General features: G+C 50.4%; 1 protein-coding gene across 1 annotated transcript; it reads right to left on the reverse strand.

Annotated features, from left to right (window-relative positions):
* Positions 1-10,431: 10,431 nt before the first annotated feature.
* Positions 10,432-101,403, reverse strand: UNC5D (unc-5 netrin receptor D; the record flags this gene model as incomplete). The annotated part of the gene is made up of 16 exons (XM_039564149.1): positions 10,432-16,641; positions 18,265-18,443; positions 20,038-20,202; positions 22,736-22,885; positions 24,945-25,172; positions 26,191-26,359; positions 28,000-28,084; positions 29,894-30,271; positions 31,828-32,013; positions 41,010-41,174; positions 41,650-41,817; positions 42,022-42,202; positions 56,197-56,300; positions 58,913-59,056; positions 63,707-63,925; positions 101,040-101,403. Coding segments are annotated over 16 exons (3,087 nt in total), but the record flags the coding sequence as incomplete, so codon positions are not given.
* Between the last annotated feature and the right edge of the window lie 41,936 nt (positions 101,404-143,339).

The following is a 143,339-nucleotide window of genomic DNA, read 5'->3' on the forward strand; positions in this document are numbered from 1 at the left end:
ACAGACACGTGAGCTGGACTGGCAGGGCGCCTTTTGTCACACGAGTCCTGGAAGAGGTGCCAGAGGAACGAAGATAAGAGCAGAGCAGGTGTGGGGAGAATGGAGCCCGTTCACGTGGCAGGTGACTTTTCATGATGGATGGAAAGGTTATCATCGCACAGATTGCAGGCGATAACGCTGAGGAAATGTCATTTCTCCGTTTTCTTTTTCCTGCCTTTGTTTTCCTGTTGATCGTTCGGATCTGTGGCACACAGAGGGGTCATTGCCTCTGCTTTGGAACTGTCTGGAGGCAAACGCTGATTGTGATGCAGATGGTTTGTCTGATGTGGTGCAGGGAAGAAATTCGGTCTTTGTGAGGCTCGGAGTGAATAGTAACTCCTGTGGTATTGATCATTAATCTGATAGGAACCTTCAAACAGACCTTGCCCGTTCGGAGCTGATGATAATTTTTGTCTCGGAGTTGTTCAGGAACCAGGAGGTGCTGCCCTGATCTTACAGGTGGGGGCTGAGGCACAAACAAGAGGCTGAATTCGGCAGTGCCAGAGGGAGGATCTGCGCAGAGCAGACCTTTAGGGCCGGGCAGTTGAGCTGTACCTGCTGAGGTCCCGCTGTGGGAGCTGTGTCCCCCTCACCCGGGGCCCTGGGGCTCCCGCAGCCTGTCAGGAGCTGCAGTTCTCTCCCCAAAATCTCCTCTCCACCTGTCACGCTGCTGCTCTGCCCAGCCCGGGCTGGAGCCAGGGAAATCAGCTGTGTTTAGTCAGACACTTGGGCACCAATCTGTTGATGGTGCTCCCGTGTTGTGTCATCCCTCAGAGGGCTGCGGAGTGGGTGGAACCGGGATAATTGGAGTTGTTGGGACGCTGGGGGTCAGGTCCGCAGCAGCCCTTGCCCCTCCTGCCAGAGACCCCACCGTGCTCCCATTTCCGTGGGAGCTGCTCCCCACCGCAGCCCCAGCACGAGGTACCTGCTCTGGCACAAGCACACTCACCTCTGCAGAGCTATAATTGAGTTAGGGAGGTTGCCATGGCAACCCCTGCAATTAATTAAAGTGCTTGGGCACGGTAAGTTTATAGATGCAGAAAACATTTTCATACATAAATAGTGCAATCTGTTTGTGCTCCGAGGATTTGCCCCTTCCCTATTTCTCTCTAATCTCAGCTGAGAAATTGGGCTTTTTTTTTTTCCCCCGTTTTTTTTTTTTCCCTCTGGGGATTGATAAATCTTTGTGTTATTGCCCATAAAGTGGTAAATAAAGTCTCTGCAGTTCGTGTCCACCTGCTGAATGCTGAGCGAGCAGGGCAGCCCAGGCCACTGTCCCCACACGTCTCCTGTCCCTCTGGGGTGGGTGGCTCGGGCACCGCGTGTCCTCCTGTCTGCTCAGCTCCGGGGCTCTGCTCTAACAGGACAAGGCACTCCCGTGGCTCCTGTGAGCCCAGCCCAGCTGTGCCACAGGCCAAATGTGTGACCTTGGGCACGCAGCGGTGCCCATGCTGCAGCCCTGTCTCTGTCCTGCCTTAGTGTTTGTTGGGGGGTGTTTTACAGAGGAAAATCACAGCAGCACCCAGCCCAGTGCCCCCAGCCAGCCCAGTGCCCCGCACCCTGCACTTGGAGCTGGGAATGGAACAGGGAGGCCTCAGCAGTTTCCCTTTCCAAGCACTGAACTCAGGTTTGGTTCTTTCCCTTTCAATGCCAGTTTTTCTCCTCTTGATCCCGCGCAGGGCTGGGGAGAAGGTTCCCTGTGCTGTCTGGAGTCTGTGTGGGGATCTGCGGCAGCGGCTGAGATGATTTGAGAGCTTGCTCCTGCCTCCTCCAGGGCAGATGGTGACCCAGATCCAGTAGGAATTGGATGTGTTCTGTCACCAGATGGATCTGCAGCACCTCACACCCTCCAAGGGGAGGACAGAGAGCCCCAGAGAACATTTCCATGCAGGGCTTTAATCGATCCTGCCTGGTCAATAGAACTGTGCCTTTGTCACCTGTGTGCAAATCAAAGGCACCGACTCAGGATTGCTGCTGCAAGGCTGAGCTTTGAGCACTGAGCTGATCTTCAAACACCACCAGCTCCCATCTCCTCTCCCTGCTCTCAGGTTTGGTCATCAGGGTTGTTATCAAAGCACTGAGCACAAACAGGCTCCTAGCCAGGGCTTTCAGAGCCTGCTGGGAAAAATTGCTCAGGATCACATCCACACATGGTCCCGGGCAGCCCCAAAGCTCCCAGGGAGGGTGCAAGGGGCTGCAGGAGTTGGGGGAAGGGGTTGGGAGTGTCCCTGGACACCTGAACACTCCAAGCAGCAGTTTTCTGAAGGCTCTTCTGCTCAGGGATGCGTTTTTGGGTTGCAGGAACTCTGTGCAGAACCTCAGGGATGGAACAACAGATCCCTCCTAAATACGGGGGCATTAGTGGGGTTGTGGTGCAGTTGATGCTTTGTTATATCTACCTAGCACGAGGGAGCAGAAATTAACAGGCTACAAGAAACTTCAGAGTTACACACCAGGCAGTACAGGATTTGAAAAATATAAAAGTTAAACCCGAAGGCATCACAGTGAAACCCCCAGGCAGGACAGGCAGAGCTGAGGAGGGATGGTTCCATCTGGACCTCATTAAGGGGTCAGTGCCAGGTGGGACGGGCAGAAAAGAGGCAAAGATAATCTCCAAGAGGACAAAAGCTCCAGAAGCAAAAGGAGAAAAAAAAATAAATGGTCGTTCATGGCAGAGGAATGGATTGAGGCTGGCAAATTCCTGCTGGGGGTGAGTTCTGACCATGTTTTGTTCCTTCAAACTCTTTGCCACTTGTTCTTTATGCTGCACCTTTAGGAATGATTGGATGAAGGTGTTGGGGACAGTCCCAGCAGTGTCCGGAGAGAAGTCCCCGAGTTAGAGCTGCTGCCATAAAAAGGGGACACATTCTCAGTGTGATCTCCTGCCCTTCCCTGCATTTCCACCTCCTGGGAAGGTGCACATTTCACTCCCCAGCACTGTTCCCTCTCTTCCCATTATTCCATCGTTTTATCCTCATGTACTCCAATGCACTGGGGATTTCTAAATGGTGTGTAAAATGAACATCTGCCATTGGCAGGGTTGGCACATCTGGATCCATTAATTTTTCATTATTTCCCCGTGTTGGAGGTCAGATGTTCACGATGTGGTAACGGAAGAGATTCCACTGGTGGGTTTAATGTCTCTGAAGCAGATAATTCTATTTACAGAAGTGTTTTAAACCCCCAGACTGTGAGAGCTAACTGCTAGAAAGGTTTCATTTTCTAATTATTTTTTTTTTTTTGGATCAAGAATCCTGCAGAACTTACCCAAACACAGACCCATTTATGCCTTATAAAAGTTTGGAAAGTGGATTATTTTTCTCTCTGTTGTTTCATGGATGGCTCTGCTGGGGTTTGCTCTACCACTCGTGTGCTTTTTACCTCTTTCCTTTTCTAAGCAGGAGGAATCAACTGTTGGCATGAAGAGTTTGGAAGCAGAATAAAAAGAGGTCAAATGTATTAAACATACAAAGCTGATAGGCTGTAAGGTGACTCTGTTTTGGCACCTGGGCTAAACCGTTGTCACTTTTACTTGGTGCCACCAGGGAGGTGCCCTGATCCCAGAATCCAGGGACTCTGGAGCTGTCCCAGGTGGAATTGTGCTGGTGTGGTGACAAGCGATCGGCAGACCTGGCAGTCAGAGCTTTGTCCTTGTGTCCAGGGCTGTGATTCCAGGATCCTCCCCGCACCCCCAGAGCCAGCTCACCCCAGTCCTTCCCTCCCTGCCCGGGGCTGGGCTGGTCCCTCCTGGCGCTCCCAGCAAAGCAAATGTCACACAAAGGTCACCCAGCAGCAGAGAGCTTCGCTGGAGTGGATGTTGAATTTCAATGGGAGGAAAAAAAAATTAAGGAAGAAAGGAAGAAAGTTTTAATTTTCTTGGCATTTGCTGCGTGCGGAGCAGCATCGCCTTAGGCCGGGCTCGGTGCTGCGCTGGGAACAGCAACAGCTCAGCTTCTCCGGGCTCTTCACTTCCACCTGGAAGGAGAAATTCAAGGACAGGGAAGGGACAAGGATAGAAGGGACCCCGCTGAACCTCTGCAGGGCAACATTTTTACCTGAATTTCGGGGCAGGGGAGACGATGAAATCCTTTCTCTATTCACTCCCAGGTGTCACCTCCTTCAGCCTTTTAGTTGGCCCAATCGACTTTGATTTCAGAGGCTGAAACAGAGATTTGTTCCCCCCCAGCTGCTAATCCAGCACTTGACATTTAACGCCAAGCTTGGTCCTGTGTTGGAGAAATGAATTTATTACGTCTCCTTGGCAGCTTCTCCCCCGTCTCCTCTGCATTCCCCCTGTGCCTCCCCCTCTGCCAGATGCCAGCCTGGAGCAGCAGTGAGAGCCCCTCCGGGGACACTGGCAGTGATGAATGCTTCCAGGAGCAGAAATGGTGTTTTTCTGCGCCTGGGTTACAGCAGGAGCACCGTGCCTTGTTCTGGGTCCGGGGATTTTCTGTGTTCCCGGCATTTGGGATGTTACAGAAGCCGCTCTCCCTCCCCAGCCCCGCTCCTGTGGCCAGTCCAGCCCTGCGCGTTCTCGGGGTATTTCTGAGCGGCTGTCGGGGCAGAATTTGGGCAGTGAGGGAGCACAGGTGCTGCCAGGCAGGTTTCGGTCCCTGCAGAGGGGTGGGAGCTGCAGCCACTCGGAAAATCGAGGAGCTCAGGTCTCAGCTCCTGAGCAGCAGGAGGAGGTTTGCTTATCGCAAATGTTCAGCTCACACCAGGCTTGTGTAATTTCTGCTGGGAAATCTGAGGGGTGAACGCAGCCCGTGTTTCCACGGCGTGATGAGACTAAACAGCAGAACGCTCGCCCTGCTGAATATTTAAATGGGTGTCAATGGCGTGGTGCTTGGGAGAGGGAAAAAACCCAACAAACCTGTTTTGTGTTGCTTTTCCTTGTGGCTGTAACGGGCTCAGCAGCGGGCACTGTGCAGCAACCAGAGCAATGAATTGTCTTTTCTTTATCCCAGCCCGAGTCCATCTCCCCCCGGAGCAGAGTTCAGCTTGTGCCCCTTCAGAGAGTCCAGATTTCCCTGCCATTCCTGGTCCTTTGCTGTCCTTTGGGGTTCTCCCACATGGAACCCTCTCCATGACAGGTTAAAAGTGTCACAGTGCTCATTCTCTGCCACTCGAGCTGCAGCCCCTGGACTCGAGCTGAACTCTTGTCTGTGAGTGAAGCCACTCTTCTGTCTGGCGGGAGGGGCAGTGATTTTAATAACTCCTGAATGGATTCATTAAAATCAAACGCTGGAATGAGCGCTGCACGTCGGGAGTCACAGAGGATAACGGCAGGCGGTGACGCTGGGGAGCTGTGGCATCTGCTCAGCGTTTCCTGGTTGTCTTCAGAGCCGTTGCAGGGAAACCTGTTGGATTTCTCATGGCATCCAGGACCGGCTTTACAACACCAGAGGTCTGGCAAATTCTGACTCTGGGTGTACCTGGATGTGCTCAGGGGTCCAGGTTTGGACAATCCTGTGCGGCCACCGTGCAGCCACCAGCCGGGATCAGCAGCTGGGGTTTGTTCTGCGGGCAGGGACAGAGCCCTTCCCTCTGCCATTAAGGGTCCCAGTTTGGCTCTGAGTGTGAGAATTAACATGTTTAGGTTCTGCTGATTGCCTTTAATTCCTGCCGTGCTGTCTCACTCTGCCAGCCCTGGGTCTCTGCTCCTGGAGGACTCCATGTTTCAGGAGCCTGGAATAATAACAATTAATGCTCGGGTTTCTAGGATGGGTTTACTCTAATTTGAATAAAAGGCCTCGGAGGAAGGGTCAATGCACAGTGAGGAATCAATCTGTCATAAGCAGCCTTTGGTTGTGGTTGCTGTGTTTATGAGCAATGAAGCTGTCCGGACAAGGCAGAGTTCAGCGCTGGGGCCGCTTGTGACAGCACGACGAGGTTTGCTGACACACAGGGTGGGTGATTGGAGGCACAGTGGGAGCAGAAGGAGCTGTGTCTGTCTCATTCCCGAGTTCTCCTGGAGCCCTGATCTGATGTGACTGTGCCTGGCACCAGCCTCTCCCTGCGTCCAGCCCAATGAAAGCTTCCCACGAACACAACTGTTGGGGAGGGAGTAAAAACCATTAATTTAAACTTTTCTCTGGTGTTTCTCAGCCTGGTGGATTTGGCTTGATTTTTAAACTGCTCAGTGAAACACCTCAGAACGTTCCCGGTGCTGTTAGGAATAATAATGGAGATAATGGGGTGATTTCCCTGGTTAGTGATAAAAAAAATTCCTGAAAGTGCTGGGAAGGATGGAGGGAGTTGTAAAATTCCTTGTGCAGAGTATCCAGAGGCAGCCGGAGCATCCCCTTGGCCTGTCAGGAACCCAAGGAAGGTTCTTATTCCAGGTGTTTCCTGCTCTGCCCAGGTACCACCCCCTCCCCTTTCTGTATTAGTGTCAGAAGATGTTTCCAGCCCTGCAGGGCACAGGCAGCATTTCCCATCTGGGCTCAGGTCCAGTTGTTAATTTACCCCCAAAATTCCAATTCCAGCTAGCCCAAGGCGAGGCTCCTGCCCTGGCAGCCCCTCATCCCTCCAGCAGGGTCCCCAATAACAGCCTCTGCTGCCTCATTACCCTTCTGCATCTCTAATAGCACCAGCTACTGGGGACTGAAATAAGCACAGAAAGAAATGGGCCCTGCTTGTCTGGGATATTTCCTAAGGGACTCGTCAGCTGTTTAGGAAAATGAGCCAGGATGGAACTCATTCTTCAAGGAGAACTGGGGGGGAATGCACTTTTTAAAGAGCAGCATCCATTTTTTGGTGCACATCTGTAATCTCCGTGAACTCGGGAGCAAGGCTTTAATGAGCCTCCTGTTTGCAGAGAGCTCTGAGTGCGTTCCCTGGCAGCGAGAATTAAACAGAGAAATAATTAGTGAAGGACAGGATGCACGTAAGGAAATCACAGCACCTTCCCAAAGTCAAAATTTAATTGACTTTCTGTGAAGCAAAACTGTGAAGTTCTTTCCCCGTCAATGTTAAATGCAGAGGGTTCAGCACTGCCACAGCCCCTTAAATTGGTCTGATGGTAACAAATCCTTTCAGGAATGGTTGTCACTCCTCGGGAAGTTTGTAAATCGCGTAGGAGCTTAAGGTACTTCTTCTTCCCTTGCATTTTAATGTTGTTGGTGTTTCCATAAGCCCGGGATTTCTGTTCCTTGTTTCCTGCTCAGTCTCAGCTCCCTGAATCTGACAGGAGACCGTGATAATGAGCAGTAAATAATTGCTAGCCGTGGGCAAGTGTCTGAGCAGGAAACCGGAACGATTCCAGGTAATGAGGGGGAAAATTTATCTGTACATCCATGAAATGGGGATGAGGGAATCGAGGGTCCTGCTCTCAGAGGTGTTTGTCGCCCACAAACGGGGTGACATTTCTCAGAAGAGCTCAGCTGCTAATTAGCACCTTTAAAAATCAGATTTTTTAGCCCAAGACGTCCCAGTCCTCACAGGAGTGACAGCAGTGGTTCTGGTATTTCTCAGTGCCGAGGCTCGTGGGGAAGCCTTGGACCTGTGCTTTGGGAAGGGCTGGGACCTCGTGGGGTGTGGGGGAAGCTGCTGCTTCCCAGGGAAGGGACGGGGGTTAAGGACAGTTTGTGTCCCAGGCGTGGCTTCAGAAGCTGCCCCGAGGGACACGATGGCACCAAAGAAAGGGGGGCTGTGACTGCTCTGAGGGGAAGATGTTTGAGTGGGGAAGGCAGAACCTCTATTTTTCTTTTTATAACTTTCTAAAATTTCACTTTACTGGTGTTGGTTTGGGGCTCTGCATTGGGAACTCGCTGTAACCCGGCAGTCAGCACTGAGCTCTTTGCCACCAGCGTGCACCAGCTGTGATGGGAATATTTGCTTTCACTCCACTCAAAGCTAAATCAGCTGCGAAGCCACTCTTCTCCCCCCTCCCGAGCGTGGTTCTGTGGCTGAACTCAGTTCGGTGCCCGGGGAACAGAGCTTTGAGGGCACAGAGGAATTTCTTTGCTGTGGGAATGGCAGAGGTGCTCCCGGCCCTGCTGCTTCCCCCGCGCTCCTGGAAAGTCTTGAATAATCAAATGGGTCATTTCTGCTCAGCTGCTGTTAATTTATTGTCCCACCGAACCCAGATTTTCTGAATGTTAATGAAAAAAATACCGTTCAGCCCGGCTCCTGCCATTCTGCTTTATGACCTTATTAAATCTTACACTTTCTTATCATGTGCTGACAATTACTGGAGGACAGGCCGGGGCTCCTGCCACCAACACTCAGCGCTGTCAGCGCCACGGGCCGCGTGATTTACACCCCATGAACAGTCCTGAGAGACATTTTCACACTCCTGACAGGATTATATAACACGAGAAAAGGCCATTAACAAATACAAAGGAATAAGCAGCAGGGAGAGGGAAGGTGAAGAATGGGGCAGTAAATCTCTGGGCCTGGCAGCTGATAATAAAATCACCTTGCCGGGAAGATTTAATGAGCTGCTCACCCCACTGAGAGGGGAGGAAATGCTGGCATCCCGCAGGTCCCGGGGGTTTGGGACCCGTCCGAGCTGAGGGTGGGCTGTGGGCACAGCCTGGCCCTGGGGTGGGGATGTTTGTGCCCCTGGAATGTCCCTGGGAAGTCCTGGAATGCCCCCGAGTGCAGGCACAGCCAGCGCTGCCCTCCCTGCAGGGCACGGGGGCTGCCCTAAATGCCAATATTTGATTGTTTCACACTCCCAAAAAGCCGGGGGTATTTTTTTCCCTCTCTCTCTGATTTCAGTGACTGCTCTTCAGCGCCCTTCCCACTAATTCTGGTGGAGCAGGTGATGGAGAGCTCCGAGCCCTCCTGCGCAGCCCAGTCTGTCTCACCCCGAGATCCCAGACAAAATTCGGGATTTTGGAACCCAGCTCTTTGAAGGACCTGCTTTAAAGCTCGTTTTGAACTCTGAATGGATTTTTAAGAGCCTGTGATTTATTTGAGTGTTTTTCTAACAAAGCTTTCCGTAGGACTTTGGGCACTGACCATGAGTTAGGGTTTGAATCTGCGAGTGGCTGTTGGTGAACTAAGGGGAAAAAAGAAGAAAAAAAAAAAAAACCAAAAACAAAATAAGGGAAAACAGTCTGCAGGTAAGTATTGGAATAAAATAAATAAAATCCAACTGATATCTCAGAAGAGGAAAAAAAAAAAAGTAAAAAAGCGCAAAGCTCCTTAGCAGAGCCCAGATTGGGATTTATTCAGTTTGGTTTAAATTAGTCCCTGGTGTTTGTAACCAGGAGTTTTCTCTGCAGTGTTGCCTCCTGTCACAACAGAAGGGTTACAGGATTTGAGTCAGCAACCAAATGGCCTCAAAGCACAGCAAGAAATAAACACAGGCAGGGAGAGAAGCTTTTCCTCTCCTTCTCTTTTCCCTGTCCCCACAGGAACGGGCTGTGCCAGAGCCTCCTGCTCTGGGGACATTTGGTGGCACTAAACGAGTCTGGGACGTCTTCAAGGTCCTGCTTGGCTGGCGAGGGGCTCAGTGCCCCTTTATTCCTGGCAGGTTCTGGAATTACTCCTTTTGCAATTACATTAAGGTTCACAGTGCTTCATTAATCCATCTGCAGGTGAGTTTTGGGGACTTTCTAGTTTGATGCCCAAGGTCTCATTTAAGAGGTGTCAGTTCAATTTTTCTTGGTAGGTTCAGGCTTGAATTAGACAAATTTTAATTGACAGTTCGTTAAATGCAATCTTTCAGAGCTGTTTGCAAATTGAGTCCTTTTAAAATAATAATTTCTGAGATGCTTAAGAATAAATAGGTGGGGTTTGGTGTTGGAAATGTCACCTTGGGGTTGTGTTTTCAGAATGGCTGAAATGGCCCAAACCAGGACCTTCCCCCACAGCAGCCTCTTCTTGCAGCAGCATTTTTAAGTGGCTGTTCCTTAAATCCCAGTGCATGAACTCCTTACGATAGCAGCCACCATTTCCCTGCAAACACAATGAATCCCGGCTGGTTTTACAGGGCCTGTCGGGGCCGTTCATGCCGGTGCTGTTGGTTCTAAAGGGGGGCGTGACAGGAGATGGCGTTGGGTGTCTCTGCTGATAACAACTTCAGAGCAGGCAGTAAAATCTTGGCAGGAGATCCCGATTTATGGCACTTGTCCTGCGCCTCTGCTTTGCGTGCATTAACAACTCATTTTATTACAGCCCACTTAGGGTGAGGGCTGTGCCCAGGCTCCCTCACCCACGGAGGGTTGATGGTGTGACAGTGCTGGGGGTGCCCCAGAGCTTTGTCCCACCTTCAGTCTCTGGGATGGCCTGGGAAGGGTTTTGGGGGCTGTTCTGAAAGGGAAATAAACTGAATTATTTAAACAAAAAAAACACCCCACCCCCAAACCTCCATGGAATCCAACGTTGCCAGTGCCGTGCCTTGTTTGATCCCAGCAGTGAAGGGACAGCAGGGTCAGATGTCAGTAAAAGACTCTTTATTCATAAATAGCCGATATCCATTATTCCCATCTGTACATTTCTCTCCAAAGGCCGGGGCCGTACAGGTCTGAAACTCTACAGAAACACCCAAACTGTCCAGTTTGACTTCTCCAGGACAATATAACACAGCTGGTTGGCATTACCAAATATATATATGTATATATATTTATATATGTACATGTGCTGAAAAAAGAAGCCAGTGCAGCCTTTTCCAAGGAGTCTTTCCCAAGTATCTCTACTGTACAACATTCAGAATTTACATTGATAGAACAAGGCACAGAAAGTGTGGTATGAAGCCAAGGCCATGCTTTTGATCCCGTGTTCTGTCTCCCTTCCCCACTCCTTCAGCTTCATCCTAAAGAAAGCATCCAAAGCTCTGCCCCCCTTCACCCTGAACACACCGAGCCTGGGGCATGGAGGGAGGCTCAGGCAGAGCAGCCAAGAACCAACCTTTTCACAACCTATTTGTTGCAAAAATAAAGGAGCAGAAGAGAAAAGAGGTCTCTCTAGAGGAATACTTGTGGGGGGTTTTTTGCTTTTTAGAAGTTATAGTTTGTGTTGGGTTAGGTTGAAGTTCCTCCTCCCGTTTTCACCTAAGAGCTGGTCCAAAGTTTTGGAAGTTGAAAATGCAATGGGAATTTTGTTATCTCTTGTCTGACACTGCTCAGAGTCTCACCAGGCTGACCAGCATCACACTTTACCACAGCCAGATCAACAGAAGGTGCACATTTAACGTTTTTGTACCCATTTATCAGCCGGGATCGGAGTCACAGTGGGAGGAATTTGACTGAGAGGTGGGAGGAGGCAGCTCTGCTCGCTCCCAAATCCCAGATTAGGTGATGTCAGTTTGCTGTTCCCAGATCTGTACCAGGAATCTGGATTTGTGAGCCCAGGGTTCGTGTGTGCCCCGTCCAGCTCGGTGAGGCACTGAGGGAGCCCTGAGGCTCAGCAGTGAGGGCTGGGGTTTGAAAGGGGAAAGGATGCAAAAAACTACAGCTTCACCTAAAAATATTCCTTCCCCAGTGCCCAAATGGGGAAACCTGAAGGGATTGCTTGAGGAGACATCCCAGCCATAGGTCAACATTCCCAATCCCAGTGTGGGGAACGGCAGGTGCTGGGTGTTTCACACTGCCAGACCCAAGTGTCGTCAGTCCTGGCAGGGTTTGGGAGGAACCATCCCTGTTCCTGGGTCAGATCTGTGTCCTCCCCTCCCGCCGTGCCAAGCTCGGTGCAGGACACCCTGAACTTCATGAAGTGCTACACATTTCCTGGGGCTGGACAGTGAGGCCTACGTACAGTGACGGGTGACACGGGTGACACGGGCTCCGCTCTGCACCGAGGGCTCGCGAGGCACACGGAGGGAGCAGCTGTGGGCAGAGCCATGGCCCTGTGGGCACAACCACGGCTCTGCTGGCACAACCATGGCTCTGCTGGCACAACCCCAGCCCTGTGGGTACCACCATGGCTCTGTGGGTACAACCACGGCCCTGTGGGTACAACCACGGCCCTGTGGGCAGAACCGTGGCTCTGCTGGCACAACCGTGGCTCTGCCGGCACAACCACGGCCCTGTGGGTACCACCACAGCCCTGTGGGCACAACCACAGCTCTGCAGGTACAACCACAGCTCTGCGGGTACAACCACGGCACTGCAGGCACAGCCATGGCTCTGCTGGCACAGCCATGGCCCTGTGGGCACACACCAGCCCAGGGACAGCTCAGCCCTGGCTGCAGGGCACAGTGGCTCCTGCTCTGGGCACCCTGTGGCATGAGGAGGGCACGCTGCCCACGAGTCCTGGCCCTCCCTTGTAAAGCACAAACCAAGACAACTCCACAGCTCAGTTAAAGCAGCTTTTGCAACAGATTGAGAACTACAGCCCCCCCAACCCCCCCAGCCCCAGACAAGAAACACCAGTAGAATCTGCACTATTCACCTCTAATACAAAAAATATAGTGGCAAATTCCTAGACATTTATTGGATTTTTGGACAGAACAGTGAACACGGATACGGACAGGTTCTCCTTCACTCGTGGCAGGAGCAGAGCAGCGGCTCTGCCTCCTGCCCTGCGGACACTGTCACCATCCATCGATGCTCCGAGTGAGTCCTTAATCCTAGAGTGATTTATTTCTTTCTGTCTGTGTTGGAAACGAGGTTTTTGCTACCATTGCTGCTGGTATTGGCAATGAGGAAAGGCAAGACTGCGTTCCAGTTTAAAATGTAACCATTAGTCTGGAATGACTCACGGCACAGAAATACCTGGGAATGGGTCATGATCACCAGCACCTGCAGTGGCAGTGGGGGCTGCAGGAACCGTGTGGGTTAATTACTGGATTTGCTCAGGAATCCTTTTGGTAATTTTAACCAGACCATCATGAATGTCCAAGGAAGGACAGATCTGTGTTCCATGTGCTGTCACAGAAACCCCCCAGAGTCCAGGGAGGAGTTTCACCAAAGCTCATCCCAGCAATGAACAAGCCCTGGGAAACGCTCCACAGCAGGGGTAGCGTGGAACAGGCTCTGGGTGAGGGATGCTCACCTGCTCCTGCTGTGCCACAGGTGAGAGCTCCTTGGGGGAATCAGTCAAGGAGAGGCCAGAGAGGCAACCCTGGAGCTCATCCATGGCTGCCAAGGGCTTAAAATCTCATTTCCTGTTTTCCACTCCATTAATTACCAGCCAAGAACTAACGCAGCTCTTCACTGCAATCTGTGTTTGACAGGCAGAAACAGCCTGGAGAAAGAAGATTCTGATGGTGACCAGGAGCCCAGCCCAGTCCCTCCCTTGTTTCACTCACCAGGGACCTGAGCTGCTCTGGAATTGATCAGTTATTGAATGTGATAAAACTCATACAGCACTGCCTTGCAAGTGGGGAAGAAGAATGGACTTGCAGTGTGGTGTGAATACGCTGGACCCTGCAAGATCCCTTTTTGGTGATTTATACTGAGTAAGTGTCTCTGAAAACCAGCAGTGCCCAGGCCCAGCTGCAGCCAGAGATAAAACCAATGACAAAAGCAGTTCTCTGGATTTTGAGAGAATTCTGTTGGTATCTTTTCAGCTATGGCAATAATCCCAATAAAATTTCCGTGGGAGTGCAGGGCGGTATGAAATGGAAATGAGCTTTATGGTGCTGGCGGAGCTGGAAGTCATTTTTAAAATGTAACCATTAGTCTGGAATGACTCACGGCACAGAAATACCTGGGCAAAGTGCTCAGGAAGATGAAAATCTATTAAAGCAGATTCTTTGGTGATGTGAAATCAAAATGGCTCTTTCCTCTGAGCAGAGCCAGGGCAGCCACGTGGAATCTACAGGGGGTAAAATCACATTTCTCTTTCTTTTACTTCCTAGTTCGGGAAAATTGTTTTTTAAATATCGTAATTTATACAACAGAAGAAAGGAATGAATTTTTAATTTCTTGCCTCTAATCCTTTTCCTTTTGTAGAGGTGCTCCTCTACATCTGTGTTTTGGGTCAAATCATGTAAATATGTGCACAGGTTTCCAAAAGGTCTTTTTAAGAGAAAGGGAGAAAGGAAATAAATATTTGGGGCATTTCTGGTCCATTCAAAGATATAAGAGCATCAAAACAGTCAGGAGTAGGACGGAAAACTCGAGAGCTGTTGATATTCAGGTTCTCAAAGAGTGAGATCAGCAACAGAGAACTGCTTTGGCCAAAGGGAAGGAAAACCAGGGAGCAAAACCTAAAGGGCAAAATCCAAGCGAGCCCTGCCCCAGGCCACAAGGAAACAGTTTCCTTCTGGCATGGTCCAGTTTGGACATTTATTCCCTTTCAGGACATGAACTCCATGGGATTGTGGGTGGAACTGGGATTCCAGTGCAGGGCTGGGGTCCCTCCGAGCTGAGCTTTGGGGGACCAGCCCAGGCTGGGCTCTGCTCCCACCAGAGCTGGGTGTCCTGCACTGGGAGGGTCTCCAGAGCTCCCAAGGCTTGACAGAACCCCTGGGTGTTCCCTGGGGAGAAGATGGGAGGGCTGAGCTCACAGGAGCTCCTTGGGGCCCGGGATGTCAGGGGAGCTCCCAGGGGTTTGGAAAACAGAGCAGGAGGATGCAGCTCTCGGGAATGGCCCTGCAGCACCTGCAGGCCTGGCTGGGGCTCTGCTGGGGGACCCAGCCCCAGCCTGCTCAAGAACCAGAGCTGATCTGAGGCGCTGAGAACAAATTCCCTGCTGGAGACAGTCTGGGGCCGGTTTCCCCGACAACGGCAGCTCACAGACACTGCCGCTTTTCCCTGGATGCCATTCCTTATTTTGTTTTTTCTAATGCCTGACATTTTGTCCAACGAAGAACAGGTTTCTGAGGAGGAGGACTGGCAGTCACTGGAAATATAATTCCAGCCCAGCGAGGAGCATGTGCTGCTAAAAGCAGTGACAGCTTGCTGCCGGCTCTGCCGGTATTTCTGTCTGCCCCTCAATCTGCTGGCAGCCGCCGCGCTGCCCCTGCACGCAGGAGCTCCTGCCAGGCTGCGGGAGACGCTGAGCTGCAGGAAATGTTTGCACAGGTCTCAGGATTCCCAAGTCTCAGGATTCCCAAGTCTCAGGGTATTTCTGAGCTGGGAGAGCAGCGACATTTGCAAGTTCAGAGCAGCAGGAGCCAGGAGAGAGTTGTGGTGGTTGTTGTTGTTGTTGTTGAGGTTTTCACACTGCAATCCCGGGTGAAGGAATAGTTCCAGACTGGACCTGCCCTGTTGTGCTGCTCTCTCACAAGGCTAAAAAAGCCCCCAAATCCTTGTTTTCAGTTTCCTGCATTTCCACAAAGCTCCCAAAGCCTCATTTCTGTTCCTGCTTTCTCCTGGCTGTGCCCCTGGCAGCCACACGAACTGGTGAAGGATGTGGGTGAAAAGAATGGTCAAAATAATGGTGAGATTTGGCTCAGTACCAGCTCCACCAGGCCCTCGCTCACAGTGACAAGCTCTTTTTGGTTTGGGTGAAGTCAGAAATCATATTTGTATGGAACGGATAAAAACGAGGCGAATTCTCTGGTTAGGCTCTGATTTTGGTGGTGAATTTGTAACTAAACCAAGTGTAACACAGCCAGCTCTGGATCCTGTGAAATTCCCGAAATGTGCAACAGAATCAAGGCCAGTGTTGGCAGTGCCGTGTGGGGTTTGTGGTTTCAGTCTGAAACCAAACCAAAACGAAGCTGTGCTGATTGCCTTCACCTTTCCTTAGCTCAGCCCCAGAGCATGAAGTAATAAAAATAAATGTCTCAACTCGCTAAAACAGGGCTGGAAATTTCCCGTGTGTTATTTGGTTATTTAAATCCACCCCCAAAGACAGTTTTTGACTAAGAAAGTTTGCAGACGTAGAAAATTAGAAAATTCCTCTTGCGTGTGCACACCCCCCAGTCTCAGGGAGAAGGGGTTCGTTCTGTCATTTTGGTAACAGGGCAGGCAGCAAAGCTCTGCAGCAAACATACATTCATTAAGGGACTAAATTTTTCAAAGAAATTATTTGGAATACACATGATATGAGATAATTATGAGATCTTCTAATTCCTCAAACATCTGAACAGGATAAGGCCAAATTTTCAGTTTTCCTGTAGCAGACATAAAGTGACAATGTGATGGGATTTTAAACCACTCTCGAAGTGAGAAACCTTTTAACCGGGGTTAACCTCCAGTGGCTCTAAATATCCAACATCATTTGTTGATTTTCACTAGGCATTACATTGACATGACTGGTTCCTAAATACACGATAACATTTACCTCTTATGGCTCTGTGTCCCTCTCCTTCCTGCCCCGGGGCTGGCAGAAGTGCAGCTTTGTTCGGGACACCAAAAGACGGATTTTAAGTGGAGGAGGACAGGGAGAATCTCATTTTCCTGATCACCAGAGGATTTTTAGCAGGGCTGCTTCTGCTCCTCCCACTGCCACTGCTGTGTGGGGTGAGTCCATCCCCACGGGGCACAAACCCTCCTGTCCCCTGCCCCAGTGTCAGAGCCGGGCTGGCCGCGCGTCCTGGGGGTACAGAGGGACTAAAGCCCGTTCCTGCTGGAGGGGAACTCGGGCTCCTCGAGCTCGGGCTCTGCCACGTCTGAGACTTTGGAGTGTGTCCTTCCTATCTCCTCCAGGGCGCAGGCCAGCGAGTCCAGGTCCCCGTCGTGCTGGTGCCGCGCCTCCCACAGGTCCAGGATGACAGCGGAGGGGCTGCTCTGGGTGGCAAAGAACGAGAGATTCCTGCAGGGAAGGAGGGAAAAAGCATGAGGAGCAGCCCGGGCTGCAGCTGCACCCTGTGCCCACACTGGGAAAATAAAAATCCTCCAGCAGAGCTGGGGGGATGAGCTGAGGAGCCCCCCAGTGTGGTGGTTCCTCACATGGCACCTGCCCAGCCCAGCACAAGGACAGTGACCACAAGCCCAGGGTGGTTCCTCACGTGGCACCTGCCCAGCCCAGCACAAGGACAGTGACCACGAGCCCGGGGTGGTTCCTCACGTGGCACCTGCCCAGCCCAGCACAAGGACAGTGACCACGAGCCCGGGGTGGCTCCTCACGTGGCACCTGCCCGGCCCAGCACAAGGACAGTGACCACGAGCCCAGGGTGGTGCCTCAGGTGGCACCTGCCCAGCCCAGCACAAGGACAGTGACCACGAGCCCGGGGTGGTTCCTCACGTGGCACCTGCCCGGCCCAGCACAAGGACAGTGACCACGAGCCCAGGGTGGTTCCTCACGTGGCACCTGCCCGGCCCAGCACAAGGACAGTGACCACGAGCCCAGGGTGGTGCCTCAGGTGGCACCTGCCCAGCCCAGCACAAGGACAGTGACCACGAGCCCAGGGTGGTTCCTCACGTGGCACCTGCCCGGCCCAGCACAAGGACAGTGACCACGAGCCCAGGGTGGTGCCTCAGGTGGCACCTGCCCAGCCCAGCACAAGGACAGTGAGCCCGGGGTGTCTCAGGCCCAGCAGTGCTGCCCTCGGGATGGGCAAACAAATCTGCTTCTGGGAAGCATCTCTGGGAAATGCAGCAGGGATTGGACAGGGAGAGGGATTCTGTAACAGCAGTTGATGCCTGTGGTCATGCAAAGACACACCACCTTTCATCTGGGATTTTCTGTTTTGTTAATGAGCAATTTTCAGGACCCTGCAGGGGTGATTTGCACAGAATTCAGTAAAACAAAAATGTTTATCCAAAACTGTTTTTCCTTTGGCTCAGATGTGGTTTATTGAGGTTCCCATGCAAAGCAAGAAACCAATGGAAAGTTACTTTGCTTGATTTAAGTATTCCTCTGCTCCCCTGGGAACACATTCATCGAGTTTGTGACAATCAGAAAATATTTTGTGAGGGAGCTGCCTCCACCGATTTAATTTAGCCAAGCGGAAAAAGCAAAGTAAGAAGTAAATTGGTTTTTACAGCATCTTTCAGTTTTAATAATCATAATATTATTACTCCTAACAGTAGAGCATGACTCTCTCTTTCAAAAATGTCTTTCCCTTAAAAAAGAAAAAATCTGCAGGATTCATTTTGGAATAGGAAATGCACCCATGAAAGCCAAGGGGATTTGTCTGGGGGAACGTGCAGCCTCCTAAGTGCTTTGAACACCTGTTTCCATGATGGACAAAATCCTTCTGCAGCCTTGGACTCCTGAGGGTGGACAGAAAAATGCCCAGCCCAGGACGAGGAGCTGACAGCTCCCAGCAGCTGCTCACGAAGGAAATGAGGAGTGACCCCCACTCAGCCCTGAGAGCCCTTAATTCCCCACCCACACCCCTGGCACCAGCGAACAAACAAACACACCACCCCCTGCACAGTGACTAATTCCCACTTCAGGTGCAAAGTCCCGCTGCCAGGGCCCTGCCATCACCTGTTGATGCTGTTTTTCTGGGCCAGCATCTGCCAGTCCTTTCCCTTGGCGCTGGGGGCGTCGAAGGTGGCGCAGATCCGCTGCCGGATCGAGTGCGGGATCTTGAAGGCCTTGGGGCCCAGCTGGGCGGGGAAGTTGCTGTCCTCGTGTGCAAAGAAGGTGATGTTCTCCCTCTCAGTCTGCAGGGAACAGGAAAGCAAAGCAGGTAAAGGAAGAATCAAACCTGGGCCTCAGATTCCTCCTGTGGCTTGAATTGATACCAGAAAATGACAGAGCTAAGAGGTGCTCTTGTGATTTGGGAGAACATCACAAGGACTTCTGCATAAAAACCTTTAAAAGTGTTATTTTCCTTCTATGAGTTTTCTCTTTTGGTTATCTTTGTGTTGCAGAGCAGTGCTGGGTTTCTAAATCTTCAAGTGCTTAAGCCTGAAACATGGACACACAAATTTGTTTCTTTGTTTGTTTGGGTTTTTATAAACACCTGAATTCCGTAAGCACCTCAGCTCTCCCACCCTCCCTGAAATCCAGGTCCTTTGTAGATCTTTTCCACCAGTCTTGCATAACACGAGTCAAATTTCAGTGCATTACTCATCCGAGAGTGACACAGCATCAATATTAACCCACAGTGATGGCGCAGCCTCTTCATCCAACATTTCTGACACATCCCCAGGGCCAGCCAGGCCCAGCAATGGTGCTGCAGCTCCACCCCGGGCTCTGGCTGCTCCTGTTCCATATTCAGAGCGGGAGATGCTCCTGCCCTGCACGTTTGAGATAAGCACAGCGACCCGGGCGCTCCGGGCATTGTCACGCAAGGAGCAGCTCCGGGGGGGAGGTGTCACTTATAGATTTATTTTAGCAGTCAAATTATCCTCCCTCTTCAATCACTGCTGGAGATAGGCATGAGAAAAGCTTCCACACCAGCAAATCTGTTTGAAGGCAGAGCTGGAACATGCTCTGGGGACTTGTGTACAGACAGGGCCCTTAAAAACACAGCAGAGAGGGGAAACATGGCAGCAGCAGCAGCAGCACGGGCTGGAGATACAGAGAGAGCGGCAGAGGGGTTTTATGAAATGACAAAAAAGGAGTGGAAAAACACTCGGCCAGTTCTGAGGAGTTTTTATACAGGATTATGTCTGTGCTGCTCTTGCCCAGCTGCTGCACTCCCTGCACGGAGCATTTCTGGGTGCAGAGGTATTAATCTGGATTAATCAACAAAGATACTCAATAATCTAAAAAAAAATGAAGCTGCTGAAGTTCTTGTTGCTGTGGGACGGACCAGCAGCTTGCTCAGCTGTGGGTTTGATCTCTTTTAGCTGTGAGCAGGGCCCAGGCCCCATGAGACACGGTTTGTACCCAGCCCTCAGTGCTCTGCAAGAGCTTCTTGCTAGAAAACTGCAACCACCAACCCAAACAATAAATTATTAAATGATTGATAAATTATCATTAGTGCTGTAAAGTCTCTGTGCCTTGATTTCTGCTGGAAATGGGATCTGCAAGGCTTTAAAGACTGGTTACAGCTTTGAGCAAAAACTACACAGGGAAGGGACAAAAATGGGGATGGAACCAGGGCCCAGGGAGGCTGTGGCCCATCCCTGGAAGGGTCCAAGGGGCTTGGAGCAACCTGGGATGGAGGAAGGTGGCCCTGCCCATGGTAGGGGTGGGACTGGATGTGCTTTAAGGTCCTTCCACCCTAGCCCAGCCCAGCCCAGCCCATTCCAGGATTCTGTTCTGTGACCCTCTCACCCTACAAAACAGGGGGTGCCGGAGCTTTACCTCGAGGACGGAGGTCTGGATGTGCAGCAGCTGCTCGTGGCCCTGCAGCTGCCGGACGCACACCTTGCAGCACAGCTGGGTGGTGGCGGGGCTGAAGCGCTCCAGGGAGAAGGCGCCGAGCAGGGGCCGGGGGCTGCCGCGCCACACGCGGGAGAACGGCACCTCCTGGGGAACGGGCACAGCGTCAGGGCCGGGGGACGCGAGGGGAAAACACCCACCCACATCCTGCCCTGCTGGGGCGAGCTCAGGAACGTCCTCTCCAGCTCCGAGCAGCACAAAGCCAGTACGTGACAATTCCATTCATAAACACCAAGATTTTGCAGTGACCGGGAGCTCAGGGTTCATCCAGGGGAACAAGTGATGGGAAACTCTCAAAAAAGATGCTTAAAAACTCTTAAAAAGGAAGGGTTTCACTTCCTCCCCCTTGCCAGGATCAGGAGTCCTCTCTGTGTCTCCTTGGAATCACCCTGTACACAGAATCCAAGGAAAGGAACTTCCCACCAAGAGCTGCCCTGGCCCTGCCACCCTCCCCTTCTCCCCACAGCTCCCTGCCTGTGCCCAGCCCCAGGCTGGATCCCGAGCTGGGAACAGCAGTAGTAGCGAGATACTCACAGCATTAAAGGAAACATTAGAAAAATGTTAGAAGTGGAGCAACTGTAATTAGATTTTTTTCAGGGTAATCATCTCTGCTTTCACTCTGAGTAGAAGAATCACTCAGCTGAAAGGAGTTGTGTGAAACAATACAGAGCAGCCACGTGTGGTGCAACAATGAGTGGTTGGAGTATTCCAGAAACGCTCCCAGCTCCATCCTGCCTTTATAATGAAGCTCCTTGCAGACAGAGGGGCCGTAAATCATCTCATGGCCCCAGGCAGAGCTGGATGCTCCAGGAGACGCGGGATGGGAGGCAAACAGCTGCTCTGAGCGCCCAGAGGTGCCTGCCCAGCTCTGTGCCATGCCCATCCCTGCCTCTGCTGCTGCACCACCCACAGCTTCTGAGGGATCCCCGGTGGGAAGGGAGCCAAGCTCTGGGCAGCTGCTCCTGCCAGGCCAGGACAAACACAGGCTCTGAGCGGAGTCTGGAGGAATCCTGGTGCCACCTGCCACCAGCTGCCTTCCAGCCAGCTCCTCCGCGTGATTTATTCATCTGCTCCGGCCTTCGAGCAGCATCGCTGCTTGTCTGAGACATCATTTCCATAAATCTTCCCTCCCCACACTGCCCGTGGCGGTTTTGTTGGTGGACCAGAGACATTCCTGGAACAGGCTGTGTTCAGTTGTTCCTGCCAGGCAGCACAAGCAGCTGCTCTCACAGGGTGGGACGTAGGAGAGGAACCCAGGGAACACTGGAAGAAACTCCACGTGCAAAAATAGATTCTTTTCTCTATAAAGAGGCTGGAAGCAAACCAGAGCTGTCACCAGACTTTTCGCTGCGAGGGAAGCACAGAGCCAGGGGAGGTTCTGCAGCTCCTCTCAGGAACAATGATTGTGTTTCTGAGCTGCCCAAGCCATCCCAATTACGCTCGGTTATAAAATGTAAATATTCCTTTGGGTCGGGGCAGCCCCGGGTCAGCCCATTCTGGCAGCAGAGGTTTTGCACAGGCTTTTTTCCAGCCCTGAGTCCCTGCTCTGATCAGGCTCTAAATGGCACTTGGAGGTTGAATTCCAGACATTTATTCTTCATGTTTGGACAAGGGATTAAGAGACAATAAATTAATCAAAGTATGGAGCTCCATAATCTGCTGGGAGCAGAACTGAATTTGTTGCATTAGGAGGAAACTCCTCTGATTTGATTTATTTTGGGGCACACACTGGCAGGTCCTTGCTGTAGAACTGGGGCATCCTAATCCTGCTCAGTTTGGCTTTTAAAATACAGGTAAGAGAGGAGAACAAACGGAACACTCAAAAGCTCTTCTCCCTAAGAAGCTGAAAAGGATTTCTTTCTTCATTTCTGAAGTTGTAGCCCAAATTCTCCCCACGTTGTTAACAAGGAGAGGCTTCCTCTGGCTGTGGGTCTGTGTTTGTAACTTTCAGAGCCCACTGCCCTCATGTTTTGGAGAACATGGCAACACATTTAAAACAGGGTTTTTGCCAAAATCCTGGAGGATGGATAATTGTCTCCCTGCCTCTGGGAGAAGGGAGATTGTGCATTTTAATTGAGTGCTGTATGTTAAAACCAGCCCACTCCATGTGCCAGCACATTCCTTAGGATTTCCAGTCACCAAAATCCTTGGAAATTCTTCTTTTGTTTTGATTTTTTCCTTTCTGGTTTTCAACAGCCTCTTTAATTAACGGAGAAGAGAAAAAACCAATTTGCTGCTCTTCAGTTCTAATTCGTGGTCTCTGCATGCTGTGATTTGAACTCGTGGTTACATTTAAATGTCATTTTTAGCCATATTTCCATAGTTATGTCAAAACTGGAATGACAGATATTAGAAACATCTTGAGGAGTGGTTAAGTTTGAACAGGAATATTTGCCTTCTGTTGGAGGCAACAGAAATGAGGGAAAGCACAAGCATTTCTGTAAAATGACAAATTTACAGCGTTCTGTTATAAACGAAATCTGTGTTTGTCAAAATCAAGAGGCAACATGTTTTTGTTAAATGCTCGGGAGATTTAAAGCCGTTTAAATAAAAGGAACCTCGGTCTCCTTTGGGTTCTGCCCACCCCAGTGCAGAGGGAAGCAGGTGAAATGCCAGGTACCTGACAAGCCGTGAAGGGTTTGATCCTCCACAGGAAGGGAGGGACGTCCAGCACTGAGATCTGGAGGCTGCAGGTGTTGCCTTTAAAATGCAAAAGTTTGGGCTCCTCCAGCAATTGCCCTCCTTGGAGTCTTTCATCTGAAACCACTTCCTGCAAGGGAGGAGGAGGAGAGAATGTTTTCAGTATAGGAACAAACCCCAAATCTATTAAAAATCCCTCTCTGTGGAGGTTCCTGGTTCCCCCCAGTGCTGGATGCAGCAGAGGAGTTTCTCTCGTGGGCAGCTGATGGGGTTGATCTTTGTATTTCCTAAAAGGCTGGGTTTGGGTCTGGGCACTGCCAGCCCCATTTCTGGACAGATAATGGTGGTTGGGACACTGAATTTTTGGCTGTCTCCCCACTCCAACACCCCCAGTGCAGCCCAGCACAGCTGGACCCAAAGCAGCTTTGCTGAGAAACTTCTCTCAAGGCTTTACAGAGCCCTCGAACACTTCAGGTGAAATCGTTCAGTTCCATTTCCCGTCTCTGGGGCACTTTCAGAATCTCTGGACAAGACCCTGAGCAGTCTGAAGGGCAGACTCTGGGCAGGGCTGTGCACTACAGCCCTCCAGAGCTCTGTTCCAAGCGACATTTTTATGTAATTCTGTGAATTTAAAACGTAATGGCAGAAAAAAAATCACCCCTGCCTGTACTTAAGCAATGTTTGTTCCTGTGCTGTTGCAGTAAAAACACCAGTGAGGAAGGAGAGGTTGCAGAAGTCTTTAAAAATCAGCAGGCAAGCAGCCCTTCCAAACTACCTCTCTTAATCCACACAAATTATATAAAATCGGTGTCCATCTGAGGGGTTTAGTGCTTGTCAGGACCAGAGTCATCGTTAGAGGAGCTCCTGGAATCGTTGTGACCTTCTGGAAATTCAGTGCTCGAGCTCTCTGAAACTGCACTAATGGATTTCTATTAGAAACCAGTTTTCACAGGCATTTGGTCTGGTTTAACTCCTGGCAGTTGGGTTCATATGAAGGAAGGAACTGGGAGACTTCAGGTTTTGGTTTCCAGCCACAAAGGGAGCAGATTATTTCTTAACTATTCTCAGAATTCCTGGAGCATGCTGGATGTTTTTGAATGCTCTGGAAGTGCTGCTCTGCCTTCAGCGACACTCGTGGGCTGGGGCTCCTCCCACAGCAGCAGCATTTGGGCAAAGGCAAAACACAAAGGACTTGGGTCTCCCAAGTTTTCAGAGCCAGGAGTTTCCCAGCACACCCAGGACTTCATAAAGGGCCACGTCAGCTGCTGAAGAAGCAAGGAGAGTTTTCACACAGGGAAAAAGTGAAAAATAATGACTTTTGTCTCTTTATATAAACTTGCACTGTGCAGGATTAACTGTCAAACACAACTTGGCAACCCCAACTCCGATATTTTATCCAAAAAACTCTGTGTTCTTCATGTTCCCCACTAATATTGACTTGCTTTTGAGGGCTGTACCATTCCATGAATGCAGAGTTGTCTCAGTATCTACAAACACCCCGCTCTCGCTCCTGGGAACGCAGAGAACTGGTAATTATTCTTCTGATCATTTCCTCCAGACTCATCAGGAAGACACCGGTACCCACTAATTGTCTAAGTGTTATAAAGAGGATAATTACAAAGCCATTGTGAGCCTCTAACAATCCTTTTGGTGCCTTGGCTTTTATTAGAAGCACAGAGGCAGCAGCGTGTGCTTCAGTCAGAGTTGTGTTTCCACTCCTGTGCGACGGGAAGAGGAAGGTAAAATTCATCTCCCAACAGTTTGCATTTCAGTTCCCCAAAGAAAAGCATTTTGTTAAAGCTTCTGAGTTTACCAAAAGCCAGCGAATGTCATTATTTTGTCCTGGAACATGGCGCAGGAAAATCATTTCAGTTGCCACGTGGGGATTGGTTTGGTTTTTTTTCTTACAGGAAATGCAGGGTAATTCAATTTTTGTAAATCAGGGCTGGGTGAGTTTGGGCAGCTGAGAAGATGGCAAAAAATGACAAAAGAGTTCGGCTACCCTAAAGCTCTCCATGTAAATCCAGAACTGCAGGAAAATTAAGGGAATTATTCTAATGGTGCAGCAGTGGCTTAAAAAATGCAATATTCTCATTGGGTTAAGTTTGGGGCTGCCCAGGGAGTAAAAGGATGTCAGCATTTTATGGAAAAAGAAACAAAGCCCAGAGGAGCAAAGTGAAGCCATTTACCTGGAACGCACAAGGGGTGTTATCCATACAATAAACCCTCAGATTGTAATCCAGAGAATTGCAAGACAGGCAGCCAAAAACGGCGACTTTCAGCTGTCGAACGGCGCAGTCAGAGATGGGTTCCCCAATTAGGGCATAAGTTCCAAAGCTGTTTAAGAGAATGTGACAGGCATAAGGATCCAACAGGCAGTAGCAAGAAGTAGTTTCCTCTTCCACAGACATCACTTCCTGCAAAATGAAATTCAGGTTTAAAAAGAATAAAGCGAAGTCGAATCAATAGGCCTCGACAATAGGAGTCATGGCTTTAGTTCTTTATTTATATTCAACTGGAATGCAGAGTGTTGCTGAGAGCCAGGCTGCACTTGGGGAAAGGGAGAAGGGGGACTGCTTCCCTGGGTGAATATTCCCAATTTAGCCCTGAGTCAGCAGGAGGATTTATGGCCATGCCCTGTGCAGAGCTCGGTGTGTACTACGATAACAATGATGATGCGTAAGCAATTCTAGCGGCTTTTTTCAAGTGCTCTTGACTTCCTGGCTAATTTTTTCCCCCAATCCCAAGTTAAAAAATTACCTAGAAGGTTCAAGTCAATAAGCAAACCTTGAACAACAGCTGGGGTTTGACTTCCTTCCAGAACTCCCATTACAGCCATGTTTACCTCCAGCAAAAACTCCCTCTGCTCTGCCTTTGCTGCTCAGTCCTGCCCTGCAGCCCCGCCAGGAGGAGCTGCACCCTGTGACCCTGTGTCCCTGTGTCCTTCTGTCTCTGTGGCTCTGTGTCCTTCTGTCTCTGTGACTCTGTGTCCTTCTGTCCCCGCGTCCTTGTGTCCCTGTGTCCCTCTGTCCCTGTGTCCCTCTGTTCCTGTGTCTCACTCCTCAGTGATTCCAGGCTGCTTGTGGCCAGCCCTGCTGGAGCTGCCCAAGGGCTGAGTAAATCTGAGTTAGGAACCCTGGCCTGGCCTGGGGATGGTTTAAAGCAGAGCAAAATCCAGGTCGGGGTTCAGAGAGGGAAAGGACAGGCTGCAGTTATGGGATCCAGGGATGGGGTTTGTAGCCATAAAGTTTTGCACACCTTGGCAAAACAGCCGAAAACAATTCTGCTGCTTCTTCACAAAGTGCAAAATCTTGGTTTTGTTGCTGTAATTGTTTCTCTCAGCTGTCTCTCTGTGCCTATCCCTGACAGAATGTCTGACCTGCGCCTGCACCAAGGGTTAATTCCACTTCCATCATGGGCACAGGCTGAGCTTACCTCCCACTTCCCCTGCTGAGTCCTCCTTTTGAGGTGGATGTTCCAGTGCTGGGGGTCGGCGTGGGCGCAGTGCGGGATGGTCAGCGCGAAGGGAGTGCTCACGCTCAGCTCGGGGGGCCCGCAGCTCACCTCGGGCCCCAGCAGCACCTCGGGGCCCTCCGGCTCAAGGCTTGGGGCAGCAAAGACAAGAGCGGCTGTCAGGAGTGAGAATTCACTGACATTCTGCTACAGAGTAAGATAAGCTCATTTCTGCTCCTTTCACGTGGAAGCAGCAGCTGCAGATGAAACAAACCCATTAGACCCATCTAACTCCAATCAGTGGCCGGTCAGTTTAGGGTTCTGGTATTTAAAATACATTTCAATTTGTTTAACCCAAATCCAGCACTGAAACTGCTCTGTGCCAGCCAGCCCCGCTTCGAGCACCAGCTGGTCCCGTCCCTGCCGTGCTCTGCCTTCAAACGCTGCCATCAACAATATTTTCACAGGAGCGAAGATAAAACAAATTATGGTTTAAAAAACACAGGCTCATAAATTTTTCCAGATTGTGTGTGATCTCCCTGCTTTGAAAACCCATTTATATTCTGCAGGAGGAGCGAGCCCAGTGACTTACACAGGCTCAGGGACAGGGCTCTGCTTGGATTTAGGACTGGGCAAAGTGGAACCATGTCTGTGGCACCAGGACAGGCAGGGGAGACCCCACCAGCACAGCTGAGCTCCAGGGATTCACCTGGGCTGAATGAACGGCTGCTGCATCCTCTGCCTGCTGACTGAAATGTCGGAGAAGAATCTGCTTTTCTTCCCTCCCACTCAAATTTAACCCAGCCCCGCATCCACGTGTTTTCTGCATCTCTTGGAATAAACACCTGGGCAGGAGCAGTGCCAGAGCAGAGGAGACTCACTTGGACACTGAGCCAGCAATGAAGTCTCTTGCCCTGTGGGTTTTGGTGCTGTTTGGTTGTATTTTAATTCACTGGGGTTGTGTGATCCCCATTATCAGCTTCTAAATGACTGGGCATGCAGCTCCCTCCTCAGATTACAGCAAATGGTGTTTCCAAGATAAAAAATGAGAGGAAGAACCTCAAACCAAGATAAAAATTAGGGAAAGGACCTCAACCAAGACAAAAGTAAGAAGATACAATAATAAAACCAGGATATAGAAAGGGGAAAAGCCCAAGCTCACTTGGGTACCCCATTCCAGTGCCCCTGGTGACACCCTGACGTGCAGCCCTGGGCTCAAATCCCTCAGGTTCCAAATCCAAGCTGGCTCTGCACAGCTCTGCCATCTCCCAGCTCGGTGGGGCTGTAGCTGTGGGTGCTCAGAAAATGCACTTTGAAAACACCATCCCTGCTGGAAAGGCTGGAATATTCCAGGCCCTCCCTGCAGTCTGTGTACCAGTGTTGCTGAGAGGGAGACTGCAGGGGAGGAAGAAAAGCCACAACAGGGTAACAAAAAGGCCAATTTCTTGTTTTCTTTTTTCAAGTGCCACAACAATAAATTCTGCCGAAGCCTCGGTGCTTCCAAGTGTCCAAAAATATCAAAGCACCCCCAGAGCCTGAGCTGCAGCTGCTGAGTTCCCCCTGAGCAGGGAGAGGAGAAGGGAGCAGCAGGCCCACGATCTCCTTTGGCAGCATGTCCAAGGTTTCCATGGATTTCACGGGAGCATCGCTCCAAGGCCACTTTTGTGTCCCTCACAGGGTCACAGCAGGGTGGGCACAGCAGCAATGGGGACGAGGAGCGACTCCTGCACGTTCCACATGCAGTGAAGGCAGCAGATCCATGATCCTGGGTCTGTGTTTGTGTGCTCTCACCTGGACTCCTTCTGCGTGATGGCCAGGTAGATCTCCCAGGAACTCTCCTCAGGAATAGCTCCGTGTGGGATCAACAGACTGACCCCTGCAAAAGAACAAGGGCAGGACTGACCCTTGGGAAGGGCAGGGATGTTAGGGACAGGGAACACACACCCCAGGGACCAGCCCTAAGGGAATGTTCCTCTGAATTCCTGCTTGGAATGGCAACGTCACCAGATGAAAGGAAAAGAAATGATTAAAGGAAATAAAGCTGTTACTTTTCCATTAAAGGAAAAGACATCTAATTTCCCAAAAAGCCTCTTGAAAGCTCTTTCCCCCTTTCCTTTTTGAAATCAAACCTGATCATTGTGGGGTCCCGGGGAATCTCGTCATGGAGAGAGCCCCTGCCCCAGCCTGAGCCTGCAGGGCGATCACCCCTTTGTTCCTACACATCCCAGCCCCTGGATCCAAGTGACCCCATTCTCCTTTTACACCACCAGAGGGGATCAGAAGTTAACAAGGGAGTTTTCCACTGGGTACCACTGGAATTAAACTGCTTTATATCTCCCTCTCAGGAGAGGAGGGATGTGTTTGACTGCATCTGTCACACACTGCAGAGCCTCGGAGAGGCACTGACTTGATCACACTGGAATTTACAACTGCTTAGCAAAGCTGATCTTACATAAAGGCAGCAGAATTACATAAATTGCAAGTGGACCAAATACATATTTTAATAATCTAATTGATGGGACTATCATTACATAAAGTAGCTAAATATACAGTATGAGGGAATTCTTAATTCATGCCTTCACTCAGTGCCTCTGCAATGTTCCTTCCTCAACACAAATCCAGTCTGTGGAGAAATGCAAACATTCCACGTGTTGTGCATGACAGTGCAGCCCTGGACTGTCGCTGTTATCAATCCTCTCTAAACACAAACCACGTTTTTTATGGTAACCTTTAACGCACCCGTTTTATGGGACATGAAGGATAAAGCTCTAAATCATCCAGTTCAACCAGAGAGCAGCAGATAATCCCAGAGCCACTGGTCAAACGAAAACAAAGCTGAATTTAAAGTGAATAAATGTCACTGCAGTTTGAAGGATGATAACCCTTAGCTGGCAATGGGGTATCTGGCTTTTTGTGCTGCCTTTTGGAGAGAGAAGATGCCCAAGGTAAGGATTGTGGCTCAGGGTGAAGCAAACACAGCCCTGTGGTACAACTGCAGGGCTGGGACCCTGACAGCCTTTGCTGGCTCTGAGCTGCTGTTCAGCTCATTTCACAAACAATTCTGAAGTCTCAAAGACGTCCCACAAAGCCCTGAAGTCACGGAACTCCTGACACAAAGCAAAGGGAACATCCCAGCCAGCACCCAGCCCGGGACGGGGCTGACTCGGAAGGGCCCCGCTGTGGGAATTGTGCACCTTTTGCTCCAAGAAAGCGGAAACAGACAGGCAGGAAGGGGCAGGACCCTGGTGGGCAGTGGGGCTGTCCCCAGGCCTGGCTGTCCCTCTGCCCCCCAGGCAGGGCTGTGGGGCCCGGTGCTGCTGCTGGAACGTGAGCCCCTTACATAAGATCCAGAATCGACCCCTTCCCGGGGAGCCTTTCCTTTGGAGCAGGATCCAAGCAAGCCACAGCTTTGATTAATGTGACTTTCATGCTGAACACATCAAGAGAGGCAGTAATTTAGAACAGTTCAAACAGGCATAATGCCTCCTCACTCCTCAGCCCAGGCTTCCCTCTGATCACTTGTGTCCTGTGTGGGCAACGTGCCCTACTTCCCAAAATTTGCATTAACGGGGCCCCTACTTCTCCTTTCCTGGCATTTTTTTTTAGATTTCGTTATAAAACGCGGCATCAGGCAGCCTAATCTAAAATTCTTTTATGTGCTTTTAATGAGAAAGGATCCACCCACCTGTGTTTGGAACCACCAAACGGCCCCCCAGGTGCCCGAACAGGGCCGTGGTCCTCAGCTCGCTGCTGGTGGAGATGGAGGCCAGGTTCTGGATGTACATGGCCTTGTTCCTGGCCTGGATTGTCCCGAAGGCCCTGTGGTTCCCGTGGGGGAAGGTCCCGGGGTGGGCCTTGCCCTGGTACTCAGCTCTCTCGGTGACACCCAGGGACACCATGAAGGAGCTCTGCACCTTGACCTTGATGTCTGCCAGGGGGTTGAACAGCGACGACTCCGTCATCAGCTCCTTGTCCAGGGGGTCCTGCAGGCAGATGGGGCCGCTGTAGGTCCTGCTGACCGTCAGGTCGGGCTGCAGGGACGAGTTCAGGAGCAGGGAGTTACCTGTGGGCACAGGAGCAGGGGGGTGTCACGGAGGGAGGGGACACCTGAGGGATCCCTTCCCGAGCCCTCCCCGTTCCCGCTGGGACTCGCTCTGCCCTCCTCGAGCTCTCAGAGCTCAGAATCACACCAGGCCACGTGAGAGAACAGAGGAACTGATGCAAAGATCCGACACACTTCATGCTTCCCACACCTGAGGCAGCTCCAAGGAATCCAAGGAGGAGCCTCCTTTTGTTTTGGATTCAAGTTTGTGAGTTTGCCCTTTTTTCCCTCTTGTTGTTTTCTTTCCTTACATTAAACCCCACTGAGTGACAACATCTTCCCGCAGACCTTTTACACAAACCCACAACGTCATGCCTGAGGGAAACTGGGCTGAAAGGGAAGTGGGACAAGAGTAATACAGGGAAAGACACCACAGTTATTCATTTAGAGGCATTTTACCTCAAAAAACACTCTGAAAAATGAGAAGGAGTGGCTGGATTTAGGGCCTGAACCCTTGAGCTGTTTGGTTTTGTGGTGGGATCTTTTACTTTGGTTGTTTAGTTTTTTTAGTTGGGTATTTTCAGAGCATCCAGAACGAAAGGTTTTAAGCATTAAGGCAAGCAAACAATTCCCCAGACTCAAAACAAGATTCAAACTGAACCACAAAGGAAAATGTTCCTATCTGAGGCAGTCATTGAGATTTACACAGCCCTAATTAAAGGTTTGGATTTAGAAATGGATGAATGAACCTCCTTCAAACGTCCTTGTCTGCCAAGCCCTTTTCCCAATTTCTTGCAAGTCATGCTTGGTGAGGAACGTCTCCAGGAAATAAAGAAACTGTAAAAACAACACCACAAAACCCCCCCAAACAAACTCTGCAACATATTTCCCTTTTCTGAAGAGAGAACAGAGACATGGGGACACTTTCACACCCCGCCCACACTCCCACCCACCCACAATCAGGCAGGTCTGAGGTAGAATGGCAGCACAGCATCAGAGAAACATTCTGCTTTCATCCCCATTTCTCTCCCTCCCCACCTTCCTGCTCAAAGGAAACAACGTTCCTGAAAACCCGAGCAGTGATTTTAGTAAATGTTTTGTCCGTATTTTATGGCACTGGTGGGGTTTTTTCTAGAGTTTTAGGGGTCTTTTTTAACAAAACCAGTTTTACACACATTTATTCCCCACAGACTGTGGTGTCTGTGTGTTACAGCAGGTCACAAACCACTTCCAGCTGGGGGTCTCAGAGTATCAGTAAAAGAATAATCCCTTTTCTTGGAGTGAGGGCAAGGTCTGAACTGAGAACAGGAGGGAAGTACAGCTGTGCTGCCTGGGCTTGCTCTGGTTTGGTTCTTTGCTTTAGTTTGAGCTTTCCCTAAGTCAGTGCAGAAGGTGGGGACAGCATTTCTAAAGCATCTGGAGTGTGGCCAAGAAGGATTCTGTGTCTGTGGGACACCCCAGAGCCAGTTCCAGGGTCCCTGGCCCTGCCCTGGCTGCCCCAAACCGCCCTCCCCAAATCCAGGCGTGCCTGAGCAGTGGGAGCTCTGCAGAGAAGAGAAGGAAATTGCCGCACTAACCTTGTCTGACTGTTTTAAAATTAAAAGTCTGGAAGCCTCCCGTGAGTGCAGAGGAATCAATGACATCCACGCCGTACTCACTCTGACTGCGCCGGTACAGGGTCACCCCCAGCGCCAGCACGGCCACCGCCAGCACCGCCGCCGCCAGCCCCGAGTACAGCGCGATGTCCCCGCCGCGCTCCACATCTGCGGGGACAAGAACAGCGCTCAGAGCGGCCGGGGACACGGGGGGACACGGGGGACACGGGGGACACGGGGGGACATGGGGGGACACGGGACACGGGGGACATGCGGGACACGGGGGGACACAGGGGACACGGGGGGACACAGGACACGGGGGGACACGGGGGTCACGGGGGACACGGGGGGACACGGGGGACACGGGGGACACGGGGGGACACAGGGCAAGTGGAGACACCGACGTGGAGCTGGGCAGGAGCACAGGCAGCGCTGGAAAACAAGGGCTGAGAGGGTGAGCGGAATTCCCGATGGATCACCACAAACTGGAGAGCCTGATCTGGGTCAGGGATGGATCCCTGCATCCTGCAGAGCCTGCTCTGGGTCAGGGATGGATCCCTGCATCCTGCAGAGCCTGCTCTGGGTCAGGGTGGCACCGTGGTCCACCCAGGTTTCAGATGGGCAGGTTGGACTGGAAAGGCAGCAGAGCTCTCCCCTCTCGGAGCACGAGCTGTGCCATTGCCTCCCGTTCCCGTTCCAGCCCCACGGCAGCGTTAACCTGGGTGGGACTGCAGCCAGGAAGGGCTGCTTGAGGCACCAGCAGGAGTTTTCAGCAATTGCTGCTTTCCAGGCATGTGGAAGCTTTAGGCTGGAATTCTGGAGCTGATCCAGGAGGTCATGAATCCTGAGAAGCAGCCTGGGACAACAGCAGCGCTCCATCCCCCCCAGCCATGAACTCACAAGCAAGCTTTCTACAACTTCCAACTCTTCCAGCAGAGAAAAGGAATTCACTGCTGTGACAGAATGGATCCAAATGAAGCCTGCAATATGCCATAATTGAAATATCCAGCCCTGCTATCCTCGATCTGCTGGGATTTGGGAAAATTAAATCATGAAATTAAATCACTTGGGAGGTCCCCTTAGGGGGTCCTTGGGTGGCTCCCTGAATTCCAAGCTCCAGGGTGGGGGGAGGGAGCCCAGAGCCCACCCTGGGCATGGTCTGGGTCCTGCTGGGGGCTTCTCCTGGCATGGCAGAGCCCCAGGAACAGAACCTGGATTTACTCATGGCCAACAAGAGCAATGAAACATCACTGGGAAATGCAGAGTGCTCAGTGTCACTGAACGAACTGCACTGCACAGAAATAGGGTGGAAAGTTAAAATCAGCATTTAATAAATAGCCAATTACGGAAATTACTTAATTACTGTTTGGGAGGAGGCTTCTGTTGTGCTTTTCTGCTGCAAGTCAGATAATTTCATTTTAGCTGAGTTTTGAAAACGAACATGAAAGTTCAGACTGTTGAGATGAAAGGAAGGAGCACCTCCGGGCAGCATTTCCTTGGCTCAACACTTCCGGATGAAAAAAGTGTCTGAAAAGTGCCAGCAGCCCCAGCTGGACGTCCTGGGAAGGGGCTGGGCACCCACAGCTCCCTCCCAGCAGGGAAACGCCCCAGGAATGGCAGCACCAGGACCCCCAGTCCCTAAACCCTGCTCCAGGTGCTGGGAACGATGCTGGGACTCCAATCAAAAGTAAAATCAAATGTTTGGTTCAAACATCCTTAACAGAAAACATCCCTCCCATCCCCGCTCTCCAACTGGTCCCAGTCAACCCCAACCACAAGATTCCAGCATCCCACTCAACCCGAAATAAATGTTTTGGTATCAGTTTTACCAGAACCACTATTTAGCCACAAAAATACCCCTGCAAAATTTCTGCTGTATTTTCAAATAATCTCCAAATGGAAAATGGTTCTGCTTTTCACACATTCACAACTTGCTGGGAAAGAAAAAAGAAAAATCACAAAGTTTGCATGGAAATATCAGCTTTGAGGAGGAATCCACCTTCTGTGGCAGGTCACGGCAGGAAAACCTCACTGAACAAACTCAAGAAGTTACAAAATTCAACTTCTTAGAACAATTCCACTGCCACACGGTTCTACCAAATCAATCACTACAGAGAAGCATTTTTTTCCCTGAAGCATTTTTTCCTCACTTTTTCCATTAGATCTCCCCTTGAAAAATGCTGGGAAGAGAATTTTGAGCGTTTTAGGCTCAGTTAGGGACTGCAGAGAGGTAAGATATCAGCTGACAATGTAACAATGGGGGAGGCCAGATGGAAAAAGCAAATGCAAACCCCCAGGGGCACAAAGGCAAACTGGAAATGGCTCAGATCAGACCAAGACAACACAAATCCCGATCCAAAGCCCCACTCCCACAGCTCTGTTTCCTTCCCCAGTACCAGGTGCAGAAAGCAAAGTACAGATAATAATTACATTTCTATTCCTTCCCATTTCCTATTCCCAAGCTGCTTTGATGTTACAGGGAATTAATTACGAAACGCTATTGTTGACTTAATTTCTGTGGGTAATGAGAGCAATGAATGAGGCAGGAGAAGGGAGGTGATGGATCTCCAGAAACCCAGGAACAATTGGGGTCTTTCCCAGGGAGCCATCGAGAGCTCGTGGTTACTGCACCACAAAGCATCTTTAACTGTTCCCTTTGCATCATTACTTTAAAAAAGGAAAGTGCAGAAAATCTGAAATTACCTCTTCTGCCTTGCTGGGATGAGGAATTACTGAGTCAGAAAGGTGCAGAAATATCCTGGCAGGAGAAGTTCCAGCCCCCAGGACAGCAATGGGGGGAGAATCTCAGAATCTCCTGCCCTCCAGAGCAGAGCATGAGCCACTCCTCAGGTGCTCACTGTGAGCAACTGCAATTTCTGACTCTAAATCTCCTCAAGTGCTTCAGCCTCTCTCTCCTTTTCCATCGATTCCCACGCCAGGCAATTCCAGTTTCCCACTTTTAAACCATTGTACGTGGGTTAAAGATGAGAGGGAGAGCATAGAATCCAAAAAAAATGGGAACAGTTTGACTCAAGCAAAATCTTTCTGAGGAGAAGAATTTTCTTTTCATTGAGAACTTTAACTGGACACTGGTCTATAAATTTTATGATTAAAACCTCTCACAGGAATTCTTCCTGAGGTTCCTTCCCTGTAATAAAATGGTCGCTGCTCTGTTCTGTGGAGTCACCCAGGTGATCCCATAACTGCCCCACTGCCAGGAAAAGCCACCACAAACCCCAAGGGACCACAGAGTTCAGAGGCAAAGGATCCTTTCCAGGATTTAGTGGATTCTTAAACAGCTTTATGCTAAAAGGGGCAAACCCAGAGTGACTCAGTATTCCCTGAATTACTCCCATGGAACACAACTCCATGAGAAAGGAGCCTTTCTTCTTGATTTAGGATTTTGGTCTTTCTTTAGAAACAATCCCTGTTTTTTTTAAAGTAATTTTCATCTCTTCACCTTCTAATCTTTTCTTTTGGAGAATTCCTTCCATGGGAGATTAGAAATTAAGGGAAGGAGGAAAGCGTGGGAAATCTGGGGGAGCACGGTGAGGTTCTGCTTTTATTTTTTTCCCAGAAGGGAACAAAGTGGAAACCAACCAAACAAACTAGAGAAGCAAACATTTATAGTCAACCAATTATTCCTTAATGAGCTGCATCCTCCCAGCCCAGGGGCGGGAGGGACCCTGGCAGGCACCGCGAGTTTTATCCCTTCCTGCTCCAGGATCCATGTTTGTGGTAATTGCAGCCCATTTTTCACTCCACCTCCTGACACTGTTACACAACATTTATTGAAAGCACATTTGATGGTAATGAAGTTTCTATTAACTATGATTAAGTTTCATAAAGCACCTGAAGATAATTTAAGATGTGCAGGAGCAGAAAATGAAACATTTGGTTTAGTACATTAGGAGACGTAATTGATTAAATTATCTCATTTACAAGGAGTGCTTTGCAGGGGCTGTGCAGGGCACACAGCAGGGACAGGAGATCCTGGGATCCTTGGCAGGAGATCCCGGAGGTTCTTCCGCTCCCCTTCCCGAGCTCCCCATCACTCCCACAGCCCAAAGCCCTTTTCCTCACTCTTGGAGCACGAGGATCAAAAGTCAGGGACTCGGGTAAGAGATCATTCAGTGGAGCAGGTTGTCCCTCAATGATCTTCATAATTGGCTTTGATTTTGCATTGCTGATGAGTCAGGAAGTCCTGGAGCAGTTCCGGCTCCGAGAGCAGCAGCGAGCTGCACGCTGTGTCCCTGCCCCGGGCTGGAACCCAGCCCCTTCCATCTCCAGGCCTGTCACAGCCCAAATCAATCCCACTGCAGCTCCTTTTTGGGTCAATCAGAAAATCAAGCCATTTGACTGAGATTCTCTCCATTTTCTCTACGAAATGGAGCTGCACAGACGAACAAATGGAACTCACTGCCTGCGCCCAGCCTGGCACAGAGCAGCCATGGGGGGGAGTTCTCAGGGCGTGACTCTGGGGACACCCAGGCAAGCCCAAAGCAGAAATGCTCAAGGCAACCTCAGCACCTTTTGCAGCTCCCTAACTTTGATTTTGGGTACCCTGAGAAACACTAAGAACCAGGAATGTGAAATCACAGAATCACCAAGGGTGGAGAAGCCCTTGGAGATCACCAGCAGCACCACCGTGGTCAGCACCAACCACGGCCCCGGGTGCCACCTCCAGGGCAGAGCACTCCACCCCCTCCCTGGGCAGCCCCTGCCAATGCTTTACAGCCCTTTCCATGGGGAAATTCCTCCTGATGTCCGACCTGGCCCTCCCCTGGCACAGCTCGAGGCTGTTCCCTCTCGTCCTGTCCCTTGTGCCCCTGGTGCCACTCCCCTGTCAGGGCTCTGGGCAGAGCTGCAGGTGCAGGACAGCAGCCCCAAGGCAGTGCAGAGATGATCCCCAGGCACAGGGAAAGGCACAGAATCGCCCTCCAGGTGAAGCAGGAAGCCTGGAGGGAGCTGAGCAAGGTCAGAGCCAGCAGCGGAACCAGATCTGCACCAAGGACCCCAAACTCTTGCATTAATTCCTGTTTTTCCAATTCCAAGTGCTCCAGAGATCGATGCCAAGCCTGGAGCCAGGGCTCCCTGTCAGACACAAACCGCTGAGGATAAGCACTCCCCTGGCTCACCCTGAAGCTGGGAGCACAGAGCTGCTCCCAAGATGCTCTCAGCAGATGCTAAAGCCTCTCATAAACCCTTGGCTCCTACTTAGCTCCTAAACAAATAACCCAAATGGCAGAGAAGATGAGGAAAATCATATTTACAAGAGAAAAAAAACAACTTACTTTGGGATTTTATTTCATGAAGAGATTTTTTATCTGAGAGAGAGAGCGAGAGGGAGAGAGGGAGAAAGTTGCACTTAATAAATTTACATGGAGCATATCTATTTCCTATATTGCTTCTGTCTCACTCTATAAATGAAACATTTTCTCCTCATTTGCTGACAATATGAATATTTTATGTTGTCCATATTTTTCTCTTCATCTTCTTTTTTTTTTCCCCCCCCCCCCTAAATCCCTTTCAGGATGTTCCTTCACAGCAATTTCTCACTTGGTTAGTTCAGGTTATTTGTTGGCTCTATTGGATGTTGTTGTTTATTTACACCTCAGCAAGAAGGAAGTTCAATACTTTGCAGTGGATCATTGGCAAAGAGAGCCAGGTCAGAATTAATGATCCCTTTGTGTGTTTGATGTATGGAAAGGCTGGTGATGGGCACCTAAATTAGTTATAAAATATAAAAACGCCCAGTTTATTCACGTTTTTGTACCTAAACACCCCAATAATGGCACCTCTCCGTGTGCTTATGAACACACACATCCATGTGCCCCCAAGAGATGCAAATAGGGGATAAAAGGGGTTTTCTGAGGACTGACCTCTCAAAAATGAGCCTTCTCTGCCTCCCTCATACCAAGCATCTGAGTCACCATTTATAACCTAAAACCTGCCGAAGTAATCCCAAAAATGGGAGACTCAGGTGGATTATGAGGCTCCTTCTCTTGTTTCCAATGTTTGTGAGGATGCTCAGTTTAGAAACACTTAGCCCAGGAGATCGTTGGATTTTGGCTTTGCCACAAACCTGGTGGGATGGGATTTTTTCCCTGCCCAAGGCTGGTTTTGGTTTCACAGGAAACTGAGGCACAAAAACACCCAGTGAGGAGAGTCAGACCGGAGTCTGCAGGGGAGCAAACCCTTCCCTGCTGCTGGCACGGGGCTGTCTGCAGCAAACTGCAAAGGGAAAAGCATTTCCCAAGAACTGGGAGATTCCTGGACCCAGGAACCTCCTGGCAGCAGCACCAGGGCTGCCAGGAAACTGGAAAATGAAATGATTTGTGATTGTTTGGGGTGCATTAGTGAAAATGTGTTTGCAGTTCAGTTCTTGTGGCCCTGCTTGTTTGTTTTGGTGTTAGGCACTGGGAGAAGAAATCAATAGGTTTTGAAGTCAGGAAAAATAACTTTAAAGCAAACAGATAAAAGTAAAACAAAAAGCTCTCAAAAAAAAACCCTCTCTCTTTTATTAAGCTAAGAGAAAGCTTTCACCTCTGCAAGAGAGGGAGAAATCCACCCTGGCAAAGCATCCAACTGGGAATACTGGGAAGGAATCAACACTGAGAGAACAAACAGGGCAGAAATCAGTGAGGTCCTGGGTCTGTCTGGGCTCAGAGTGACCTTTGCATCCCAGGGAGTCAATCTGGCAGCCCTGGAAACCTTTCATCTCTACCAAGCCCCACAGAAATCTTCCTCCTGCATCGAAGTTTGGGTCTGCACAACTGTTACGAGTTCCAGAAGAAATTCCCTGGAGGAAAAGCTCTTCCAGTTGCTCCTCAGGAAGGACAGGACCATGGGGATCCACCCAGGGAATCCAAGGCCAAAGGGAGCACGGGGATGTTCCCGTGTGCTGTCTTTGGGTTATTCCCAAACTCTCCTGTCAGGGACCGAATAAAGAACCTCAGAGTTGATCCATTTTATCCCCATTTCATTCAGTGCCTCCAGATCTGAACGCTCATCCCAAGGATCAGCATTTTCCCAGCCAGATCCAGGCTGGTTCTTCCCTGGTGTCCTCCGTTCTCACCCTCCCTTTCAGCTCAGTCCTTATTTGTTAACCAAAGGAATGTTTCTATTTTTGCCTCACAGAAGGAGCAAAGTTAACCAGTTGTGCCTGATAAAAAACCTCCCAGAGATTGCTTTGCTGTGGCTCAGGGCTGCATTTCCTCCACAACTCCCCATGGGATGAGAAGCGGAGAAGGAAAGGCACATACTGGAAGATGAACAGGGGAGAAGAGATTTTTAAAAAATAGGGTAATTGCATCAATTGCTGTTAGCTGAGAAAGCAACTCCAGCCCTAAAAACACTGTGGCACAAGGACACCGGGACAGCTCCAGCCATAAAGGAGAGATAGGATCACACTCAGAGATGGAAGGAGCAGGAGACACGGAACACTCCAGTCCAGCTGAACCCACACGGAAATGCAGCTCTTGGAGCAGAGGCTGGGGCTGCTGGACGGGCTTGGAGCCACCTGGGACAGGGGAAGGTGTCCCTGCCCATGGCAGGGGTGGCACTGGATGGGCTTTAAGGTCCCTTCCCACCCAAACCACTCCAGCATTCTGCGACTCCAGGACCTCCCCAGCCCAGGAAAAGGAGGGAATGAGTTTGTTTGAACCCCAAAGGCCTCAGAGGGCAGAGCTGCCCCAGCTCCCTCAGTGCCAGAGGTTCCCTGGCACAACCCTGGCTCTGTCCCTGCGCCGCAGGGCATGGGCGAGGTGTGGCAGTGACCCACAGGCTGCCACAGGACCCCACAGGGGAAAGGAGGGAATTTGGGGCAGGATAGGAACATTTCCCACCTGCAGTGTGGCTGTTCCTGAAGGCCACCTTGAACTGACCCTGGGGACACCACAGACAGGGCCCAGGGGATGGCAGGGCCCCTCTGTGCAGCCTCAGCTGCAGCTCCTCACACCCCTTCCCACTCGTCCTCCTGCCAGCCCCCATGGATATGCTGATGGACACTGGGATGGATTTGGGATTGATCCAGCCAAAGGCAGGGACGGGCATTTGTCAATGGATAGGGAGGAGAAAACCCCAGGAAACATCCTGGGATCACCACGCCAGTCCCCGAGAGCTGAATGAACGCCCTGCTCCCAAATCCTCTCTGCTTGTTCTTTCTTAAAACAGCGGGAAGGAAAAAAATCTGCATTTCATTTCTGCCCTTTAAAACACCAGAGCCTGTCTGCCTGATGCCTCGGAGCTGTTCTGCAACCCTGGGAATTTAAGTACTGGGATACACAGCCAGAGTGCTGAGTGCTCCCTCCCACCAAACCCCAGCAAAATCTGATTGAAGGTCTCAGCTGAGGTGTCTCTGAAGCCTGAATAAATACACAGGATGCTCTCTGCCACTGGGAAAGTGTTAAAATCTCAGGGCAAAAAAAGAGAATTCATTTTGTTTAGACAAGAAAAGGCAATGCAGAACCACAGAAACAAGGACAGAGGAATAGTTAAACACGACATTAAAAACCCAGACATATCCTTGTTTACATCTCTCAGCCCTGGCACTCCTGATGGCTCCCAGGGCTGCTGTTCCACCTGACAAGGCGACAGCCCCTCCACAGGGACAGGAGCGGGCTCAGGGCAGGGATAAACTCACAAATTCCTCCCGTGAGTGGCGCCTGCGCAGCTGCAGGGCTGCTCTGCCCGGCTCCCTGAGCTGTGGACAGCAGCAGCTTCCCAGTGCCAGATGCTTCCCAGACATTGATGAAGTGCAAAGCCTTTCCCAGGGAGCTGCAGATTTGCCTGGGTTTAACTCCTGTTAAAGGCAGCAAAAGGAGCAAACTCTGACCTTGACCGGCTCCTGCACCCGGAGCTCTCGTGGGGGGGCTTTGCCTACTTGCTTGCAAGGAAAGGCAGAGGCTGAGGAGCACATTTGGTGGTGGAGGTCAGAGTTACACCCTGCAAACCCCCTGGATTTGGGTTTTTAGGATCATTCACAGGCAAGGAACGCGCGACACAAATCCAGCGACCCGGAAAATTTCAAACCACACACGGAAAACTGCCTCCCTTTTCACGGAAACAGTTCGGACACGAGAGTCCCACCCACACAGGTTCCCTGGACTCCAGCCCACCTTTCAGGCCAGTCCTAAAACCCCTCCCCAGCCCAGCCAGCTCACCTTGGATGCACAGCCCCTCGGTGCAGTTCTCCGACTCCTGGCTCAGGCCCTCGCAGTGCTTGCCCCCGTTCCTGGGGGCTGGCGCGGCGCATTCCCGCACCCTCAGGTGCTCACACTCGGGGCTGCACACCGACCACTCGCTCCACACCTCCCAGCTCCCGTCCACTGCGTGGGCAGGGGGAAAACCAGTCAGCACTGCTGGGGAGGTCCTGCAGCAACGCTTGTTTCATCTCTCTCCCCCATAACTCCATGTTTAATATATTTCAGAGCGAACTTTTGCAAGATAAATAATGCTTTTAATGAAGTTCTCCGCTCACGTTTCTGTGTTTCTCTTTCTGGCGTTATCAACATCAGCTCCCCTCTCTAAACTAACCTCAGACCCCCACCCAGGTCCCTGATCTCTCCCCCTGAGCCAGGGGCTGTTCTGGCAGTGTTTCGATGGTGCCAGGGTTAAGTCCCAGCCCTGACACACGTGGCAAGCTCAGGCCAGAGGTGCCTGGCACTGCACTCACACCCATGCCAGGCTCGGCCTAAACACGGCTGCATTTCCCATTCCCTTCTCAACTCCCTGCCCGCTGCTTCCCACCGAAAGCTCTCTGTAAACGTGGTCCCCAAAGCCCTCCCTCCCCTGGGGACTCACCGGGGCAGAGGGAGGTGCAGGTGATTTTCTGCACGGACATGCCCTCGCAGAAGGCTCCCCCGTTGAGGGGCGCGGGGTTGGTGCAGGTGCGCGAGCGTTTCTGCCAGCCCCGGCCGCAGCGCGCGTTGCAGCTGGACCACTCCGTCCATGAGGACCAGCCCCCGTTCACTGCAAAACACCAACAGCTGTGGGGCTGTGGGGCTGTGCCAGAGCCCTCAGCACCGAACCCGGATCCATCCCAGCGGGAAGGGCTTGGCTGTGTGACCCTGCGTGTGCCACATTCCAATCAGTGCAGCAATTGCAGCACAAATCAAAGCAGGGCAGCAAGACCAGCACAGCCACCTCTGCCCCCCCCAGCCCCTCCTCACTGACCGTAGACCACCACAGTGGCTGACAGGCTCCTCCTCTTGGCCACGATGTTGGCAGCCATGCAGGTGTAGTTGCCCGAGTCGGACAGGCGCGCCTGGCGGATGATGAGGTTGTGGTCGGCCCTGGTGTCGATGTTCTCGTCCAGGTTGGAATCGATGGGCTCCTCGTTCTTCAGCCACTCCACCTGGCAGGGGAGGAGCACAGGAAAATGTGGAGGAGGCCAAAGGCACCTCATGACCTCATTAATTGGGTGGGGAAATGACTCCTTTGACTGGTAACCTAGAAAAGCTGATTTTTCCTCAGCTGAGAGAGAGTAAGAAATATTTTTACATATTGCTCCTGCTGCACCATGCACTGTATGTTCAAACACTTGGACAACTACCAGTTCTATAAAACAGGTAATAAGTATTATTAATTCCACTTTTTTGTGGAATATACAAAATTGATACCAAAAAAGATACAAAATTGCCTGACATGGCACACAGAGGAAGAGCCAAGTCATCATCACAGATTCCCAGCTGACACAAACACCCTGAGAACAGAGGCCATTAGTGTTTGCTGCCATGCTCCATAAACCCCCTGAAATGCTGTGTACGATGCGTTCCAATCCATCTTCTCCAGTTCACCACCGCACGTCTCTGAGCACACCCAGGAATCACCCGCAAGGCACCTCTCTGCTCGAAACATTAACAGAAAATAGTCAAGGCATGGCAAGCTGCTGCTACAGCAGTGCAAAATTAAAAATAGAAATAAAATCAACGGATTCTATTAAAAGACCAAAGAATGGGGGTTATTTAACAGCTCTTCTAGACCTGCAGGAGCTCTGGCTGTGCCCTGCAGTCAAACTCCCTTCTCCACTCCGTTCAGATGAATAACCTTGTTTAGCAACTTGTGGAAGGACTTGGAACTTTGTGGTAATGAGCTTATGGCTGTGGTAGCTGCAGGCATTCATTAGCACTCAGCTCTGCGCAGATGGGCTGCAATTTGTACATTTTCCAGTTCCTAAACAAATCTGCAAATGCTGACCATCAAAGCCAATTACATTTGGTGCCAGACAGCAGATTCCCCTCCACAGCAGCACTCACGGCTTTGCTGGGACGGATCCAGCCCTGCACGTCCTGGCCAAGGGCTGGAAACTCACTGGGAAAAGGCTCCAGGTCTGGGGCACCTCATCCTATGGAATTAGATCATGATTTGACTCATCTGTGCAAAGAGGAGTTACCTGAGTGCGAGGTACAACACCACATGTTTCACACTGAAAATGGGGAAAAGATTTTAGCTCTGTGATCCCTTTGCCATCTCTCTGTCCTCCTGTACCCAACCCTCCCTCCCAGCCAGGGGACTCTTCCCCTGTGCCTGCAGGAGCCTGGGCACAGCTCGGGAGCAGGGACCAAGCAGCCGCGCTAAATCCAGCCATGCCAAACCTTTTCCTGGACAATATCCCTTGGAGTGTGTTCCAGCCAAGCCTAACCCTTCCCTGAGCAGCATCCCTTGGAGTGTGTTCCCTTTTCCTGTGGTCTAAGACACAGCACAACCAACTAATCCATTCACTGCTCAGTTCCCCTTCTGCAGTTAACCTTAATGCTAATTATCCGAGGGGGTTTCAGCAAAGAAATTAGGAATTCAATTTAAATTATGGAGCAGCCGCATGGGCATAAATCAAGTGACAGGAGTTCGATGGTGAATCCACTTTATGTGCAGTGAAATGGGCAGAGAAATGACAAACACAGCCAGCGTTCCCAGAGTTCATTACTTCACAAGTGTGTTTATAAATTCTGACTCTCCTCGGGTCGGGGGATTTTTGGGGTGGTGAGAGAGGTTCAAGGTCCCCATTCCTGTCACCCTCACCCTTGGGGCTGCTCCAGGAGGGAGCACACACTGATGTGTGCTTGCTGAGTCTGGAATGTGGGGTTTGGTGAAGAGAAAACATTAAAACATTTACTTTAAAGCAGAGCATTTAAAAGAATGATGATCCCAGCGAAGGGAGAACATTAAACAGACGGAACATAAACACCAAAGTGTTGGGACGTGAGATCAAACCCTGATTTGCCAGGGAGGATGGCACTGCCAGTGCTCCCCTCATTCCAGCCCCCCTCCCCTGAAGAAAACCAGGTTTATCCAAAGCCATGCCCTGCTCTGCCTCATCAGATGGAGGCTTTCAAAGATGGGGAACCAAGGGATGGATTTATGGAATAAAAACACATTTAAAGGAGTCATGATGACAGAAGATGTTTGTCACTGGCAGGGATGTAACCTTTGGGAAACTTCAGCCCCCGCACAAACACACACAAAGCAACCAGGGAAAATGAAGGCAGCAAAGAAGCTACAAGGTCTCTGGACTGGAATGAGCCGTGGGGTCTGGACTGCAGTGTCTGAAGGGCAAACTCAAAACTCCTCAGTGTTTCACTTCCCTCACTGTGTCAGCAGTGCAGGTCACACAGTTGCCTGGAACAGAATTAAATCCTTTTCCTTTTAAGAATCAGTCTGATGATCTTGAACCAGACTTTAAACCTGCTATAAAATGCTGTAGATTTATAGAAAAATATCTGGTTTTTCCCGCTGAAATTCAATCTGCTCAGAATTAACCCCTCTTCCCTCAGTTTCCAAGGAGGGCTGATCACATCAGGATCTGCGGCTCCGGGGGCAGGCAGGGATTAACTCGGCCCCTCCGTGCTGGGCGGCAGCAGCACAATTAGCATCATCATAAATTCCTTCCAGTTACAAAAAGCAATTATCACAGACCAGCTTAGGGCATTATCAGAGTAAAATCAGCTCAACACCCTACAGCCTGGGCAGATTATGGAGTCAGAGAACTCTTCTCCGTTAAAAACAAAGCTTATCCCAACTCATCCACTAAGAGTCCTTCACCAGTTACTCTGATGGACATTCAAACATCCCAAGACCTGGGACTGAATTTTTGGCTTTTTTAGTGATCTTGTTTGACATTACAACCAGATTTAGTACCCAAGGCAGCTCCCAGCCCCTGTGGGCACAGTGATAATTCGGGAGGCCAGCAGACAAAGGGCCTCCTGTCCCTGCTTTTGGATTATCCTCTGCTGCCCTTCAACCACCGCGTGTGCCTTTCCCAGTGGTCACTCCCAGACACAGCCACATCTCAGATAACGCTCACAGGGCCAGCTCCTCCTCAGGGGACAATCAATGGCCTCCTGATGCGAGATAAATGCTCCAGAGATGGGGCAGGTGGCTCATGGAAGGATTCTTGTAGCACAGCCCATGGCGATGTTTTTCTCTCAGAGCAGCAAAAACCTCCTTGCCTTCCTCTAACATGGAACTCCCGCTCCTAAAAATTCAAGCTGGAGGAATCTTCCACAATGTCCCAGCTGGAATGAGGGTGGGGATGGGCAGGGCAGGTGCCCCATTCCAGGGACACGCTGAGGGGACAGAGCCTTGGTCACACTTTTATCTCCCTTCCTACCCTGAGCCTCAAGCCAAGAGGGGAAGCCTCCATCGGCACAAATCTCTGTGGGGGTTTCACACAAACCCAAGGGCAGTGTGCTGGCTGCTCCCTGCCTTTATTATCGTTATTTTATCAACACCATCACAAGCCACTAATGCTGCTCCGGGAGCCCCTCACAACACCCGGAGCAGGTCAGCTGTACCTACCTGCTGCATTTTTTAAAATTAATCCATGGAGGGAACTCTGTTCCCGAATCATTTAATCACAGCACTGTCACACCGGATGGGTAAGCATATTTTTCCTTCATTAGATTGAATATATAATCTCATTACAGGAATCTGACATGCTGAGTAACCCATAAACCAGCCTGGGTCACGCTGGGGGAGCTCGGAGGAGTCTGCTCTGAGGGGATGTGCTTGGTGGTGGCCAGAGGGATCAGCTGAGACCTCCAGTGCTGCTCATGCCCATTTTCTGGGCTGTTATTTCCTTTGCAGGGCAGGCAGGGAGGATTTGCTGCACAAACCTCCATCATCAAGGGGAGAAATCCTCACTTGTGGCCACCAAGGGCCACAGCTCCTCCTCTGAGCTCCGCCCAGCTTGCTTGGAAATCCCAACCAAACATTCACACTGATGGAAGATCCAGAGGAGAGAACACAGGCCAGCATGGGAGGGGGTGAGTCAAAATGCAATTAAAATAAGATTTGGAATCAGCATAAAGGGAGAGGTGACAGCCTGGACGTGTGCATCAATTTATAGTGGTAGAGGTGGGCAAGGAGCTGACTCAGCCAGGCTATTTTGGATCACTGGGATAAAGAGCCACTGCTAAAAATGCCACTGCTAATGGTACCTTGTCTGCTTGGTAAAAACATCATCAGATCCCAAGTAAGTTTATCTTTATTCCTATTTTTGGAGGAATAAATTCTACCATTAACTGGGGCACTGTTTTTAATCTCCATGCACAAATGCTGAACGAACCAGCATTAATAACCCCAAAGGTCATTAGCGGGGCTGGGGTGGGAGTTTCCCAGTGGGACAGAGCACACACATGGCCTGACTTCAATGCTTTTATGGTGAGCAGAAATAAACGACCAAACCCTTGTCCCTGCAAAGCTCAGCAGTGCAGGTGAGCAGCTGAGCCTCAACTTTTGTTTTGTTAAGTAACTCCACATTGAAGGATACAGCGAAATCCATGGATCTCATCCTAAACTGTGCCATGCTCACTGTGATCTCAGCTCTGTGAGTCGGGGGGTGGGTGAGAAACAGCCCCAGGCTGAGGGATGGAGCTCCTGGAGCCCCATCAGTGAGGTTTTACTTGTTCTCAGTGCACAGACGTTTGGACAGTAATTCAAGTGCTGCTGACACTGGAAAACCCTTTTCAGATAAGGCCATTGGTGATGACGTTTGCAGGGCTTTGCTAAGGTGGTGTCCCAATAGGCAGGATCACATTTATGTAGGAAATGTTTGGAGATAAGGAAATTGTCACAGGAAGCTCTCAGTAATTGAAGCCAAATCCTTCCAAGGCTGTAATTTCACTGTTCTCACGAGTTCTGGGGATCATTAATACCTGATGATGTTGCTTTTTGTTAGCAGCCTTCAGATGTGATCAATTCAAGAATGTAACTGTGAGGTCTTACAGGAGTCACAGAATGGCCTGGGTTGGGAGGGCCCTGGAAGATCACTGAACACCCTTTAGATTCATTACAGAATCATCTCTTCGTACACGCTGGAGTCTTTCAACCCAAACTCTACAGAAATACAGTTGTTAGTTAACAAATGTGTGACATTTGTGTGTCACTGAATGCTAAATGCAACAGGCACCAGACTCGCAACTTCCCGCTCTCTCTTTTAATGCTGTTTACAAGTAGAAAAGGTGTTGACCTCTGTCCCCAGAGGCAGAACATTCCCCAAACCATGAAAGCACATCTCAGTGCCACAGCACTGCTGAGTGCAGAGCCACCGGTGGGGCCTCCAGCTTGTTCAGTCCCCACCTCCATCGCTGTGAACTTCCCAAATCCCCGCAGGACTCGCTCACACAATCATCCCCATGGTTATAAACACAGTGATAAAGTCTCATAACTTATCCTTTCATGTTCAAGCATTCAAAATTAAAAACATTTCTGAAAACAGGGCCAGAGAAACCAGACACCACTGCAAAGCAGCACATCAAACCCAGAGAAGCCCCAGAGCACATGTCTGTATAAAAAGGAATTATCTATTCAGGGGAACTACAAAGTTATCTCCCTTCTTTTTTCTTTTCACTTTAGCAATCTAATTCAGAAGCGCTTTGCTCCAGCATTTCTATTTCATGACCTCGCTACCTCCTGGCTGTATTGATTTATTCACAATGAGCCAAATCTCAGAAGGAAAACAAACATTTTTCTGCTGGAAGAAAACCCTGTCCACAGCTCCTCTGCCCACCTGAAAGGCAGCACAGCCCCTCATCGTGGAGACAACATCCAAGGGCTGTGTCCACGAAAGGGGATGTGTGCAGGGACTGAAGTGCTTCCAAATGCTGCAAAATGGACAAAATCAGCAGGAGAGGCACCTGGAGATGCTGCTGAGGGGATGGGAGCAGGGCTGGAAGTGCCACTGATTCGGGTGATTGGTGCAGGGACAGAGGGGACAAATGGAGTGAGAGATTTCACACGTTCAGCCAGGGCAGTGGCAGGACAGGGAAGAGCCCAGAGTGTCCAGCAGGGTGTTGGGGTGGCAGTGGAGCAATCCCAGAGATGGGAGGGAAGGGCTGGAGCAGCTCCAGGCTGAAGCAGCAGCTCTGCCCTCAACCCCGGGGAGTCCTGACCACTCCTGAGCTCAAACCACCCCAAATTCCCCTGCTTCCAGGATAAATCACAGAACAGGATTACTGGGAGCAGCAGGTGAGGAAGAGCAAGGCGTGGCTGAAGATGTAACAGCACATTAAATAAATGGAATTTGGTCTGGTTCTGTGCTGTCCACAACAAACAGCTCAAACAGAACAGCTTTAATGGAGCCCAGGTTTTATAGGATAAAGAGGCTGATGTGTCATTAGACAAAATAAAATCAGTCCAGAGCAGCATGTCCTGTATGAGCCATGACAGTTCTCAATCTTTGCTGGATGGGAAACTATAAAAATTATGAATTTGTTCTTAAAAGCAGCTAAAAATCTCAATGTAAATAGCAGATCAATCACAAATGAGATATTGCACATAACCAGGCAGGGTCCTGAGAGTGAAATATCTCCAGTGAGAAATGAAACACATTCATTGTACTTGTAACTAATATCCCTTAAAAGTAAAGCAAATATTGCTATTGCAGAGCCAGGATCCATAAGCACCTGTATAAATGCAGGCTGTTTGCACTGAGCAATCCCACTCTGCTCCCTGTAACTGCACCAGGATTCATGGCAGGCTGTAACTCTCAGCCTGCTTTGGTGGTGTTTTACGACAGCCCCATTATCCTGCCACGTCCCGTTTTAGTGAGCGCGTGCCAGCCCCATAAATACACAAACCTATGTAAAACAGGCTCTCGCTGCTTTTGGAATCCTTGCAGCTTTTGAATTTTATGTGGGTTTTGCGTTTTGTTGATGTGCTAGCGGTGGAATGTGTGCTGCCCAGAAGAGAAATGATTTTACATTTCCATTAAAAGCCCCTGCGGTAAATAAACCCTTGGAACTCAGGCAGAGATTCCTGGGAACATCTACAGCACTCCATTAAAATGTCAAAATCTGTGTTAAACATTTGAAAAAGCAGCACTGGATGCAGCACATTTAAATCTTAAATATATGCATATATTATGTGATAAAGATATTTTAGAGTATTCCACAAACCTCTGCAGAGCACTCAACAGTAATAGTTCAGTAACAGTAAACTATCAGTAATCGTTTAGCACAACAGCTGCCCTTTTATGACAAAAGAAACCCAATCCCAAAACAAAAAACAAGCGAACAAAAAGAGCCCAAGACTCCTGAGAACTGCATCACAAGCAGAGCAGACAGGAGGAGCAGGGAGAGCTGCGAGTGCCTGCTGATGCTCAAACACCCGATTCGGTCTGAGTGTTTATTCCTAAGAAAGCGATCTGGGGTGAATTTTAAGGCTCAGGTTTGCACCTCGTGCCTCACAATGGGCTTGGCTGCTGCTCCCCCTCTCCACCCCAGCACTTCCCGGTGGGAATTGCCTCCCCCAGCTCCTCCCTGCAGGTCTCAAGCCCCTCAGCATCGCTCAGGAGAAGATAAGCAGAGTCCAGCAAGTGAAAGGTTGGCCTTGGGTTCATTTGTGTGAAAGCCTGAGGTTTATAAACATTTATCTCTAGTATCAGAGCTTATGTGGCACTTTAATACCAAGGCAGTGATGTTTCTAAGGGACAGGACAGAGCAGTGGTGACAGAATTTATGACCCCTCGGGGCAGCTCTGGCCCCATTTCGAAGCACTCCCAGTCTCACACCTGCAGATTTAAGATGTCCCATTTCCACATCAAACCCAGGCCTCTCAGAGTGACACAAACGACTCCTGGAGCTTCGCTCCAGTGCAGGAAATGGCAGCTCCCTGTCCAATGGAGGAAACATTTAAAAACCCGATTTTCAAGCCCACTGAATGAAACAGGAACAAGCCCTGACAGCTGAGAAATCCAAAGCCCATCTGTCACTGACGGAGGAGGCAGCAGTGACACTCCCCCAGCAGCCCACGACACCTGGCTGAAGGATTACCAGCTACTAAAGCACTTTTATTTTTTGCTCCTGTACCAAAAAGAATTAATATTTTACACTCTGAGGCACTAATAAGGCCGAACACACAGCCCAGAGATTATCCCAAACTTCATTAAATGGGTGTTGACCAAGGATTTTCCAGGTTACAGCTCAGCCCTGCTCTGACAACAGCCCAGGGGCTGGGAGAAGCAGGCAGTGGGAAGGAATTAGCAGCGAGGAGGGTGGAATTTATTGTGTTTGCTGACTGCTGCAGGACTTGTCACCCTGAGTCCTCCTGAGCTGGTCAGAGCTGCACAGGGTGACAGAACGGAGCGTTCCCCTTCCTCACTCCAAGGGAAACGCTCGTGTCACCGACTCCAGCTCAGTTCTGAGTCCTCACAGCTCAGAGAGAGGAAAACCCCCTTGGCAGAGCACAGGGGGGCACTGGGGGGTGAGTGGGGTGAGCAGACAGCATTTTGGATGTGAAATCCCTCCAAAGCTGCTTTGGCCAGTCGGGAATGAGCAGCTCTGCACCACGCAATGGCAGGGCTGGGACACAGAACATCACAGACAGCGGGGATTTCTCAGGGGTGAGGGCTTTGTACCCATTTAGGAACACACAGCCTCATTCTCCGCTGCACTTGGGGGATGGATTTAAAGCTGAGAGCTCTGAGAAGCATCTGGGTGACCTCACACGGCTGTCTCAGGAGTGGGAACTCCTGCAAGGGTCTCTGTGACCCTGCAAGTGAAGGGTTACAGGACTTCAACATAAACGTGGGAGCATCCCAAACTCTTCTACGTGGCATCAGTGCCAAACACCACTCGAGTCTTTTTTTTCGTCTTCTCCCCCACCCCAAAAACTGAGGAGTTTCAAGAAACTGAAGATAGCACAGACTGGAGAAAACTTATTTAAGGGAAGACAAAAAGGTCAGCTAAGAAGATAAGGAAAGAATGCGTCATGAAATTCACTTGAGGAGAGAAAGAAAGAGAAGGAACAAAAGCTCTTTTCTATATTCACTGTACAGAATGGAGCAGTGCCTATGAACAGACCAGAAGTCCATGAACAGGAAGCAAACCCAACCCGTGCCACTTGCTGGGTGACCCATGGCCTGAGGTTCTGACTGCAGGCGTCCCTGCTTGCCTGACCCCAGGCAGGGCTGCACAATTGCCCCTTGATAAACCTGATCAGGACCGGGATGAGTGAAGAGGAGACCGTGGGGAGCAAACAGGGAGAGCTCTGAGCTCTGCTGGGACTCCCCACACGTCCCCTCTGCTCTGAATGGGCTCATTTGCCCCAGTTTCCCTCTCACATCTTCCAGGCTGAACTGAGCCATTTATCAGCCACACTCAGGGTCCAGGAGCTGAACACAGGGGGCACTTTATGCCAGGCTAGAGGTTAAGGACATGCCCTAAAAGTCATCTGAAAGCAGTGTGAGGCTCCTTGGAGCTGAGGAGCTGCTGAGGGAATGACACAGAGTAATAACCCAGCCGCCATAAACAACTGTGAACCACAGAACACAGCAAACACCAAAAAAACAGCACAGCCCAAGGGTGAGAAACATTTCACCTCAGTAACTCGACGCTCTTTTCATGCACCTGTTTAGGCTGAGTGGAGGTTTCTCCCTGGTACCAGAGTGATGTGGAAGGGCAGGCACTAAGGGAGAGCTGCTGCAGGGGGTGCCCCTGGAGGAAATGCCCCGTGTGTGGTGCCCCTGGCACACACAGGGCTTTAGAAATGTCCTTCTGACAGAGAAGGCTCTCTTCCCTTCCCAGATTCCTTCCCAAAGCACCGGCTGTGCACAGAGAGCAAGGTCGGCCTGGAGAGAGACCCTCACCTGCCAGGCCGAACTGTGGCTCTGGCAAAAGCAACATTGCAATCCACATTTCTGAGGAACTTCCCTCCCTCCCCCCTCATTTTCAGCAAGGACAAAATCAGAAGCATTTCCTCTGAGCCCTGTGGTGTGAAACAACCCCAGGGATGCACTCGGGCTCAGGGGTCCGAGGCCAGGTCCCTGCCTGGATCCCTGAGGGTCCCCCCTGTCCCTCAAGAGCCCACCCTGAGCCAAAGGACACAATTCCTGCCCACAATTAATAAATATCTCCCTGGGGAGGGGCTGCTGAGGGACTGGAACCAGGCCTGACTCCTCCCCAGGCCAGCTCCACATCAATAGTGAAAGGAATGGCTCCCGTCCCACCGAGCCCCTGCCAGCAGAGACTCTGCAAGAGTTGAATCAACATTTGCCACAGCAGGGGATTTTCAGCTGCTCTATTTAAATGCTGCATTTTCTTTTTCATTTCGATGCTTAACTCATAAAAACTGAATTTATTTGGGTTGGGTGCTGATGCCTGCAAGCACAGCTGCTCACCAGCTCTCTCTGCTTGCTATGTAAATGCATGAGAAGAGGATTTAAAAGCCTTTTCCAGCCTGCCCAGCACCAGGATTTGGGTTTTCTTCCTCTCTTATTGCTGTGGTGATGCAGCCAGGGTGCCCCAAACCCCCACACCCTCCCAAAGCAGAGGTGTGCAGAGTGGTCTTGTGTTCCCTGCTTTGCAGAGGAGAACTCTGGAGATGGGAAACTGCTCCCAAAGAGTGCAGGGGCAGAAATAAATCCAGGGTGGGCTGTAGGGGCAGAAATAAATCCAGGGTGGGCTGCAGAGAGGCTGAAGGCAGCTGAGCTGGACCTGCCCAGGACAAGCAGCAGCTTCAGGAGCAGAGCCAGGTGCTCCAGGATGTGAACCTGGGAAGGAGGTGCCTGTCCCTGGATTCAGAATGGTTTCAGCATTCCCTAAGGTTATCCAGACTATCTGAAAGGGTAAAACATGAGGGAAGACCTCGGTTAACTCGGTTCTCTCCACTGCTGCTGCCACAGGAGGATTTGTTGTTCCCAAACCCAGGCACATCCACAGAGTTCCAGCACAAGAGGGGGACTTCGGGAGTGCAATCAAATTCTTGGAAAGGGGCTGCAGGCCCAGGGAGCTGCTCCTTGGTCAGCCTTTGCCTCCAGGCGTGGCCAGCAGGAGCAGCTGGAATGTGCTGCTGAGGGAGCCAGGGCACAGCAGCCTCACCCAGAGCTTGCCCAGCCCGGTCTGGGGCTCCTGAGGCAGCCCTGGAAGAGCTGAGTTGGAATTTTGCTGTTCCCTATTTGTAATCCCTGGATTTTGCTCTCACTGATGTGTTACTCAGCTTAAAGACCATTTACCAAACAGAACTGTGTGAGCAGAGCAGCCCCAGAGTCACACGAGCTGCCATTGCTGGGAAATTCATTCCCACAAGCTGAGTTTTAAGCCATATTCACTTCAGACACGCTCAAACTGTGGATCCAGCCCTTTAATCCTTCTCCTAACTGATTTTCCACTTGTTGTGTGCAGAAACGAACACGTATAAAAGCAAACTTAATCTGGGTGTTCCCACTGCTGCTGGAAGCCTCTCTCCTTCCGAACAGATGGCAGGAACAGACACTGCTCCCAACAAAATTCATTTACAGGAATTCTCCCTAAAGACCCTCTGCTTTGGATCCCTGTGTGATCCATCCCTGCTGTCCCACCCCACCACCAAAAAACTGAAGAATGGGATTAGGACAGAGGGGCACCACTGGCCTGTGCAACCCCGATGATGCCGCTCAGGTAAATTCCCTTTCCTGCACACAGGCACAGGGAGGGGTGGGCCCCAGGGCACACCACGGCATCAGCACCCCTGGGAGAGGATCAAGTATTTCCTAACCAGCACCAGGAGCTGCTGGGAGCCACTCACTCAGTTCTGGCCAAGGAAACATCAGCACCAGGTGAGAGGATCTGAGCAGTGACCAGAAACGTGGAGAGGAACAGTGGAAATGAAAGGTTCTCCCTCCTGGGGAGGTAATTCCAAGGTAATTCCAAGGAAACTGTGCCAGCCATCACTAGAAAATATCCCTGCCTTCCACACCTTCAGGGCTGATGACAGGAATTTTCACATCAAGCTGTGGGACAGGTTAAGAGCATTTATTTTAACACTTCTGGCCTTAGGTTTAGGAGAGTTTCAGCACCTCCAGGGTCCAGAAAGAACAGTTCCAGGGAAGAAGATTTCTATCCCTGATCATGGGGCTGGTTCCCATAACTAACTGGGAACTGAGGTTTCACTCCAGGTGTGAAGAGTTTGAACTGCAGGGGCTGCTCAGAGCCCTTCCCAGCCACTGCCAGGAATGCGTTTGTGAGGGGTGGTGGCCAGCACAGGGAATGTGTTTGGATTTTGGGAAAACAGCGTTCCTGAAGCTCTGCACTCGGAATAACCAAACTAACAATGCTCCAGACGTTCTGCACTCGGAATAACCAACTCTCCCCAAGGGAGAGGCTCTGGCTCAGAGCAGGGAAGGGGCTGGAGCCTCCTCCCCCCCTTGTTTGCAGTTCTCTTTGGGCTGAACAAACACCGACAATGCCCCAATCAGCACCCACTCTGCATCTCAACACTACGAGCTCCTTTGTCCGGAGTCATTTCCAGCCTTATGTTTCCATCCAGGGCTGCATCCAAACTCGAATGAAATAAATTCTTGGATCAGAACCACGGATTCGCTGCCAGCGCTGGGGTTTGTAACCCTCAGCACTGCTCAGCACCCACAGAACAATCCCTGAGGGAGCCTTTGAGGCTCAGTTATTCCTCAGCCATGAGTTAAACAGGGCAGGCTGTCCTTAAACTTAGAAATAAGGCTGAGTTTATCCCCCCAGCCCAGAGCCATGGTTTAACTGGTTTAACCCACCTTCTAAAGACTCACTCACTTGATGAGCCCAGAATTAGCTTGAGCCTTTATGGGACGTTTTATTGGCCAAAGCAAACCTGACCTGGTGAGATTTACCAGCTTTATTAGCAGCAATAACAATTGTACCGTCAACAGCAGTAAATCAGGGTTTGTTGGGAACTCCTCCATGTTAATCTGGAGCAAGCAATTAAAATGTCAGGTTTTCATTGGACATGATTCCTACCTTCCATGGAAGACAGACTCCCTGTTTAACTGGGGAATGTAAAGCTGCCAGCTCAAAGAATTCTAAAATCCTCAGTAAAACTCAAACGGACCAAGGCTGTTTTGGGAGCCACACCTTTGGGGGTTTGTTTTGTCTACAAAACAGATCCATTTTCCAGAGCGCACATTCAGCAATTCTGGCAATTCTCTGTAATGAAACATCCATTTTTCTGGTAACGAGTGAAAATGCCACGGAGCCGAGGAGAAGGTCGGAGCAGAAATTGGACTGACAGAGTAATGCACACCAGAAACCTGGATACCAATCCAGCCATCACTGAGCCCATTTCTGCCTCATTTTCCTCTCCTTTAGCACTTCTGCCTCCCTGATGGTGTCTCTGCATTTCTCCTCTTTATTTCCAGGGACAGCTGCTCCAGACCCTTCTCATTAACTAAAAGCACACATTTCTCCGGAGTAAATTTTCCTTTCTTCCTCCCATTCTTACCAACCCCAGCCACACTGGGGATAAGTGGCAGAAACAACCCCTGAGTGATCCCTGCTCTCACTCCCCTGAAGGTGCTGGGGAGAACTGCAGGGTGCAATCAGAAATGCAACATTTCCCTGGGTTTTTTACAGCCCCTGCAGCAGATTTTTAAACACGACCGACTTCAAACCTCTCCCTCCAGGAGCAGCCTGGTTATTGCCGTTTTAAGGCATCCCCGTTGTTTTCCTGTTAAGATCCAGCTCTCATCACAAAAAGCCTGTTTAAAGCTAAGCCAAACCCCACCAAACTATTACTTGCAGCAGATTTTCTCTCCCCAGCAACCATTTATTGTAATATTTTTAGGTTTGCCTTTTTCTCTGTCTTGTTTTTCGAGGAGAAAAGTAATTCCTGGGAAATTAAGCAACAATCTGCTTTTGGTTTGGAAGAACAGGACTTGAAAACCATCTGAAAACCAGGATTTCTCAGCAAACAGTCCAGAATTTGGATAAAAAGCCATGCTTTTGAAAACTTAGCAAATCCAAAAAAGACACTTGAGGCGTTCTGGGGGAGAAGAGCACTGGGACCAACACCTCCAGCACCCCACGGGAGCTGAGCCCTTTGCTTCCCCCATCCTTCCCCCATCCCAAAGCTTTTTCCTGTGCCCCCTGTCCCCATCCCAAACCTCACCTCGGCTGCGGGGACACCCTCAGGGGGCCGGCAGTGCAGGACAATCATCCCCTCGATGGGAACCTCCTTGCCCTGAGGGTCTTGCTCGAAGTTCTTCCGTAGATCTGCAGGGTTGGACGCAAGAATTCATCACAATTGGCATTCCTGCCCCAAAGCTCCGTGGGGGCTGCAGGCTGAGCCACCCTCCTGGATCCCTGGATCCCATCATCTCCAGCTGCATTCCCATTTCTCTGCTCTCCAAACCCATCTGTGTTGGACACAAGCAGTGCCAGAATCCCCAGCCCAGGTTCCAGCCGTGCATCCCATCCCAAAACAGGAGAGCTCAACGCAGGAACCACGTGGAATCCCGAGGGTGACTGACTCCAGGCCTGGCCTGCTCAGAGCAGTGCCGGATAACTCTGATCTGTTCACATCTCACCCCGAAAGCTGCAGGGAGAGGGGGGAAGGGGCTGGGAGCAATTCACAGAATCACAGAATGAACTAGGTTGGAAAAGACCTTTGAGATCATCAGGTCCAACCTGTGACCTTAGTTCCACGCTGGGGACAAATTGCTCCACTCCAGACACCGCTGCCCAGGTGATAACTGAGGTTAAGAAATGTCTCAGAGCTGCTGCAGCACCTCTGGGTGTCTGGGCAGACCAGAACAGACATGGAGAGAGCTGGATCCAGCTGGGATCACTGGATCCCAGACACGCCCAGGAATCTGTGGAGTCTCCTTGCTGTGGAAGCAAAGCAAAGCCTCGGGAACGTGCCTTGCTGCTCGAGGTGTTCCATTAGGAACTCCCATCGCCTCCCCACTGTCTCAGGCTCCACAGTGGGGATTTACTGACTCAACTCCCTGCCTTGCTCACACCTGATGAAACAGAGCCTGGCACTGCAGCGCCTCCCCAGCGCTCCCAGATATTTTACAGAACGCCTGAGGACTTATCTGAGCCAGCTGCTCGCTGCACAAAGATGCTCTCAGTGCCTGCACTCTCCTCTCCATGACTCTTTGTTAATGTCGATTTTCCCCCCCCAGATAACCAATATCTTTTCCAGCGCTCTCTTTAAAAAGGCATTCATTAACAGCCGGGCTGCGCTTGTGCCTACAAATGCCTTTATTAGGATGAAAAACAGAGCAGGATCCGTTTGCTCTGCCTTCCCCACTATCACAGAGAAATACTCACCTGCTTCTTTGGAGAAATATAAAGTGCTGCAATGCTGTGGACTCGATTCACAATTCAGAAACTTGGGGATTTAAGTGCAAAATAAAAAAAAAAAGGATGAAGTAAAGTCGCCAGTTCCTCAGTGCACAGGGGCGCTGTGAGGACGTTCTGGCTTCTGCCACAGACTGGACCTGCAGGGTCTCATCCCTGATCGTCCTCAGGGTCTTCCCCAAGCCATAAATCCGTGCCCCAGGATGTTCCCTCTGCAGCTCCTGCTGTGCCTGAGGAGCCCCTTCACCTCTGCCCCCAGAATTGCTGCTTTTCCCATCAAAACACTCGGCTTTGAGCAGGAACAGCACAGGAGCGGGCAGAGAGGAGCTCAGCTCCCACACAAAGCCTCCAGGCACCCTCAGAACACTCCAGGCTGAGCTGAAGAGCCTCTTCAGAGCAGTGTGGGGTTAATGGGGTCTCTGGGGCACTGGGAAGAAGAACTGGTCCCACAGTGAGGGGTTTAAAAGCCCCAGCACATGGCTCCTCCTGCACCTGCTGAGCTTGGCTCAAATTGCCATTTTGTGGGACTGGGAAATCACAGTGCAGAGAAAAGTCAATAAAAATTCAATTCAGATAAAGGTCCTTTCAGCTCGGCAGTGCAGGGGAATTATTAGCTCAGTGTTATGACAGTTAATGCAGTGAAATAAAAAATTGAATTTACACGTATTTAGACATTCAGACTGAATCAGCCAACAAAAAAAATCCGCCATTAATGAAATGAAGGTTTCCTTACACCGTCCTTTTACTTCTGACAAATGTTTGTTTTATCCCGTTAATGTTTATCCTGTTAGAAGACACCATTTTATATTGTCAAGAAGTGCTGGAACACTCCCTGGAAAGTCTCCCTTCAGGGCTTCTCCTGTGCTCCAGCCCTCCTCTCCCAGGGAACATTTCTCCCAGGTCCTTGCAGGCTTCCCAGGACTGCAAAGGGGAGACCTGAGCTGGGGGTTAACAGGAAAGGGCTCACCACAGACTGGGGGAAGCAATCCCTGAATTCCCTGCTGGTGTCAGGCTCTGGTTCTGTCAGGAGAACACCCCAGGTCTGATTCCAAGAACGGCCTGAGGTTTGGACGGTGACAGCTGTGTTTGGGGTTGTGTCTCTGCTGTCCCTCTGGGGGCATTTGGTGCATTTCCCCCTTTTGCAGCTCCCAGCAGGGTCTGTGGGTGCTGAGTGACGATGCCACAGCACATCAAGGATGTCACAAGTGGAAGATCATCCCCCATCCCTAAATGTCTCCATGGACAGCAGCTCCATCATTTGTTCTCGCCAACACCAGCTCAGTGCCCTGCAGGAATGCCAGGGTTCCCGTGGCAGCCTCGGCTCTCTTTGGGATGGCTTTGTCCCAAGAAAGGAGGGATATTTTTTCCTCTGCTGACACCTGTGGCTTCCTGGGATGTTCCTGCAGCATCCCGTGGGGAGGGTTTGTACAGACAGAGGTGCCTGACCACCTCCATGGATATTTAACCCCAAACCCAGCCTTCCCACCCCTTAACCCCCCAGAAAAGCGGGATTTACTCACAAGCGATGCGCACGGACGCCTTCCTGCTCTTGGAGGTGCCCAGGTGGCTCCAGGCCACACACTGGCACCAGTAATCCTCCGGGCCATGGAAATCCTCCACCTGCTGCCTCGTCACGTTGATGGAAACCTCCCGGACCTTCAGCCCTGAGCGGGGAGAGGCAGAGCATCAGCAGGGACAGGCACGGGGGTGAGGCCGAGGGGACCCAAACCTGTCCTTTTAATCAACAAAACAAGGTTTTCCGTCAGGGCAAAGCTGTAATTACTCGCACAATAACGAATTGCCACTAATTAAACTCTGTAAGATGAGCAGGTCATAATGCACTGAGTCCCACGAGTGACGCTGGGGTCTTTGCAACACTCAACACCTCCCTCAGAATCCCCATCTCCGGTGCCTCCTTCACCCAGGATGTTTGTCTGGAATTCAATCATACACAATAAAAATGTCTTTCAGTCTGACATCTCCGTGCCCTTGAAAACCTCCCTTGAGCACCGTGGCCCTTCAGAGCAGGAGCATTTCCCTCAGACAGAGCCTGAAGGTAAATTGCAGACCTCCAGAAGCCTCACACGCCTTTGGTGTTGCACCCCTGGGATATTCCCCAGACCTGCAGCCACCTCGGCATGACAGCCTTGGGAGAGGAAATCCAATCCAAACCCGGGTTCAGAGGCACTGGGAACCATTTGAGAGAGTCAGGAAAACGTTAAATGAAAATAGAAAACAATCCCTCCTTGTTCTTCCTCCTCTCTCCTCCGGTGCAGTCCCCAGACAGTTATTTCCCCTCCACTGGAAATGGAGGCAAACCCAATCTCACCGTATTTCATGCCTGTGGAGTTTATAAAGCAGCAAGAATTCTAAACCTGAACTCCATAAAAATTGGCTTCCACTTAATCTCAGGCATCATTAACAGCTGGGCATCCGCTCCTCAAAGGACTGGGAAGTCAATGTGCTCCTCTGGCAAGAGCGGGGACGGGGTTCACTGGGGATGCTCCAGAAGAGGGGAAGCTCAGACAAGCTTTAAATTCTATAAAAAATACAGAATATTTGATACTTTTCCAGCAACAGGCAAAGGGGATTTTTACTCCTTTTCATTAAGCCTGGCTTACAATGAAACCCAAAGACAGGGACAGACCCTTGACAGCTCCCCAAGTTGTCTCAAGAATCCCTTCAGCCCCTCAAATACTTATTCCCCCTGCAACAAACAAACACAGTTTACCTGGCTGCTTTTATTTACATTTTGTTTTCCCCGTGTTGGTGCTGTTTTCAACAAAGCTGTTTACAAAGCCTCCCTTTATTTTCTGACACGGTGACAACAAACCCTGAGGAACAAAGGCTCTGCCAGAGACCCTGCCAGGAAAATGCACCCCCTCAACAAAACCATCCCAGCTCTGCCAGCCATAAATCCTTGGATTCTGGCACAAAAATGTTTTGCTGAGAGATCCATTCAGGTTTAAGGTAAGAGAAGCTCCAGTGAGTTCCCTCAGAGAGGATCTGGGTGCTGCTGACAGAGCAGGGCTGCCCTGGCTGAGGGTTTGGGATCCCACCAGCCATTCCCACCTCCAAGGAGCAGCTTCCCCAGGGGAAAACCCTCCCTGGATTAGCCCGAGCTGTGCTGACCCCACTCACACCCAGGTCCTGCTCCCTCTGCTCCTGAGCTGCTCTGAGGATTTTGGGAAGCAGCAAAGAGAAGCAGAGGTGTGGGAGCTCCCCCAGCACAGCCCCTGCTCACAACAACAGGATTCTGACACCAAGCAAAAAATCATCACTTGATGATGAATTTTGGAGAAGCTGAAGCCATTTCTTGGCTCCTGGGTGCTGCAAATTTCTGAGCAGGCGTCAGTGAATTCAGGCATTTACAGCTCCAGATTTATTAAGGCGGAATATTCTCCAGCCTGGCTCTTCCTTTCATTGACACGGTGTTTAATTAATCTATAAATCAGCCTGTATTTAATGTGGCAAACAAAGAGCACACGGTTTGGGGAAGCTGGCAGTTCAGCGTTTTGAGAACGGGCCAGGTAGGAATTCAGATCCTCTTAAAGGCCTCCCAATTTACCCATAGACAAAATAAATGCATCCAAAACTGCAGAATCTCAGAATTGCTGGGGTTGGACGGGACCTCTGGAGAACCTGGGGTGTTTGGGGGAAGTAATGCTTTGTTTATGGAGAAAGTGCATCTATTTTCATTTGTTTTAGGAACAACGACAGAAAGCAAACCTATTGGGAGGAGAGGAATATTCTTCATTTATCACCCCTGTATTTCACCAGCAAACACATCCACCTCCCCTCTGCACCTCGAGAAACGCCAGGAAAATCGTTCATGGGGAGTCACAACGGGTGAAAAATCCGTGCAAATAAAACCAGGCACCTCATAAACAACAGCAACATTTTACCTGCGACTCCAATAACTCTAATAAGCACTGCGAGCCCAACCCTTTAAATTATTGTGCAAATTAGAACCATCATCTTTTGTTTTACAGTAGAGCCGTGCAGAATATCAAGTGCTGGCTGTGGCACTGATATGCTAATGGGCTCTGCTGGATGCTCGAGCTGCACACAGACCGACGATGGCAGCAGATGAATAATTGCTCTCCGTGTACTAAACATAACAGAACTGCAGAGAACTTCAGCATTTGTCAGCTTTATTTGTTTAAATGAGAAAAACACTGACAGCAGTTATTGCTGTAATCCTTCCAGTTATCAGACAAGGAAACTCTGCGAGCCTCTGCTGAAACCCCGACCTGAAATACCTGTGCAGGTTCTGGAGTGCCCAGGGCAGTGTGCAGGAAATGCAGCCGAGGGGATTCACCAGCCCCTCACTATCACACTTCCATCACAGCAGGGTCCACGAGCTCGGCTCTCCCTTGATGAGAACAAAGTCCCTGCTCTGCCACGTTTGGGAATAAACAGGAAAAGCAGAGGCAGGGCAGCAAAACCACCACAGGGACACTTCAGGCAAAGCCTTCCAGACGTTCCCAGACAGCAGCAGTGTCCTACAAAACCCTCCCTCTCCTGCTGCTGCTCCACGGGCTCACAGACACTCCTGGGCTACTCTGAGGTTTTTATTCCCCTGCCATAAAACCAAAATTATGAAAAATGGGGCTCAGTGCTCATCAGGGTGACAGGGCACACCCTGCCTTGGGACACCCCCGAGTGGCACTGCAGCCCCTCTGCCAGGAACCCACACAGGTGCTCAGACACATTCCCTTCATCCAGCACCAAATCTGCTCCGGTCTGGGGTTCTGGTTGCTATTTTTCACCACTTCCTCACATCCTCTTGGAATTTTGATCCCACACAAGCACTGGAAGGATGGAGAGGCACAGAGCCCTTCAGTGCAGTGAGGCCCTGGAACCCCCCCTTTAACTAAAAGCCCAATTTTTGGCACAAATCCCGGTGCAGTTGTTCCCAGCTGGAGCCCCCAGGGCAGCGGGACCCGCGCTGTGCTTGGGGACAGACTCGGTTGTGCCCCAGACTGGATTCCAGAAATGAGGGCATTGCACATTAATGCCAAAAACCCCAACAAGCTGCTGCTCACTGAAGGCTGAGGAGTTCCAAACTAATTCCTGGCTGTGGGTATGGATCATGGTGAGAGAATTCCCTTCAGTGCTGCCTCTCCCTGCATTTTTGTGCCCATTCTGAGGCCCACTCTGGCACTTTGGGAACACCTGGACCCTGCCCTGCCTGCACCACGCTGGTTTTTGGGGTCCTGACCTTTGGGGCACCTCCACCCCTGGGCTAATAAACCCGACCCTGCAGCATTTGTGTGGCCAGGGGACGTGTCCCTGCCCGTGGCAAGGGCTGGAACTGGGTGGATTTTAAGGTTTCTCCTAACCCGAACCATTCCGTGATCCCAACCCTGTTCCTCTGAGTCTCAAACCTCAACCTTAAGCTCCTGTTACCAATCTTGGTTTATTCTGTTATTAACCCAAAGCTTAGAAAACATAATTGCAGCACTCACAGAGAGATTTTCTGTAACCATATGGAAGGAAAGCTTTTAGGGATGACATTTCTCCCATATTGATTCAGCAGGGCCTTTAGAAGTAAAGGTTATGCCTATTAAATTATTTCTGAAAAGGTAACTGTAAAAAATTAAAATTCATTCAGATTAGCATTTATAAAAAAAACCCCTCTAATACGAAATTTCTTCAGAATGTGTCACTTCAAAAGAATGCCAAGCACTACTTTAGGAGGTGCAACTTCTTTTTAAATGGCATTTTTGCCTCTAAAAAAGGGATTTCTTGTGTTGCTGGAGAAGGTGTTGTACACACAGAGCTCCTGCCAAGGCTGGGGGTTGCCTAGCAATGCTGGGATTGGAGAGGGGAGAAAAGCAATAACACCCAGCATTGTGGAGCACAGCATTAAATTGGTGTGCAATACTTATCAGGATGCTGCTAAATGACAAAAGATACAGGCACTGCTTGCAGCTGATCACATCTGACCACTCCCAAATCTCTCCCTTCTCATTTTCTTCTCTTCCACACGCGCTGGACACGGTGGATCTCTCCTGGTTGGGTTATTCTCACCCCAGTTCCTGCCCTGGCTGGGGGCAACTCCGGGGCTCAACCCAGCAGGAATCCCATAAGAACTGGAGTTTCCCTATTTCCAGCTCCTGCTGCAAATTGAAACAGAGGAACCCCAGGTCCCTGCAGAGCTCCCTGGCGTGGTCAGGGTTAGAGTCAGGGTCAGGATTAGGGTCAGGGTTAGGGTCAGGGTTAGGGTTAGGGTCAGGGTCAGGATTAGGGTCAGGGTTAGGGTTAGGGTCAGGGTTAGGGATCTATCCCAGACATGGCTCCTGGCTCACCTGTGGCCTCGTCCAGGCTCTCGTGGGACACGTGCTCGTTCTGGTGCACCCACTCCCCGTTGCACTTGAAGAAGATCTGCATGGCGGGCACGGCCCTGCAGCGCAGCACGATGGGGTTGCTCTTGATGATGTAGGAATCGTCCGGCTCCTCCAGGAAATGGGGCAGAGTCCCCGGGGCGGAGGGGATGGACTCGGGCAGGGACTCACTGTTCTCATTTCCTGAAAGGCATCGACAGGAAAATTCACATTTTTCGTGGTTTTTTCCACCGTCTCGTTTTGTTGCTGGAGTGAAAAATCCACTTTGGGTCTTATTTAAGATCGGTTTTACCCCGGGAGCACCTGCAGAGCTCAGCGGCTGCCAGGCTGGGCTTTGCAAGGACACACACACAGAGGAAAGAAATCAAATAACTGAAGTGTAAGGACTGTCAAACACAAAACAGCATCAATACCATCCCAAAACTGCCCCACAGGTGGGGAACTGAGGGTTCAGAAGCTGCAGAATGTGAACGTAGAAGTTTTCACCACTTCTACACATCCTCTCAGAATTCTGATCCTCAGCTGCCATCAGGGGCCAAGGGCATTCCTCCAGCAGGGGATGAGCCTGGGTGCCTCAGTTCCTGAACTCCAGAGGCTCTGGAAGAGAGGCTCTGCCTTTCTAACAACTCCCATCCAGTCAAATCCTCGTTGCTCCTGTCAAACCTGGGAAATTCCCATTGATCTCCAGCAATGCTGGAATTTATTTCAGTACTCTGTCGGTTTTTGGCGAAAATTCAGAGGAAAGCAACAAATCTAAGTGGGAAGGGGATTGATTTCTGAAGGAAGATCAGAGAGCACTGAGCACACCCAGTCTGGATAACAGAGGAGACGTGTGAGGATGAAGGGAGCCCGGGATCAGAGAGGAAGTAGCTGAGGGCACGAGAGATCTGACTGAACCCAAAGCAATGAAATTAAGGCAGATGAGAGGGAAGTTGTGGTGCTGTGAAGGAAAACTGAACCCTTCCCGTGTCTGGGAGATGACAGAATGATGAGAACGTTGTTTTATTTCTGTTAAATCCAGGTAGCTGTCCCTCAGCACGGAGCTCTGTGTGTGCAAACACTCCCCGAGCTGTGCTGGGAAATCACAGCCACCTTCAAACGAGTTCCGTGCTTTAAACCCCTTCTCGGGGTGCTTTATAAAATATTATCAGAACTTTCAGCGCTCTACTCCTGAACGCTGACGCCCATTTCCATCCCGTCAATCTCCAGTAACGCTGTGTCCCTGCAGGCTTTATTAAATCCCAGCTTTACGGGAAATAACAAAAAACGTCACGATGAGATTTCAGAGGGGCTTGGGAAATCCCAGGCTCCCGTCAAGGCTCCACAAGGCAGCAGCACCCCCTGTGCGCAGGGAGAGCAGCAGCTGAGCCCACAAGGATCACCCAGCTGGAGAACTTCCCCTGACCCTGTGCCATTCCATTGAATTTGCTATTTAGGGCAAGGCACGGAGGAGGAAATCCCAGCCCCACTGAAATCCAGGGTGAATTTTTCCCAGCAGGTCTTGTCTGGATTATGTGGTCTGGCTTTTTGTGGGGTGTCAGGGAGCTTTTGGGGCTGGGAATGGCTCCCTCCCAAGGAAATCCTTTCACATGACCAGGTAAATCCAGGAGCATCTTCATCGTTTTCCTTTGAAAATCCAGCCAGCCAAGGCCCCAGCACACACAGGCAGGAATGGCTTCCCGTCCCCAGCAGCCTCAGCCAGGCATTGCTTTCTGTGGGACGTTCATGCTCCAGGTGGAATCAGCACAACATTCCCAAATAAATAACATTTTACCCATTTACCTGCAGGAGCTGCTGAGCAGAGCAAAGCCTCTCCCAAAGTGCCCTTAATACTCAGAATTTTACCTTAATGCCTCTCCCTCTGTGATCACCTTTGCTGTGCCCTCACTCGAATTCAAATTCCCCTGGAAGCTGCTGGAACTTTCCCAGGGGCTGACTGCAAATCCCCGAGGTTTTCCTTGTCAGGTTTTGGGATTCAGGCCCTTCGGAGCTACACAAAAAAAGCTGTTTTGTAGCAGCAGCAAATGACAGAGGAGCAAAGCCTGACACACAATTCTTGTGCTTTTCATTCCTGGAAAATTACCTTTCAGGAAGGGTTTTGTGTTTTATGCTCTGCACACGAGGCCAAAAGGGACTTTAAATCTTTTTATGACAATAATAGAAATGAGAAAGAAAGGAGGGGGAAAAAAAAAGTCAGGAACAAACATTAAATTCTTCTCTGGAATAAACACACTGCTGTTGTCAGAGCATATTAGGAAATGTGGACAGCAACAGACAGGGATGAGTCAATATTTCAAAACTGATTAGGGTAATTTAGATGTTAAAATGAGATGTTTAAACCAATGAAAAACTATGAGTTCTGAACTTTTTTTTTCAAATTATGAATTATTTAAAGTCGGCAGCATTATCTTTCTATATTAAAAAACCCCCAAAAGTTAGAAGTGCCCCAAACAAGCCACGTAAATAATGATAAATGCAAACAAATCCGACAATAAATTGTGCAAGGACTTTTCCCAGGTTTCTAAACACAACCCGTTTTACACTTTGGTGGTACCAGAAAAACAGAGCTCTGAAAGTCCCAGACGGGGCTGACTTCCTCCCTCTCTGACCCTGCAGCCCCGGGAGCAGAGGGAGCTGCTTTCCCTCTCTGCCTGGGGGTTTGGGTTTTTCCTGATTTCTCTGACTGCCCTGAAGCGATTCCTCCATTCAGGGGCCATTCCCACATAAAACTGATCCCAGTTCCCTCCAACCTCCTTGTCCTGCTCAGGAATTCCTCCCCCTTGGCCTCCTCTTCCCAAGCCCCCTGAATTTACAAATCCTGGCAGCAGCACTGGGTTATTTCCTGCTGGTTTGGATGTTTTCTGCCCCCAATCCAGAAGGAAAAAGTCTTTTCCCAGCTGAACATCCCAACCCCTCCTTGGGACAGGCCCATTCAGGAGCAGAAACACAACTGGAGTGGCCAATATTCCAAATATTCACATTCCTCCCCTTCCATGTATCCAACACCTCTGATTCCTGCTGGACTTGAACCCCCTGGGGCCAGGATTTCCTCCAGCACCAAATAAAGTCAAGTGCCTTTCCCTCGTGTGCTCAGCTTGCCAGGGAAGTCAGGGGATGGAAAAATAAAAAGCCTGTTCCAGAATAGAGAATTTCCTCCTGCCTGGAACAGTTTCCATGATGAAATTTGAGTCATTATTCAGTCAGAGAAGCAACTCGGTGAGATTTGCCTACATTTGCTTAATCAGATGACCCCGGCCCCCACGCAAAGTGCGTTTTTTGGAAGTCGCTCAGAAATTGATGGAAATGGCAGATTTTGTTGCCCACGTGGAATCCTTTAAAGCCTTTGTTGTTTCCCCTGGCTCAGGGATTTGCTGGCGCCCCAGGACAGGGTATTTAGCAAGGACTGAGCACAGGAGAGCCACAGGAGAGACTGGGAGACACAGAACCAAATCCTGAGGAGCCCCACTCCACCGGGACCTCCCAAGCTCATCCCATTCCACCCCTGCCACGGGCAGGGAATCTTCCACCACACCAGCTTGCTCATCTCCATTTATTCCTAGTTCTTTAATGCTTTTAGCAGGATTCTTGATTTTTTTTCCTGGCTGCTGTACAGCAAAAAGCCAGATTTGGTTTCATTAATGAACTTTAAATGCCTTTGCCCAATAATACAGTGGATTTTTTTACTGCATAGTGACATTTTCCCTACAAGGAACACCCCTCAATATATCAGTGAATCCTTCAATAAATCAGTGAACTCTCAGTAAGTCAGTGAACCCTCAATAAATCAATGAACCCCATAATAAATCAATAAACCCTCAATATATCAGTGAACCCTCAATAAACCAATGAACTCCTCAATAAACCAATGAGGCCCTCAATTAATCAAAAAGCCCTCAATTAATCAATGAACTATCAACAACCAATGAACCCCTCAATGAATCAGTGAACCCTCAATAAACCAATGAACACCTCAATTAATCAATAAACCCTCAATAACTTAATGAACCCTCAATTAATCAATAAACCCTCAATAAATTAATGAACCCTCAATTAATCAATGAACCCTCAATAAACCAACGAACCCTCAGTAAATCGGTGAACCCTCAATAAACCAATGAACATTCAATAAACCCATGAACCCCGTAAGAAATCAATGAACCCTCAGTAAATCAATGAACTCCCAATAAACCCAGCACGTCCATGGAGCCCTGGTGGGGAGCCAGGGATTCTGTAAAACCCCAGCACCCAGCCCAGCTCATTCCTGTGCTTCCGTCAGTCTCTTCCCAGTTCCCAGCCCACGCTGGGACTCACAAGTGCTGCAGCTCCACCTCGGCAATCCAGCCCGATATCTGCATTAACTTCTCCAGACCCTCCCACTTCCCATGGATATAAAGTATAAACTTCCAGCGGCTCTGCCATAATCCTTCCCATCAAATATTTGGGCGACAGGTGGAAAATTGTTCTGCCAGCTGAGGAAGACAAAATCCATCCCTCCCAGCAATTTTTCGCAATGGAAACTCCAAAAAATGAATGTGCAATAAGTTGTGGAAATAAATCTGGGATATCATCAGGCGCAAGCAGCGTGCTGGGAATCTTCAGGCGCAAACGAACCCCGCTTATCTGGGCGTTAAAAATCTCATTTCTCCTGCCGAGTGCACAGGGTGAGACACCCACTGGGGCTGCCACTCGAGACCTCCACCTCTGCACCTGGGCTCCTCCAGCTGGGACCATGGATTGAGCACACCTGGGAACATTCCCTCCATTCCCTGTGGCTCAAGAGCCAGCCTGGAAGTGACTGTGGGGAAGGGAAGGGGACAAACACTGCCTGGAATCAGGGCTGGGGCTGTCTGAGAGGGACAGACGAGCTGGGAGCAGCCCCTGCCACAGCCTGGACTCTCCTCTGTCCCTGGAAGGGAAGCCAAGGCTTGGCCAGCTCCTCCTCTCCGCACCAGGAGCACACCCAGGGTCCCTCATGGAGCAGAAAAGCTCTGTCCCCCCAGGACTCCCATTTCTGGCACTTTTTTCCCCCACAGCCCCTTTTCGCCGCAGCTTCTCACCACCAGCAGCACCAACGTTGTCACCCAAATCGCTCCTCACACAGAGCCCGCCTGAGAGTGGCACCAACAGAGGCCCCGGGTGTCACTGGAACGGGGCTGTGGCTGCTCTGGCACACACAGAACTGCTCCTCTGGAAAGGCTTTTCTGCCCCTGAGTGAGGCCATTTTCCCAGTCCTCCCTTCTCCTTCTTTCCAGTCTCCTCTCCCAAAGCTCCCAAGTCCTTGCTCAATCCCTGTGCCCCTGGCAGAGGCACCACTCACTCACACCTTTATTCCTGTAAAATAGAGGGAAGTTTAAATTATCCCACCTTTACCCACAAATTCCAGCCTTCGTTCTCCTCTGACTCTGCCAGAATTACTCTGGAGCTCCATGCAGGGCTGCACTTCCAGTCCCATGGAATTCATTAAAGGAATTTCCACCAACCACCCCGTCCCAGGCTGCAGCAGGGGAGGGCATTTATTTTCCCCAGCGAGGATTAATTTGTTGATAAAACATTCCTGGCCCTTCCTGTGCCACAGAGATGAATGTGCATCCCACTGTAATCCCTTCTGGATCCTAAATTTATTTATATCTGAGCTATACATATTTATAAAAATGATATATTGCATTTATTAAATATTAAGGGGGTTACGAACTTGAAGAATCTTTTACCCGTTCATACATTTATTTAACAATCTAGATTTTTTTTTCTTTGAGCAGCATGCAAGCAATATAAATCTTTAAAAGGAAAAGGATTCTCCAGCATCCCAAACAGATGGATCTGTAACTAAAAATCCCCCAGCACGGCGTGTGTGAGGAGTCTCAAACTTCTCCCGAGCACAGTGACCTTGCTGAGCATCAAACTCCACCATCAGCCCCTGCCAGGAGGGAATTACAGCCTGGAAAACGGGGACTGGGGGGCTGGAATCGCCACTTTCCGATTGCACCAGGACAATTCCCAGCACAAAAGGAACTTCCCCTCCCACAGATCCCTGTTTTTAGCCAGAGCCGGTTCCACACACGGGGAATGGGAAATGAGCCGTGAATCACTGCCCTCCTGGGATTATTTTAGATTTATGTATAAAGGTACCAAGGAAATGAGAGCCAGGGGCTGTCCTGGATGGATCAGGGGCTGTGATCGCTGCCAGGGGAGATCCAGAAGCAGGAACAGAGGCAAGAGGAGGCTCCATCCCTCAGGGACCACCCAGCAGCTCCAGCACAGCCCCACAGTGTCCAAAGTGACACCAGTGACGTCCCTGCCCTGCCCCTTCTCCTGGGGACACTGCTCTGCCGCTCAATGAATGACCCAACAATTCCTCCCCAGGAGCCCTGAATGGAGCATTTCTGTCCAGAACTATCAAAAATCCCATTTATTGCCCAGCAGAGTGCCTGCAGAGCACAGAGTTCACCCCGAGCGTCCTCCCAGGCTGAAATCAAACCACAGCCCCCTGCCCAGCGCGGACAACCGCAGCTTCCAGGAGAAATGGAGGAACGAGGGAAGGAGGGGACTCCCCAGATTAACTCCTCTCCTACTAAAAATGTCATGTTTCACCTGCTCATGTGGATTCCTGCCTTGCTCCCAGAGCTGTGTCTCTGATGAGACGTGGGTTCAGTTAACCTTAATTACTGAGACAACGATATGGAAATGCTCATTTGGAAAAAAAAACCCACAACAGGAGCTCAGAGAGAAACTCAGCTTCATTTCATGCAGGCTGAGTGAGAAACCAAGCTCCAGAAACGGGGCCTTTATTCCAATGCTGAGAGCTTGAGACCACGACGATAGTAAATGATGAAATTACAATTTAGGGACACTCAGTGGCCGAGTAAGACATCACAGTGCAATTCTCAACAACTGAGCCTTAAATCCCTGATGAGCTCATTAAAACTGGACTGAGGAGTGCTGCAGCTCTTTCTGCTCCTTCAGGTAACTCCGACTTGCTGAGAAAATTGGGACCATTAAGTATTAATAGACGTAATTCCAACATACAGTGCCCAATTCAAATATGAGTTTAGAGGTGAAGAATACCAGATTCCCCAAATTCCTGTAATATCACGTACTAGCTGTTTTTTCAGGCATTTCCAGTCCTTGCTGCACTTTGCACAAATTAAATTTAATGATGGATCTTCATATTCTGTAATTTTATTTCATTGTGATTGGGGAAACAAACTTTATCTGCAGTTAAACAACGCAGTTTGGGATGTAAAATTTTATAATGTTTTTTCTTACAAAACCAATTTGGGATTTCTGTCCAGCTTTTGAAGTACCCAGTGTCCCTTACTACAGGAAAGATCCAATTAATTGTTCTCTACACATGCAGAGAGGGTGAGCTCCAGATTTTTAGATCTCTCTGTAAACTCCATCAGAGCAACAAGTGGCACTTAAGGAATATTTTGACATCGTGACTGCAGCAGCTGAACACGGCAAAACAAGGAGGGGGAGCTGTGCTCTGGGCACTGGAGCGGTTTTGGGTTCCACACGCAGGGACCAGCCTGCTCTGGCTGCTCATTTTGTGCTTTTTCAGGGTATTCAGCTGCAAATAGCTCCCAAAACATGGCCTCCATGCAGTTAAAATTAACCAGTGAAGCATCCCGGCACTGTAATATTGGTCCAGACCTGTGAGGCATTTGGATTTGTTTCTGTTACTGGAGCTCCCAGCAGCTGTTTTCTGCACTAGGACATGATCAGACTTCTGTGGTGTTAATTGTTTGGATAAGGGAATATTTTGCAATTCTTCTTTCACTCTTCCCTTTCCAATCAAGTAACTTTGGATAAAGCAACGAAAGCAAAGATGTCCCACATGAAACGGGACAGCAAAGCCAAGCCAAGCCGACCCCACCATCCCCAAGAGCTGCCCCTGGTTTGGAAGGGAGAGAAAACCTCGCTGCCTGCTCCCGATCTCCCTGGGACACCCTCACAGTCAGGGCTTCCTCCCACGGGCCTTTCCTGGAACTTTTCCCCCTTTTTTCCTGGCTGAAGCCAGCCCAGAGGGTGCTGAGCCCCTCCAGACCCTGCCGGGGTGAGCAGGACAGACCCGCCTGGGACGTGCCCAGCTGAGGGCTGGGGCAGCATCCCCCAACCCCAATCCCATTTCTGTGAGGGGTCTGCCCAGAACCATCCCCCAGGCAGTTGTTTACCCGTCTCTTAACTCATTCCCCGTTATCCCCCCCGCTCCATTTCCCTCCCAGTGAATCAGAGCCCGGGGTGGTGACACTCCCCTGACTCTGCTGTCACCACCTCACCTCCCTTCCCTGTCACTTCTGCTGCTGTCCCGATCGGGAGCTTCAGCTGCCTGTTTACTCAGCCCCCCGTGGGGGAAGGAACAAAAGAATCCCCGAAAAAACAAAGGGAAAGAGAAAAACAGCCCCAAAAAAGCCCCCATTTGGAAATGCTCTCCCGCAGGAACCTCCCACACCGAACGCCCCTACAGCTGACAGTTTTGTGCAGCACAAAGATTAATAATTTTCAAAACCTGACATTTTCCATCTGAATCACAAGCTACTTTGTGAGAAATCTTTTCCATATCCTGCTCCATGCTGCTTCTCACGGAGAAGGGCATTTTAGGCTGGGGCTGCTTTTGTCATGTTAAAGACCCGGCAGATTTACAGCTGCTGGCTCTGCAGAGGAACTCGTGCTGCAAACACGCACGGGGGGATCTGGATTCCAAAGGATCCTCGTTTCCCAGCCGCATTCCCTGCACTGAGATCCCCACGCTGCCACATGCACACCTTGGAGAACCCAAACTCACCCACCCTTCCCCTCCCTCCCCTCAAACCAAAGCCCTCCCCAGTGTCCCAGCTGCCTCTTCCATGAATTTCCCCATTTTCAGCCTGGTTTCGAGCAATTTTACTCAATATTGCAGTTTCTGATCTTTTGCAGAATCTCTACAAGGCTTCTATGACAAATGTTTTTACAAATGTTACGAAATTCTATGGAATTTTCCAGATCTCCACAAAGGGGCCTGCAGGTGTCACCAGCTCCAGGATCTCCAGCATTTACTGATGGGAAAAATTCGTGCCTGTGGGGTCAGGGAACACCGGCCCCCTTTGCTTCAGCATTTCAGGAAGGGCCAGCCCAGCACCCTGAGAACACCTCGTTCATCCCCTAAGACTGGAAGAAACTTTGAGGGCGAGATTTTGGGTTGATTTCTAAAGGAATATTTTCACTTTTCCTTTTTTCTGGACTCCACAAAATCAGAATCTCCCCAGCTCCTGCTCAGTTAACAACCCCTATTTCTTTTCTGCGTGGGAAAGGGAACACCACGACCCAAACAGCTTTTCCAGCAGATAAAAGGCTCTGGGGAAGGAAGGGCAGTGATTTTCCTCAGGTCTTGGTCAGGACTGAACTCCTGGCAGAGAACAAAGCCGCCCCTTCAGATTCCAATTCACACTTCAATTTTCCTGAACCACACTCCTTGTAATACAAGGCATTACATCCTCCATAACTTATCCTCAAATTGCTGGTAATTTTTATGTTGAACAAGCACCCATTTGCAGGCGTTTTCGTGCCATTAGGAGCGGGAATATTCCAATTTGGAAGTGGAGGCTGCTGGCTGGTGAAGCAGCGTCGCTCCCTGTAATGCAACCCACAGGCTGAACCCAGAATGGCTCAGAAATATGAAATACAGACCTTGGGACTGAATGCTGTGGATTTTTATAACACCCAGAGCTGGAAACCTGATGAAAATCTGGGGTTTTTTTGTCCCTAACAGGGCAAGGGAAGAGGGTGAGCGGCCACCTCTGCGCTCTCACAACTCACCAGCCACTCTCAGAACAAAAAGCAGCAATAACATCCCACAACGCTCCCATTCCTTTTCCCCCAGCATGTCAAAAACTATGGAGTATGACATTACAATCCATCTCCTTCAAGCTCCCCGAACATGATGTTTAAGTGGTGTTCCTCAGTGGTGGGAGACGGGGGGCTTTACTGGGTGTAATAAATGTCATCCCTCAGTGACGGGTGAGGGACCAACTCCTCCGGGAGCTGCTCCCGCTGCAGCTCAGCCCAGCTGGGTCAACAGCCAGAGCAGGCTGTTGATCCAGCAATCTGCCCCTGATTCCATCATTCCCCACGTGAAGCAGCAGCACACGTTCACACCCTGCTGCATTCCCACCAATCCCTGTTTTCCCCGATGCTCTCCCACCCTCAGGGCAGGTGAGGCTGGCTCAGCTCCTCCAGCCCCATCCAAACCCTGTCTGGAACCTTCCCTTTCCTGGTGCTGTGTGAGCAGCTAAAAATAACCCCCAGCCGGTGACAGCGAGGCAGCACCGAGGCTCCGATTCAGCTGCGAGCAGCTCTCAGACTGTTTTTAAAAAGTCAATGAGATTGGAGCACATGCTTGACTCGCAGCTTGTGCCGAGCTCCTCTGCCAAGCCTGGCGAATCTGTGGATTGCACTCCGGGAGTGCCGGGGGTGTCTGAGCCCCCCAAATGCAGACACCCCGACAGAATATTTAACTCTTCAACGGGATTTGGTTCAGACACGCGAGGGAGAGCTGGAGTCCATCTCACATTCCCTGTGCCTCTCCCTTGGGATCAGCAGCACGGGGAGCTGCTCTGATGGAACGGGCTCCCTGCAACGCGTCCGTGCTGGAAAACTTCAAATTCCTGCTGCTTCCCAGCTGGATCCCACTGATCAGCATCGCAGGGAACAGAGCGAGACACAACAACGCACAGACAACGCAATCCCCGCTACACGCACACAAACACCTCCAACAAAGGGTGGCAAATGTTTTCTAGGACTGGAAGCCCTCAGCACTTTGTCACTCCTGGCAGCAGCTCTGCCAGAGCAACACACGCTCCCGCGGTTCATGTTGGGAGCCGAGAACAGAGAGGAACGACACTGGTGACAATCTCGTTATTAATAATGTACAAAGCCCTCTCTCATCAGCTCAGATGGCCTGTCAGAGACAAAGGCATCCCCGGGCTTTGTTTGGAGGCAGAACAAAGTGTCGAGGGTTTCATCTCGCTTCTGAACGCCAACTGATCCTAAAGAGCCTTGGGAACATCGCTGGGGCCGTGCCTTTGACAGGGACAGGCTGCTGAGCAGGGATCCTCCCCACAGACACTCCCGGAACACTGAGAACTCAGCCCAGCCCATCCCAACGAGCTGCTCCCATCCAGCCCTCATTCACCCCATCCCAGACCTGCCCCAGGACGGAAACCTGCTCCCCTCCACCTCCAGCTGTTCCTCTGAGCAAATTCCAGCATTGGGAGGGAAGGAGAAGCACCTCTGGGATGTGCCAGCCCCCCTGAGACCCTGCAGAACCCCTCAGGTGCAGCAAACAGCCCCAGCCGGGCTCTGCCCCTGCCAGCTGCACCCTCTGCTCATCTGTTACGGGAACAGCTCTGGGAAGAGCAGGGAATTATTCAAGAGCCCTGCTCCAGTGCCCTGTGAACAATATCCTTTTCATATCTGCAGGATGATAAAATCACTTGTTACTTCACTGCTGCTTGAGTCATCCTCTCGCAGCATTATTAACCCCTGCTCACAGCCTGCTCGGGGACTCAGAGCCCTTTTGTTCCAAGACTTGAAGATTTATTTGTCAAGTCTGACAGCTCTGATCTCGTCTTGCAGGGAACAGCAGTGCCTGAACAGGAATTTATGAAATCATGAGCTGCAGGAAATAGCCAAAATCACGGCAAGGGTTGATGTTGGAAACGAGGAGGAGATAAACAACAGAGAGATAAAAATCTGCATTTCCATAAAAAAAGACTCACTAAAAAGATCTGAAAGCATCAAGGAACAGGGCAGTGATAGATCTCACGTGTGCTTAACGTGTGGTTTATAGAATTTTAAGAAGATATAAAAACATTTAGACTCCATCCAGACATCTTTCATTCTGCAGCTTGAGAAATCAACAGGTACAAATGAGACACATTCAGTGTAAAAATGAGACTGTCTTTGCTCTTGCCCACGTGCTAAAATGAGTGGTGTTACCTTGGGCTGAACTTAAATACATGAGGTTGGGAAAGAGTGATGTGATTAACATCATCAGGCCTTCCCAGGGCAGTGTTATGACATTTTGAAGTCATTTTCCTCATCACAGAACTCCATAATCTCTTGTGAGAAATGCAACCCACGGGCACAGGCAGCAGCGTTCCCATCAGGATCTAATCAAACACGAACAACCCGACTTGAGCAGAGCCTCCCCACCCCAAATCCCAGGGGTGTCACACTCTGGGTGCTCTCAGCCAGCACCTAGCTGACACTGGGCTGGGTATTTGAGTACAGACCAAAGACCACACCAGCACAGAAGTTACAGCCAGCCCCGCTCTGGTGTGAGGTTTTGTGTCTTATGTAAGCCAGGAACCAAAACCACAAATCTTAGGATTTATGGACATCCAGAACTGCCTCTAGCACTGGGCTGGACATTAAACCTGAGCCCTGTCACAGTGCCCACCCTGAGCCAGCCCAGCAGGGACAGACCCTGCCAGGCCTCGGGGTCCCCCGGGCTCAGACACCCCCAGGCACACCAGGAGCTGTTTTGTCTCTTCGAGGAGAATCAATCAGAATAAATCAGCACAGATGAATTTCACCTTTGCCAAAGCCCAGCCCTCAGCTCATCCATCATCCTCCATCAGTGAACAGGAGCAAAAGAGGAGTCGATAAAAAATGCTGAAGTACCACCCAGGCTGTGCTCACTGTGCTTTTAATTTGGTAAATAAATGCCTTCCGCTGGGATTAAACGCTCTGTGATCCTGGGAACGGATCTACAGGCACAGCTCCCTGCAATGGCCTCAGACACTCAGCCCAAACATCCCTGCTGCTCCATTTCCAGCATTAAAAGGGGTATGAAAACTCTGGAGTTCAAAATAGAGCCCTTTTTATGGTTTCATGGAGTCTTAACTACACAAACAAGGGATGTGTGTCTTACGGGGAGAAGCAGCAGTGCAATAATATCCCAAAATCTGGTGGAATACACTGTTAATTAGGCTGAGCTGAGCCCCAAAAGGCACATTCTGTCTCGTTTTTTGAGGGCTAATTAAGAATAATATCGAGGGGAAAAAAAATCCCCATGAAATCCCCGTGTCTGAATTAAGCAGCTTGGGCAGGAGAAGGGGTTCTGCTGCAGGGTTTCTTACAGGGCTGGGAGGATTTTCCATTCTGGTCACCTCCTCGTTGATCTGGTTTTTAAATAATGCCCACTGGATGGTGAATATTTAATAAGTTTTCCTTATGTTGGTATAAAATCTGGCCATAAAATGAAGTGAAAGAGGAAAAAAGGATGCTCAGAGGTTGGATTTTACAAGCGCTCTGTGGTCAGGAGTTCATTTCAGGAGGACTCGGGACCAGCTTGGAAAAAAACCCCAACAAAACCCAGAAAAGCCCAGCCAAGCAACAATTCATTGTCAGGCACATCCAGTATTTCCAGTGCTGGGATACGAATCCCAAAGCCTGGAGTTTGCAATGAAGAGTTTTGCAGAGGTGAGGAGCAGCCTTTGGGGTTTGCAAGGAGCGGCTGTAAGAGCAGATGAAATCCCTCCTTCCCCCTGGAATTAAACACCACAACCACAACCTGCTCACGGGGCAGCCGCGGCTCTACTGGAAAAATCCCATTCGGAATTCCAGGGTGCAGGTTGTGGGAGAACTCATCCATCAGCACAGCACAAGGAACAGGCCAAAGGCAGGAGCAGCAGCAGGAATATCCCTTATCCAAGGGATTTCCAGAGCTGATGAGCATCCCCCAGGCCAGGGGAAGAGCTCCCGTCCCCCTCCAGGCAGAGATGAAAGATTCCCTGTCTGGAATTGCATAACCAGAATGCAGCAAAGCCTTTGGAAACACAAACTGCCTGGTTCTGGGCTCGCTGGCAGATCCCATCCATAAATTAGCCGAGGTTGTGGAGGCTTCAAGGAGAACTTTTATTCCCCACGTGCTCCCTTATTATGCTCAGTAATGCACAACACAACACCCGCACTGACAAGCACCAGAGGGAAAAGGAATAAAAGGAGCAGTAGGGAAGTAGCAAAATGAGGAAAAAAACCTGTTCAGCAATCTTTAATGAGGTCCTGCTGGTCTCTGGCTGGAGCTTCTAAGAGTGAGGCAGAGAAATTCCACGTAATTACAATAAAAATCCTTAAATACAAACTGGATCAAATCTGGTTTTTAAGGCAACAATGGACTGTTCCTTTTGTGAGTGGCTCTGATGTCAAAGAGTAACTGAATAACAAATCTCACCTTTCTCATTTTTATCCCATTTCAATTTGAAACTCTGGATTTTACACTGGTTTTGCTTGGAATAGACACGGTCTTACTCTTGTCTGCCCTTTCTTCTTGGTTCAAGAATGGGAATTTTCACCTGAGCACAGCTCTCTGACTGGCAGTGGCATCATCTGGGGAGCGAGAAAAGTGCTTTTTGAAGAAAAAAAAACAAAACATCAAAAGGAGGCCAAAGAGGAGCGTGGTGGTGGCTCCTGGATGTGTCTGGATAACCTCGCCCCCACCCGCTGAGCAGGGACTTTGTGTTCAGGAGACGAGCTGGGGGTGTCAAACCTGCTCAAACACCAGAAGTGCCCCCGTGTCCCCTGCACTTTGTAGCCACTGACCCCGGGCCTGCTGGGCGATTCCTGCCTGAAAACACCAATTTGTTGGAGCTGCAGCCCCTGGGTCAGGGACTTGCTCTGCTCTCTGCTCTCCTCTCCCCACGGGCCCTGCTGCAGCTGAACCTGGGCCAGGACGTGTGGTTAATAAAATATGAACTCAGCTCGGGGAAGAGGGGTTATTCCAGGGGAGGAATAAATTCCAGGATAAATTCACCTTGTCCCTGCTGCAGGACAGGATCCCAAGCCCTGAAGCTGCAGCACCTAAAGCTCTTGTCATTCCCCCTTTTCCCTGTCCCCTTGACAGCAGTCACACTCACAGCACTTTTTATCTCTTGCTAAAAGCAATATAAAATTTTTATCTCTTCCTCTGTAGCGACATAAACAGGGAAAGCAAAACACAGCCGCCCTGGGGAGAATTCGGGCAGCCTGGCCCTGTTTGTTTCCTAAAACTCCCCTTTTATGGCACCTGCGTTGTCTCTGTGAAATATCACCTGTGCTGGTGACAGAGCAGGCAATAAACGCCCTCCTCCTGCCGGGACAGCAGTGGGGAGCCATTAAGGGACAGGGACAGGACGGCAGCTCAGGAGGCAGAGGGACGCAAGAATTGCTGCCTTTAATATTCATTAGTGCCAAACTGAGGCACATAAAGGCATTTTTCACTGCCTCCTGACAAGCCCTGACGCATCTGGAATGAAAGAATCCGGCTCTGGGGCTGCTGGCAGCTCCAGGTGGGGCTGCCATGGGCCCAAACCCTGCAGGTCCGGGGCAGCGCGAGCCCCGCTCGGCACAGCGCGGATCCCAGCGGGGAAAATGAGCAGTGGAGTTTAGCCTGGCGCTGAAAGTTGCTAAAATGATAATTACAGGAAACAAAAATCCCACTGCCTCTCAGAGGAACATATGATTCAGCCATATTTAGCTGGTTTGGGGAAAAATACCGGCTGGTGGGGTCCCGTTCCCAGCAAGCACTCACATCGGCAGGGGTGGCACCTCCAGTTTGCCCAGTACAGCTGCTCCCAGTTGCTCCACCACAACCCCTGGAGCTCCCTCAGGGTGTTCTGGTCATCCCCTCCACCCCATAGAACCCCAAACCTGCCTCAGCCAAGCAGGTGAGCTCAGGAGCTTCCAGAGCGAGCCACGGAATAACAATTAACAGGATAATGACCCTGAGCCCCAGCAAAGACAATAATCACATTTTGGGAAAGCCAAATGGCTCCCGGCAGGGTTCTGACTAATGGCACCATAATTTACTCTAACCTCCACGTTTCCCACTTCACTCTGTTCGTGGATTTCCAAGTGACACCGGAATTGTGTTGTTTGCACTTTTAATCTTGTAAAAAAACCTTTCCGGCAGCCACACACATTCCATGGGGGAGGATTCCTAATTTATGTAAAGTATTACAGAAAATGATCTATATGACAGTTTGGTGTAAAATGCTAAATGCAAGTCATTACTCACTGAAGATAATTTGAGAGTATTGTGTCAGGAGAGACATTAGATTTCAGAGGATAAAAAGTTGGAATAGGTATTCACATATTTATCCAGATTTGCATAATCAACTGCAGGAGGTGGTGGGTGTTCTCCTGGGCCCAACTAACACATAATGAACTCAACAACAGTTGGGAAACTTTCGATTATTTCCCAAACTATCCACACAATTCCTGGTTTTGGGGGGGTGGGTTTTGGTCTTCCAAAGGCAGCTGTAGTTCCTATCCTAGAAAAAAGCCCGTTCCTGGATTCTGGTGGTGTTTGGAAGTAGCCAAAGCTGGTCCCAGCTGACTGAGGGGATGGAGGCACTGCAAGGGCAGTTTGGTACCTGCTCAATTAAAACGTTTATTTATTGCTCCAGCTCTGCAGCGGGAGGACTGAGCTCTTGTTCTCTCGTGGGGAAAGGAGTCCCGCTTCTCCCAAGCAATGGGAGAAGGGGTGGTGATACAATAGACCTGAACAATCCTCATTTATCCCCGGCTATCCATGGAATTTGGGCTCTTTCTGTGCTGACACCACCCAGGGGCTTTGCTGGAGTGTCAGGGAGCAGCTCCAAGCTGCTTTCCTCTGCCAGCTTCAGCCTGCTCCTCTTCAAGGAAGAGCTATTGATTTTGTACTCCGGAGAGCGATGCTCGAAATTACAACTGTCCCACTGGAAATTATCCCTTTTCCCCCCCAGACTGGTGCAGCAGCCAGAGCACATTAACTGCATTCCAACCACTCCCATGCCCAGCTGCAGAGCTGGATTTACACCAGAGAACAGCAGCATTTAACCCAGACAACTCCTAACGAGGCACCTGGAAACATCCTCCATACCTCACCAACTTTGGGGCAATTTCCCCGGAATTAAGGAGCTGCCAGAGCTGCAGGAACCCACACAAAGCCCTTCTCCCAGCCAGAGGAACTGTGTGGCTCAGCCCTTCCCTCTTCCCTGCTTCTCCTCCTGCCGATTCCAGCTCCCCCAGCCTGAAGGTTTTCCCTTCCTGCAGGGTTTGTGCACTCGGAATTGGGGCTTTCATCGTTCCTCTCCTGGTGAGGCCTCTGTGCCACCTGCAGCTGCTGCAGCTCCGTGTCCACGGAGGGCTGGGAGGGTTTGATCCTCCCGGCTCCCTTCTGTTCCCGATTATCCCGGATCCACACTAACCCTCTCCCAGACAGATAAGCAGCTCCCCATTGCCAGGGCTCGAATAAATTCAGTTTAATTCAAGGTGCAGAGCTCTTGCTGTGGCACGTTCCTGTCCCTGCTTCTCCATTCCCATCCTTAAATTTAGGACCTTAAATTTAAGGGTCGGGAAGGGCCCAAGGGCACCTGTGTTTTGAGGACAGCAGGATCCCTCTGCCAGGCATGAAGGAATATCCTGAACCCTGCAGGCACTGCAGCTGTGCCTCACCACACAGGGACCCTCAGGTGTGTGACAGGTTTGGTGTCCCGGCATTTCCCCAGAGCTCAGGGTGGCACGGGAGCGACACCCTGAGCTCAACAATCCCCAGCCCACGGAGACACGACTCAAAAACATCCCTGAAGGAAAGGCACTTCCTCCAGAAAGGCAGGGAAGGGCCAAATACCCCAAACTGCACCTGCAGAGCACCCCCGTGTCCCCTCCTGAATCCCAGCAGGGCCTCCAGCACTCTCTGACTGGACTGGAATCATTCCCAGGCACTTGCAGAGCTTCCCTGCCTGTCTTACCCAGCCTTTTACAAGCCCTTACTTTTCATCCCTTACTTTTTCCATCCCTCACCAGGTTTATTTTTAATTAAAAAAGGAAAAGGCAGCACTGCTTTGGATATCCTGGAGCCCCTTGCAGGCTCCTCCCTGCGCTGCTCAAGGCCCTGACGGAAGGAGATCCAACTCCAGTTTTGTTTTCCTGGCACAGTCCCTGTGCCCCGCAGGACTGAGCCTGCAGGGACAGCAATTCCAGCCCCCAGATGGGAGATTAGAGCCCTGTCCCAGTCCATCCACCAGTGTCTGGCTCCAGGACACGGCATCAGCTGCTGGAGATTTGGGGATTCCAGCGAGAGATCTGCACGTGGAGCAGCCAGAGCAAAAGCTCTGGGATTTGGTGACAAAAACACGGCCAGATCTGAGCTAATTCCTGCACCATCCGTGCTGTAAGAGGTGGGTTTTCCAGCAGGATTTGCGCTTCCACTCTGATTCCTGTTGGTTTGCAGCTCCAGAATTCCAGCTTTGCCTGGGCCCTCCCTGCTCCATCCCTCAGCAGGTGAGGGGCAGTCACAAAGGTCCTGCTCGAGTCCCTCACATGCATTTTCCCTGGTCGTGGATTCTAAAAGAACACGACAGAAGATTTGGTTCAATGCTGTATGAAAGAGTCGTTGTAAATTAAAAATTAAAAAGTATTCACCAGCTCCAGAAAGAGTTCAAGCCCATCTGTTACTATAAATTACCTTTTGTTCCTTTATCTTAATGGAGCCATATGCCAGGGGCTGGGAGCTGACAGCTGAGTGTTCCTCTCTCCTTATCTCCTGTTTGGATCCACAATTAACACCGAGCTTTAATCACAATCACACACACTCTGCATTCCCTGGCAGGACTGGGGCAGAAGCCTCGGGATGATTCCACAGCAAGGGTGTGAGTCAGGAAAATCTGGATCTCCTGCAGCTCCCCTTGGCTTGCTGGGGGTCACTGTTATTTATAACCAATAATTTCCATTAATCCACAGTGATCAAAGTTCATTTGGAGTCTCTGTGAAGTTTCTGCCACATCCTCCAGTGGACCTGTGCTCAGCTCCCTGCGTTCTGTGGAGCTCCAACAGCCCACGGGACCCACGGCAGTGTTTTCCCAAGTAACTGAGATGTAATAAACAGAAGTTCCCGTTGGATGGGTGGGGACAGCACACACCGGAGCCAGCTGGTGCAACTGGAGGGGCACAGACGGGAAAATCTCGCCCAGCACTGGCTGGAACAAGCAGACTCTGCACTAAACCAGACAAACTGTAGGATTTGGGCACAGCCAGGTTCCCAAGACATGCTGGCATCCCCCTTGGCTCTGATTCCAGCCAGGCCCAGAACCACACACCAGGCCTGCAACAGCCTGAGTTTAAGAAATAAAATTAAAAAACCCTTTTAGAACAAACCCCAGGGGTTTGACAAACTCCCTGTTTTGCTCATTTTCTATTTAAAATCCCACTCAGGAGCTCTAAGAGCAGACAAAGATGGGCTTAGCCCAAACTGATCCCACCATTTTTCTCCTTGAGGATGAACTTCAATCCTCGGAGTATTAAAGCCTGGAAATGAGGGATTGATAAGGACAGCAAAGCACATCTCCCTCCCTCCTTAATCTCTCCATGAGGGTTTATCTTGTCACAGCCCAGTCAGGCTGGATGATCTCAGACAGCCCCATCACCAGCTCAGGCACGGGCTGAGGCTACAGGCTCCTGAAATCTGCTGGAATTGGGAACTGCCCTTTCCAGTGACTCTGTCCCTCACTGTCCCCTCACCACCACAGCCAATCAGCAATCCTGCCCTACTTCCAGTCATTATTTAACCTCAAGATGCGACATTATCCAGCTTTAGTCATTATTTAACCTCAAGATGTGACATTATCCAGCTTTAACGGCACCAAAAACATTACAGGAATAAAAAAAGACACTTAATGTGCACCCACCTTCAAATCCCTAAACCAACCCCTGCCATTCAGAAAAACCCAAACCACCAAAACCCCACACCACCTTAGAAAACCCTTCCCATCCCTCAGCCTGGCCATACCTGGGGGAACACCTTTAATGTTTGAGTTCACCAGCACCTGCTGAAGGTGAGCCCCACGTGTTTGAGCTGCAGCTCTGACTGAAAGCCGACACAAGGTCGTGTCACCAGAGCTCCCATCCGTCCTCGTTAGCTCCACCAACAGCAATTCCACACCTGCACACTCACAGCTTCCTCCTAAAACCTGGAATGAAGATTTAATGCTGCCCACCAGGGACGTGCAGAGGGGATGGACACGGTCCTGCCTCCCCCACAAGGTCAGGCAGGGCGGAAAAACTCCTCTTCCAGGGAAAGGACTCCCAGCAAAGCCTGGCCTGGCCCTCGGAGGGAGGAAGGAGGGTTATTTGGAGGAATTATTTTCCTGTTCATGCCCTAATCCGTGCTTGGGGTGAGAGTAAACACAGCTCCAGCTCGGGTCTGTTTGTGCTCATCAAAACCTTCCCAAAGCCTGACACACAATTTAAAAACACCCTGTCAGCTGTGGGGAGGAGGGAGCAGCCGAGCTGCAGACACGAATCCTCCCTTGCCAGTGCTGATGCGACACCTGGATCAGACACTCACTCACAGCCTGCCAGGGATGAGCAGGAGGCGTTGCTGGAGCACCCAAATTTCCGCGTTCCTGCTCACGGGAATGTTGGAAAGTGACTCCCCTGGGCAGAAACCCCCTCGAGTTCTGGGAGATGCCAAGGGAGGGTTGGAGAGAATTCCCTGAGCTTCCCATGCCAGCAGAGCAGAGCCAACAGTGCTCTCCTCCTCCCCAGGAAAGCAGCAAGTTCTCCTAAAAGGGAGATTTCAGCTCAATACGAGGAAAAGCTTTTTTAGCAATGAGATTGTGGAAGTTGCTCTGGGAAAATGGGAACATCCCATGTTTACACCCAGGCTGGGCACGTTGGAAAGTGCTCTGTGGGGAACAGCCCTGCCTGGGCAGCACCAATCCAGGGAGATAATCCCTGGTGGGACCCCCAAAGTGCTGCTTTCCTGCCCAAAATCCCCTCTGGCAACACCAAGAGCTGCACACCTTGAGGCAGCACCTCAAGGGCAGCCAGGAAGGGATGGCAGCATTCACACCTCTCCTGGTCATTAACAATAATAATTAATAATAACTTCCTTCTCCAGCAACATCCAGGCAGGAAAGGGCAGCCCTGGAAGGGAACGTGAGGGGGAACTCTCTGTGTCCACCCTGGGTGTCACCTCCCACCACAGAAAGGACCAGCTCTGTAATTTTTTGAAACATTTTACTATTAAAGTCTGAAATATATTCAGAGCACCAAATGACACCTTCCACTAAATGTGCTTTTTCAGCCCCTAGCCAAGTTTAAAAATAAACTTTGCATCTGTTAGCATTCTATTTCTGCATAAAAGGGAGCAGAACAAATCCTTATAATTTTAAAGATAAAATACTCCACTGAAGATAATGCCGTTGCACCACTGCTGGGTAACTTCACAGCAGCCAAAGACTCCGTGTTGTAAACCCTTTTATGAAGCTTTAGTGCTTGGAAATGAAATTGTAAATGGGGAAGCGCAGATTGCTTTGATTTAGAAAATTGTTGCCATTAAAGAGTTTACAATGAAGCCGGTGCTGCGGCGCCGTCGTCCCCGAGGTGTGGGGGGAAAGAGCTCCCAACTCCTCATAAATATCATTGATATTCCGGGGCCGCTGCTCAGTGCGGCAGGAAACATCCTGCCCGTCCCTGTGCAGCCACACAACGCAAACCCTCCACGAGGTGCATTTTTATCAGCAAATTCCTTCCCACTGACTCTGGAATTTCTTCCTCATTTGATCCTTTGATAGTACAGATGCTTTTGTGCCTCAAAGATGTAAAATCAAGGGCTTTGTTTCCAGGCTTCTGGCAAAGCTTCCCTGTCACAGGGGTTCAGACCAGGAAGAAATTTCAGTGCTTCAAGAGGGTTGTTATTTTTTTTTAATATCACCATCCATTAACAGAGCTCTGAAACCTAAATATTGATTGACTTCTGACATATTATTGATGAAACCACTGTTTCATGCAATTTATTCCTACAGACATTATTCAGCTTTAAATTAAGTTCAATGATTATTTAAATTATTTAAAATGAAATTATTAGTTAAATTACAAGCAGCAGCAATTTAAATTGTTATGAATAAATAACAATTTGAGAGATCAACAAGTGTTCTAATTGGTTTTAATTTGTACATGCCAAATATCCTCTCAGAGTAATGAGAATAAAATGGATCCAGATCCAGAGGTGAATTTTCAGACCAGATGTTACCAGGGCAGCTTTTCACTGCTCTGATACTGCCTAGACCCAATTTCATCTTGAATTAAGTAATTGGCTCCTGGTACAGATAAAAGGGGCCTGGACAAGCACTCGATTTCCCTTTTTATCTCCTTTAAGGACAATAATTAGTTCTGCATTCAGAGCTGTGTTCATCCCCCTCGTTCCTCCCACAACATCGCTGCTTTGAATGGGAACATGGAGAGAGAGTGAAAAAAAAATAACAACAAAACCGAGAGTTCAAGGCCAGAGCAGCTGCAGGAACCGGGATTTCCAGGGCCGGGCCCAAGCCCGAGCTCATCCCCGGGGAATGGGGACGAGCCTGCCCTTCCTCAGGGATTGTCAACCACATTGATCCCTTCGTTCCCATTTTGTAGAATGCAGCAAAAACCCCCAAAAGCTCGAGGCTCAGCACCCCCAGGCCGGGCAGGTTCAGGGGCTCGGGTTCCCCAGCCCAGCTCCATGGCCGGGGATCAAAGAGCCCCGGAGCCTCCCCGAGGGGTTCCACACCGCCAGCACGCTGAGAAACGGGGACAGCCCTCATTTGTGCCTGTCCCTGCACGGCCTGGAGACAATTCCAGGATAAATCCTGCTGGAAGTGCCCCGGGAAAGCCCCGAGGCTGCTCCTGAGCTCTGGAGCTGGGCTCTGTTTGGGTGGTCCCAATCCCTTCCCCTCCACCCTGGGCTGTGGCTGCCTTTCCTTTTCTCCTGGTAACTCCGAAATCAGGGATAATGGGATGGATTCTGTCCCTCTGGGAAAGGATCAGCGTTTGTTGAGGGGTTTTACATGACTGTTCATTGCACCCACACTTCAAAGCATCTCCAGCCCCTCCTGAGGAAAGCACAGCAGTGCTCGGAGAGGATTCAGGGCTGGAAGGTCTGAACAGAACAGATATCCCAAAATGGGATTTTATCATGGGATATCCCGAGCTGAGGGACCCTTAGGGAGCAGCACCCAGCTCCTGGCCCTGCACAGACACCCCAACAACCCCACCCTGAGCATCCCTGGGAATGGGTAAGGAAGGTTTTGTCCCCTCTGACCATAAATAACTCCTCTGCTCTGGCCCAGCAGCTTTAACCTAAGAAGCACCTGGACCCCAGGGCCGGGGGACTCCTGCGTGCAGAGGCTTCTTGTGCCTCAACAAAGGGAGATTTTACAGCCCATCAGCACAAAAATCAACACCAGCACAGCTTCTGCTGATAACTCAAACATGCAGCCTGCCACGACGTAAACCTGACAAACACCCTATGAAAATATTGCCATAAATCCCCAAATCCCCCATTTTCTGAACGTTTTACTGCCAGAGCTCTCCTGAGCAGCTGACTGTGGATTCCTCAGGACGCCTTCTAGGTTAAATAAAGAGCAAACCCCAGCGTTGCCTGCATTTGCCAGAGCTTGCAAAAACGCAGCCGCGGCCACCAGCACCGATAAAACATTTTAACTGAGCTCTAATTTAAACACAACCTTTGGCACTCACAGCCAGCTCCCTGAAATAGTGCTGGAAAGGCAGATTTATCCCGGGGCTGAGCAGTGGCACACGCCAGGGAGATTCACCTGGTTCAGATTCATCCAGGCCCAGCCCAGGGAAGCCTCGTGCCTCAGGTAACTGCTAAAGTTTATAAAATCAGACCCAAACCCGCTGCATTTCAGCCCAAAGCTTCAACCCCCTGGCAATGCATCCCTTCTGCATCCACAAGCCACCCTGTAAAGTGGCCTCTTTGCACTGATTAATTTTAGGGATTATCTGAAAATCCCACTTGCACGCCATTGAAAAGAGGAGGGGAAAAGCCACGAATGGAAAAAAAAAAGGGGGGGGGGGGAGTTAAAAAAACGAGGAAAAAGGAAGGGAATGGGTACACAGCACAGGAGCTGTGGCATTTCCATCCCCAGAATGTCCAAGGTGGCACTGGAGGGCTGGGAGCTGGAAGGACACTTTCACCAGAGCTGGACAGCAAAGAAAACATTGCAAAAATCAGCCTGAAAGGGAAATCTCCAGGAGCAGAAAAACCAGAAAGGAGTAAACCTGAAAAAATCTCCTCATCACTGGCTTCTAGAGACTCACTGCTACCACACCAAAAAGGTCATCGTAAAACCCCCAAAACTCCTGTGAGCAGCTGGGCAGGAGGGAAGCTGCCAGGGGAACAGCAGCAAAGCACCAACTTCAACACAATCCTCTGACAGAAACAGAAATAAAGGGGGAAAATTCCAAGTGGGTTTTGTTGCCTCTGCAGAACGGCTCCTGGGCTGTCCCCGTGGGTTGTCACCATCCCACCCCAAGTCACATGGAAATGGAATTATTGCCGGCTCCAGAGCACTTGGCAGATTTTTATTTCTAATTGTTTATGAGGGGAGGCCCCATTCTGAATTCTTTTTGAAGGGTTCCAAGCTCTGGAGCTGCCTCAGAGGGGGTTTAGGCACTGATGCACAGGCACACGAGGCACTGAAGGGTTTTTGGCAAGCAGAGCCCACCCTGTGGAGGATCCTGGGCTGCTGCAGAGCCTGTGGTGGCAGTTTGTGACATTTCCAAGTGGCAGCAGTGCCAGAGGCAGTCACAGCGCAGTGCCAGTGACGTAGGTGACAATTATGTCATGGTTAAGCAGCTCGGGGTTTGTGCCAGCCTCAGAGAGGGGGTGCAGGGCAGAGGTCGTGGTTTATGAAATCCACTGACAGCAGTAATCCAGCGGAAAAAACCTTAATTCACAAGCAATTAAATCACTCTTCAGAGGGAAAAAAGCCCAGCAGAACAATGCTCTGCTAGCAAACTCCTCTGGAATTCTCTGCCCAGCCTGGGCTTGCTTGCTCCTTCCTGCTGTGCCAGGGGGAAAATCCTGGTTTGTACCTCAGAGACCCAGCACTGAACCTTGTCCCTGTCACCCCACGGGGCCTGGCTGGGCACTCGGGGGTTTCAGGAGCTCAGGCAGCAGCACCACTGATACTCCCAATGGTTTCATTAGAACCCCACTAACAATCTCCCTGTGCTGCTTGGCCCCTCTCTGTGCCCTGAGCAGCAGAGCCTCCAACCAATTCCAGATTCCCTTCGCTGGGCTTTTCCCTGCCAAGTTATCCCATCCCAGAGTCCCTGGAGGATTTGCTGCCAGCCAAAGGAGGGCTCTGTGGAACCTTTGAGGGTCTCATCCTGAGGGCAAAGCAGAGTCCTCTGGGGGGAATTCACACCCCAGGGTCCTTTACCCCAAAGTTTCCCTCATTCCCAAGGCTGTGGCCAGGAATTCTTTTCCCAGACTGCTGGGAATCTGAACAGCAGTGTTTTGGTGGTTACAAATCCCAGTCACACTCATCCAGCTCACCCTAAAGAGGAGTCACCCAATGCCCCCAAACTCCTTCAGCCCATTGCAGCACAGGGTGGATCCCACAAACACAGAGCCTGCTCCCGCAGCCAGGACAGGAAATCTGAACTTAGGGATTTCAGGAGAACTCTGGGAGATGGCAGATCCATCAGGAACATGGCCTGGAATAGTCCAAATACAGATTGCTGACACACATCCCCCCAGTTTCTGTCTCTGGCACCAAATCAGTGCTGGCTGGAATTCACAGCACAGCACTGAGGTGCTCTCACCTGTTTGGGTGGGAAAGGATGGGCTCTGCTCACCCCAAAGATTTTGGGGTTTGATTGCTGGTTTTTTTTTTTTCCACAAAAAAAGCATTAAATTAAATTTGTGGGCCTAATTAAACAGAAAATGACTCAGGTTTCAGTCCCTGGGCAGTGCCTCGCAGCCTTGAGTGTGTTAATTGTCCGCACTGAGAGCCCAGAAATCCATCCTGCAGTCAATCAGCTGCCGAAGGAAGGAACCTGCAGCAGACTTTATTTATTTATTTATTGTTCCGAGGGTATGTAAAAAAAGAAAACCCCAAGCTCCACCACCTCCAGGTGAAGCAGCACTACTGTGCCAATTATCTGAAGCCTAATTAACCACAGAGGAGTGCTGCCTGTGCAGCATTCTGTAAATAAAATTCTGCTTTTCATCTGGCAAAGCCCCTTGGGGATAACCAAACTTCCATTCCCATGGTCTGACCTGTGCCCGCAGTTCAGGGCAGGGCAGGGAGGAAAATACAGATGCAAATCTCTGCAGGTTCAGCACTTTCACCACAAACCAAGTGGGAAGAGTCCACTGCTCCATTTGCTGTGTTAATCCACCAGTTTTAGATAAAATTCTGCTCAAATGCTCCCAGTGAGTCCCTTTTGTTCCCAGCTGAGCCCGTGACATCAGCAGCTGCCAGGCCCAGCTCTCCAGCACTAATTGGTTCTCACCAGATCCATCACAGAAAAGCTTCTGACATCCTCAGCTCCAACTTCAGCAGGATTTAAAAAATTAGTAAATAGGTCTGAGGAGTCACATGCTGCAGCTGTAATTTAGGAGAGGCTATTTTTGCACTTTAATTTTAATGCAATTTAAGATATTAAACTAAAAACGGTCCCTTCGAGATGCGCTGCACCACCCCAGCTCCTCGGTCTGGAGGATAACGCAGGGAAGCTGTGCCAGCGTTTTATTATTTAAAAAGTCCTTCTCATTTAGGGTTTGATCCATTTTACCTTCCTTGACACAGATTAAGTCATTAGAAAATTAATGGAAATCGTCTGCAGGCCAGCAGAGTTTTATTCCTGTGGGCCTGCAAACGTTGCTGTCACCCCTGGGGGAGAAGAGAATGCAGGGGAGGGGCCGGTCCCTGGGCAGAGCCCCCCATTCCCTGCCCAGCACAGACCCTGCTCTCACAGCCGGAATCTCTGCAGGCAGCAGGTAAGGGAGGAATGGGGCAGGCAGCAAGGTCTGCTCTGATAGGAGCAGGAAACTGGGAGCATCAAAGCCAAGCCAGCAGCAGAGTCAGGGCTGGGGCAATTCTCCCTGCCAGGATTTCCCTGGATTTCAGGGGCCTTGAGAAGCAGACCCACCCCCCCACGAGCAATCACTGCAAACCCAAAAATATCCTCTGCCTCTGGTGGGGACAGACAAAGGGAGCTGCAAGGAGCAACGTCTCACCTTTAACGGAGGTCTGGAAGGGACTGGTTATGGGAGAAGGAGGAAAATCCTGCAGCTCATCCTTTGCCTTCCTTCCCTATTTCAGCCATGGGAACATCCACCAGGAGGTTTTAAACTGATTTTAGTTTGTATTACAGCAAGTGATACCCACTTACAGATGGTTGCTGATTTAAGGCTAATTAATAAAAAGCTTAAATAACCCCCCCTCTAACAATTGGGATTGTAGAGCCCAGGACTTTTCACATCTTGCCCTCTCTGAATCCCTCCAAAAGGATCACTGGGTGTTTTATTCCCAACACTCCAAGCCAGACGTAAAGCCCCTGCCCAGGAGGGAGAATGATTTCAATAATAACATTTTAGTGAGTTACAAACTTTTCTTTTTCTCCTTCATCTGTCAAACACTGAAATCCTTTCCCAAAAGTTGGGAATGAGCAGAGGCTCTTTGTACACAGGAAAACGGGGATTAGGAATCGAATTGGTGCTTCTGGACGGGGAACTGACGCCTGTCCCGAGGCAGCCACCCCCAATTTTCCACCTTCAGCACCCCCTTTATTCCACCCCCTGCTCAGCTCTGGCCTCCCACACCCCACTAACCCCAGGGGATGTCTCACAGCAGAGCTCAACCCTAAATCCAGCTGCTCTCCAGGCAGGATGAACTCCCTGAACTGCCGCGGCATTTCCCAGTGCTCAGCCCCAGCCCAGGGGCGCTGATAATGCCATTAAACACTTGTCAAGGCAGATTGGAGGGCAGGCAGTGACTCAGGGCTCCAAAAAGTGCTTTTCATCCCTTCATGAGAAGACAGAGAAGCCGTAAGACAAAGATATTCTTTGAAGTTTCCTTTCCAAAGGCAGGCACTGAGACAGAATATTTGTTCTCCTGATAAGCAGCAATTTATGAGTTCCCAGCCTTGCTAAGAACTGCTCCAGGTTCGGAGGAGCAGCACTGGGGGTTTTATCTGCCAGGGCCAGGCTGACACAAGGAAGTGCCTGATAGCAACACTCCCAGGTGAAAGGCGTCTACTCAGGGCATCCTGCTCGCCTTCAGGTGCAGGATTAATCCTGCCAAAATATGATTTATGTTGGACTCTCTGGGGCTGAGATAAGTCAAAATAGAACAAAAGACACGTTGGGTCTGTTGACTGAAAAAAAACCCCAATAATACCAAGCAGTTACTGTGTAATTTTACCGAGGAGAAAAAATCTTTGCAAAGTAATCATGTCTTCAAGAAATCCCACCACATTAATCCTCCCAAATCCTGCTCCCGAGATGTCTGCAGCAGAGGCTTTGCAGCACTCAGGAAACCTCCCTGAGAGGAGCTGCGAGCAAGATCCAAACTGTGCTGAGGGGCTTTGGGGCCAGGGCGGCGCTGGGGTGTCACAGAGAGGGGGCAATATGGGAAATTGTACTGGGGCCACACAAACCCATCAATGGCAGCCTCTGCTTCCAGAGGAGACACAGTGGATTTAAAACTCAGCTGGGCAGGTTCTGGGCCGGCTCCTGGCTGGATCACAGGGCCCCTTCTCTGTCACCGCTCGAGTTCCCTCAGGCAGATGAAGGTTTGGTAGAAGCTGAGTTTACCTGACGCTGTTCAAACAACAAAGTTTACACTTCCCCGCGCCCAGCAGCTGCTCTGTCAGCTGAAAACAAACACGGAGCTGTGGAAAAGTCAGACTGCAAGTAATCAAATTATGGACTGGATTAATTTCATTCTTCTTCGTCTCCTGTGTTGCTCGTGAAAACAGAACCTTTTTGGATGCACCACACGCAGCAAATGAAGAATTGCTGGAATAGCCACAGAATTCCCCTCTGGCTGCTGAGCTGGGGGTAGGGAAGGTGTAGGGAGGGAAGTGACAGAGCTCCCCCCTGCAGGACCTTCTGACAGGGACTCTGGGAGATCCCCAGTGCCCTAAACAAAAACCAAAAACAAACAAACTCTACAAAAACAACAACAAAAACCCCAAACCAAACAAAAAAAACCCTGAAAAAACCAAACAAAACCCCCCCAAACAAACAAAAACCCAAAAAACCAAACAAAAAACCCCCCACCAATCAAAAAAAAAAAAACCCAAACCCCCCAAGGATGCGCAAGGCTGTGTCTGAGGACGACCAACAGGGCCACCCACCTTTGTGAATTCAAGTCTTAAAGACCCCTGACATAGTGCCAGGACTCTCCACAGCCCCCTTGTCACAGTGTCCCCCTTTTTAACCCCCTCATTCCCGAGGAGCTGTGGTGCCACAGCAGCAGGGGAGGCTCCCCCAGCAGGGACAGCCACGGGAGATTTGCTGATCTGATCTCCAGCAGAAACCCTTTAATGACAGCCCAGAGGTCCAGTCCATAAACGCAGGACATCGCCCCAGCCCCGTATTCTGAACGGCCGAAACCTTCATGAACACCTGCCAGGGACAAACCTCCCACCACTGCAGAGCCCGTGGAGACTCTCACCCAAATAAACAAAACCCAATCCTCTGATCAGCGCTGTTTGCTTGGCCAAAGGCATCATCTGGGGGCAGCTGCATCGCCATAAGTACCCACTCAAAAAGGTGCAAACGTGGCTGCAACCTCCTTGAACCACGGAGCAGCACCCAGCCAGAATCAGGGATGGATCAGAACAGCTGCCCTGATCAAAATCCGGCTCTGTCCCTTGGATCCTGTAATTCCTTCCCAAAGCAGCACCCCTGGAGCACAGCCAGGAACCTGCCCCACCTCCCTCAGTGGTACCCAGACAGGATTTGGGACCCCTGTGCAGCTGTGGTTCATTGCTGGGACACAGCAGCAGCCGAGAATTCAGCAGAATTCCATGAATTGTTCTCATTAAACCACCCAGAGCATTTTCAGTGGCTACAAAGAGGGGTTCCCCCACCGCCTGCAGTGCCAGGAGGTCTAAAACCAGACAGCAGGAAGAGCTCAGGCTTAAAACAAGTTCTGTGCTTGTTCCTAGGATGGGAGGTGTTTTTATTTCTATAGATTTTATTTCCACACCTTCATTCACCCTCAAACCCCTGCCCCTTTCCAAACTCAGACCTTACTTAATCCCACAGAGGCCAGGGAAGGGAATCTGCCATCCAAACCTGGAGAAAAATACTACAGGACGGCCAAAGACACAGCTACAAATCACGAAACAACATTTCCACCTGGAGGCTTTTGGATGTCAACTACATTTTGTTCAAAATATTGGAAATCTGAGGCTCAGGGATGCTCCTGGGAGCTGCAGGAAGTAACAAACGCTCCATGGTGCTGAACATGACACAGTGCAAGAGCCAGTGGAGACTTTCACAAGGCTTGGTTAAATCAGAAAAACACTGCTGAGAGATGCTGAGGGGTTTTGAAGGATTTCATCAGGTCTGCAACTCATTTACAGGGAAAAAAAGGAAAAAACATCACACTCACTACCCCAAATTGAAGTTTTCTTCAGAAATGCCCTTTCGATCACTACTTAAGCATTATCCAAAACTACTTTTGATACAAAACCGGCAGCAAACGGCCCTTGGCTCATTGTGATCTCATCACAAACTACCTTTATGATTGTTAAAGGTCATTTACTCCACATGCACTGGACTCCCCTCTGTCAGGGACCCTTTTCCCCTGCCAGAGGTGCCCTCTGGGGGATTCCTGCGGCTGAGAACTCCCCACGTCCCTGTGCAGGGGGGCCCTGTCCCTCCTCGTCCCCCTCTGCCAGGAACCCTCAGCCAGGGAGGACCTGAGGAGCTCTGTGGCCATAAATCCAAGCCCTGCAGCTCTGCATGGGTCCAGGCCCTGCTTTCCCACAGATTTCCAGCAGCCTGCTGGGCCAGGCAGGCTCTGGAGGGGCTCTCCAGGTGTCCCCATCATCCAGGAGGGCCGGGGAGCTGGGAAACGCAGCGGGAACGGGGCTGGAGCAGCACCAGCTCAGCTGCCAGCACCGCGGCTCCTCAGGTGTCTCTTCTCTCACCCCTGTGGGAGCACCCACCTCGAGCCACCTCAGAGCACAGAATCCCCCTTTTTCTGTTAAATCCCAGCTCGTTCCTGCACATTTGGAGCACAGCCAAAGCCAGCGCTTCCCTTTCTGCCTCACGAGGCACAGAGAGCCCCGGGGCTGCCAACTGTGCCCTGTGCAGAGCCAGGCTCGGGCTGGGCACAGAACGTGTCCCTGTGTCCCTGACAGGGCTCAGAAACCCCCAGCAACAGCACCAGGAGCAGGGAAACATGAAATGGCCTCCCCCAAGATGACACAAATCCCTCCTGCCCTAACGGAGCTCCTTCCTGCCCGCCCAGCCCGAAAAACAGCTTGGATCCCCTAGAAAACATTTTATCCCCCTCATAAAGCGTTTCAAATACAGATCTTCCACAGGCTTGAAAAGAAAACATTATTGGAGTTATTTAAGTGAAAAGCTGCAGCCCAGGCCGTGCCCAGAATCAGGAAGTTTCTCCTCTGTGGACTCTTTTCCCTCCTCCACAGGGAGGAAGGAGAGGTGGAAAGAGGATTTGTTTGGGGAGGTGGGAAGAAGAGGCAAAAGTTCCTCTTCTGTTTCTTTAAGGCATCAAAAAAAAAAAAGTTGTATTTCAGAAACTCAACATCTCATTGTCCTCTCTAAGACCAAGACAAAGATGTGACAACCCCCAAACAAAATTGTCCCAAAACTTATCCCAAACTTTAGGGCCTTCTGCTTAGGCTGGGGCACAGCAGCAGGAATTTTGTCACTCATTTCACAAACTGCTCTGCCACCCCTCCCAGGTGTAATCCTGGTTTTATTCCTGCTGTTCCAGCAGCATTTCTCACATTGCAGCTCCCAGGCTCGGGCTGTTGAGCACAACTGAAAGCACAAAATGAACAAAACCCACCCCAAAATCCTCGGGAAGAATTAACGATGAGGCCTTGGAGGGATTGCAGCAAGTTCTGGAGCTCAGCAGCAGCCAGGTCCCACCTTAGTGACCCTGAGACTCAACCAGAGCAGAGCAGGAGCATTTCAATTTCAATCGTAGCCGAAATCAGACCCAAACCAATCTGCACACAAACAGGCAAGTCACGGGGCAGAGTTCTCTCTGGGAGAAACCCATCCCCCCTAATGGGACAATAATCCTGCCAGATTCATCGATGCTGACAGATTAAACACTTGAAATTCATCTTTTATTTGGTTAGCTCGTTTGACACAAACAAGTCCTGCATTTTTAATGTTGCAGCGGGAGGAGCAGGAGTTGTGCTGCTGCTGTGGGAATTCGGCACAGCCACGAGCCGTGGGGCCAGGTGACAACAGGGAGGGACTCACTGTACCACTTGTGACCAGCCACCACTGCTTAGCTATTGGAAACTAAATTAATTTCACTGAATTAGGAACCTAATCTTTCCCTCTGTAATTAGGAAAATCCCATAAAGCTGGACTGACAACAAGAGAGGACGTGGGGATAAATACATTTATTATAAATAAGATATACCAGGCCTGGTATAATCCATTATTCCTGCTTTGTGATGGGCTCCAAAACCTCAGCCAAAAGCAGAATGGAACAAGAGGCAGAGAAATCAGACAAAGCTCCAGCATGTCTCACCTCCTGTTCCTCCATTTCACCTCCTATTTCCCCAGCTGGAGATCCACCAAGTCACTCCACTTTCTCCACAAATTCGACCCATTGATTCCATCGGGTTTCCAGAGCTTATAAAGGTAAACAAGAGGGTTTTGCACTGCATTTATTTATCCCTGCAATAGCTCCTTGCTCTCTTCTTACATCAGGAAATTGCTGCTCAAGGAGGCTCCAAGTCTTCAGAACACAAATCACGCAGGCGAGGAATTAAACACCAGATTTATAACTCTATTTTAACAAATCTCTGGTTTTTTCACAATTACTCCGAGATCTCCAGGCAGGACTTGGTCTGGAAGCCCTGGGTGAGGCCACAGAGCTGAGGAGGACTGAGATCCATCCTTGGTCCCCCAAGCCCAGCTTTGCCAGGCAAAGTGCTGGGAACTGCTGCCCAACATTCCTGTTTCATCCCAGACCCTCCGTGTTCTTCACAGCCAAGTTAAGAGACACCAAAATTTCACCTGGAAGCTCTGTATTTTTTAAGTGTAAAAAAGAAAACAGGCAAAAAAAAAAAAAAAAAAAGAAAAGAAAAAGAAAAAAAGAAAAAAAGAAAAAAAGGAAAAAAAAAAAAAAAAAGGCAAAAATGCCCACAACAGCAGCCATGGAAAAAAATTCATTAGGGATGATGGTGTCTAAGTGTAATTAAGTGCAATTCCCTGCACGGAAATTCCTAAAAGTACTTGGCACTAAACAATATTGGGCAAGTCACTGGATTTAATAAAAGTCTCTTTCTTAAGAACATTTTTGAATGGTTCCAAAGGCCACGGAAGGGGGGGGAGGGGAGGGGAAGGTGATGAAAACGTTCATCACCTCTGTGCAGGTGAATTCAGGGTGCCCAGGCTCCTCCATGGCATTGAACCCCTGCCTGCAGGGTGGCCCAAAATGTGATTTATTGACCCCAGCGAGAGCCGATGGGACACAAACCCTCCACACTCAGCAGCACTCCTGCCCTGAGCCAAGGCCACGTGGCACAACCAGACCATTAAAAAGTATAAATAGAAAATGAACCGTTTTTGTGTTTGAGGCAGATGAATGTGACCATCTGCTCCAGCAGCATCCCAAACCCTCTGAAACAGCAGCCTCTGGTGTCAACATTCTGCTCTTTCCCTCAGACTCCACCTTCAACCAGAAGCAGGACTAAAAATACAGCAAATACACAGCCCGTGGCCCTGAGGCCTCCTTTGCTCTGTGATTTTCCATCTTAGCATAAATCACATTATTTATGTCTGGAACACACTCCAGCAGAACAAAACACGAGGATCAGTGCTCTAATCCAGACAAAACCTGAGCATATTCCTGTCCAAAGTCAGACTTTGCCATGTTCTCTGAATTCTCTCCCAAACTGTTACAACACATCACAAACACAGCAATAAATGCAGAAAAAATACAGGACTGAACAGAAGCCTCAACAAAATAATTCCAAACCATGAACCCGTGCATCCTGCACACCCAGTTCTGCCATCCTGCTCTTTTGAGAGTCCCCAAATTCCCCACGGTGCTGAGAAAATAATTTTTGTTTCAAACCCTGAGTGTCCCTACCTGTGAAAGGACAGCAGAGCTCCACCACCCACACCACAGCCGGGTCACCCTGGGAAGCCGGGAAATGGGAGCTGGGAAACGGGCCCCGTGCAGCTCCTGAACCCACAAGGAAGGGAGCCGATTTCCTGGGAAGCTCCGAAGTTAAATAATGAAAATATTGCCAGAGAAGCCCACATGAGACCCTGCAGGGGAGCAGGAGGACGGCTCGGAGCAGAGCACGTGGTTGTGATTTTAAGGAGACAAAAACCCAGCGCTATCTGGATGGAGCGACTCGAGCAGAGGCAGGAGAGGCTCCAGCAGCACCCAGGTTCTGCCTGGATTTGTGTTTGTGCTGTGCCAAGCCCACACCCGGCGGGGGTATTGACAGACTTCGGGAGAGATAAATCAATGTAGGGACACCTGTGCCCTCAGCTGGGGCTGGCACAGCAGAAATGTCCCAGCCAGCACTGCTGAACGTCCCCAGACACCTTCACTGTCACCAGGCTGTGGGAGCAGAGAGCCTGGGACAGCCTGACAGAGCACCAGGAACAACCCACACCCCTGGGATGGGGCACCCCAAAACCTTCCCCCAGAGCAGAACTGGGCATGGCCAACCACCAGCAGCCCCCAGAGCGTCCCTGGGGGCTCCTGCACAGCCCCGGGCTGGGCATGGCCGAGGTCTGGGCGAGGATCCTCAGGCACACAATGAAATCCCAGCCTGTTTATGATGAAATAACTGGAGGTTCATCTGATTTACATAATTAAATGCAAGACAAAAGGGGCAGTCTGGACACAACTGACACCCCAAGTCCTGTCCTCACCACCAGATTTATTTCCACATCAGTAGAAGCTGCAGTTTTCACCCAAACTGAGCGTTGTTCCTCCAGAGCCTGGTTTGTCCTGCTGCACAGCACCCCTGTAAACACACAGCTCTCTGAGCAGCAGGTGATCGCTGCTTCCCACGGCAAAAAAAGCCATTAAAACCCCCTCAAACCAACAGGAACGTTCAGAGATCTCTGCTCCAGCAGCTCCCTGCCCACAGACCCACCCCACTCCATTAGGTGGCTTCATTTTATCACCACAAACCCCGCGGTGCCCGAGCTGCGCAGTGAGAGCCGCGCTGTGGAAACAGGAAAATCCCAAACAATGCTCATTTAGCACCAAATCCACTCGGATCCATGAACGCCGTGTAAGACAGAGCTCCAGGCTTCGGGATCAAGATGCAGCAGAATATTAACGCTCAGGTTCAGAGACATCTTTATGCAGAGATGCACAACTCAAAATTAGTTTCGAGGCATCAAGGACATAATAAATATTAGTGACTCTCTGCTCCAATTACCATCCCGTCTGGGCAATTTTTTCCCGTAAAAACAAAAGCCCAGAGCCATCCATGTATATTCATTCCAACAGATTGAAAATGCCGTGCCAGGGGTTTCCACAACCATTCCATTTGTCTTTAATCCCCGCTCAGAACAGAAACCTGAGCACAATCTGTCTCTGAGGCAGCTTTGAGACAACTTCATAAACTAAAATCTCACAGCTCTGGGGCTGGAGCTGAGCTTTAACTGCTTCAGCCAGAGCTGCCAGTGAACAACACCAGGGAGCACCAGCACCGACACCAAACTGCCCCAAAATTGCTGTTCTGCCTCACGACGACGCCCAAAACTCTGCCCCAGCCCAGAGCTTGGAACGTCCAACCAGGCGAGTTTTAATTAAAGAGTGAAATTTGTTACTTGGCAGCAACAGAAGCATCCTGCAGCTCCGTGGTCTGAAATTCCAGATCCTGACCACGCTTCCCCCAGAGCCAGAGCTGCCAAAGGTTCCCCAGGTGGGAGACACAGAACGCTCCGAGCACCCCACATCACTGACTTAGGCACACGCCTATCCCTGTGCAGGCACCGATGCTTCTTGATCAAAATATTTCTTAAAAATTAGGAAATATTCTTTTTCATTCTATTCCCATCATTTATTTAACTGTCCTACAAACCGGTGCTTGGTTGGGTTCTTCCCCCCACCCCCCCCCCCCCCCCAAAGCACCCCAAAAAGGCACATTTTGTCTGTTACACGAAAGCCTCTCGGCTTTCCCGCTGCTGGAGCCGTAATTCAGTGAGAGGTCCAGGCAGCTGAGGTGGCCGGGGAGGCTCCAGGACCTGTGGCGAGGTGCCACAAGCCCGTGGCTTCCTGAGGATGGGTTTCCCTACAGACACCAGAGCCCAAAAATGCCATACAAAGGAAAACGGAACCGCAGACACGCCGGGTGTGCGAAGAGAGAGTTCCACTGGTGCCGAAGCAGCGAGAGGGATCTTTGAGGAGCCACAAAGTCTGATCGCTGCATTGTGTAGGAACGAGCGGTTTGTGATGAGCCTGACAGAGCCCAAACACAGAGCTTGCCTCATCGCCAGCAGGTGCCTTCCTCCGAGAGGGAGAACGGAATCCCCGCCCGCACAGTCCCGCACTTCCAGCAGCCGGAGAAGCCCAGCCAGCCCCGCCGAGCTGCGGGACGCCGGGCGATGAGGGCTGGTGACATCCCCTGGCTGGCTGCCCTGCAGAGGTTACTGCGCTCCGGTGATTTACCGGGAAAAAGTTACATAAAAATATAAAAAGAGAAGGACTCGGAGCATCTCCAGTACCTGCCTTGCACATGGAAAACATCAACCCCAGTGCTCCCATCAGCCGGAGGCACCCGCGCTGCCTCACAGGGATGAGACCGCGCTGCCCGGCGGGGTCCCTGAGCCTCCCGACGCCCATCCCGGGACAGCCCGAGCGGTACCCGGGCCCAGAGCCAGCCCGGGAGCAGAGCCAGCCCCGGCTGCGCGCCCCGCGGGATGCCCACGGACGCTGCTGCGGCTGCACCGCACCGCGCGGAGCGCTCCCTGCCCGAAACCGCAGCCTGCGGGGGATGCTCCGCGCTCCAAGGACCTGAACGGCCGCGACCACCGCCGGGACCACCCCGAGACCCCGCAGCGCAGCCAGGCGCCGTCGCCTCCGGTCCCCGCGGCGGTGCGGGTGTCTCTCCGGGAGGTGGGATGCGGGTGTTTCTCCCGGCGGGTCCCCGCCATCCCCCCGCCCTGCGCTGCTCCCGCTCTCTCGTCCCCGCTCCGCCATCCGCCGGCGCTCCCCCCCGCTCCGGAGCAACCGGTGGGAGCCCCGCGCCCCAAAGTCGCCCCGGGGAAGGCAGAACGAGCCCCGCTTACCTCGCAGCGCGGCCGTCCAGCTGCACAGCCCAGCAGCAGCAGCAGCCGCCGGTGCAGGCGCGGGGCTCCCCCGCCCATGCTGAACCCGCAGCGCCGAGGATGGAGCCGGGATGCGGAGCCCCGGGGATGCGGAGCCAGGGATGCGGAGCCCCGGGGATGCGGAGCCGCTCCCGCTCCCTCCGGAGCCGAGCTCCAGCCAGAGAATTCGCTGGGGACTGGGGGCTTTTTGGGCGGTTTTCCCCGCTCCTCTCCCCCGCTCTGCCTCGCTGTTGGGGTCCGGGGGATGCGGCTCCCGGGGATGCGATGCGGGCTCCGCTCCCCGCTCCGGCCGCCGCCGACTCCGGGGCCGCGGCGCGCGCCCGCATCACTAATGAGCCGCCCCTCCCCCCGCAGCCAATTAGGGGCGCGCGGGGCGGGTCCTGCCGGCGGCGCGCGCACAGGTGGGGGGGAGGGGACACGCGAGACCCCCACCCAAGGTGCGGCGGGGGAGGGGCACCCAGGTGAGCTGCAACACGCCCAGGTGCGCAGGGACGCGCCCGGGTGCGAGGGATGGGGACACGCCCAGGGCCCCGCCCTGCACTGAGGCCCCCCCAGGGGTGCGGGACCCGCCAGCCCCGGCCCGGGAGAGCCGCTGGAACCAGCCCCAGCCCTTCCCCCTGGAGCCCCGGGGCCAGGCTGTGACACCCAAGTGTGGCCCTGTGCCCTCCCTCCCTGCCCCTCTGCACTCTCCCCAAATTGCTCTACCTTTTAAACTTGCACATTTGTCCCCAAACGCCTAAAAAATACGTTCCCGTGACCAGGAATGGGATGAAAAAGCCCCCCAAGCCCATCCCCCCCATTCTGGGCTGTTTTTATCAATATTGCAGGGGGCTGTGGTCTGAAATTCTGTTTCTTGCCAGCGGCAGCAGTTTCCCTTCCCCAGCTAATTGCACACCAGTATTTTTATTACACCTGATGAGGACACACCACGAGGGTCCAAGGCCAAAAAATCCTGGCTCTGCTCGAGTGAAACCACAGCTGCTCTGCTCTGGATAAATCCGATCACTGAGAGGTTGGGAAGCAAAGGCAGCACCTGAAGGAAAGGGGATGGATGGAGGAGGGACTGTGGTCATAAAGAACTGCAGCTCTGCCAGGCTCTGTCCTTGGATCCAGCCAGGGCACAGGATTCGGGGATCAGTGGTGTTTTCTTTGCAACAGGCAGAGAGGGAGAGGAAAGGGGAGAAGCCACAGTGAATGTGGAGGGTCAGAGCTTCTGAGGGACACAAACTCCGCAGCAACGGGGCAGGAAAAGGCCCAGAATGAGGCCTGGGGTGGAGATTCCCACAGCACAGGGCAGGAGCAGCTGGGCCACCTTTGCATCGTGGCGCCTGCAAGGAATTCTGGCTGTGGAAGGCGAGCGCCGTGGGATTCCTGGCCAAGGTGTTGCAATTTTGTGTCCACTCCCCTTTTCTTTTGGAAATGAACTCCACTTCCATCGGGGCTCATGCCCATCCCCGCTCGAGCAGCTGCACTGAATTCACCCCTTCCCAGCCTCACCAACTCCAAACCCTGCTCGTATCTCAAGTTTAGGGGGCTCAGCCACTGCTGACGAAATGTTTTGGAGTCCCTGCCTGGCACAGGCTGGGAGAAGGCAGCAGGATTGGTTCCATCTCCTGAAGAACAGGGCTCGGCCCCCAGTCCTCCTGGCTTTGTACTGACTTCAGGAGGAAACAAATAATTAAAGCAAAAGGAATTTGTAAACAGAATTTTAAGAGAGAGAGAGAAAAAATCAATATCTGAGCACAGCACATCAGAAGATTCCTTATTCCCTCGCCGTCGAGTGTTTGCCAGGCTCGAGCTCACAACGAGGAGTGGAGCTGCAGAGAGCAAATATATGAAAAATACATTTTCTTCAGCAGCCTTTTAGGTCATTTCTCTGTGTTCAACGCTGCTGAGGAAAACAAAAACAACAACAACAACAACAACAACAATAATAATAATAATAATAATAATAATAATAATAATAATAAAAACCCAAGCCAAACACAAACCCCACGGAGGAGCAGAGCTGGGCAGCTCCACGGGAAAGTTTTCACGTGGCAGAGCATCCTCCCAAGCCTGCCCACGTCAGCGCAGCCGCTTCCTGCTGCACACAGAGCCACTTCTGCCTCGAGCCCCACTAATTATGGATTTTTGCCTACGCCACGGAGTCTGTGTTTGGTGCTTCAGATAAAAATACCGAGTCCTCAGTTTATAACGCAGCTCTGATGGGGAAGGAGAGAGCAAAAGTAGAAATAAGGGCAGCAGCTGGTGGCTTCAATCAGCGCACTTGGAAATGGAAATAAGCAGAATATTCCACAAAAATAAAATCTCAGGGTGAGGCAGCTTCTTCTGAGCTGGTGGAGTGCAGCTCGAGCTGAAGTTATGCATCCTTCAAGCGCTGCCGCAGAATAAATAATAATAATACAGAATAAATAGAGAAATAAAGCTCTATGCACACCAGGGCACTTCAGTGATTCCAGGAATGGAGGCCTGGTCCACATTCCACATCTGGGAGCCTGCATTTCCTGGAAACTCCAAGCCTAAAGTTTGAGGCAGCCGCATCAAAACCCCACCAAAAAAGAGAAGTCAAAAAGGACAAAGTTGCTTTGGTTTGGCCTTCCTTGAACACCTTGACCCAGCAGCCACATCCCAGTGGGAAAACGCTCCTGGGAGCGGCAGAGAGAACCTGGAACCCAAAATCTCCACTCCAGAGGAACTTCTGGGCACCTTTTCCCCCATCTCAGGTTTGTTCTTGTGCCACTCAGCTGGGCGCTGAAGAGCTGCCTGCAATCTTCATTACCTTGCTGAACACACAGCACTTCACAGCTGCAAAGGAAATCTTTGCGGGTAGAAGACGCCAATACCCCGATCATTCTCAATAACCCACAGAGCTGCAGGCTGAAAGGGGGGGAAATAAAGGATAAATCAGCTCCTCCGTCCTGGAGGCTCAGCAGAATGTTCCAGCTGAGCTTGCAAAGGTGTTCTCAGTCTCTGCTCAACTGCAGCACGAAGCTCTGCAGCTGGGTGATCCCAGTTCGGCTGTTGTTTGATGGATGCCCTTGGAGAACCCCCGTGTGCCTCGGAATAAATCAGGATTCCTGTCACCTGGCTGTCAGAGGAGGGCTGGGGACACGGATGAAAGGCAGCTGCCTCGTTTTCCTGCTCTCGCAAATAAAAACATCCCCGGGAAGTGACAGAGCCGCTGCTGCTCTGAGCGTGTACAGCGATGAAAGGAGAAGAAACGCACCCAAACCAGGGATGTTCATGGCAGAGAGCACCGGGCAGGGAGCAGCTGCAAATGTTCCCACCTGAGCGGCAGGTAAACGATCCAGAGAGAGCAGAACACCCCCGGGAACGACAGATAACAGGAATTCTGTGAGCACTGAATGGGCTCCGCTGTCCCAGCCCAGCCCGACCATCAGGAGCCTTCTCGGGCATCGATCCCGCGGAGATAAAAGTGTCGGGTTCCACAGGACACCCTGAACATCAGAAGCTGCTGAAATTCAGCCTCTTCTTCTTCCTCTGCCCTCGGGTGTGTGACACTCTCCAGCTGCCCCTGCTGTCCCAAACCCATGGAGCTGGAGGAGCTTTGGATCCCCTGGCGTTGACAGAACACATCCCCTCATCCCTGCCCCGTCCAAGACCCTGCTCTGCCGGGCCAGCAATCAAACAGATACTGGATATTAGTTCTGTGCAGCCCTTTCTCCAGCCCTGCCCCCGGAATTCCTTCCTCAGCACAGGGTCCCTGTGTCCCCGCAGCCCAGGGGGTTCTGTGCACCCACAGCCTCCTCCTGGGACATTCTGCAGGTTGGGAGAGCCCCTCACAGGTGAGGCCTCTGCATTTCCACAGCTCACAACACAGAAATTCAAAATTCATAATGCAGAATTTTCAAAATTCGTGACACCAAAGAAAAGTTTCATCATTTTCTCCTCCTCTTGTGCCACATCCTTCCCTCCTCTCCACACAGCTGGGCTTTCCAGGAGGCATTTCATGGGGTCTGTGTCTTTATACGACCTTGAAAATCTCACAAAATAATGAATTACTGCCCCGAGCAGCAAGACTCAAACTGGACCCAGCCCCAAAACGAGCCCTGGCAGAGAGAATTGCCACAGAATTTAAACACGTCTGATGGCCTTTAACCAGCGAGGCCAGGCTGCACTGCAGCCTTTGGGAACAGCTCCCGTTTGGATTTTGCAGTCCCCTCAAGTTTTGTGTTATTTTGTTTCCATATCAATAAAAAACAAAAAATAGAAACCCTTTTATTTCAAAGGATAAACTTCATCCTCCTAAGAGATGAGAAAAAACCTCTTTAAAAACCCCCATGATGTTTCTCTAAACAATTCCCAGCCACTTGCTTTCAAGTGAAGTCCCCATTTGATCTGTCACAAGCCAGCAGCTCTGATGAGCTAAAAATCTATATTATTTTTTAATTCATTAATCTAAGATGAAATACAATGCAATTATTTCCCTGTGTTTACTCATTCCAAAGATCGGCAGAGAGTGCAGAGCAAAGCAAATCTGATAAAAAGTAAAATGCTGGAGTGGCTGGCCAAGCTCAGGATGGGGAACTGTGCATTAACATGCTGGGGGGCACAACAGCTGAACTTCACCCATCGATTTTAGGAACCGCAAGACCCAGGCATTTAGAAAATGTCATAATCTTCATACCTAATTCACTCTTTGATTTGTATTTTGGGGAAATGAGCTGTGCTCGAAATTCCACCTGCAGCACTTCCTCCAATTTCAGCATTCATTATTATTTAATTATTATTTAATTATTATTTATTATTATTTATTATTTAATTATTATTTAATTCCAGACCCTTTTTATATTTGTCCACGTAAATCAATGCTTTGGTCTCGCCTCCACTGGCACATCCAGGGGTTGTGGATAATAAGGAAGATAAGGAAGGCCTGGATGTGGCACTGAGTGCTCTGGGCTGTGGACAAGGTAGGGATGGGGCTCAGCTTGGACTCGGTGACCTTGCAGGGCTTTTCCACCCTCAGAGATCCTGGGATTCAGTGACAAAATCTGAGTTTCCTCTGGATGTTGCCCCGTGCAGCCCGAGGAGCCTGGGAAGGAGAGAGCAGCTATTTAAATAAATTAAATTACACTGCGAACATGTTTGGCTGGATCAGGGACACTTCCCTGCATTGTCCTGGACTGATCCCACAGTTCCACTTTCCTCTGCCCCCGACGTGGAGAAACCTCACAGGATTTGCCCCTAATGAAGCACAGGGCTGGAGGCACCCAGGTGTCATCACTGAGTTGCCTCCTGTGCTTCTGCAGTGGCCACCTCACCGCGACTTTCCAGGAATAGCAGGAAAGGGGGACGGGGCCTCTTTGCTTCATCATTCCCATTTAATCCGTGGCTCGGAATTGCTCCTGATCAGCCCCAAATCGCGGAGAGCAACGGCTCGGTGACCTCAGGAGCGAAACACAGCAAGGAGCCGAGATGTTCCTGAAGCATCAAAACATTCGGAGAAACGCGAGAAAGGCGCGGGGCGGAGGGGTCACTTCCCACGCCCCCATCCCATCCCGGCAGCCAGGCAGCCCTGCTCCCCTTCCAGCGGGATCGGGGGGCAAAGCACCGCCTAGGGCCGGGATTCCGGGATTCCGGGATTGGCGAGCACTTCTGGCTCCGTGCAGCAGAGGGAAGCAGCCGGCGCCGAACGCGGCCGCGCACGGAGGATGCGAGGATGGGCTCAGCCCGAACGCGGCCAACTCTGCCAGAAGTGATCACCGAGGGCGGGGGCTCGCTGCAAGTGGCCCTCGGTGAGAGATGAAGTGGAATTTCCTCCGGCTCCAGGGAAAACTCTCTGCGCTCAGGAAAAAGAACCCAGCAGAGTGGGATGCAGGGTTTTGCTTTGCTTGTCCAGACCTGGCTTCAGGTGTTGGTGTTTTACCAGAAAAACTTACTACAAACACAAAAATTTCCTCAAATCTTGAGAGTCTCTTAAGAATTTACCAGTAAATCTGCTTTACTAAATGGAAATACATCCCCAGGTTCCACTGCTGGCAGAAAAAGGAGAGGAAATTTTGCCTACAATTGATCTGAACTATCTAAAATCCAACGTTTTATGTCTTTGGTGTGATTTACCTTCACGCAGGAGCCAAACACTGCGTAAAGCTCACCTCTGGACCCTTCTCTCCTGTAGTTCTGGTGTTTGTCAGTCCAAAACACCAGAGGAATTAAATGCATTTAAAGACACCCAGCTCTCCTTCACATGTAGAGGAGGCAACAGAGCCCCCAGAGGTGTTTCCCATACGGGGACTGCAAGTCCCAAACAGGTCAGAGACAGCTGTGATGCTGAAATCGGATTTCATCCTGGACAAAAGACTGGAATTTACCTGCCCTGCTTCCCAGGGCCAAGCATTCCCTCAAAATTCCCAGGTGAATCATCCAAGGCCATTCCTGATCTACTTTAACTGCCCGTTACCATAAATTTGTGAAAGATGCAACACAACAAACCCCAGAGCATGGACTGAAGCACGCACATTTGGGAATTTCAGTGTTTTCCATGGGGTTTTCCCTTCAGCCTTGAGCCAGGGCACCCCTTTCTGCCTCGAGTCCCCTTTCTGCCTCAAGTCCCCTTTCTGCCTCGTGCCCAGGGAGCTGAAGGAGACAATTCCTTGATCCTCCTATAAAGACAATTTGTGGGAAGGGAGGCAGAAGGAGACAGCCCAGGTAAGAATAATTACAAAGCCATCAAAGGCCCGGATCATGTGATAAAACCCTAAGACTAAATTGCTTTGAAATACAGATTTTTTTACTTTCCTCAACACTTAAGGTAAAATAATATAAAATAATTGCTGTCTCCCGTTAGAACTAAAGGTTAAAGGCTGGTAATTACTGATTATTTAAAGGGTGGCTGTAACGAACTAAGATAAAGAGACTCACATTTCTAAGCCAGGACTATATTTTAAGGTGGGAACGTGACTGCTCTTGGATTTGGAGCCAAGCTGAGATTTGCAATAAAGTTCTCCCAGTCCCAGGAAATGTGCAATGCTCCAGATAAGAAATGGATATTTTTTAGTAGGATGTTTGTATTTCCCATGTCAGTAAACACCCACATTTTAATAAATCCAGGGGTTTTGCAGAGTCAGACACAAACCCAATTCTTGCAGCGTCGTGTCAGGGAAATCTGCACTTCAAGTGACACGACCTTGATATGAAAAAAGAAATTAAAGCCAATGCCATCACTGTGTATTGCATTGTATCACCAAAGCAGAGCATCACACCAGGCTTTTGGAACATGATCCCCAGCAAGGGAATAAATTCTCAGCCACACAGAGATTCCTTTAACCTCTGATTTCAAAGCCAATCATGACAGGAAATAAAGCACTTTCATTTAGCTTTTCAAAGCTGGAAAATACATACAGAGGAATAAAACAAAGCAAGAAAAAGCACTGAGATTAATAAGGAAAAACTCCTCTGAGGAGGTTTCTGTTGGGCAAGTCAGTGCTTCAAAAATATTAACTTCAGCTTTGCTGAGTAAAAGTAATTATTTTCCCCTAAGTCAGCTGATTCCCGGTGCCTTTTCATCCATTGTCATTTCTCGTTATTTGGGATATTCACAGAGCTCGCCGTGATTGCGTTATGGCGTTAAGAGAATGAAATTCCAATTTAGAAGATGCTTAGTGCTGGAAAACCTTCGGCTCTGGCTGGGGTGCAGCTCCTGCTTTGAAGTGCTCCCCCCGCACCTTCAAAGGCTGCAAACGGCCCCAAACGAGAGGCGATAAACCCCGTCAGAAACTGGGAAATGAGGTTTGAACCAAGCCCTGCCTCCCCAGAGAGCTGCGGCTGCAAAGATCCATCCCAGAGGGAGCCTTGGGGAGGAAATTCCTCCTCTTCCATCGGCTGCTGCTGCCCTTATCCCTCCCCATCGCTGTGACCACGGGTCCTATGGATCCCCGACGGAAAAGGAGGCACCGCGGGCTCTTATCAATGGGAATTTGGAGAGTAGGAGCAAGGATGGCAGAGCTCGAGGGTGGCGAGAGGAGGGCAGGCGGGTTTTTCGATAAGCAGCCCTGTGCTGCAGATAAGGCCGGGCTCGCTCTCCCCACCCTGGTTTCCCTGGCAGCAGCACGAAGATGAGGAGCCTTGCCCTGGATTTGCGGATTCTGAGCTGGGAATTCTAAAGGTGTTGGAGCTTTGGGGCAGGGAGGGAGTTCAGAGAGCCCTCCTGAGCCTCAGCACTGCAGCGCTGTCCCCAGGTGCCACAATCCCCTGGGCAGGAACGGGCAGTGCACAGAACATCCCTCCCCTCAGAGCCAGGCAAATCCAGCCTTTCCTCATCCCTGAATCACCATTTTGCCGATCTGTGGGTCAGGAATGCCTCGCTTTGTTTTCCAAACCAGCCCTGGAAATGCTGGCTACAGCCCTGACCTTCTGCAGTGAGAACACCGCCAGGCCCCAACCAACCCAACCCGGACACAGAGGGTGTTGTACTCCAAAAATCCTGCATCCCACATCACAAAACCTGACATTCCCATCACCACTGAGCAAGAAGAGAGGTGTAAACCCTCCCATTTCATTTTAGTTTTTAGGGTTTTGGGGATCCATCAGCAGAGTCCATAGGTTCCACACACCTTCCCTTCCCTTCCCTCTGAACTTCCAAGTGCAGCAGAAGTTCCATCCAGCAGCAGCTGATTATTGTGTCAGCAAAACGCTTCTCTCCCTTCTCCTTCTACCAGATAAAAGACATTTATTACCCTGTCCCTCTCCAGCTGATGCTGCCGAGATGCCGGACCAGGGAATCTCACCCCGGCTGTCCCATATTGTCATTTTAATTAAAGCCACATCCTGGAAATCGCCGTGTGCTGCTGAGGCCCTGATAAGATCCCGTTATCAGAAAGGAGCGAATTTGCGATGCTATCTGGGCCAGCCCATGATTACCTGCCAGAACAAAGGGAACGTTATTAAACAAACCCCGTTAGATCGCTGTGGGGGAAGAGGATGAAAACCACACTCTGCAGATCCTTCCTCTCCTTGGGGTCACACCAGCACACGGAGAAAGAGGAGGAGTTGCTGCTCCTGCCTCACCGAGGGAAGTTTCTCTCCTCTGCTGCCGTTTATTAGCAGCAGAAACACCAAGTTTAATATCAATTAACTCCTGGGAGATGACGGGCTCCCGAGTGCCTGCTCGAATGTTTCATTAAAAGCGTGAAGTGACTGTGTTTGCTTTTCCAAACACAGCCTCCGCTTCCCGGGACCGAGGAAGGAAGGGTTCGTCCTCTCTCCTCTGGGAGGTTTAATGATCTCCCGTGCAACAGAAGCCGCGGGAGGGAATTGCCACGGCGCGGTTTCTTTGCCTTGATCCCATCCTCCATCCCAAACAGCCCGAGGTGGCTCCTGGGCTTCGTGCAGCAGTTCCAGGCGAGGCAGAGTTGTCACAGCCTGGGATTCTCCCATTTCGGTGCTTTTTTCACCAAACCCAACCTTTTATTCCTCCTCTTATCCCCCAGGTGTGCCCAGCTGTGTCTCTGTCCAGCCCAGAGTTGATGCAGCAGAAGGAGCTGCTGTTCCTGTCCCCGCCAAAAACCATCTCAGCTCACGGCACCAACAGAATAAAAACCCCTCCCATCTCTGCTCACCCCGGGATAAAGAGACAACCCCAATTTTCTGGGAATTCGGCCCTTCCAACTGAACTTATGATAACGTTTCAGACCAGTAATAGTGGTTCAATTAGTAATGAAAGGTGGAATCGTACAAGCAGGAATTAATTCAGACCCCAAGTAAGTTTCAAACTGCATCTGTAAGAGAGAAGAGTTTCTGGGCAAATGTCAGAGTCATCAGTAGCTTCTCTAAAATGCATTGTTTTATCTCACAACCAAAAAAAAATCATGAAAGAAAAGCCACCAAAAGGAGTTGGTAGCTGATAAAAACGATATTCCAAATAAACTCAAGCACTGCAGCAGGTATATGATAGAAATTCATCAGAACTTAATGAACTGGTCCTTAAAAAATACCCTTATCTTCCTCATCCATATGTATTTTGATGGGATAACAATTACAGATCTGATAAAAGGGATGCCAGCTCTGTTTGATGTGTTTTCCTCTCATCCTGCTGGCAGCAGGAGCCCTTGAGGCCTCCCAGGATTGACTTCCCATGGATTTGTGTGGTGCCAGCTCCATCTATTGATGGAGAGGAGGGAGATGTGCGAGGGTCTGAGTGGCCTTTGTGCCCTAAACCCCAGATCCTGAGGGAATTGAGGCCCTGGGGGTTTGTTTTATCCTGGCTGGGCTCTCACAGCCCCTGTGTGTGGGGGGGGAAAAGAGGAGTCCCTGCTCCTTCTGCTCCCAGATCCCTGCTGGACCTCCTGCTCTGGAGCCCTTACTGATGGTTTTTGAGGATTGTGGAAATAGGAAACAGCTTCAAACTCCCCAACCCTGCAGTGTTTGCTGTCTGGCCCAGCCAACCCCGAGAGCTGAGGCAGCTTTTTGAACCATTTCATTTGGGTTTGAGGAGTTTTCCCCAGAGGTTTTCAGGAGTGCAGAGGCACCAGCGTTTCCATCCTGGTGCTTCACTGAGGACCTGGGCGCTGAGTCAGGAGTATTTGCTCACAGCAGTTGTTGTAGGGTTTGTTCCCTGTCCCAGCCAAGATCCTTCCCAAGGGCCCTGCAGGGGCTCAGCCCCTCTGGGAGCAGCTGCACAAATCCTTTGCCTTCCCTCCTGGGACTGATTTGGATGTGAATGGATTTTGTGTTCAGACATTCCTGGCTCTGGCAGCTCCATTCATTGACTCCGTGAGCGATCTCACCTCCTTGCATTCACCTTCCTCACCGTCCTTCCAACACCATCTCCAGCCACGAACGTTCTCCTTCCACAGGGCTATTGTCCTACAGTATTTGCCTCCAAATCCCAAATGCATTCATTTTGGCATCCCAGCTCCTGTCATTTTCAGCGTTTTCTTCTAAGTGATCACTAAGTAGGAGAGAGAATAAAAAACCCCTTTAAGATGAACTTGCAACCTTTGTATTTTCCAGATACTTCGTTTCCAAATCATCTCAAAATACGTGAGATATTGCAAGACAGGGCAGTGGAGTTCACAGGCTGCCAGGGACTGGATTCGTGCCTGGGAAGGATTTCCTTGGCAGCGGGGTGGCCGCGGCCGGCGGCAGCTGCACCACAAAAAGGTGTGAATGTCCCTCGTTTCACACATTCATTGTTGTTTCCAGCGATTTCTTACAGCAACGTTCTGCTTCTTTTTCTCCCATCCCTAAATCTGTATTGCGCAGAAAACACAAAAAAGAACATTTTCTAATTTTCTCTCAGGCTGTCCCTAAGTAATATTTAATTTTATTTAATACAAATAAAGAAACTTCTACATTTCCACCATGTTTTTTGTCAAAAATCTTCAACCAACGCTTAACATCTCCCCAAGCATCCGACATTTCTGCTGCTAAACTCCAGTTGCTATGGAGAGAATCCTGCTCATGCTCTAAAACACAACAAGTCACCTTCAGCTCAGAAGATTTTACAGAATACAGAGGTTCCTCACGCAGAAGATGTTGGCAGATAAACGCAGTTCCCACAGGATCATTAGCCAGGATATTCAGTCATTTCTCCTCTCCCCAAAGTCCGCGGGCAGCTTCCACCATCTGGTCCCGTGGCAGCGGTCAGATCCTGCACCTGGAGCTGGGAGAGCCCAGAAAGCCCCGGATTTCCACGTTCTCAGGGATCACTGCCAGGGACACGTGCCTCAAACGTGGAAATGAAGAGCGAAAGGGAGGAAAAGGCCCGATCTGTGCTCCCTCTGGCCGGCTCCGGGGTGGGTGTGGGTGCAGGGCTCTGATCCCAGCAGGGAGAGATTCCCTTTGGGATGGGGCTGGCATTTCCTCCGTGTCACTGCCGCCAGGCAGCAGGGAACAGGAGCTCAGTGACAGCGGCAGCCTGCCAGCCCTGCTCCAAAAATAGCCAGGCTCCAAAATATCCACCCCCAGCCCTGGCCCCCAGGAGATGCAGGGGGACAGGTCCCGCTCAGCCCCGGGCAGGGAACCCCCCTCTGCAGGGGCAGGATTCAGGTAATTCAGGTAATTCAGATAATTCAGATAATTCAGATTATTCAGAAAATTCAGAGCTGAATTCCACCAGCCAAAAGAACCGAGTAAAGCAGGAGCTGCTCCAATTCATTCCCGTTTATCCCTCCGCTGAGTGCACTCCTGGCAGCCCTGAAATGGCCAATAAATCTCCTGTTCCCAGTCCAGGAGGGCTCCCTGAGCTCTCCCCCGGTCCAGGAGGGCTCTCTGGACAATTCCTTTGGCAACACCTCCCGTCAAACTGGTTTTGCACAGAGGAAGCTCTGCTCTGGGCTGAGCTCAGGCCACAATCCATCCCAGCTCCCTTCTCCTGGGAAGGGAATTTCAGGCATTTCACAGCACCCTGGGCAGCCACTGTGGAGGAGCTGGAAAACCAGGAAAACTTCCATTGCCCTGGCAGTTGTCTGTGCCAAGAAACCCTTAACACGATTTATTGACAGCGAGCGCTCCTGTTTCAGAGCAAAGCTTTGATCTCCCGTATCAGCATCATTTGGAGCAGCAGATCCAAGATGCCATTGCAGGGCTGGTTATTGACGCCGAACACGCTTGGATTTCATTTCAAGGATGGATTTGCTTCTCCTCATGAAGAGATTTCAGAGCTCTCAGCCCTTTTTTCTGCACAAAGCAGCCACAGGAACCTCCCCAGACGCTGGGTTAGGATAAAACCAGGTCCAGCCTCAGTCATGCACTCAAGACATGAACTCACCTGAGCCCCTCCATCCTGAGACCTTCAGAACGAGAGGGGAAACCTCCCACCCCTTTTTATAAACGCAGATGCAATTCAGGGCCCACACCCCAACCTTTTAAAGGCAGCCTTTGAATTCTTTTAAATATAAACATTTAAAAACTCTTCAGGAAGCTGAGGAGGCGCAGTGTGAGAGCAGAGCACCGTCACAGGTACAGGGTGGCTGCGGGACAGGACACAGGGAGCAGAAATAAATTGTGTAGAATTTTCACTGTGACCAAGGATAAGTTAGATGCCATCCAGTGCACATCTTAAATTTCTACATGAACTTTCTGTCAGGGACTCAGCAGAAATGTTGCCCATCACTCACTGGAGGCTTCTGTTACAATTCTTGCCACGCTTTTTGTTTACCGGCACAAGGATGTGGCTGGGGTTTCATTTATCCTTCTTCCCTTGGCCCCATCGAGGGTTTTAATGAACATTAGGAGCCCACTGCAGTGCGAAGCCTTGAACTTCCCAAAGCGACTGACACAGCTGCTCACCAGAAATCTGCATCAACAAAGTCTAATTATGCCTGAAAAGGCAAGTCCATAAAAGGGAGAAGAAGAACAGAGCGAGCCACAAACAACATCTGTGGCCAAGGTTTAGAGAAGCTGTGTGAGGAAAAGCCGGGCAGTGGCACTTGACATTCTCACCAGGAGCATCAGGGGACCAGAGGCAGGAACAGATGTTCGGAAAAAGTATCAATTTCAGCCACTAATTTAAACAAAACCCTCTCTGGAGGGAAAGCTCACCCAGCCTGCTTGCACCAGTTGGTTTTTAGTGATGGAGCTGACATCCCATTTCCAGCAAATCCATCTTGTGCCTGCTCAGGCACCTCGGGGCGAGGGGCTGAGGGGGGGGTGGGGTGGTTTAGAGATAAATCAGAGCCCCTCAGCCCCTCAGCCTTGTCCCCAGAACAGGAGGACCCTGCCAGGTGTCCCTGTGTCCCCACAGGAGGTGCCCAGGTCGTTCCCACCCTGCCAGGCTCCGTTTAAGGCTCCGAATGGAGAAGAGCCCTGCTGTGATCGGGGCTGTCCCCATGAGCTGGGACTGTCCCCTGTTGTGACTGGGACTGTCCCCATGAGCTGGGACTGTCCCCTGCTGTGACCGGGACTGTCCCCATGAGCAGGGCAGCGCAGGCACAGGGTTAAACCCCGCCAGGTGCGGGCACAGCGCTGCTGTCAGGACGGATCAGGGAGGCTCCGCTGAGCTCCCACTCTGTGTTTATCCAGCTCCCAGCAGATAAACACAGCACCGACACCAGGAACTTCACCAGCGCCGGGTGAGTGCAGGGCAGGAGCAGCTCCTGTGACTCTCCCCAGCTCAGAGCTGTCCAAGGCTTTGCTCCTCACCTGGAATCAGCCCCAAGTTCCTTCCCAGCTGGGTGACAGGAGCTGGGTTATCTCAGGATGAGGTCTGAGGTGGAGTCAGGTCACGCCTCAGCTCACAACGTTCCTGGGTAAAAATCCCCGTGTTTGCTGCCAGCACAGCACGGACCGTTCATCCTTCGGTGCAAGCACCGGGGCCCCGCGAGCGCCCAGCACCAGCGGCACAAAGCCACCTGCAGACCCCCCTGTCCCTGGTGCTGTTCCTGGAAGGCTCCTGAATGATCCTTTCCCTTTGTTCCTCTGTAGATGGAATTCCTCACCTACCACCAAACCACGGATTTTGTTGATGATTTCCCAAAAATCCCCCAGGTCTGAAAAGGATGATTCCCCACTGACCCAAGCCTTCAGAATTCAAGAATCCATTCAGCTTCAGCTGAAGGACAAGACAAAGTAAAGCAGCTGAATGTCATTGAGGAGAGGGACACGAAGTGACGAGTTCGGAGCTTCAGGAATTTCAGTTTTAGGATCTGTGTCTATATTGGATGTATGATGTAACACACATATATATATATATTGCAAAATCTTCTATTTGATGCCTCAGCACTCGGGGCTTTGCTCATCCAACGCTGCCTTTTGCACCAGAGCATTTTGTGCCAGAAAAATGTGTTTTGTGTTTTAATCTTCCATGGAACGCAGATGTGATGCTGCAAAAGGAATAAACCCAACGGGGCCAGAGCAGTTCCCCCTGCCCATGTTGCTGTGCCCTCCCCTTCCAGTCCCCTTCTCCAAAAAGATCTGATTTCTGTCTGTGCCGTTTTATTGATATGGAAACAAAAGAATTCAAAATAACTCAACGAGCCAACCCATTATCTCGTGGCAATAATTCAGTTAAAGGTTGGTAACACCAGTTTGTTGCCAGGCCGGGCACCCCGAGGATCTGCAGTGCACACAGGAATTCTGGGTCATTCCTCCTGCAGCAAGGAACTGGTTTTTCCCTTTTCCACACGAATGCCTAAAACCCCCTTGGGGAATGTTCAACCCTGTCAAAACAAAGGCACGGAGATTTTTAAGAAACAGTTGTGTGAACAAGTAGGGCAAAATCCATAGAGTGAGCAGGCGAGAAGGAGATTCTGTTTGAGTTCTAAAACGGAGCCAGAAAGAAGCCCTGGATTTAGGAATGCCTGGATGTGTGTACATGGATGCACATTCCTATTTCCCTGTGTGCTGCGGGCACAGCGAGCAGCCCCAGCCAGAATTCCCACTCTGGTTCCTGCCCTTCCCACCCCTCTCACTTCATCTGGGATTTCTTGGACGTGCTGATTCCATACCCCCCTCCCCCCCCCCCGCCAAAAAAAAAAAAAAACAAACCAGGAATGAATAAACATCCCCCAAACCAACCCAAAACAACAGCACAGCATCACCCGGCGGTTGTAAAGGGCTTTTCTTTGACCCCTTTGGCTTCAATAAGAGCTAAAGGCAGAGAGACTTCACACGAACTCCTCCCAGATCAGGGAATGTTTCCCTGCCACGACGGAGTCCCAGCAGGAACTGACTTCCATGAGGCAGCAGAAAAGCTCCTTCATGAATTTTTCAGTGGCTATCACAGAAATTAAAAGCCCTATGCGATCACGGTGGGGAGGCACGGCAGCCTGTGATATTTCTCTTTTTTTCTCCTGGATGAAGCAGAAGTGCCACAGGAGAGGCTCCAGCCAGAATTCCAGCTGTGAGCGCCGGTGGCAGGGTACAGGCGTTAAATGGGACTGCTGGTGCCCAACAACCTGCAAAGGACATTCTCCCCAGGCTTTCATACCTCAGGATTGTGAATTAAACCCATCCTGGGAGGCACTAAACACTTGGAGACATTTATGTGCCATTTGTAGTCAGGGATGGGCCAAGGACTTGTTCCTCAGCAGCTTCTTTTATCAAATCCTTCTCAGAAAGCAGAAAATTCGTCTCTTTTTTGGACACTCTTCCCACTACAAAACACAGAAACCTCGCAGTTAAATTCCTCTTGCCTTGTACTGCTTTGCCTCTATAACTTTTAAAGCCCTGAAAGAACATAAAGTTAAAATTTTAATGGCATTTCAGCAGAACCTCTTTGAATTTTGTATTAGATCTCAATTTAGCCTCCAGTAAAGCTGTTAGAAAAAAAAAAAATCCGATGCTTAAAAATGTAATAATCATACAGGAACCTTCCAAAGCCGGCATCAAATAGAATAAAATATATTTTATTAATGATACAATTCACAGAATTACCAGTCCTGCCACTCTCTGCCCTCAGGAGAGATTTCTGGGGCTGGGTTCCATTGCACATCCAGGAGCTCCTGGATGTGCAGGGAAAAGAGTTCCTGATCCCGTGGGGAAGGTCTGGGAGCCTCATTGATTATCGGTCATTTTCTCCCCTGAAAACACCAACACCAAAGGCAGGGAATTGTCATTTCTTCATTTGAAATTCCTGTCAAAGCTGCGACAGGGGCAGCCAACCTCACCTCAGGGTTCCCAAGGGCAGAGGCAGCTGCAGCCTGTGACTTCTGAAGGACTGAGCACAGCAAAAACACGGATAAAGCTTTTAAAAGCACGAAAGCATCAATTGCTCCACAGGCTGGAATATCCCAAATTTCCCCCACAAGTCAGGAAGACGCAGAGTCATTATGGGAGAGATTCTCTGAGCGGCTGTCACTCAGGGCCCAGCCCTGCAAACCTTCCCAGGCAGGATCAGGGCAAACAAACAGACAAACAAAAAATAATTAGGGAAGGAAAAGGCAGATTTGCAAACATTTACACTCTGAATGTCAAGTCTGAAAGAACGAGGAAGCCTTTTCTCTCCCCCATGAACACTTCCCAGGCAGCAATTACACACAATTGCAGTTTACAAGATCTCTTTCATTGTCTATTTGCTCAGGCGTCACTTTCCGTGGGTTTGTAAACAGCGCTGCAAACCCGAACTCAAGGAGCTGTAAAGTTAGAGAATAATTTATCACAGGAAATCTGCCAAAAAAAAAACAATTAGGAGAATTTGTTCTTCATTTAAAGCATGGCTGCAGCCCGGTCAGCACAAGAGACTGCAGCTCAATGTTCATCCCCGCTCTCCACCAGCTGCACAGCCCAAGGGCCTCCACAGGTTTGGAAGTGCCTGATGGACCAAATTCATGGATTCTTCCAGTAATTCCTTTGGGAGGCACCTCTGGAGATCCCCTTGTCCCAAGCCCTGCTCAAATCGGGACCAAAACGTGGGGCTGGGTGGTGCCCACGTGGGAATGGTGCTGAGTGCAGGGTTTGACCTCCGGGCACAGCAGTTTGGGGCAGTTTCGTGTCTCTCACAGCTCCTGATATTGAAGCAGAAATTGGTTTGTGGTTAAAAGCTTTGAATGGCTCCTCTGAGAGCTGCAGGCACTGGAGGAACAGCAAAAATTCTCCCTCTGCAGCAAAGGCACAGAAGAGAAGGTTGAGAAGAGGAATGGGAGACCAGGATCCAGGGGAGGGGAGAACTGAAATGCCCCAGAGTGAACAGGGCAGCTCCTTCCTGCTGCTACAGCGAAGGGACACGGGACAGTCCCCAGCTGGAAAGACCAAGGGGATTTATTATTATTTAAGTTATTTAGGTAAAGGAAGATCTATTGAAACCCTGGCAGTAAATACAAGGAGGATGAGGATGATGATGATGATGATAATAATAATTCCTCACCCACAATTCATTCAGCACCCAGCACATGCCCTGCTGGACACTGTTCTCACCTGGGTGGCACCAGCTCCCGGGCAGGACTGAGGGCACTGAGACCTTCCCTTTGCTCATATAAAGCATTTCCCCCTCCGGAGAAGAGATAAAAAACGGCAGGAAGAACAAAGAGCCCTTCTAATCCAGGGATTTCCCTCCCTGGCGTTCAGACAGGACCACCATGGGCCAGGGGAACTCGTACCCAGCTCCTGCTTTGCCTTATTGCAGAACAAACCAGGAATTCGAGTGATGGCCAGGAAAAACCTTCCTGGTTGCCCGGCCAGGCCAGAGGCACAGCTCCAATCCCGGGATTCCAGCAACTCCAGCAGATGGTTCTGTGTAGAGTCCAGGCACGGTAAAGGGCACTCTCAGAATATAAATTATTATTCAAGCAAACAGATGGGGAGGTCTGTGCCAGAGCAGGGCCACTTGTAAAACATTCTGGGATTGCGGGGATGTGAAGCGATTCCGCGTGGTGGAGTGAAGGAAGCACTGAGTGCCTTTCAGAGCTGAGAGGAAATGTTCCACCTCACACAGGTTATTAAATCACACAGGTGGCAGTAATTAATAGAAAATAATGCTGATTGTTCTGGAAGGAAGAGTGTTTTGCAAGAAATTACAAGTTCCTTTCTGTTGTGGTGCTTGAAGTGGGTGGCCCGGGGGCTTTGTCTCCACCCAAAAGTGCCACCACCCCAGCCAGGCACTTGTCAGAAGGAGTGTGACAAGTCCCTCTCCTCCCCAGGACACCATTCCAATTTCCACACTTAATTCATTGCTCACGGTGGCTGCCGGGGAAGATTTAACACACACAAATGTCAAATTGTGCCGCTCTTCAAACACAGGAGAGGAGCCCAAACGTGGCACGAACAGCTCTGACTATCTATTAGCTGGCACGAGCCACCATGAATACAATGTCACTTTAATTGAGTTATTGCTGCTCTTCCCTTAAAGGAGAGCAAAAGTGATCCAGATTGGGATGGACTGAAGCAATTCCACGCTGGAGAATAATTCCACTCCCATGTAAGTGCAGGCGTGGAATTTTAAGTGGGAAATAGAGACCTCACATAAATTTCCCTCCATACTCAAAGCCTATCTGGGTAATTAAGACCCTGACTTTACTATTTTCTGTCCAAGGACACAGAAATGTTACAACTCGGAGCTGTGCTGCACCTTGGAGCTGGAATTAAGTTCAAACCTCCACGTCAGGCGAGGGTGGTTCAGACTGACAGATCTCAGATATCAACCCACATGCTCTGAGCTCCTTTTTTTGATTTGAATATTCACCACCATCCCTTTGTAAAGCTGCTAAATTCAGCTGCTTGTAGCAGATCTGGAGAGTTTTGCACTTTCAAGCCCCTTCCCATCACATATTGATTATCAAAGAGTGTTTCACATTATCATTCTGCCAAGTTTCCATCCAGCTGAATCACAAATCCCCCCCATCGATCCCTGTAACGATTCAACCACGGGTCTGGAGCCACAGGCCCGGAGCAGAACTCATGGAGAGGAACAAAGGGGCCTAATTAGTCCTGATTGGGCCTGGAGCTCAATGGAAAAGCAAAGCACGGAGCAAACATGGGCTTTGTTCCTCCTCCCGATTTCCTCCTGTAAAAAAACCACTGGTGACCTGAGGGGGATTCTGAGAGGAAGTGGTTAAAGTAACGAAATCCATTTATTGGGGACTCCTGTGCCTGATTCCAGGGAATTGAGTGGCTCCTGAGGACATTCCAGGGGTGGCTCTGCACAGCAAACACCCCAATCTCCTGCCTGGCTGTTCCTCTGCACTCCCCATCATTTCACACCTCGAGAACCTGGGCAATCATTTCAGTCTGAGGAGGAACCAAAGGCGCCCGACCTTGCTGAGAGCGGCCCAAAGCCAGGCCCAGCAGCAGCCCTTTGTCTGCAGCCACGCTCTCGTGAAGGACAGAGCTTTCCTCCCATTCTTCTCCTTCCTGAGACACGAAGTGAAGTCTCTTTTGCTGCTCAGCTAATCCTTCCTCTGTCTTGGAGAAGAGATATGTTTTTGTCACTTCCTCCTGCTGATAAGACTTGTATCAAAGTTGTGGGGGAATGAATTGCAATTTTTCAATTTAAAAGCCTGCTCATATCAGCCGGAGCCTTGGTTAAACAAATCCCTTGTGAGACAGGAGATAAGGGGCAACATATTTGTGTATTGAACAGAAGATGCTTCCTGTGCTATAGACAGCAAATAAATATCTTAAAATTCCTCCTCGTGCTCATTGATAATGACTGATTAAATAGTGCAATTAATGAGATACCAGCCAATTAGGCTGAACTCTTTGCTTTGGTTGCTCTCAGGGCTGATGGGAGTTGACAAAGACATCTCGAGCACTATCTGGGAGCATTTCCTTGGTCTCCCACTGTAACACTCGGCTGTCAGTGCCTGTCAGGTCCTGTATGGATAGAGACACACAGAAGCAGTCCCAGCATCCACGGTCAGAAATGGAATTCCCAGTGCTGCCCACTGGCTGCATTATCCTTGTCTGAAATCCATTTTTGTCCCAGTGCATTGTGTCTCTGCAGGAGTTTGTCCACACTGCTGCAGATTAGTTTCACAAAGGACAAATCACTCCTGAGAGCACATCAAGGACTCGGCCTTGCTCTTTGCCAGAGAGGTTCAGGGAGAGTCTGTTCCCCTCGCCAGGTACAGCAGGCTTTTCCCTGCCTTCGGGAATGGGATGCCACTGGTTCCCAGCAGGAGCTGGGCTCTCCCTTTTGGGGCTAAAAGCAGTGAAGGATGTCAGGAAATCACCTGAGGGATGGAGCACCACAGTCCAGGTGCCTCCTGAAGGCACAGCCGGGGCAGGATGAGCACATTCCCACATCATTCCCTCGGAATTCCTGATGGACAATTTCATTTCAACCCTCTGATAAAGGGTCTCTGCAGGCAGCAGTGGCCAGAGGTTCGTGTGAGCTCAGGAGAACCCATTAGAGCCCTGCAGCTCAGTGGGAACCCACAGCAGGCACCCCTGGCCTCTCCTGATCAATAACCAAAGCAGCCATTGAGAACTGGGAGCTCTGAGCTCACCATTTCCAGGGTTTGCCTTCTCACCATCCAGGGGTTCAAGAAAAGCAGGGATCACGATCTCACCCCATTCACTTTTTAAGTGAGAATCCAACCATTTCTGCTCCCGTTATCACTCTGCTGCCATTCCCTCTCCAGCTGAGTGGCAATTCTGGGAGCGTTTGCAGTTCAGAACCGCTCCAGGTCCCCTCCTCGCAGGGACTCCTCTCCCATAAACCTGGAGGAGTTTGGTGTTATTTTTATGGAGTTATTCTGCTGTGCCTGGATTTATTCATTTCAATGACTGCTGGCTTCTTGAAGGGCCGGATTATTTTGTGGAGACTTCCGCTTTATGTTCTTTACAAATGAAATCTTTCACAGTTACACAGTGTTATTTTTATTTATATTTTATTCTCTCTTCCTGGCTATTTAGAATAAACTGCTTGCCACAGCCCCGGGAGAAAAATCCTTCAAAGCTAATGACCTTGTTAAAGGTTCACTCATCACAGTAAAATGTCAAACAAGGTACTTTAAGGTAGCAGAACTGGATGGTAAATGTAGCTTTACATTATTATTTAGGGGAAAAAAAAAACTCCAGCAAACCCACACCTAGAGGTAGGGCTGTCGATTCCATGCATTTAAATGTCATTCTTGGCCATTTCTTGGCATTTTATGTCAGGTTGAATATAACAGGAACTCCACCAACATAAGTTAACAGAGCTGCTTCTGCCACTACATATTGCTTTGCCCTGGAAAAAGGCACAAATGAGGATTTTGCAGGGAAAAAGGTCTGCAGGATTAGGGGTTTAATTTATTTTTGTATAAGCACTGCTGTCTCAGGGGAGGCAGCTCAGCCAGCTGCTGCCATCCTGAGCGTTCCCACCTCACGACCCAAGGAGACGCAGCCTCACAAACCTGGATCCCAAAACCTTCACAAGGTGCCTGACAAGGAACTCTCTGGTGCTCAGACACCCCCTGCAGCTCTGGGCTGGAAAATGAGCTGGAAAATGGGTTTGAAAATGCAAATCCTGCCAGACCTCCAGGGATTTTATGCCAATCTTTGTAAGAGCTGAGTTTTAATCCTAAGAAGATGCTGTGCTTGTGGTTCAGCCAAAGGTGGAACACCCAAGGAGGGTTTGGAGGACACGCAGAGGGTGAACCTGAGGCCACTTTAGCTTGGAGGGAAGGACAAAAATCCCTCTTTGTCCAGCCTGGCCAAACCCCAAAGGTGTGGCTGGCTGGCACCACGGTGCCAGCAGGGATTTCTGTGCTGATGGCACTCAGAAATCTCCAGATTTCACACCAATTTTCAGGTTCACTCCATGAGTGCAGCCTTGCACCACCAGAGCCTTTTTCCCAACCTCATGCCCAGCTTCCACTCCAGGTTCCTGAGCTGCCAGGGCTGCTCTCACAGAGGAGATTCCAAACCCTTTTACACTGCTCCTCTCCACCTCCACAACTCTGCCACTGAACAGAAAGGGAGTTGGGCAGTGATTCAATTCCTCGGCATTGTGGTGTAACGTGTTAGGGAAAAAGTAATTGCAGCTCCATTGTTTCTGCAGGTTTGGTTAATTACGTGGCACTTCCATTCCTCTGTACTCACTCGCAGCGAGGGCTCTCCTCACCATCTGCTGATATTTAATTAATATATGCTAAATGTCCTGCTATATTATTAAATCTCATTTAGAAGTGTCCTTAGCAGCTCAGTATAGGGCTGCCTATACTGAAGGAGAATGAGCAGGGACCTCGCCTCGTATTTAAATAATTTAGATAAAAGAAGGCTCATTAATGAAAGAGAGGTGTTATCTTTCCCTCTAGAAATGAGCAAAAGGGGAGGACAATTATTCCAGAAATGTAATGAAATACCTGGAGATTTCCCAGAGGTAAAATTTATCTCAAAATCCTTAAAGAGCAACCAGGTCTGACAGTCCTGGCTGAGGAGAGGCAACCCCAGGAACTGCAACGTTTGTGCTGCTCTGCACCAGGGAGGGAACAGCAGATTCAGTTTTGGGGTTGGGAATAAAATAGGGAGAAGTCTCCTATCCCCAAACCCCAAAGGATTTGCACTGGGCCCTGACGTGGGGGGAGTCAGCCAGGACAAAGCTGGTGTTTCTGAGGATCACTTCCCTGACAGATTTATTTTTTCCCCTCTGCAAAAAAGCCACCAAGGAGATTTTACATCTGTCCCCTGGGGTTCCAGGGTGTGCAGAAATGAAGATAATTTGCTTTTATCAGCACTGGGCAGTGCCTGGATGCCCACAGGCCCCCGGGGTTGCAGGATGTCCCAGCTGGAGCAGGACAAATGCCCCAAACAGGTTCTGGTGGCTGCAGGAGGCACCAGGCAGATTAATCACACAAAGAGGATTCTGCTGCTGCTATCTCCTGCAACAAAACCTGAGGGAAGGGAGAAGTGGAACAAAACCACAATTACTTCTAACAAGCTTTCCCAGATATGTCTGTGGGGACTCAATGCAGATTGAACTCCGCTTGTATAATTTGTTTATTGCTATTTTTGGCGAGTAACTTCATTTATCACAAAGATCTGCCTAAAAGCTGCAGGGGGTGATCTGCTACTACCACCAAAGGTATTAATTTTATTATCTGTCTTTATGAATAAAAACAAGAACACAGAACTGGCTCCTTGTACAACATGAAGAAAGAGGATACTTCCTAAGCTGCCAGAGGAATGTTAAATAAAAGCCACCAAAAGCCCCCAAAAGAACAGGATCCTGTCTAGGACATCTCACAGACCTCCTCACCCATTTCCACAAGAATCATTGGCTTTGAGGGAACACTTAAAAATAATAACTTGATTTAATTAGCTAATATGAAGGAAGAGATGAGGATTAGCAGCTGATTTAAATGCTTGCAGAAAACAGTTATGATTAAGTGAATTAATCCTCCAAGAAACCCAAGGCTGCAGCAGATAAATTCTGCTTTGGAGATTGGACCCCAGCACCCAGAAGGCTCCTCATGCTCTGTCAAGAGCCCAGATTTATTCAGAAATCCAGAGGCACCTGACCTGCACTCACACAAAACGATAGCCAGAATAGAATCCACTCCCCAGCTCTTTATTCTGGCATTTAATAACAGAGTGTGGACACTAAAGAGCTTTTGCAGCTGCAGTTGCAACCCAGGAATTTCCATGAGGTATTTTATTAATTGATCTTGTTTCCTGACTCACTGAGCACCTGCCCTCCAGCCTGCTCCACGCTGGCTTTAGGGGCAGCTTCACACAGTTATTGGAAATTAAACATTTCCTCTTGCCCTCCCCTGGGCAGGCAGAGGGACCCTGCAGGTGCTGCAGGAGGGGAATCTCTCCCTACTTTGCTGTTTATTTCAGCAGCAGTTCAGCACAGGAGGCTCTGCCAGGCTGTTCCTGAGGCAGGGACAGCAGCCTCAGCCCTGCCTGGGTGACAAAGTGACCACAGGTCCCCGTGTCTGGCACGTCCTCAGAACTCTGTGACATTCCCTGGCTCGAAGGTCACAGAGGTGTTTGTGTGGGCAGTGCTGGGGACGGCCTCAGGCTCTGCTCGTCCCTCCCTGCACAGCTGAAGTGACAGCACCCAAAGCTCTGTCCCCTCCTCCAGGGTCACCCGGAGCAGCAGCAGCTGCTGAGGGAAGGGGCTTCACCTCATTTTGGGGGATTTTGGGCACCAGCAGCTCAGTGTGTGCTTGTCCTTGTAGATGCTGGCTCATCTACAGAAAATCCCAGAAGGAGGAAATTCCAGAGCATTCCCACCATCCCCTCACGCTTTTCCTGGTCCTTACAGCCCTTCCCTCCCCCCTCCCCTCACTGCCCTGCTTCCCACTGTGTTTCCAGTTCATGTTGATTTTCACTTCTACAAGCCTGGGACTCCCGTAGATTTTATCCTTCCAAAGGATCTTGTCAAACACGTTATAAATGCAGGCAGGAAATGTTATTCCTAACAAATAACTCTGCTCCTCTCTCCTTAGGTTGGACCTGACGATCTCAGAGATCTCTTCCAAGCTAGTTCATTCTGTGACTCTGTGATTCTGAGAGAATATTTGCTCTCGGTGAAGCTCTCACGAGGGGCAGGGTTTGGTTTTCCTGTGGCCTGGCTGTGTGAGGTGCCAGCTCCAATCCGTCCTCTCTGGGAGAGCCGGGCCAAGGCCCTGCAGGGCTGGGGAGAGCCCAGCGGGGCCCTGGGGAAATGGGACGGAGCTACTGGAGTGGAACTGAGCAGCCAGCCCCTCTGTCAGGGGCACACAGCTCGGCTGGCAGTGATGGCCAGGGACAGGAGGGTTTAACTGCGGGCTGAGATCCAGGATTTCAGTGCTCCAGCTCGGACTGAACTCCAGGGAAGCAGCAAGGGAGAGCTGGGAGAGTTATTTATTCACTTTAGGAGGCCGAGTGTCAGAACAGCTCAGGCCAGGGGGGGCTACAGGCTGAGCTCAGGGGGGACTTTGCTCTGAAATGAGAATTAATTTCTCAGGAATGGCCTGGAGCTCCTGCAGTGAGGGGCCAAGCCAAAGCAGCTCCACTGAAGGGCAGAGTGCCAGGAAAAGAGTTTAAAAATAAATAAAAAATCACTCACAGCCCAGAAGTGGATTCAGAGCCCATTTTTCTGTTTTACGCAGAGGGTGAGGATGCTTTTCCTGAGCAGGAACGCTCTGGTGAGCTCAAAGCTGGAACACCTCGGCACAGCCTGGCTGTGCTCACACCCCACAGGTCACAGCCGGGGCTGCCGCTCCCACTATCAGCAGGATAAAGGAAGGCACACCAACATCCAAACAGGGAATAATAGCACAGCTGCTCCTGGGATCACAGCTGGTTCAGGATGTGCAGCATTCCAGGGGAAGCCTCACGTGCAACAATGTGGGATGGCCCAGATGGAGCCACTGAAATCCAGAGTGACCACAGGTTTTCCAGGAGAGCACTTGGCCCAACCCTTCCAAATGTCCGAGCACAGAAAATCCCTTCCATCGGAAGCCACCGTCTGTCTGCGTGGTGACACCGAGTGTCAGACTGCAGGCTCACAGAGCCCCTCAGAGAGTGACACAAAGTGACATTCTGAGACCTGCAGCCACCGCTTCAAACTGATTTTGAAGAACAGACATGAGGCACTTCAAGGCTGCCAAGCACCAGTTCCACAAATCACCAGATTAAAGTGCCCTGGCCTCTCCTGTCTGGCGCTGTCACACGGCGCAGCAACGGGGGGCAAGGCAGGGAGATCAGAGTTCAAGATAACTGAGAAAACGTGGAATCAAAAGAAATAAAACAGCTCAAGGCAGGGAGAGCAGCATAAGGAAATGGGAGAGGAGGTGCTTGATGAGAAGCTGCAGCACCTCCTGTCTCCAGGCCAGCCCTGCAGACAAAGGGATGGGTTCTGCCCCTTGGGAAGTGCCGGGGAAGGAAAGAGTGGATTGCACCTGAGAATGAAGGAGTGGCTTGGCTGCGCCAAATAAATATAAATTTACCTCAAGGAGTAATAAATATAAATACACCTCAAGGAGCATTTCACATTTATTTACTGAGAACTCTCACACCCAGCACCCCACTGGTGCAGAGCTCCCCTGAAATGCAGCCTAAAACCCAGTTCCACGCCAGCCTCTGCCCCCCAAAACAGCGAGGGCAGCACAGAGGACAGTGAGATGAAAGGACGAGGGTGAATTACTTTGATTGTTACCATGAGATAGGTGGATGTGTGTGCTAGAGCAGCTCTCCTGCTCAGCACCACTCACCTGAGTTCACCTGAGCTCCCCCATCCCCTCTGCTTGCCCCTGCAGCAACATTTGCATGTGCCCAGTTAATGGCGCAGCTCCTCCTCATCACCACTCGTGACATTTATTTAAGCCAGAATGAATCTGGCACAACATTTTGCTATTTTCCTCTCCTAAAGTTCACACAAAAGCTCTCAGCTGCTGTGAGGCCGAGCCCAGAGCGGGGGTGAGCTCTGCAGGAAGGGCTTTGCTGCTTCCCCTGCTCTCCCGGGCAGATGAACAGCATTTGGATGAAATGACGCAGCAGCTTTGCTTCTCCTGCTTGCCTGCACCTACCCGCGGCCGTGTTTTTCGAGTGACACCACCCTGAGCACCCCAGCCTCGGTATTTCCATCAGGAATATGGACCAGCTTCAAGGTTTGATTGTTTTTGGGCACATGCACAGATTCAGTGTCTGATACAGGGTCAGACGTGCCCCTCCTTCCCCTCCCACAGCTGAGGGCTGAGGCTCTGCCAACCCCAGCAACAGGAGGCTTCTCCATGGATCATAGAGAACGCTGCAAAGCCAGGAAAAACAGCTTCCAGGAGGAGAGGGGAGAGTCAGGGAGGCAGTGGAGATGCAGAGATGCTCTCCCCCAAAATCCACAGCCCTGCCCGTGAACCAGGGCACAACACGGAGCTCAAACACCCCTGGAGGCAGGGACAGCCTTGCTCTGCCTGCCCACTCAGACAATCGGCTCAGGGGACAGGCCTGAGGTGTTTCATTCATGCTGCAAACAGGTCAGGAGAGCAGAATTAGCAATATTAAAGCCACCCTGTGAGTGGGCTGAGCCCGTGCCTGCACAAGCCACGGACCACAGCAGCGCCTCTGTGCCTGTGCTGGAGCCCAGCCAGGCCACTCCACCTCTGCTCTACTGGAGCTGCAGGCGCAGCCCCACAGAGCAGCTGGGTGGCTCCAGAGCAGCCACCACGGCTCCACGAGAGGAATGACACAGGTGAAGTCTCTGCTCAGTCTCCTCTGCTCCCCTCACACACAGATTTCCCTGGGGGACAAAGCTGAGGGGTCCCTCCAGGCTGACCCCCCCCCTTTCCCTGTCTCCTTTCTGCACTCCCAGCCCCAAATGTTTGTCACATCGTGCTGTCCCACTGGTACAGAATATCCATCCCAATTCTTTTTCATTGAAGAATGTGCTTTTCATCCTGAACACTCCACAGAAATCTGTGCAAACCATGGTTGAGCACAACCAAGGAGTCCACAAGCTCAAAAGCAAGTGAGAACTTATCATTTCAAACAAAGATATCCAGAGTTTGTAACCCAAGAGTTCAAAATATCCCAGCTTGGGTGACTCTGCAGCCAACCCAAAATTCAAAATTCAGGCTACTACTCAAAAGCAATTTAGTGTAGCTGAGCCAGAGTAATAAATAACAACTCCTGGTTGTCACAATCATTCCCTCTCCAGTCTTTTAACATGAATTTGCATTGGAAAGTTCCAGCTCAGGTTTTGTTGTTTTTTTTTTTTTTCTCTTCCTGGGCTGCACCCACGGAGGAGGAGGAGCCCAGGGGCTGAGGAGGTGTCTGAAGGGATTGTTAATACCTGTGGCTCAGGAAACTGGGACCTGCAAACAATGCATCAATGCGGAGCTGTCCACAGGCAGCCACTGCTTCAATCCATCACGCACCTCCCCAGCAAGAAAGAGTCCTCAAGAAAGACAATTATGGATGAGCACAAGCAGCTGGTAATTGGGGTTAAAGATTGGGCAGGTAATTCGTTACCTCCAAGCCTCTCTTCCAGAGCTGATTATAATTGGAGGGATGTGAAATATTCTTGCCTGCTGGATGTAGTGGCTCTTTATTTTGGATTCAGAGCAGATTTAATCGGGGCTGTACACACGGACACGAGGGTGTGGCTGCATTGGTACCATTTGGAGATTTTCTGCTCCCCAGGAAAGGGCGTTAGCGGGACCTCCCCACCAAACCCAGCACAGGCAGTAACTCCAGCGCATCTGCCCCTCAGACAGACGCGAAATGGGTCTGAGGGCACGGGAGTTCCATTAACTGTGGGAATCACGGCTCGGTTTTAGCACGGAGCTCTGCCAGCACGGAGACAGCTCCTGCCCGGCCAGGGCCTCGTTCCTCTCCTGCCTCTCCCCATCGCTCTCCTCAGAACGCTGCAAATAAAGGGAGACAAAGCCCTGCACGCCCAGGGGAAAGAAGGGCGGAAATGAGGGATGAGGACGTGGCAGAGGCACTCAGGATCAATTAAAGCTCCTCTCCAGAGTCTCCTCTTCGGTGTTTCCCAAGGCAATGCCCCTGAGCTCAGGTTTGCAGCACCTTCATTTCCACACGGGGCTCACTAAACTTCATCTCCCTGTTTAGAAACCCCTTTCAGAATCTCGAGTTTAAACCTAGAAATGAGGGATAACAGATCCCGGCCGCACACAAACCTTTCCCTCCGGGGACTGAACTTCCATTCATTCTTATTTCTCTTAATAAATTAAGGGCGCATTTAAGTGGTTGCCAATCACTTACCCTCCTGGTAATTAGCTGCAATTAGGAATTGCTCTCGTCTGTATCGAGGTGTAATTGTGCTTTCAGTGACACCCAGCGCGACCTCTCTCTCACCCCTCCGAGTTCACACGGGGTTTTTCCTGCCTGTTCCAGCCGAGGGCCGTGGGGTCCGGCTGGAATGAGCTGGGAATGGCTGGGAACGGGAGCATCCATAACCCCCGAGCTGCCAAAAACCCATCAAATATTCAGCAGCTCGGGATGGCTGCAGGCCCCGGCATTAATCCGAGTGTGCAAACACAGACGGGGATGCGGGACAGAACCCGGCTAAAACCACGTTTTTAACCAATTACGCGGCTCCTCCTTTGCAAAGCTCAAAATGCCCCCGAAGAAAGGGGGTGCGGTGGGCATTGCCGAGGGTGTTTTAAATCTGTTTGCTGCAGCCTGCACGCGGTTTGTAATTAATGCACGCGATGCAATTAATGCCGGTGAAACAATGATTGGGCCTGGGGCCCCTCCCTGCTTTCCGACACCTCTATATGTAAAAGTAATTTTACACCAAAGGGGAGCAGCCAATTCCTGCCAAATGTGCCCCAAAATGCCCCAAATGAGGCAATCACAGCTTTGTACAAAAGCAGGCCCAAACCCCCTGCTCGTCTGGTCCTGTTTTGTCTCATTCTGTGCTTGTTTTGGGGCCATCAGAATCCTTCCCGTGCACTCAGGAGGTGCGTTAATAAATGAGAGAAGAGCTCTCAGGAGCATCACTGACGGGTCAGCCTCTGTTTCCTTCTCCCTTCTGTCCGAGGTGTGAAAGGAGCTGGAAAAGGAGTTCTGAGAAGGGGACAGAGGGAGGAGGAAACAGGACAAGCTGTGCACAGAACCTCCCTGAAACACCGGATCATTCCTGTGTCCCACCAGGTGCATCAGCTTTCTGTACACGATTTATTTTAATCAATACCTGATAGGGCTTGGGTGTGAACAGGAGAGGGATTTTGATTTAATTTGGGATATAACTGGATGAATTCATGGCACTGATTCAGCCCAAAGTTCTTTCCTGAGTCAAATCCCTCCTAAGAGACATTCCCTCTGGTCTTGTTTGGTCACTGCTTCTTCCACAGAGCAGCCCGGAATGATTAATCCAAACAAGAGGGATTAATTGGACAACCTTCTGTGTCCTGCAAGCAGCTCAGGGAATTGGCAAACTATTATCTGCTCAGATCCTCTCTTTGAGCACATGAATCACCCTGCCTTGAGCATCACTCTGGATAAAGCAGAAATGGAGAGGCTGCAAAGCACCTCTCCTTTTTATTTATTGGGAGAACGTCTCAAAATATGAATCCACTTTATTATTTTTCACCCTTCCAGCCCAATTACTCCGTGTTCTTGCAGCTGATTTTTCTTTGTAATTCACTTATTTTTAATTGGTGTGGAGACCTGAGCTGCAGCAGTTCTGCAGGAATGAAATATCTGAGGAGCAGTTGAACTGTGGCTCTTTACGCCTCTGTAATTTCTCTCACTTCAGGAAAAGAGAAAATCCAACCCCAGCCAGTGCTGGATGCCAGGGAGACACTGAACACCTCGGCATTGCTGGGACAAACCTCAGTGCAGCCAAGCCCAAGGGGTTAAATCCTCATTTACCCTCTGTGAATTCGGGAAGAGGCCAGTTCACCACCCTGGCAGCAGAGTTCCCGAGTGTGGGGGTGTTACCCAGAATATTCCCGAATACTCAGAGAAATTTTGTTTGTTGTTTAGGAGCCCCTGGTGCAGATTCCGTGGCCAAACCCTGCTGGAAAGGTCTTGTGGGCCCCTCTGGTCAGGGAAATCTCCCCTGTGACACCTGAGGGTTTGTCCTTTGCTGCTCTAACCCAGCCTGTGAAACACCAACCCCCTCTGCTGTGATTCCCTCTATTTATGGCCCTCCTTCCTCCTGACCTCTCCTGCTCACCAGGGATCAATTCTGGCCTCACAGCAAAAGGCAACAATGGTTTAATAAAAAAAAAAAAAAGGAAGACAGAAGAGATTGATTTTGCCAATGAAGACAGGGAGAAACAGCAGGCGAGCAAACAAGACAGAATAATATCAATAAAAGAGCCCATTGATGGCTGTTCCAGCCACAGGCACATTTCCAGCACATGGAACCCACCGTGTTTCCGTAAAGTCCCGTGTTCCCTCCGAGTTCCACAACTCATCTCATTTAAAGGTGGGTGCCTAAAACGCTCCTGAGCTTCTCCCACTTGACAGGAAATGCCTGCGAGGAAGAAGGACGGGCCTGCGAGGCCGGGGAGTGTCGGTGCAGAGAAGGGGATTTCTGCTGTGACCTTGTGGAGGTCCCTTTAGATTTCCTGGAGTTGTTCTGCTTCAGATAAAACCCCAGAGCTGGCACAGAGCTCTCTCAGTAAGGGCCGTTCAGAACCTGATTTCCTTTCTTTGTGTCCATCCAACACCGATATCAACAGTTTCAAGGTTCTGTGAATTGTTCATTAACATCACCGAAAGGGCAGAAACAGCCCCAGAGTGGATTGGAAAGGGAAGATTTTAAAGAAGCTCCAGTGACTCACAGCAAGGTTTGGCTCAGATTTTTCTATCCAAAGCCAACAGTTTATCCTGGATGGAATACCAGCTTGGAAAAGAAGGAGGTTTTTTTTCATTTTCATGACAAAATTTGCAACCTTTTCTTTTCCAAAAGTGAAGGGAATGTGAGGGACAACAGTTTGTAAACAGAGACACAACGAGTCCCTGCCCAGCTTTACTGAGGGGCAGATCCTGTATTTGCACTGCCAAGACCTCCGTCAACATCAGTGGATTCCCAAGGCATAGTCCAGATCCGTGTCACTGAGTTTAAAGGGAGTGTGCCCTTGTCCCACTGGAGCAGATCCCAGTCTGACTGAGGGATTCATTCCCTCTGAAATGCTCTGTACGTTCCCGAGCCAGGCCAGGGTGAGGGAGCAGCTTCCCAGGTGAGATTTGGGATTAATTTGAGATTTTTTGAGTGATCTCAAGCACACTCGTTTGGGACAATTCCCTCTGGACATTCCCATGTTGCACGACCCAGGCCAGGGTGGGGGGGAGCAGCTTCCCAGGTGAGATTTGGGATCGATGCTGGGATTTGGGATGTGGGTGCAGCCCCCAGGGAAGCATCACTGGGGGAGATTCTCCCCAGCTCTCCCCACATCTCCATCACCAGTGACAAAGCACAAACTCTGAAGGACTCCGAGCATTTTTATAAAACCAATTTGTGTAAAGTGAGGTAGAAAAGCTTAAAAAACCCAACTTTTCTATTCAAGGCATGAACGGCCCCTCACCTCAGGAGCTGTATTGAATTTCCAGCTGCTCCTGGAGGACATGGGGGTCACTCCTCACTCGAGGGGTGAAGGCTGCTCCCAGCTATTGATCCCAGCACAACGAGCAGCAATCAGAGGTGCTGAAATTTGATTTTTAGGTGATGGCAATGTGCTGAATCATGGCTTATTGCTACACCCAGAAACACAGAACGGAGGTGGGGGGAGCTAAATCAAATCACACTCGGTGCCTGCCAGGAGAAATGTCTTTAGAAGACATTGAAGGGGTCATCAAAAAACCCCTCTGTAGAGAAAGGGCCCCTGAAATAAAATTAAAAACAGTGGGGAGTAGCAGAAAGGGATGAAATCATGGAAATGAAAGCCTAATTTTTAATTAAAGTCTCTAAGAACACTCGTGGAGTTATAAATGCATATGCAAATGAGATTATCTCGAGGAGACATAATTACCTGGTGTAGAGTGGCAGTTGTTTACATCGTGAGTTTGGTTATTTTAAGTCTCATTCTGAAAAGCTCAGCTCTCCCTGCTGCAGGAAAAGAGTGGAGGTGTTGGGCACAAATTGAGGGCAAAAAGAGAATAATTGTGGCAAAAATCTGGCCACAAAACCTCAGGAGTGCAGGGCTGGCAGAGCCCTCGTGGAGCCGAAAACCCCAGAGCAGCACGAGGGGGAACAAAGCTTTGCTTTCCCTTAAAAAAGTTAAAAATTCACACAGTTTGAAAATGAAAAAGCACAAATCTGATTCTTCATTATTTACTCATTGCTTTTGTTTTCTTCCCAGAGCTGGCTTAGGCTGTATAAATACTTCATGAGAACCTTATTTATATAGTCTCAAATAAAGCGAGCTTCAAACCCAAAAATATTAACTCTGGGCTCCTCTGGGTGCAGTAATTGGCTGCCTGTAAGTATAAAAGTTAGTTTATAAGTATATAAATACATAATAAACCACGATTCGAGTTAAATGAAAATTCAGATTTTAAAAGTGGGAACAGGCACGGTAAGAAAAGCAATAAAGCATCTGAGAATAACAAAAATAATGTTGGCTTAGCTTTGAGCCCGGAGCTGACAAATGGGATCAGCTGGAGGAGGGCGAGGGACGTCCTGGGTGACACAGAAGGTGTGGCTGTGCTAACAGTGGCACTGTGCTAATGAACTTCTGTTAATTGGCTGCTGCAGTCCACCCAGCTCACCAATTACCAGCATGGAAACCAGTTAATGCCAGCAGAGCTTCCAGGAGAGCTTTGGGGTCTGGGTACCCCCAGAAGGGGGTTTGCAGCCTCTGGGTCACCCCACAGAGTCCCACATGGACACAGAGCGGGATATTCCGGGGGCAAAGGGGAAATCCCTCTGGGCCAGGGGGGTCAGACCCCAGCAGGGCTCTCCAGCACTGGGATCAGCCAGGACCTGCCAGCGTGACCCATTTTGCACTTTTTGGGGTTATCCTTTGCCAGGCTGGGCAGCTCTGAACATCCCAGGATTGCTGTCCCACCACCAGCACTGAGAACATCCCGTGGCACAGCACCCACCTCTGAGGGAAAAAATCCAAATAAAATCGGGATTTCTGCCCCAGGGCTCTCCCCAGCACTGGGATCAGCCAGGACCTTCCAGCACAGCCCCAGAGCCCCTCGTCCTGCAGGGTTTGGGGTTGTTCTTCGCAGGCTGGGCAGCTCTGAACATCCCAGGATTGCTGTGCCCAGCACCACGTCCCATGGGCACAGCACCCGCTGAACTCTGAGGGGGAAAACCCAGATAAAAGTGGGATTTCTGCCCCAGGGCTCTCCCATTGGAGCGGGAGCTCCCAGCACAGCTCTGGCAGGACCCGGGAGGTGGAGGTGGCCCTGGAAGAGGCGTTTGGGTGAAGGGGAGAGGGACCCTCAGGTGAGGTGGGACACAGCAGGAAGGTCACACCTGGTGCCTGTCCCACCATCCCCATGTCCAACACTGTTCATCCCTTTGAAATGCCACTGGTAGCTTTTATAAACAGGAGGATTGATAATAAACTATTTATTTAATAATAATAAATGTGAATAAATTAAATTTATTTACCAAGCCAAAGCTGTGTTTTCCACCCTTGCCTCACTGCCCCCGCCCGGCTCTGCCCTCACTTTTGTTTTCCAAGATCAGGGAATCGATCCTGCTTTTCCTGGGGTCACTCAGAGCTTCAAAGGGCTTTGTAGGAAGCAATCCCAGCGATTGATCTGTGCAGCCGGCAGGAGCTGCAGATTTCCCAGGCAGTTTCCAAAAGGAAAAAAGCTGCCCAACCAACTTTGAAGGCATTTACCCCAAATTTCAGTCAATTTTGCAAAAATTTCCTTCCGAGTTTGTTCTTTTGGAGAAGGAGGAAGCTCTGCCCTGCTCCTTTTGGAAGGAGCAGCTCTCCAAGAGTTTATAAACATCTCACCACGCCGCTAATGGAAATTAAAAGGCAAATGTTTGTTATTTCGCCGCCTTCTAGGAAAGTAAAAAGCAGAGAAAAGGCCTCATTCTCATGTGTTTCTCTGGGAATTCGTGGGAGGAGGCTCTGGTAAATCTGTCAGGATTTACTTGAGCCTGAATTTCGCTGTGGTGCCTCTTCCTGCAGCTGCACTGAGGGAAAGCAGAGCAAGAAACCTCAGAGAGGAGGGAGGATGCGGCCCTTGGACCCTTCTCCAGGCTGGAATTTACCCCAGTCCAGAGGCCAGGACACCCCTTGCACCTTTATCCTCATCCCTTGGGCCGAGCCCTTGGCTGAATTTCACCCCAGCTCGTGACACAGGATTCAACCCACTCCTGGATTTCTCCTCAATCACTTTCGTGTGTTTCCTCTTTGCTGAGATCACAGGAGCTTCGGGAACAACTGCAAACCCTTAATTCAATTATCCCTGCTACAGCTGCTTTCCTTTAAAAATTAACTTGCTGGGAATAATGCAGTAAGTGGCTGTAAATTATTGAATCCCTATTTTAATTTGTTTTCTTACATTTGTAGAGTTCTCCTCCACCCCCCAACACCTCTTTAAAAAAAAAAAAAGAGAAAAGAGACACAACAACAAGCCCTAAGGCAGGTATCAGGCCTGTGAATAATTGATGAAGCATTTGTAAACCCTTAGCAAATGAACAGGAGAGTGACACATGAATAAAACATTGGCAGAGGCTCTGGCTGACAGCGTAAAACACCCTAAAACACCCGCGCTGGGCTTTCAAGCAGCTTTTGTGCAACAGGAGAACAAAGCTGGGCTTTGGTTTGTGTGAGGGGGGTGAGGGGAAGGTGCTGTGGGGCACAACTCACCTGGGCAGGTCCAGGTGTCTCAGACCTCCAGCAACAGCCCTGGGAGATGTTCCTGAACCTCTATTATTATTATTATTATTATTATTATTATTATTATTATTATTATTATTATTATTATCACTATTATTACTACTATTATTGCTGTTATTATTACTATTGTTATTATCATCATCATTTTCATTATTTTCATTCTTTTCACCATTATTATTTCCGTTACTGTTACTTTTTGTAATTGTTATTTTTACCGTTTTTGTTGGTTTTGTTGTTGTTATTCCTCCAAGGGTATTTCATTGTTATTTTGCTGTTCTTTCACCCCGTGCTTCAGACACAGACACAAATCCCTGCCCCACCACAGCGAGGGTAAAAGACTCGATGCACATTCACAGGTGTGAGATGCAGAATGCAGAAACTCATTCATGAATCTGGAATTGACACCCCAAAATCCACTGGCTGCCCTACAAAAACCTTGCCCCTGTGGGCAGAGAGGGCCTTCCCTGTCCCTGCCATGGAATAAAAAGGGAAATTTCACGGCATCAGATCCCAGCCAAAAGGAGGAGAGGCTGCACCAGGGCCCAAGCAGTGGAATTAGGATTTCATCCCTCTGTTAATGAGGGAAGGCTTCATTAATTTGTTATTTTTATTATTAATTACCTGTCTCAGCTCACAGCAGACAAACACGAGGGGGATTTTAGTGAAGAACATGAAATGTTGAAGTTTTAAAAAGAAGCACTGCACGATGGCAGCTCGGAGTGACACAGACCATCGAAAATCCGAGCCCTGAACTCCTCCGTGCCCCGCTCTGAGAGGAGATGGGCACAAAATCCACTTTTAGGGCCAGAAAATGGGGATTATATGGGAATTGTGATGCTGCAGGAGGAAAGTAAAGGCACCTTCTGGCTGACTTTTTAAAGATGGACAATAAGGATAGAGAAATGATATAATAATGATATAATGATGATGTAATGATATGATGATGTAATTGTGATGTAATGATGATATAATGTTATATAATTATGGTATAATTATATAATGACGATACAATGAGGATCGAATGATGTAATAATGATATAAGAAAGATATAATGCTGCTATTTGGGTGCAGAGCCTGAAGTGCAGTGAGATGCACACTCACGTGGGAGGCTCTGCACCCCAAAAGGTCCCAGGAACTCCCCAGGTGCTGCTCCCACCCCACCCCAGTCCCTGTCCCTCCCCTCCTGCCCTTCCACTTGCAGGTTCTGGATTCCCCGTACCCCCAGTCTGGGTCCCCAGTACCTCCAGTCTGGATTCCCAGTACCCCCCAGTCTGGGCCCCCAGTACCTCCAGTCTGGATTCCCAGTACCCCAATCTGGATTCCCATTACCCCCCAGTCTGGTTCCCCAGTACCCCCCAGTCCAGATTCCCAGTCCCCCCAGCCCGGATTCCCATTACCCCTCAGTGGTGGGTCCCCCAGTACCCCCCAGTCCAGATTCCCAGTCCCCCCAGTCCGGATTCCCAGCCCCCCAATCCAGATTCCCAGTACCCCCCAGTGTGGGTCCCAAGTCCCCCCAGTCCGGATTCCCAGTACCCCCCAGTCCAGATTCCCAGTACCCCCCAGTGTGGATCCCCAGTCCCCCCAGTCTGGATTCCCAGTACTCCCAGTGTGGGTCCCCAGTCCCCCCAGCCCGGATTCCCAGTACCCCCAGTGTGGGTCCCCAGTCCCCCCAGTCCGGATTCCCAGTACCCCCCAGTGTGGGTCCCCAGTCCCCCCCAGTCCGGATTCCCAGTACCCCCAGTGTGGGTCCCCAGTACCCCGCAGTCCAGATTCCCATTACCCTTCAGTGTGGGTCCCCAGTCCCCCCAGTCCGGATTCCCAGTACCCCCCAGTGTGGGTCCCCAGTCCCCCCAGTCCGGATTCCCAGTACCCCCAGTGTGGGTCCCCAGTCCCCCCAGCCCGGATTCCCAGTTCCCCCAGTCCAGATTCCCAGTACCCCCAGTGTGGGTCCCCCGTGCCCCCAGTCCCTGGCGTGCCCCGCTGCTGGGTGTGCCGGGTTGAGCAGGAGCAGCAGCACTCAGGGAATATCCGCTGCTGTGCCCTGCGGTGGCTCCCGGTGGGGTTCGCTGGGGAGCTCTGGAGCAGCGCTGATCAGAGCCAGAGCCGTGTTCAGCTGTCAGAGGGAGGTGCGGGGGAAGTTCCCGCGAAGGAATAAAAGCACGGCAGGAGAAAAGCCTCCCCCCGCCCGGCAGTGTTTGTACATCTCAAATGGCAGCTTGAAAAGCGAGGCAGGAACGCCTGAGTGAGCGCTGCATTTGTTGTTTTCTCGCCGCAGTTCTGCTCCAGGAAGGCTGGTGAGGGGAGGGCTCCGATGATGCTGTCATCAGAGGCGCTGGATCACAAAATTAAAGACTTGTCATTCTAATAGAGACAGCCAGGGAGAGGATAATAAATATATAACCCTCGGTTCTGCCAGTTAGAGCACTTAAATCCATCTTTCATGGGGATTTTGTTGTTTAACTGGCAGTGGGGGAGGGTTTATGCACCATGAAACAGCAGAACCTGACCAGTTTTTAACTGGGCAAACTGGAGCCATCCCCAGTTCTGACCCTGACAGGTGACAGCAGCTCCAGGGGAATAGGAAGGGACTGAAATGCCACCAAAAGTGACCATAAGGAGAGTTTTTTCCTCATTCTCAAGGCCTGGCCAGCCTCTGTGATGTTGCACAGCACCTCCAAGCCATGAGCAGGGTGCGAGGCAGGGCTGACGTGTGGGACTGTGAGATTTTCCTGCTTGCCTGGTGGCACAGGAGCTGGTGCTCTGCGGTAAATCCCGGGTGCCGCTGCCACACAGACGAACGCCGGGAGAGCCCCAGGGAAGTGCTGGGAAAGAGAAGGGCCTTGGTGGCTGAGTTTGTCACCTGCAGCAGCAGCGTTTCCTGAGGAAGCTTCCAGAACTCCAGGGTGAGTTTTTAAAAAGTGCTTGGGAAGTTCAGGATTGTGCCCAGAGCCCTGAGCCTTTCAGGATGAGCTGATCTGGATTCCTGACAGGACCTTTGTAAACCAGAGCAGTTCGTGCTCAGCTGGGACCTCTCCTTCCTGTTTAAAGCATGCAGGGCCCATTTAACCACAGACTTAACCACAGATTTACCCATCCCCGCATGAATTATCCACGTCACTCCCTCCCCTCATTGTTACAAAAATGAGATTGTTCCTGCAGTGTCTGGAGGAATCCCCTTCCCCAGAGTTTGGTGTGGTCCCAGAGGTGTCCCTGAATTTTCCCAAACTGCAGCCCCACCCCTGCTCCCATCCCCAGCACCTCTGGAATTGGGATTCCCTCTCCAGTGAACGTCCCCAAATGCAACATTTCACAATTAGCAGCTGTCCCCATGGACACTCAGCGAGCAGGTGGAAATCTCTGCCTCCTTCTCCATCGATATTCCTGTCCCTGGCTGTCTCTTTAATTGCTATTGACTGCAGGAGGTGTTTTTTCGTGCAGGCAGGAGGCAAAGTGATATTGATCCCCATAAATGAACTTTTCTGTGGCCTGAGTCAATCGAGAAGGTGCAGAGAGGAAGCTGCAGCAATGTTTACCTGGCTCACCACTGAAATTCCTCCTCGGGAGCTGTGCTCCACTGAAGGGCTCTGTGAGGCAAAATCACATTTCTGCTGTTTAATGCAAAAAAAGTCAGGCTGCCGTGGCTTTGGGCAGGATGAAAATCAGCTTCATTTGCTCCTTGTGTTGAAACAGGAGAGGAGGAAATCAGAACAAAGCAGATTTAACTCTTAATCCCTCACTTAAGGAGCTTTTGCCGTGTCAGTTTTTGTCACCACTGCGTGTCCTGTTCTGGGGAAATGATGGCGAGAAAAACAAAGAGATTTCTATTAGGAAAATATCTGATTTTAGATGTTTGTGGGGCCCTGGTGCCACATTCAACCCTGTCAGTGACTGAAGCGTGTGGGCACCTGCCACAATCCATCCCTGCCTGTGGAATACTTGGGATTCAGGGAATGTTGGTCCCCATTTCAGTGCTCTTGGGGTCTGTGGCCCCAGTGCTGCCCTCCCAGGTGCACAGGAGCCTTATTAACGGAGGATTTTATAAATTAAACAATTAATACACAGCACTGCCTGGACCAAACGTGCCAGGAAACGGGGATTTGTCCTGTAAGTGCCTGCGGTGAGCACACTTGAAATGGAATCAGGAACCCCTGAGGCTCCCCAGCTCCCCCTCCCATGCTGCTGACATTGGATTTTGGCTTTTTTTCCAACCTCTCAACTGCTCATTTCCTCAAATTTGGGGGGGGAGAAAAAGCAGAGAGAAAAACAGGGCAAAACCCCCTTATTCTCCAAGTGCTGATGGCTGGGGGGGAATTCGGCCACCTGGGCAAAATTTAAATTACCACGAACCAAATCCCTTCTGTGATTCACAGCCCCACCCTTATGGGCTCCTGTAGTTACACTCGGTAACAAATTCTCCTTCCAGAGCCTCTGTGGAGATTTTCTCGTTTTTTTTTTTTTTTTTTTTATGGGAACATCAATGGTTTCCATCTCTGCCTGGACTCATTTACAAAACACCCTCAGGTGTCGGGATCTCACCTGAGATGCATTTCCTGGCATTCCATTATTGCCCTTAAATCGCTCGTCCAAAGGAAAGAAAAAATGCAACGAGAGTTTTAAATTATTGGCCACCCTGCAGTAATTTCCCACTTAATTTCATGAAACTCCTTGGTGTTGGCTTCTGATTCCCTGCTAAACACAAACACTGGGAAAATGGAAGGATGGAAGCGCTATGGTGATTCAGAAGGAATTATTTTTGCCCCTGAGAAACGAAAAGGGAATTGGTGCCCAGTTTTTCTTTTTTAATCTCGAAAGGCTAGAGAATCCCCAAATTGGAAGAGTTTTCCTGCCTGTGCCCAGGTGCCACCTGATGAAAAAGCAGAGCCACCAAGGGAAGCAGCTGCACAAAGCTGCTGCAGGGGAGTTGCCTTTTCAGGAATCAAAGCCCGGGATCAAGAACTGGAGATTTTCTCCTCTCGTGCCCTTCCTGCACTCACCAAGGGCTGCAGCCTGAGTGGAAAGAACCAGCCTTGAGGGCATAATTATCCAAGGAAAATCAAACATTAGGAAAAGCAGCCTGCAGGGCCTTTTTATTTGACTGTCATTAAGTGAAGTGCAAGGGAGAGATGTAAATAACTTGACTAATTTATAATCAGGAGGAGAAGTCAGAGCTGCGAGGAAGATTCCTTTGTGGGTGTGTTCCAGTGCCACGTCAAGTTATGGTTTGGGTCCCATATCGGGGTTTTGATTATTCCTAGAAGGGCAGAGAGATGAGCAGCCTTGTAGCCATGAAATTCCTCCTTCCATGAATAGAACCAGGGACATCTGCAGGGTCTGGGCCTGGCTGCGCCTCCTGGGAGCTGAGATTCAGGGATGGGCAAATTTCAACCCCCCCCCTTGAAGTTCTCCCCTCCAAATCCTGCACTGCTGAGGGGATTTGCTCCTTTGGGATTTCTTTCACCCTAAAGCTTTGCAGGCACTCATTAATGAACCCCAGACTGTACCTGGAAGCCAGGGAAGTCCTGGCTCTCCCACCCTGGAGCTCTGAAATGTTTTGTGCAGCCCCAAATCCCACCCCAACCAGCCCTGGTCATTCACTCCCCATGAGCGTGGCTGGGAACGCACTGCTGGGGTTTTATTGGGATCAGTTGGGACTGATCTCCCGAAGCCGGAGTTCTGGCAGCTTTTCCAGGCCAGCTCTGTGCCGTTTGCAAGGGCTTGGTGCTGCAGGAAGGGTTTGGGCAGCACAGGGAGCCCCTTCCCTCTGGCAGCAGGGGGTTCACTGCAAATCAGGGCTCCACTCCCCTCTGCTGAGCCTTACACAGGCGGGAGCAGGTGGGGAAAGGCTGGGCCGGATCCACAGCCCCTAAAATCCGTGGAGAAATCCATTTAGTGCCCAGACAGAACAGATTCACACACGGGCCCCACTCTGAAGTGCAGGAAAAGCCACCAGAGTTCACATCCCTGAGCTTTTATCTTCCCTGTTTTCTCTTTCATCCCCCAAAGCGTGGGTGCTGCGGGGCAGAGCGCGGGGCACAGCTCTGCATCTCCCTTCAGTTCTCAAGCCCGCAGCCGCTTCATTCCTCGAGTCTCTCGTGGTGCTTCTAAAAGGGAATTTACAGACAGGCTGTGAAAACCAAGTTAAACCCCACAGAATCCACTGGCCTCTCCCTCCCCCTTTCCAAGGATTTTAGGGATAAATCTGTAAATGTGGAAACCCCTTTAGCCAAAACCCTGCCCTGCAGCGAACAGAAAAGCAAGCAAAGCCAGAACACAAATTTAGCAAACCTCCCCCAATATCCCAACTCTGCCCAGACTTTTCTCCCCCAAGTCAGCAACTCTTTTATCCCAAACTTGGCAATGTGACTCCGGCTGCGCAGTGAGAGTTTCCCCCTGCTCTGCTGGAATTAGTGCAACATGTTGTACATGCAAATCTGCCTTTCAAAGGTTTACTTTTTGCTTTAATCACCAGCATTAAAAGGACCTTGTGTTTCCCTTTCATCTGGCAGCAAATTAATTATAAAAGTTATATGGTAATATTAATATTGTCTTACTGGAGATCAATGGGTTTATTACCTTTGATTCTAATGTTGCTCACTCAGTGACAAAACCTATATTTGTATCTCCCCAAACTTCGGGATGGTAAATTCAGGTAAAGATT

Source organism: Corvus cornix, chromosome 22 (assembly GCF_000738735.6).
Source record: "Corvus cornix cornix isolate S_Up_H32 chromosome 22, ASM73873v5, whole genome shotgun sequence".
NCBI lineage: Eukaryota > Metazoa > Chordata > Aves > Passeriformes > Corvidae > Corvus > Corvus cornix.